General features: G+C 44.1%; 4 protein-coding genes across 4 annotated transcripts; 2 read left to right on the top strand and 2 right to left on the bottom strand.

The window, feature by feature from the left end:
• Positions 1-47,270: 47,270 nt before the first annotated feature.
• On the top strand, positions 47,271-52,711 carry LOC128710991 (uncharacterized). The gene is given in 8 exon segments (XM_053805857.1): positions 47,271-47,449; positions 48,967-49,096; positions 49,098-49,148; positions 49,150-49,363; positions 49,730-49,795; positions 51,748-51,945; positions 52,276-52,386; positions 52,482-52,711. Coding segments are annotated over 8 exon segments (1,179 nt in total).
• Positions 52,712-55,521: 2,810 nt separating this feature from the next.
• LOC128711816 (uncharacterized) lies at positions 55,522-69,629 on the top strand. The gene is made up of 7 exons (XM_053806703.1): positions 55,522-55,582; positions 65,261-65,562; positions 66,263-66,874; positions 66,941-67,418; positions 67,492-68,615; positions 68,681-68,823; positions 68,891-69,629. Exons 1-7 carry the CDS (start codon positions 55,522-55,524, stop codon positions 69,627-69,629), a joined length of 3,459 nt encoding a protein of 1,152 aa, XP_053662678.1.
• A 2,148-nt stretch (positions 69,630-71,777) lies between these two features.
• Positions 71,778-73,648, bottom strand: LOC128710989 (uncharacterized). The gene is made up of 3 exons (XM_053805855.1): positions 73,596-73,648; positions 73,466-73,535; positions 71,778-73,385 (listed from the first exon to the last, which is right to left on the bottom strand). Exons 1-3 carry the CDS (start codon positions 73,646-73,648, stop codon positions 71,778-71,780), a joined length of 1,731 nt encoding a protein of 576 aa, XP_053661830.1.
• Positions 73,649-85,827: 12,179 nt separating this feature from the next.
• On the bottom strand, positions 85,828-137,983 carry LOC128712086 (CUGBP Elav-like family member 1-A). Its single transcript, XM_053806981.1, has 7 exons — positions 137,869-137,983; positions 98,773-98,960; positions 92,714-93,010; positions 91,878-91,916; positions 90,672-90,828; positions 86,357-86,515; positions 85,828-86,099 (listed from the first exon to the last, which is right to left on the bottom strand). Exons 2-7 carry the CDS (start codon positions 98,938-98,940, stop codon positions 85,828-85,830), a joined length of 1,092 nt encoding a protein of 363 aa, XP_053662956.1. The 5' UTR covers positions 98,941-98,960; positions 137,869-137,983.
• Positions 137,984-144,179: the final 6,196 nt, after the last annotated feature.

The raw sequence follows: 144,179 nt of genomic DNA, 5'->3' as shown, positions 1-144,179 counted from the left end.
TTTAACGAACTAAACTTTTTAACACTATTGAATAGAATAAAGTTTGCTTGAAGCCAAAAATTATTGTCTCAAAATTATAGGATTTGATGCTCTGCATGAGCTTTTCCGTATGCAATTGTGTCCATCGCTTACGAGTGCCATTCGAAGAGTAGCTGATAGATAGTAGATCTTTGATTAAACGTTAGCATTGACCAATCGAGAAGTACATTTTAAAGTCACTCCTTCTGGGAGCTTTCCATCCTGGCCAGATGCTTCGGGCCTAGACAAACACTATCACACAACGAGGTCCATCTTGTCCAGGCACTTCATCACTGTTGGGTCGATTGCTTCTACTTCCACGGAGAACACAGAAATCACTTTGCCTTCGAACTTCATCTTTGATTCTGCTGCATTTTACGATGCTGCTTTACTGAGCACTTAGCACTGTGACCTGCTTTTAAGATAGGTGAAGTCATTAAAGAAGCCAAATGGACCACGTCATCAACCGATAACGATGTACATTTTGACCGTGCATAATATGATAGCTTCAAAACTAGAAACAGTGCTGGAGTTCTCTCTAATTGGTAAGACATTTGTATAATAAATCGCCGAAATATGAAACACGTTAAACAAGTAGTTTGCTTACACAGCATCTAAATATCGGAATAATCACCATCGATTCCTTCCATAGGAGAGAAATTCATCAATAATTCTTCTCCACGAACTACAACTTCACAACCTCATAGTTATATAATACACTTCAACTTCATCGTAGCATTGACACCAGCTTCGATCGGCTTCCGCATCCTGACCTGCCCAAGATCCCGTAAATAACTGAACTAATCCATTGTACAGCTCAGCGGATTCGATATCCACCTCCCGACCCACCATTTTCACGGTTCGTACGGGGGTGCAATAAAATTAAATCATCCACCCGCGTGAAAAACAACCCCCAAACCGCCCGCCCGATCACATCGCCCGTTCGACCGTTATCTCAGCGCACCTATCGCTGAGCACTAAACGGTTCAGCAAACGGACAGTAATTACCCTTTCGCGTCACGATTTGTTAACCATCGGGGACTCTGAACGGTCCAGGGTGACTTCGACGGGGTTGCGCGTACGGCCGTCCGGTACGTACACGCAAAAGACGACGCTTTGACAGATTCAAAGTGATGTGAAAACACTTCTCATATTGTCTTATCGTGCCCATTTCATCTGCACAACCGGTGGTTTCCAGTGGCACCGGGTGGACCCCACGGTCGGACACCCACCTGTCTAGTTACGATCATAAATTTCGCTCACCATACCCACGGTTGGCTGTCGAAGTGAGAGCACACCGGCGGAACAAGATCCATTTTGCCAGCGTCGAAACACAAAAGGGCTCCCGGGCGCCCGGGGGTTTTTTGCGGGCGGTTTGCTTGGAGCATCGACCACGGTACCGGCCCGATCGTAGATAGTTCTATTAAATTTATTATTTTTAATAATCGATACGCTCGTAAATGTTTTGTAATGTGTACACCGTCGCACAGGTCGCCATCCGCTGCGCGTACCGGCAGTGGTACCGATAGAGATCTTTCCCCAGCCAAACCAATCGTTTCATAGGTTAGCAGCAACAACAAAAAAAAACCAGTGATTCGCAGACTCACACTTCGACGACGTTCAATCGACGTCGACCACGGCCGGATCAGTTTACAGGGCCTGATTTGTGCCTGCCGGAGCTGTAGCGCCCACCTTACCATGCTGCACTTTGACTGCGCACACAGCGAGAGCGTGGAGTGTCTGTTTTTTCCCATGACACTTTGTTTGCTTTTTCTACCAAGAAAGTTTCATTCTTCGCCCAGCGCCCGAACACTAACCGAAAACACCCTGCTGCGGTGCATTTTCCGTTTTGCGGCCAAGATTTTCCCACCTGCGGTTATAAAAGCACGCACTTTGTCTATCAGCCTCAACGGGTTGGATTTGTTTCAACATGGTTTTTTATTCGCTCTCGCACTCTCTGCTTTCCGTTGAGGTTTGTACTCTGCGCATGACAGCTCGCATAAATTGACCTGAATTTGACAAATTCACCTCACCCTACTCGCACAGGCGTAGACGATCGCACTGCACGCGAATGTGTCGTACTGGAATGATAAATTACATCCGTTTTTTTTTAAACGATTCTTTCTATCGATCGATTTTGCATGCAGCTCAATGCTGTTCAATAATGTTCAATACGACATCCAGGGCGAAAGAGCTTCTCGCTGAGTGGTGAGTGTTTTGTTCTTGTATTTCTTTCAAATGTATAACAATGTTAGAAGCGAGTGCTCCAAATTTCGACAGTGCGTTGCAGATATTCACCATCAGACGTGTGTCTTTTTTTTATTTCTTTTGTAAAATGATAAATTATGTCTGATGTCTTAATCTCCATCAGCGTAACGGATTGAACACCTGTACTAGCCCGAATAGCCACTCAAACCACTGCAATCGTCACTCAAACCTGGTGTCGATCTGTGAAAAAATAGCCAACCTGGCCGATCGCTCACAGATCGGAGCTTTGTGTTTGGTTTGTGTCACAGCATTTGGGCATGTGTTTGCGATGATTAATGATCGCGCTGTTTTGCAGCAGCAGTATCAGCATCGGATCACTCGCTTATCTAGTGCATACGATCGACACCTGCGATAGTACTGGCGGGAGCGTTTTCTTGGCGGTTGGACTTCACGATCTCACTTTCTTCACGCTTGCCAGTTAGTTGCTCTCTAATGCAACCTCGACCTTTTGGTGCTAAACCGGGGCTGACAACAAGGGCGAACACTTTCTCACCTGGCACGATTTGCACGATCCCTTTTTTTTGGTTGCTGTACCCACGAGCGACTTGTCACACGATCTCCCGAGCGACAAACATTCCTTTGATGCACCGACATCATTGACGCGATCGTGAAGATATGGCGAAAAGTCCCGAGATCGGGAGACTTTTCATTGATCGCGACATTGGGAATTCTTCATTTTGCGATACCTACAGACAGGACAAACGAGGAGAAGGTCGTGAGCGGTAAGGGAAACCGGGCAAGACCTCATAGAACAACTTGTCCCGCGATGTTTGAGCAGTGACGTGTGTCCACGGGGTAAGAACTGGTCACATATTCTCATGCAAGCAAGAAGGTCTTTCCGCTTCCTTCGTATGGGGCGGGATGGGTCGGTCCCGATGGAACGTGTTCCCATGATTTACCGCCCCGAGACTCATTCACGCACTCGGTCGCGGGAACAGGAACTGGCGCCGAACCAGTTCTGTCATCCGCTGTGGCACTCTCGTAGGCAAATCGTGTCCCGAAAGCCGTGGACGACCGGGGTGCGCGTGTGCAGAAATCGATCCCCGATGGGTCCGGCGGGCCGGCGGTACGCTGTGACAGTGACTTCATTTGGTACGTCCGACGAACAGTGATGCTGTGAACTATAATTGGAAATAATGATCACCGACGTTATACCGGACCAAGCAGTGCTTTGTTGCGGCGATGCACCGCGCGTTCGCAAGGAGGGTTTCGCACGTGTAATATGGAATCAGCCCGTCGATCGATCCATCGGGCACGCAGCGATCGAAGGAATCGGCAAATTAGAGATTCTCCCAGGCCCGAGCGAGGCTCAACCGGCGACAGGAAATTGTCAATCAATTATTTCACCTAGAGGGCCACCACCGTTTCGCGCACACGAGACCGTACGCGCAGTCGGCAGCGATCTCCGGATGCCCCGTCGCGATAATTAGTCTTCAGCTTTTCCGCACCACATCCAACACGGTAGCTGCCCACCGGTGTCCACGAAACGCACGGAACATGGCTCGAGAGTGCGTTGATTGCTGTTTTGCGCTTGCCGTGTTCTAGTTCTTCCCCCAAAAACGGTTTCCGCGTTGAAGCATTTGAAATCACACACGGCTGCGTGTTGTCTGCGTACGTTTCCAAACGTTTCCATAGTGTCACAGCCAACTGCCAAAACTAATTGGCCACAAATAACTCGTATCGTCGTATTGGAAACATGGAGTTCCCCCTTCTCATCACAAATTCATGGGCTTCAAACTTTATGGTCATAATGATGACATTCTCCTGCACACACTAGGCTGGGTGTCCCCCCATTTTTGGGATGTTAAATTTTTGGCTGACATTAGGCTTGACATTGGACATGCGCGGGGTTCGTCGCTTGTTTGCGCGGGCAGCTTTTTCTCGTTTTCTAAGTCACGCGTCACGTCGGGCAGTAGGCGGTGGGGGGAATGTGACGGGAAATGGGGGGACCTGGACGGTACGTTTACATTGCATCTAAACGGAGCAACGGAGCAAACCGGGCGACAGATGCGCGCCCGCCCGCAGTACACTCGCCTCGGCTCGCCGGCCGAGCACATAAGGCGAAGATCCAGAAGAGCAAATAATTACATGGTGTCACATTTTTGCACCCGAGACTTGGTGCCCCCGTTGGTTCCTGTGGTTCGGTAGTTGCAGCAGCTAGCTAGCGCTTTTCGTCTTTTATTCGCGCTCGGTTTCCTTGTCCCGGCTTGTTCGCCTCGTGTTCTTCCACATGCACATTGGGTGTATTTTTGTTGCTGCTGCTGTGCCGGTGGTACCACCGTACCTCTCGCTTCACACCACTGATACCACGCGAAGATTTTGTTGTGTTTGTTGAGTTTGAAGCCCCAAAAGCATCCCCGTCCACACACACACTCACCCCGTTTGTTTGGTTAGGAAGTAACCGCTGACTGAGCGGGTTCGCTCTCGGGATTCGTGCGCACCAAATGGAATGTTTGAAACACACGTGAGCGGCCGGTGGAATGTACTGATGTAAACAAGTTTTTAATTAGCCATCGAAACGCTCGGCGGTGTAAAATACATTGGCGGATTAGTTTTAAACGCGCCAGCAAACACAGCGAGAATTATTATTGCTTGCGGTGGCTCGTACAATTTCACGATAAGCAACAAAATCGCCATCTGTACGGAAGGTCTTCAACCATGCTTTTTCTCTTTTAATTCCGTCACATATAAGCCTCGATTAAAGATGATTCGATCAACGAGCGAACCTCTTCTCTCCATATGAGGGCATTCCCAGGTGGGTGGAATTGTACCACCACCAACCATCATCATTCCCAAAATAATAGAAAATTGTCCCGTAATGGTCTTCGTGCGCTGCTCATCCATTACAATTAATGCCCAACTGTGAGGAACTGTCCTGTGAGTGACCACAGTGCGCACAGAGGGAGAGAAAAACACATCTCTTCGCCCGCGATGTCTATCGCGCGATATCTTCATCTGCGGCTGTGGGAAATAGTGCCCAGCGGTGGAACGTTGGACACGCTTGACGCACCATCGTCGCGAGGCAAAGCACCCGCGGACGACGATTCTCTGATAATGAATGACATTTTGAACTGCTCGTTGAAATTACCTTTTAGGTACGGTACGTTCTGTTACGCTTCTTTCCAGGTTCCGATCGGTTTGTCCACATCGTCGCGGGGTGCGCGCAGGAATTCGGTGGTCCCAATTGTGCACCGTGGAGTACCTTCCGGAACATACGACGCTTCCAACCAGCGTCCAAATTATGGTTATTACTATTAGATTGAGATAATTCACGTAATAAGATTTAACCGGATCGAATCAAGCGAATTCCGGACGGTGACTGTGAACTACGTGCACTCTTCAGCTTCACGAGTGACGTTATGAATGGAACACGACCAGCCGGACAGGGCCCGATGTGGGGACCTTCATGCGGAAATCAAAGATTAACCAATTATCACACGCAGCAAAATGGGGAATTGGGAAGGAATTTGTGTGGCTGTTGCCTGTGTGTCTGGTACGGAAGCTCCATTTCTATTGCCGTTTATTGCGCGTCCCCCCCCCCCCCCTTCCCCCTGGCTTCGCTCGGCATGGGGTCGGGCGAGTGTGTTGGAACTGTTGCGCCGGAAGACGACATTCATCAGTGGGCAAAAACTAGCCACTGCGCTTTTTCTCTTCGCTGCTCCATTAGTCCATATTTGGAAGCGCTCCATTTGAATGTTTTTGCTGGGTTCTTTCCCGATGGTGCAAAAGATGCCTCGGATGGCAAAGAATCATGGAGCGGGCAAGAGAAATGGGGTGAAATGACAGATGATACGAATATCTTTTTCCCCGAGCGTGTTAACCGCTGTACTCGTCATGTTTAGAGATTGTTATGGTTTGAACTATTTTTCATTATTTCACACTATTAAACCACATTTTAAAGAGATATGCTTGAAAGTTTCGCAAAGTTTTCATCAGGATCAGGATCAGAAATATGTTAAGAATTACAGGAACTTTTAGAATACTGTAAGACTTACCTCTAACTTCGACAACAGCTTGAGAGGAATGATTTTATTTCTAGGATCTTTAAAGTAGTTAAATAAAAGTTTTTAGGAAATTAAAGAAAATTTTATCCTTGCAGAACCATAACCATTACAGAGCATGGACTTAAGCATGATTGGCAGCACTTCAGGCGACGTTAGTAGAGTTAGTTAGTTAGACGACGACAGCACTTTTGACGTTATAATTTGTTTATATTTGTAGAATTCTATAATGATTTTATATTAATAATAATAATAATGATATTTCGCGTGCGTTTTTCTAATCATTGATGACTAATTGTTTTCAATCTGTACATCACACTGTAATTCGGGACAAAATGCACTGATTTACCTAAATAGAACCCTTTAACTTGACATCTTGCCTCTGTGTTTTGGTGCGCTTTACCCCTTTGCTGGGGTGTTTTACCCATTTGCTATGGTGCATTTTACCCCATCAGAGGTGCATTTTGCCCCAATCAGATACGAATTTATCTAAAAATTTAACTTTTAAAATGATAAATTCACGATTTTTTTTAAACAATAATAGCAAAAGCTCCTTGACAGACATACGGTATTGAACCAAACCAATCAATATAATATAATATAATTCAATATAATTTCAAATAATTTTTTAATATATTAATCGGTTCTCTTAGGGTACTTACTAAACTTAGGAACCCCTGCTTATATTATTGTACGTTTCCATCATTTGTAGCGCTGTGTTTTGTAAATCGAAACTCAGGTCGCAATAATTTTATATTTTAATCCGGTATTGAGGACAGGAGATATTACTGAACCAAGGAAATCGATTGAATATTTGCTAAGAAACCAATACCACTTTTATCCTAAATTTGTTTACAACTAGATCCTAATTATTAGTACGTCTTCTTTAGAGACACTACAACCTAAACCCTGCAATATATGTTTTTCTTTGATTTTGATTATTTTTTATTTATATATCTCAGAATGCGATTTTGTACCGTTCCGGTCGTGTGGAAAACGCACCACTATCAAATACACCTCCGGAACGCTTCAATCGACAGTCTAATTTATTTTAATTTAGTTTTTAAAACTAGATTTAAAACAAAAGTTAACCTCCTTCAGCTCTAATTTCCTCTACTTATTAATCCAACCCATTGTTGACTTCGAGTACTGTAGCATGCAATATTGTGTGCTTGCTAGCGAACAAACGATTCGAGCTGTTTTCGTGTAGTTGTACACAACATAACATTGCATGGAACATTTTGTGCAGCAATAGCCGGAAAATACTGCTCGAAATGAAAATGTATTTTACCAGTTGGAATTTCGTCCACATTTCCTTTACATAAAGTGCTCCGAATTATCAGAAAAAGAATTTATTTTTATATCAACAATTGCATTGAAGAACAAATACAATAAATACAATAGATAAAATAATGCTCATACTATAATTGACACGCTATTTATTGAGCAATTCTTCAGCTCTCCTGAGCTTTAATGTCCTTTTCTTTGCGTTGATTTTTCTGATCCCATCAACGGAAAGGAAACGTCATCCATCTAAAACTGTTAATTCCACTGGCAGTGTGACACCCAAGCGCACGATAATCTTAATTAGAGTCGCCAGAACGATACTTATCAATAGAACTTACTCACTGCAGTCAGTAGTAATCGTTCTCGGTCCACCCTACACCCGGATTGGACCGTTTTTTCCAGGTTCCCGGTACGGCTGCTACATCTAACCACCGACACCTATCGCTGAGGCGACATTCGGCGAACAAAGCGAAGATAAAAACTTTGGTACGGATTATTTCGTCTTCACTTTATAACGGCAAATCGCTTTCCGAATTCGGTCCGTCTTCGAGACGGTGGACGTGCCCGCCGGGAAAGCCAATCTGTATCCGAGCGCGTCCGCACAACGGCAACAACAACAAAAAATACTCCAGCCTCCGTGGAAGATAAGATGGAACCCGGCGAGGTGCGACCGTCACTGCCCGGACCCGCAACAACCCGCAGGGCGAGCGCGATTGCTTTCGGACAGATTCAGACAGGAGGAAAGTTTTAAGGCAAATCCCTTCTCACGATAGGAAATAATCACTATGTGTTGCCGCACCGGGAGGTGGTCCTGCTCGTCTGAAGTGTGTTGTACGAGGCACCGAACCGTACACTCTACTACGCGGGATCTAGTGGAGACGAGTGTCGCCTAGGATGTTGTGCTGTGGCGGGAAAGGTTCGGGGCACCCGGGAAGTGCAAGCAAACGAAACCAACAATAAAACAAAGCCCCCCAAAACAATACGAACTCGCATCCGGCTCGGAAGGAATCGGTAGCGCCTTGAGGTGGCTTATTGAAATTCGAAATTACATCTCCTCTTTTTCGGTGTATTCCTTACGAGAGAAAGGAGTCCCTCTGGATTCGGGTAGCCGTGTAGGCGAGTCTGCCCAGACGGGAACGATAAACTTGTTCTACTTCAATATATTGCTTATTTGGGTAGTTCGAAATTGTGACAGAAGGTTTCAAACTGCCGTGGAAAAAGTATTGCAATTTGCTATCAGTTATTAAGCAATTTCTGAAGCAAAAAAAAAACTTTAAATAATTCCTTGAGATTTTAGTAATTAATGGCTTCATATGATCTTAAAAAGAGCTATTTTTACTTAAAAAAAAATGCTCCAAAATTTTTATTAAAATGAAGAAAAAATTCAAGAACATCATAAGACAATCAACCATAAGCCACACAGTAAAATATTCACTACGGGAACTCGCCCACCGGCAGCTCCGAGTGGCACTTGCGCGCGAAAGACACTGTACATAATTCAATCTTCATTACTGCCACATTTAATTTCGCCTTTGCGCTCGGAAACCGATTGCGGCACACGCTTCTGCACCATTGGCATGATTATGACAGGTTATTACAATTAAGCGCAAATGTGCACCGCGTTCGCGCGCCTTTCAGGGGTCGCCCACGCCATGCCAACCCGGTCGCCAAGCACCGTGTTCCCGTTTTGATTAATGCAGCAGAACCAATGCGCGAGACGAGTTGGTGAGTAGTAACGGGACGAAGGAACAAAAAAAAAAGGAGTAACAGATGCCTCAGAGTATCCTCGCACACTTTCGCTGTACACAGCCAAAGCATGCGCCACAGGTGTACCGGTTCGCGTCCGGTTGAGAAAGTTTTCTATTTATTTATAAGCCCGTAAATGAATGCAGACACTTTCGCGGCACCATTTCCGCCATTTCCCGGCGCCATGGTGTCCGGAAAAAAGCCCCGGTTTGCCCGGTGCGGCAGGTGTGAGTGAAAAATTGAAAATAAATCCTTTTTGCTTGCGCCCGTTTGCAGGTTAAGAAAACCTGTACAACCCATCCATATTTCCTTGATGAGTGGAAGGTGAGAGAATCCTCCGTGAAATTCGTGAGGGCATCAAAGAAGGCGTGGTGGTTACAGCAACCCCTCGAAAGACACAAACGAATCGAACAATTTCCTTTCTTCGATTTTCCTTTTTCCGATAAAGACGCTGGTGTGTGCTTGCGAAGAGAAAGTTGATTGGTTTGTGTAGGTTTGTTTACATTTGCGTAACGTTGCAAATTGCTTTACCGCGCTGCAATCCGACGAGGGAAATTTTGTCACGAACGCGGATCCTCGTTGAAAATGGCGGCACAACCGTCTTAAGCCGGCGTGCACAACGTTTTGCGGAGAATAAAATAATACAAGCGACCAGTACGGCAGGCACGTCAACAGGATACGGCGACGTGTCTGGAAAATGTGCTCGCTGTATTAACCTTCCCTGTATTTTATACAGTTTTTTTTTTTACAACTGATAAATGAAAAATCAGCATGGTGAAAACGGCACAAATTGATATTCCTCACACGGAAAACTGCTCCGAAGTGGTACCGAACAGCGAGTGGTCAGATCAGAAATCAGTATGCAAATGTTCTTGCTGCCACATAATCGTTCGCGCTGGTGCCCGTGTCTTATGGGAGGCACGTTGGGTTGGGGGAGGGGTGGTGACACCGAACGGAGGAAGCGAAACGTGAGCATTCATTAGAGCCGGCATGAATAAGTGACATCATCAACTTTTCACCCCGGGATGAGATTTTACTTGTAGTTGTTTTTTTCGTTTTTCGTTGCTCCCAACCGAAGAGGAAAATATGTGTTTGAACTGCTTTTGAGTTTTGGCACGCGTGGGAACGGGAAGCGAGGAGGTGGAATAATTTGGCCACATTTTCCACTCGCTTGACTGTTTCCCAAACGGTGCGGTGAACGTGCGTCAAAGGGATTTTGACGTGTAACAACGGTTAAATTATCTTCCACTTACAACCGGGATCGTAACATTTGTGCTGCCAATATTTATCTAACAGCCAAGCACCATTTGCTGTGGTGGGAGGGCAAAGGAAACAGGGAACGCTAAAGTTTTATCCACCGTTTTTTGCCATCCAATTGTCAGTTGATCGGTTGTGTTCCATTTGCAAACCACTCCCACCTAGACCCACCTTGACGGTCGCCACACCGGAAAGAAGAAAGATTTTCCACCAGCAACCGACCGACGGACACGGAGAAATTCGTAGCAACTTGGGCAAATCTTGTTATCAATCCAAAAATCTTCCGTAAAGACGGTCTAGCTTACCGGACCCATCGCTTTACCCTCGACACAGTGACATTCAATCCGGTGACACCCATTTACAGCCGCATCCTTCAGTGCTTCTTGCTTCCGCTGCCAAGCGTTCGGGACGGGACCCGTCCCGAATCGCGGCACGCAGCGGCAGCGTGTACTAATTTAACTAATTTTCTTTTCAACTTTGATTACATTTGCTGCCAGCGGGTACTTTCTTTTGTTTCTGTTGCGTTTTTGTGTTTTTACTGTGAGTATTACTGCTGCCCGTGCATGGCCGGTGGGATTTTTAAAGGGCCAGTTTTAAAGTGAAACTTTCGATTCGTTGGTTTGAAACGGTCAAAATCGCAAGAATATTTGTTTTTTTGTACGGTCAAGATGGATGCTACGATAATATGATATTGTGTTAATCGAATTCAAGAGTTTGAAGACTTGATAATTTTGACAAAAAAAAAAGAAAAACAAAGTGATTTGATAATTTTTATTACTATTACTTATAGCTATTTTGATCTTCGGATATTTATTGGATCAAATTAATAAATAAGTAAAATACAAAATTATGAATTTCAAACATAAATTTGTGTTAAAATAACAATAAACATCCATGAAAAGCAAAACAAATTCATGTGAAATTAGAATTTTAATATCAGGATATTCGACCTTCTGATAATGGTTTTAATAAAATATTGTGTTTCTCCCTTTTTTAAAATATTCCTAAACGGACTACAATGATACAAGCCATTGGAATTAAGATTTCGTTCCCCAGGGAAGAAGTGGGTTAAATGCACACTTCAAACATTCAGCTGACCAGTTGTCTAATGTTATTTTCTAATGTTTTTCTACTTATTCTCTTGAGAAATACTTCTCCAAATTAAGCTTAATTCGTATTGTTCTGAACACGGATCATATAGAAGTGCTCTGTCAACCTACCATTGAACATGCCAGACATACACGACACAAAACACGATAGGGTAGTTTTGTATAGCACGTCTGATGCGGAGTTGGAATTTTGAATACATGCTCATAAATCACTGCTTTACAACTTGTTTTACACAAGAGCACTTAAATGTTAAAAAAATCTATTATTTTCTGTATGTAAAGGATAGTAATATGTAGAATTTGTATGAAAACATGTTGTTGAAAACATTTATATGTTATGTCTTATCTCACTCACAATTTCAACAATTTTCAACAACAATACAAGATCTGTTTTTTTAAATTTCATTTACTTTAAAGTGTCAAACTTTGAAAAAGCAGCCGAGCTTCAGGAACCATTTCAAATTTCAAGGTCTTGGAAACTTTTTCACTTTAATGATTTATTTATTCCGAAAATACGAGTAAAGATTTCATTTCATTTTATCGCTTTATTAATTTATGATTATCTTATTTAATACAAAAAATCTTTTTTATTCCGGTTTCCTTCCATTATAAACTACTCGGTAAAGTGACAGTTCGGCACGACTGTTTCAACGCCATTCGGAGAATCTCGTGTTTGTCTCGCTCTCGACAAAGCGCTGCCTGAGCCGGTGTGATAAAGTAAAATAAAATTTACATAACTTTAGGCGCACACTGTCAGCATACAGTCTCTGCGCATGGTGATTGCATAAATTCAAACCTGAAAGGAAATAAACGTCACAATGGTAGTAATTAATTGCTACTTCTGTAAAGCTCGCACCACATTCAAACGATTTGATAATGGGATACCGAAACGTCACAACAATTTACGAACCTCAATACGCGCACCATATTATTCAAAAGATTGAATGGCGGTGAATGAAAAAAAAAACATCACGGCTTAATGACTCGAAATCTCCCCAAAAAACTCACTTTTTTATCCTGCAACCAAAACCACATCTCCAAATCGATGGGTTCCCCGTCCAGGACGTGGAACAATTGTAGCTTTAGCTAGCCAACAGGAAAAAAAGCAAGCACACACATACACATTTCGAAGCAATTTGGTTGAAAACCGTGTCACCGCACCGGGCTTCTCACAATTAGACCGGTACGATATGTTTAATTAAATTCCTAAAATAATTTATGACTTTAATAATGAAATATCTTCCGCGGCAAAGGCCACCGGACTGGCGAGCGGCACACGTGACACTGCCAGTGGATGGCGCGTGGAACATGGATGGGTGGGTGTGTGGAATGGAAGCTCCCAGCGAAATTGTAATCCAAATCGCATCCAAACCGAGCCTTGTGCTCGGTTGGTGATGCAATCATTCGGTGCCGGATCCGGTGAGGGAGATGCCGGGAAGCGGAGCGATTAGATTCCACCAGCCGAACTGTACAGTCCAGCGTAAATGGATCGAGAGGTTTTTCACGGTAACCTAGATTTTCTCCGGTCGGACGGCGGAATCGTACACGGTGATGGAGCAGGAATTATTTCATTCAATCAACCGTGTATAAATCACGGAAAGGTCAAATGTGCGCCAAGATTCCGCAACTTGGCGTCCGCATTTCCCTGCTGTTATTCCTTCCCGAATTCCGTTCCTGTTTGGCATTTTCCGAACTGGATGAAAATGATAAAATTCCTACAACGCGTGTCGATCGGTAAGGATGAGGTTCCGGTGTGTACGGTGTGTAAATTAATGTTTTAAAGCGTGCAAAGTTCCTTGGGCCAAGTTACGGCTAATGCAGAAATGCTTTAATTGAAGAGCGAGCTTAGTTTCAAGGGAATTCAGAAAAAAAAATCTCATACCATTCCATAGAAGAAAGGTGGAAAATTGCATTTCCTAGTTTCATGCTGATTACAAAACACAATAAAATTCACCAACCTGTCTGCCCATGCGGCTTTTGGAGCTTTTGTCAATAACTAATCATCGTGTTTTCTACCGGTTCTACCAAACTTGCAAAACATGATTGTATTCCGGTCTATTCATTGCGACCCTACTACGCACGCATTGTTAACAGTCATTTACGTAAAAAAACCATTCAAAAGTCCACTGAAACCATACTTTTCTACATGCACAAGATGTAACCTCGATTTGGTAAAACCATTCCATTCCCATACTGCGTGGAAATGTTTCGCGTTTTTCCACCACCGAAAGCTTCCCCTTTTGTGTGGATTTCAAATTGGAAATGGGCGCAAAAGGGCAAAATAAATCATAATGCATTTTTATGCGAACAAATGATGATGCATTGACAATTTGTTTGTTGACAACGGCAATGAAAATGGAAAAGAAATGCAATTTTTGTTTTTGCTGTTCCAGTCCATCCATCAGTCCATTTCCGTGCCTGATAGTGGCGAACGGTGGTGATGGTGGTAGTGGATCGCACGTATTCAATCAACGGTTCGCCAACTGCCACCGACAACACCTGAGGTTAATGCAGTCCTGTCGAATGCACGTGCACGCAAAATGCCATCACCGTCGTCGCTACAACGTTGCTGCCATCCGCAGCCCAGTGCACAGCGTGAACAGCGAGAAAAAAATATACAACCCGACATAAAAAGTCAACGCGTAATCTGCAACTCGCACCGCTAGGAGAGGGGAAAAAATCTCATCAAGGCGGAATGGGGATCGAAGGTGGAAGCTACCAGCTGCATTCATTTCGATTCCAAATTCCTCCCCGAAGGTCACCCCCACGGTTGGCGAGCGCATTGGCGCGGGGGCCATTCTGTGCGAAATGTTTATTTGTTCACTTCCACACCGTTTTCCAGGACCGAATCGAACCAAACGGTCTGAGGAGAATGTCATCAATCATTGACTGTTTATTTGTCTTGAGCTTTCCGACGGGGGATATGTGAAGTTGTGGCCTTCCCGTTTCGTGCAGCATTCGCCAAAGCCGATGTGGCACAGAGGTGTCCGTTTCGTGTTACTCGCGGTAGCGGATTCATTAATTACACCTTTCTCTAGACGGTGAAGTGGTGCGCGCAAAACAGAACGCGGAACGCAAATAAAAAACGACTCCTAACGGATCCCCAAAAGGTCATCATGCCGAGGTCGCATCCACACCGAGTGGTGTAGGAATTCATTAAAATCAATTAAAAAAGGACGCACTATTGAATCCAATCTCAATCTGTCAACGAGCAAACACTGCATTCCCCATACTTCCCGGAAGAAGATGGTGCTCGAGGTCGGTTTTTAGAAAAACCTCCACCAAACATAGCACGCAGAGTGGAGGCGATTGAGCGTGTGGCGGTAGTTGAGAAACTTTTCACTGCATCGGTGACTTGTATCCGTGGCAGTGAGTGCACTAACAGCGGTGTCAAATGGGTAAGGTAGATTAAAATTGATTAAAATAGAACCTTTTTTCGTACTAAAGCTGAGCTAACATGGGTATGAATGTTCGAATATACTTAACAGTTGGCCGGGGATAGCTACAAGTTTGTTACTACCACCAATGATGTCTTTCTGTAAAGTATGCGCCTAAATGTATGCCTTAGTAACATAACTTTAGTATAGGTTAATTTAGTTTATTTTAATTTGCGAAATTTAAATGGAATAAGGTTAAAATGATGAAAGGTATTAATATATATCTAACCATCCGTCTCCCAGCATATCAGGTTACATATTTCATTACTACATACTTTTAGGCGTTGTAAAGCAGCATAACAATCGAGAAAAATGTTCAGTCATGTTTTTTTGTTTTTATTTTCTTTGAAGCTGAAAGTTGCTGGAAAGTTTCAAAACAATAAACCACCTAATAATACCAAAGTTACGTGCGTTCATGTTCAATGCTCAATGTTTAAACGTGTTTGGTGCTCGGAAATTCGGTGCTCAGAATTGCTCGAAGACCTATGAACGGATTGATATGATAAGTTATCCATATATTCTTTACATAATTTCCAAGCATTCGTCAAATAATTATATATTTAAATATTAATGTCACTTTGATGTAAGACAAGTATGTGTCAAATTTATGAGAATTTATTTACCAGTTCCAATTTACCAAACTTATGAGTTCCCTTGTCTGATCAACAGATGACTCCGAGTGATAAATATCAGATCTCTCAAATTACACTACGATAACCAAGGTATTACTTGTCTAAAAATTAATTACTTAAGCTTTGTTTCGCTAGATACGGCTACATGAAATAATGTTATTTGTTTGCCTACATTTGGGCGTTTATATTTACGTTAATATAGAACACCAATTCAAAAAACTGTGTCGAGAGCTAAAACCCGCAGGACAAAATTAAAATTAGGCCTGTTTTAGTACCCCTTTATCCAGAAGCTCTGTTGTAGACAATCAATGTGTGTACCTTTGTTAAATTAAAACCACCACTAACTTACTTTACTTCGACAACCCTGATCTAGTAGCCCCTGCCTAACCCTTTTCGCACAGCCATACAGGATTTCAAGCTGACAGCTCGTTATAATGAAGCAGTAAGCAAAACAAAGAAGAAATTGATTTTGACAACCGTTTTTCCACACATTTCAACCTTTTTCCAGAACTCGACATCAATCAAATCGGAAGTTCACAGTGGAAGGATAAGTGTGCACTCACGAATGAAGGCGGAGGCGAAACGGGGCCTCCAGTTTTTACGGTAGGTACAGGTATGGACGTGTACCGCATTTCCCGAACTTCCACCCCTCCCGGCTATTACGGTAAGCACGCAAGCAAGCGTGTCGTGCAGCAGGCAAGCGAAACCTGTCAGCGTAGTTCGGACTCGTCGGAAGCCTGTTCGACGATTTGTCTGCCATTTCTTTTTCAAACGACTAGCAGCGGATGGATGAGTGAGTTTGATGCAGCATAGCAAAAAAAAAAATGAAGGAAGGAAAGTGCACTACTGTTGTAGTGCTACAACTCGGGCCAGGAGGGTGAAGAACGTCCCTTTATTGGTCTTCCGGAAATTGCGTTCCACCAGCCACCGTTGAACTCTTTCCACGGGCCCATTTCGAACCTAAGCCTCTTCTCAATATGAGTGTAAGCAGGAAAAGGGAACTCTGCCACTTCCACCTTTCTTCAACAGCTGGGGAAATTAAATTTCTACCGTAAATAAGCATGAAATAACCTCTATCTTTCTATCCGTGATTTCGTAATTGAATATTCGTTGCATAACTGCAGTGTCTTGGAAACAGCGACTTAGAGGCGCTTCTGCTGCAGTTGCCCTTTTTTGTTGATGGATAGAATCCGGCCGTTGCAATTCCTGCAGACGCTTTCCTTTATCTAAAGGTACATTTCTTCGTCATTCGATTGCCTATTCGGGACGTATTCTGCCGAGGATCTGTCAGTTCCCTGCAACAGACGAGCACTCATTGCAAAACCGTTACTCCGGCCGTCCTTCTTGCGCCTTCTCAACGCGTCTCCCACCGGAGCTGTGTCTTTATGGGGAAGCGTTTGTTGTTCTGCTGAGTCGCATCCAAACGCAAAATTCAATTTGTGCCAACTATGCTCGCACAACTGCAAGACACCTTGTAGCGGAGTGGAGCAGTATGCCTTCCTGCTGAGGAAATGGCAACACTCCGAAGGTGCAAAGTGTGGTTTTGCACACTGCTGCAAACGTCATTCGATTTCGAGTCCAGAAAAGAACACCGATAATATGCGTTGTGAGGTAGGAGAATAATCTAAGCAATGCTAGTAAGTGTTATTTGTGTACAATGTACAAGCTTTGTGGGGCTTTGTGAAGCACAAAAGCGTTAGCTACTTCTTGGAATCAATTCTCTTATTTAACACAGTATTTAGAACAAAGTTTTGTGAACTATAAATAAAAATTTAACATTGTAGATAAAGAAATTTCTAAGTGGACTTTTAAGATGGTTTAAGATTTAAGAGGCTTTGAGTCTTAAGAGGGTTCCAATTTTAAGAAGACTTTAGACCCAGAGTTTTCTAGCTTGCTATTCGACTTGAGTGCTTGAGTTTTCAATTTGAGAGTCCTATGCATTACTCCTCATCTACTGCAAAAGTTTAACAATGAACTCTTCATTTAACAATGCCGCTACTAGCGAAAAGATTCTTTCAATTTACAGTCCATGAATGACAAGCTCGAAACGAAACAGTGCCTACCCTGTTCTTGACACACTGCAGCATAAAGCTGCACCTGCTGCAGCTGATGGAAAAGCCTTCCATTTTCCTACAACCTACCGGTAGGAAAAAAAACAACCCGATAATGAACTTTATCGACCCGTCCATCTGTGAAGCAATCAAAATCTAATCCATCCAGACGTGCATTCCGATACGAAACAACCAGCCAGTTGCCTGCCAAGCAGCGAACTGTTCGCGCCATGTGGAATTTAAGGCTTCTCACCCCCAAAAACATACATACGAATTCCACAACCACAAACTGCTGGGTGCAAGGCATTCAGCGGTAACGGTAGTTGAGTTTTGAGCGCAGAATGATTCTGGTGCCATGGATGTTGGATTACACCCCGGCCGAGTAAGTACGGCACGTGGCAGGGAACGGGGTTTTTCGTCGGAGCCGAGAAGTTCACTTTACAACTTGACCCTTAAGCACCATTTTCCGGAACAACAAAACTCTCATCATCTTCACACATTTTCTTTCTTGTTCTTAGCGCGCTTTCCGCACCTTTCCCACATGTAGAGACGCCTTCGAGCAGCTTTCCACCGGGGGGGGCTTTTCCTCCGGCGTCAAACGAACAAGGTGCCAACAAACTGCAATAATGCATTAATTTGATTCTTCATCTGCCCCGCAACCGCCCCCAACCTCCCGGTGGCTCAATTACATGCATCCCTCTCGTTCGGCAGTGCGGAAGGTTGTCCTCCTCCACCCACATTCCCATCCTTCTCCCCAGTCTCCCGTCCCAGAGCGGAGGGTTTGCGGGCTAAGTGGGAAACACAAGATTGTGCAATAAACTTTACTTTACACCGGCAAAAGTTTCACTTGCGCGCGGGCTTTTGACGACGAGGCAGCAATTGTGCATCTTGCACTTATGCTCGGCCATCCTTTTGTCCTTTCGCCGCTGCTTGTGCGCCTTTCGATCGTCTCTGCCCGTGGTGGATGCCGAGCGACAACATAATGCCGACGCGTTAGAAGGATTATCTTGGGCGAAAGATACGGTGGCAGCGTGGTGTAAGTGAATTCTTCGCCCAGTGTTAAGTGCTGCGCTCACGCGCGTGTGCTCGTGGTACGAGTGTTCGCCTTCGCAACACAATTATTTGTAACCTGTTTTTAACGGAAACCCCATCGCTGCCGTAAAGAAGCATGAACACATGATGGAATTGCATTTAAAAATTCACCCATCCAACTTTAAATGTTGCTGGGTTAGTATAAAAACCTGTCCTAACCACAAAACTGAACCCAACCCATTTTTGCTCACCCAACGATACGATTAGCTCACTAGCAGTTGGAAAGCGAAAAAAGCTTGCAGATAGGAAACATAAAGCCACCGAATAGTAACAACGGTGATAAAAACTTAAACCCCGAGTACCCCTCCCGGGCACTGCTTCTTTCCGGTACTTCGGTGCCGGTGGTTTCTGCCGGATGTGGTAAAGTTTTCTTTTTTTTTTGCAGGGTGATGTGATGCTTATTAAAAATTCACAGATTAGTGCTAATTATTTTGCGGCAGTTTCGGCAGCGAACACGCGGGTTGCGGGTTGGAAAAGGAGCATCATATTTGCGACCTACGAGCGGTGCGAAATGTGCTCGCAAATGACCATAATTAGACACCTCCCCGTGGTGTGCTCGACGGGATGGTTGGTTTTAATAGCAAAAGTAGTCCTAATAATGTCGATGTTTTTTTTTCCTTCCTTATTTTCGGTTGCTGTTGGAGTTTCGCCCGGTAGTCTGCCAATTAAAGCATGTCAGAACGTTGATGTTCTAACATGGTTTCTACCGTGGTTGGTGGTTGGTTATGCACTTTTTCCACTTCCTGCCCTGGACCAAGAAAAAAAAGGATATAAAAGCCAAACTCGATCACAGAAATGTGCCCAAAGGCTTCCTTCCTTCCGTGTAATAGGTTGCCCTGGTTTGGTGTAACGGCCTTGCGGGACATTCGCACACATACCGTAACGCTCGAAGGTACTCCAACTGATTTTGCCCACCCCGTACGGCACATATGGGGGAAAAAAAGCATGCTAAAGTGTGAGACCAACTCAACGCGGCAGAAGTAACAGTGTATGATAATAATCCGCTTTTTTGAAGGGGGGAGAAAATTTTAAAAACATTAATCCGCTTTACCCACGACCGGTGTGTGCGGTATGTGCGTAGCTGGTGCTGAATTTTACCACCAGCTCGTGCCCAAAAATGCTTCTCTTCGCTTACGAAGGAATAACGTATGCAACCGTGTGGGGTGGAAGCTTGTATTCGAAAACAGCAAGGATAATTCCTCTCATCGTTTTTTTTTTTTTTGGGGAGGCTTGTTGATGGGCCACCCGCAAAGACAGACAGACCATAGTGTCCAGCGAGGGCAGCATAATATTTGCCTTCGTATGGAAATATTCCGTCATCTGAAGTGGACGTGTATTGACGGATGAAAGTCCTCGGGGCGGGAAAACTCGGTCCGTGGAATTCGCTCCCTCACATGCGAAAATACTCGGGGGGAAAAGTGTTGATCACAGAGTTACAACAAAAAATACCCTTCCAGTGGAAAAGCGTTTAAAACACCCATCACTAGGGCTGATGGAGAAAGAACGATAAGAGGAGAGACAAAATAAGGGAAACAAAAAAACTGAAGGATAAAATGCTGCCAGAAGGATTTAGTTTGGATTGCACTGGAATGGTCATTTTTGTTTTGTTTTGTTCGTTCCACCTTCCCCTATTTGATGGATGGCCATCATTGACGACTTCTACTTCGAGAGCGGGAGTGGGAAAACATGGAAAATTATGCCTTTTTAAATTTTACATCATCGCTTTATGGCCGTGGCTGGAATGCTTATTGCCCGGATGGGTGGATAAAACCATCCCTTACCGAAACGGATCGAGAGGAATGCATCTTTCGTACATTTTAGCGTGTTCCATTATTTGCTCTCGTGTGGATTATTCGCTTTTTCCACCCTGCTCAGGATTGAGTCGGATTACGTTTTAAGTAATTACCTGACGGGGAAATTATGCTCGATGGTTTTATTGCAACGCATGACAACATGTGGTTACGGAATCAGTTCGTACCCATTTTGCGTGATGTGATGTTGCACTTAGAGTTGCGTTTCGTTCCACGGGGAACTAAAACGAAGCAATTCTAGCGATGCGTTTCGTACATCTTCATACGAGCGATTAGAGGTTGGAACATTTTTTGTCACCATTTGACATTTGGACATTTATTTAGACGTTCCTTACAGTGTCATTCAAACCGGTTGCCGACAGAAATTGTTTAATTAATAGAAAGCTTTGGTCCGTTAATAAAAAGGGGCTTTGTTGAGATTTGTGAACAAATAGATTAAAGGGTGTCCCACATCAAAATACCATTCCAGCCCTAGTACCTTATATTCTCTGAAATCATTGAAAAAAACGCCAGATAAATACCCATCAGGGATTTTCCCATGAAATTTTGAGTAAAAGTAGTTAAGAGTGTATTGTTTACTATAAGTTTTGTTACAATAAGTCACCTTAAAAACAGCGTCACGAAAAGATTTTCTCCAAACACGTGGAAAATCGCTTTGGCATGGAATGGTGATTATTCCATCATGGATTCGGGGCTATTGTTCTTCACCGCCAAGCACAAATTTTTTAAAAATTTAAAAAAAAAAAAATTTAAAAATTTAATTTAAAAATTTGCGAAGAAATCCATGATGTAGCCAGCGTTCTGTTCATGTGCTCAAATAAAGTAATGTGCGTTGGTTAGCTCTTTTGTTACCACTGTAAATGAGGAGATCTACCTTAAGGAATGTCTACGATAGAGCCCTACGAGCTACTGATCTCTCGTGGTTTTTTTCTTGGAGTGATATGAAGCAGAAGAGATCATGTGCGAGCTAACGGCTATCAAACTGAAGTTGAATGAAATTAATATGCCAAAAGTTTACTTAAGGGTTGTTTTTTATTGCCTAAAAGTTTGAAAACGATCGGACAACAGGTTAAGTTTACCCCCCTTTAAAAAATGAACTAAAATGCAACTAAAAACATAAAAATTTGTGGTTTTCAAATTTAGTAATTACAGAAATTTTTGTAACATGATTGGTCTTTATTTATGGTATGTCTTAAACGAGACTTAAAGCTCATACTCTGCAGCCCTTTGAGCCAAACTACGAAATATAAATGTACAAAAACAAGAATATATTCCTTCTACTTAGCGGCCAAATTCCAAAAAACCGATTGAGAGATGACATCAACACCACTGTGCTCTATGTCCCACAAAAGGGTCCTCAAAACATTCAAACTTAAACCCAGTGGCTTCCGACACCAATCCGTACTCAAACTGCCCTGGATAGGATGTGTAAATTTATGGTGCATACTAATCAACTTCAACCGCCATCCTGCATCGACAGCAACAATGGGTGGCCAAGCCCAAAAATACCACCGAACAACGTCCGTACGTTCGATCGACTTTCGACTTGGATTGGAGTGCTTTCTCGTTTCGCGCTAGGACTTTAGGTCTGGCAATTGGTGCCCGATAAAGTGGATAGCGCCGGCATGCAATCCACAGCGAAGCCCATGGTATGGCACAATCCAAGTTCGCATCTTCTACGGTGGCTTACGCCAGGGCGTTGGTGCATCATCATCATCATCATCATTAGACCGTTGGAAATGCCAGATGCAATTAACTTCATCGACCATCGCTTGCGTGGCACCCGGTTGGAACAGAGCAACAGCACATGCGTGCGCCAATGCGTGCCCAAAGCCGCCCGAAACGAGCCGTGGAATTAATTTATAATGTAATAATCATGACACTGTCCAGATTCGTTCGGACACTGCACGATTCCAGTCGCCGGAACCAGTTTGTTTGACGGTTTACGGATGCCGTTGTGTGGGTTTAGCACTACATTTGCAGGTTCAGCTACTGCCTAGTGCTTGTTGCATCTGTTGGCCGAGTCTAGTGGTGCTTAGCAATGGTGCAGGATTTCCATTTCAAACTCGTAAAGTGTCAGATGGCAAAGTGTTGAAGTTGCATCTGTCCAACGCCTCTGCGTTGGGTGTGTGACATTGTAGATGGCTCGTGTTGGATGTGGTATAAGCTAGTATAACGTAGTATCTAAGGAGCTTATCTAAAGCAATAGATTTGCTCTGACTCCATTCTGTGTTAGCGTTAAAATCTGATTCGAACGAAGTACAAAATCGCTTAAAAAACGATTAAAACTACCCATTGCATATCTTTAGGCGCCAATCAGAACATTTTCTCCCCTCAAAGTATGCAATCTGCTGTACAACAGTCTCATTTATTACCAAAATCGCTAGCTATATTTTCCTCGATATCAACTTGTCAAAAAGCTCTAGAAGCCTGCTTTATCACTACAATGCAACGGGAATTTAATGCCTGGACCCACCCACATTAAATTACTCTCCATTTTCTTTTGATAGCCAAAACGCCAAAAATAGTAACACAGTTCGGCTAAACGCGCAAAACTCACTCCATTTCTCGCACTGATTGCCTTCCGTTCTTCGGTGCCAAGCGTTTCGCTGCTGGGTGAGGTTGAGGCCATAGGGTCATCCGTTGTTTCCAACTCCACCATCACCACCGATGGAGGCGCATGATGTTTCAATCAATCGGTAAATAAATCATCAAAGCAAAACAACACAAATCCGTCCCATCTAACACCGCACCATCGGTGGCAGCCCATTAATCTCAATTTGGATCCGATTTTTCTCCGTCACCGTGCAACGGGATGGCATACGCATGTTCCTCACCGCGCCATACTTGCTTGCTTAGCTTCCGTGTTTTTGTCTGTGTGACACTGTGTTTGTGGGAGTTTGATTCAGAGGAGAAGGAGAATGGGTTCTCAATCTCACGAATGTCCACGGTTTAATCGATCCAGATGCGAAGCGGACCTGTGCCCGGAGTCCTGGACATCGGCGCTGCAATCATGCATCCGGCGTTCCATCCCAAGAACAAGATTCCGGCAAATCAGCTTGAACATCGGAATAGCTGTGTGAGTCGTTTTTGGTTGATCTTTTTTTTTTATTGACCCGAAATACCCAGAAAGAGACGAGTCTTCGATTCGAATCAATCAATCAAACGGTAATGATCACCACCACCGCCAGAGCTTCGACACTCGTTTAGCCATGGCGTTACGTTCGAGGCCAGACCGTGCCTATCACGATATTGGTCGCATTACACTCCGTTTCCCTTGGATGGGTTCGGATTTTTCGTGCCGCGTGCGAGCCGTTCATCTCTTAAAGGCCGCCCTTGTCAGAGACAGGGCAGCTCACAGACACATCCGGTGGCAGAAGCGTTTTTTTTTTTTTTGCTCGAACTTCTCTTTTCCTGATCACGTTGTTCAAACATCGTTTTCCGGTTTGATGTGTGTGTGTTGTTTTTTTCTTGCCGGCTGCCTTTTTCCCAAAAGTCTTTCTGGCCGCTCTGGCAGAACAAGATTAATGCACTTGCTACAGCAACTACAGCTCCTTCGTTTTCGAGCTGTACACACTTGTACGCTAAACGGCTGCACACGGCTGTCCAGTGCGCATTGCGTAACGGTGAGACATGAACACTGTAACGCACTGGCCCGACTATAAACTTTAATCGAGAACTCAATCAAACGCCATAAAAAGGGAATTGGTTTTTTTTTCGCTTTTGCCTTTCTCCATCCTGCTTTGAAGCTTACTGTACCGGAACTAGGTCGCCTAATGCGTGGCACAACCGTTCAGCTGTTTGCTGTACGGTGCCTCGCACCACCGTTGATGATCCTTCCGTAAATGTTTTCGTCACCATTAAGCGGAAATCTTGTATCGAGGTCACACAAACGCGTACGCATACGTGCGATGCGTGTCTTAAATCCGGCCCGGCAAAGGTTCGCCCGAGTTTATGTGGCTGTTTGTTCAGGCAAATTTGATTCCTTATCGGCTAAACCGCCCAAACACTTTTCGATGCTGAGGGCTTTGTTTTTTTTCTCTCTCTCTCTTTTCCTCTGGCTAGCGAAATCCATTCACTTTAGCTTAGCTTTCCGGTTTGAGCGAGAAATCTCCTTGTCTTTGGCCATGTAATAGCGTGCGGCCTTTGTGTAAGCATGAGGCCCCGTCTTTATGATTTTCATCCATTTTTACGACTTCGGTTCGGAACAGCTTGTTAATCTTGCCTCTTTCGACAGCAATCAATAACCGCAAAAGCTTCATCAAATTTATCATCTTGAGAAAACAATGCACATGCATCGTAAAGTCTTTAAGACGGGGCGAATAATGCAATGAGATTAAATTCGCACACAACGGTAGCTGGCTGGCACACGAGATTAAACCGGTGATCCAACAGTCAACAAGTCAACAAGCTCCGGTCAGCCTCGGGCTGCAAATTAGCAAAATCATCTACCGGCAGAAGAACCTAGCCCGTCATCATGTGAGTAGAACACGTGCCGCATTATGATGCGGCTGATAAACCTGCACCAGCATAACGAGCTGTGCCGAGGATGCCTCCGGATGCATATTGGGTTGGAGAAGCGTATGAGAAAAAAAACACACACACACACATCGACACACGTAGGGCTGCCGCTTGTTCCGTGTAACCATGCCACGTATATCTGTAAGTCAATGAAGTTGAGGATGCATTGTACCAGCGCAACTCCAAACACTACAGCTCATCGCCTCGAGTGTCTTCAATCTATCTCCGTACGGAACAAACACGCCCGTCCGTGCCAGACATCGGCTACAATCATAATATCCGCTTCCGTTTTGCTTCGGGTTGCCTGCCAATCTTGAAGTATCTCCCACTCGGATACGCGGCGGCCAGGAGAAAAACCCCCCATCGAAGGGACGGAGATACACTGCCCGGAGGCAAGTGCATCCCGTAAGTGAAATGCATCAACGACGACTTTATTGCCGTCAACATTGAGGTATTATAATTTTCCAATTTCCAAACCGATGCATATTTTGATCGGTTTTCGTTGTCGGAATACGGGGGTTGGGGCCCGGAAATAGGTTGACAGAAAATAAGCTCGCTTCCAATGCGGAGAGAAAATATATACATTTTATCGTCTGAAGTCGCTCTTTTCCTCTCTTCTGCTTTCCTTTCTTGATAGGAGTTACAAGAAAAAGGAAATTATCCGAATTGCATACGTTTTAGGCGCTTTGTGAGGCTCCGTAGCTACTGCTCTGCAAAACGCCCAAAACTATGCAATTGGTGGTACAAATTGTTCGTATTACACTGTAGACTTCCTTAGATACATGCTAAACTTCCATATTACCAATTATATCGGCTACACTGTCGTAATAGAGTACCGACGGAAGACTTAAACCGAAACAGCATTATCCTGTCTCCTATCGTATGCATAACAAGCAGCAACATAACAAAGCAAAGTGGGGAAAGTTTCGTAAACATGTTTGTTTATATAGGTATAAACTCGTCCCACTCGTTCTCGATTCCATTTCCCGGGAAATGTTTCTGAGTGGCATGCTTACAATGCATCCCTGGCTGGAATAGAGTGGCGGTGCAGTTGTGCATCGTATCCACGGCAAACAAAGCCACAACCATCGGTTATATCGGTGACTGTTTCTTCCACTATTCGATAGTCGATTATTTTTCGTTGGGTTTTGTATCTGTTTTTGTATATGTTTGCTACCCAACCACGGTTACCCCGTTTCTTAATGCATCGAGACGCTTTCTTTGTGTAGTAGAGGAAAAGACTAGATGGAAGGGAGCTTTTATTGTTTTTTTTCCTTTTTTTTCCCTCTCTCTCGGTCTACTGTCACACCTGTCCGGTGAGACAATGGCGTATACGAAACCCGCCTCCCAAAACAACCCACAATGCTACACCGAAAATGGCAGCCAATAGCTGTGGGCAATATGGCAAAACACTATGCAAACCAACAGGCGACTACATCCTTTCTTGTACGACATTTATGGGAAAAGTTACCGCACAGTTCCAGCATCGATTGGATCTTCTGCTTAGGTGATTGTCGGGCTTCTGCATGATGTTTCATCGCTCACTATGGCCTTGCGTGCTCAAGTTCGACTCTAAGCACCTCATCCGTATCATCATCATCAAGAACAGGGACGGCTCAACCGATAAGACCTTGTACATGTGGGCGTGTGTGTGTCTCTGTGGAAGACCAGGAAGACATCGACCCGAACAAGATGCTAGGGGGTGGAAATGATATTTTGCTCATTTGCGAAACTTTTTCAAACCCCACCTTGCTTCGGTCGTTCCTCGCTGGTAATTGTGCGGCTAAAAGTACTCGACAACAAATTTCCAACCCCCCAAACCCCCGGTTTGTGGGTCGGCGAATGCAATCGATCGGATTGGGGCAGTTTCGGTTTGGGGGAGATGAAATAACAAAAACAAAAAAAGCTGAAGCAACAAGATGAGCGGAATCCGAACCGAACAAACCGGATTATACCGGATTTGATTCCAGTCATGCTCGGCGAATTAGATTGTCGATCGGGAGGCGAGGCTGCGATGGTTGAAGTTGTGTGGCAGGGTTTTCTGTTTCGCCTTATCGATGGCGGACACCTTTCGCGTGTTCGATTGCCCCACTACCGACGGGAGGGAGGGGATTTCTCTTTTTTTTCCTACCGTCCATTTTGCTCCACAAACGATAGCGTCCACCAGGCCGCACTTGGAGTAATCGAAACTCATCAACTAATTACTTCCTGTTTATGTTGTTTGTTTGCGCTTATCGCGCACTGTGTACCGTGGCTCGTGTGTTTATGTGCTGTACTGCCAAATCCAAAACTAGCGGTTCAGTGAGCGGTGCGAAGTTTTGTTTGCCGACCTTGCTTGCTGATGCACTTGTTTTTTTTTTCTTCTCCTCCCCAATCGCGCTGTTCCGATTCGGTGCTGAATCTTAAACGAACTGACCAAACGATCGAATCATCAGCTCGGTTGTGAATTTTGTTTTTATTTCGTGTTTCCTGACCTGCATGTTGTTTCTTTTTCTCTTGTTGTTGTTAAACGCTTTTTTCTCCATTTAGCTTCCATTTTACTCTGCAAAAACCCGCCAGGGGGAGTTTTTCTTGTTTGGTTAATTTTCTCCTCATGCATGGAAGGAAAGCTTTCCCGACAAAAAAGTACATCAATACCACGGTTCGATCGGATCTTCCCCTTCTACCCAAAACCGGTTCCATCAGAACTGACTCAGGAAGTTGCTCATTTGATTTTGTTTTGATGTTTATCTAAGCGAGAGCAGTGAGTTGCTGCTTTTTGCTCGGTTTCGGTGGTATTTTTGGTCTTGGTGGTGATGCAACGCTTCGAATCTTTTGTGGATTCGAGGTACCGGTGTGGTAAGCAGCGGCAGCATCCAACTCCATCTGGACGATGAATTCGGTTGACGGATTTTGGGACGTGGGAGTGTGCGCAATGAGCGTGAAGTAGTGAAACTTTACCATGCTTAACCATCAAATAGTGGCTGCACTCGAAAGGAGTAACAGCATCGATAGGCTAATGAAGTACATGATTGGTAGTTGGAGTGAGGTTGAAATTTCGAACTAGCCCTGCTGGAGCTGGGTACAACTTAAAGAGGAAAGCTTCATGGAAGCCAAGCTCTGAAACGAGCTGATGAACGACACATTTTAAAGGGACACAATATTACCGTCTTAAATTGAAAAGAAATTAATTAGGATAAGAAATTTGCTTCAAAACGAAAAACCCAATCAGATCTAGTGCAATAAATCGTTCCACACTCAGCCAGGCTTAGCTCAAATTGATAAGAAATGCAATAAATAGTTTCTGCACAAAGAAATCTTCCACACAAACTTGGCGCACAACCACTGGACTGGTATGTAGTATGACAAATAGGGTGAACAATTTTAGTATTTCTATTTTATTACGTTTGCTTGCATTTTTGCTGCATGACATGTCCTGGCTCCTAGGAGAATCCAGGTCCGTTCCATCGTACAGTCGGGTCGCACCTAGTATGACATCCGCCCTCACGCTGTCACGAGTTACAGGTGCGACATGCAAATGTAGTAACCATCCCAACTCACTGGATCACCTTCTTATCAGCTTCCCCTCCCGTGGGGACAAATGCTTCCAACGACGACGCCATCCGGCAACGGGCGAAGCTTATGAAACGCGTCTATCATCGGGCACATCGGGGTGCAATTTGATTTTCATACTTGTGCACCATGCTGCGTTTGCTGTTGCCAGTTTATAAGACATTCTTTTCCCTTATTTTTGTGCTGTGCCATTCGAGTGCCATTGCGCTAGTGTGTTCGTGCCCTGTGGACGAACGACGGCTGGTTTGGGACTTCAAAGCGGCTTAGCGATGGTAATGGTGCGGTGCACACAAGGGCAATCAGCATTTAATTTAGATGAGCTGTATTACACGGATGGTAGCCTCGGAAGAACTGGGACCGAGGCAGGCCACCCATGGTCGGGGGCTGACTCGGGTCGGGTGTATTTCATATGACTGCGTAATTGATTGAATCATACTCGTCCTGGGTTTCGTCCTAGGCGGCAGTCACTAATCTCCTGTGAAGGCATACCGGAGATGGAACAATTCCTGCAGCAAGTTTCTTAAGCAGCTATATGCAATTAAATTCCTCAGCTGTTTCCAGAGAACAGCAAATGCTTTGCAAAGTATCAAACTCAGTCAAAATGCATCTAGTTCGTACGGCAATAAGGCACAATATAGCGCTAATCTTGAGGTATAACAAATATATATCTCATGGTAAATAATATAAATAAATATTTAAATTAACATTTAATAATTATTATTATCAGATTTATTTCTTATTCCTATAGTTCTTCATCCCTATAGTTTACTGCAACAAGTGATTTATTGTAATTGTAATTAAAATTACTACACGATCAATTCAACGACCAGCACTGGCTCCACTAGCAGACGATATCAACTATTCAAGAAAGTCAACTAATGATCAGATCATGCGACAGATCTTGGATAATATGGGGAAATTGCTGCTCCACTTCTTCCATCTTTAATCATCATCTTCCCTTTTTATAGACTTCAAGAACGCATACGATAGCATAGCCAGGGAAAAAGTTTACGACGCAATGAGCTTAGAATCCTAGCCAAGTAGATGCTTGTCTTGATAGCTTGTCTACTATTTAACCTTGCGCTAGAGAGGGTTGTCCGCGACTCGAAGTAGGAAACCTCGGGGACCATCTTCTATAAGTCTATCAAGATCTTGACATAAGTTGATGACATAGACATCATTGGTTTAATAATTGGTACTCACATACGCCTCTGAGACATGGAGTTTGTCCAAAACTGACGAATCCCTCTTAACCGCGTTCGAGAGGAAGATGTTCAGAAGAATTTTTGGCCCCGTTTGTGTGAAAGGACAATGGAGGAGCGGCTACAATGACGAGCTCTATGAGCTGTACAGCGAACTTACTGTCGTACAGAGGATTAGGCTCAGAAGTGGGCTGGACACGTAATGAGAATGACATCGGACGACGCTGGACCCTGGACATGAGTGGTTCAGAGAACTCCTGCATCCAGCCAACACCGCGAAAGTTGTTTAATTATTACATAGTTGGTAACATTAATGACAAGAAACAAATTATCTTATTTTGACAGTTCTTCTATCAATCAGTAAAACATGAGTATTGCATTGCATGATTAGTCACTCTGTATAGAGAAAGATCGCGGATTATTTCACAAAATTCGACGTTTCGGCTGGAGCCAAACACCACTAAACACAAGCTCAAAATCAGGTGTTCCGAGCGAAAAACGCACTGTTTACGCAAGTAAACCCCTGAATCCTCTTATCGTTCTGCCCTGCCTGCGATTTGTTTTGAGGAGAACCTTTTTGCGGTGCCGTACACAATCCACACAACAGAACCGTTGAGCAGTAGCACACACCGTTGGCGTATTTTCCCACACACAACCCTTTCCTTCATAGGACGCGGCGTTGGGGGCAGGTTATTACAACGCACGCCGAGAATGGTACGGAAAACTTCCCACCCAGAAGCGCATACGTATCGGTGCGGAAATTTCGGTTTCGGTTCCGTGCAGTGTTCGTGTTTAATTTTATATCGTTATAATTATCGAGAGCCCTCCCCCCGCACAAAAGCCCCCCCCCCCCCCCCCCCCCCTCTCAATCGGTACGGTATGTTGTTGCTGCTCCGGTGTGCACATCCGAAGAACACCGTGTGACCACCTGAGTCGCTGTGCGTATACGCGTGGAGAGTATTTTCTACACCGCTCGAACGGTGTGTGCGGTTCAATGCATTTCGCCTGCCTAATGAGTTAAATCAAAAGCATCAAGCGGGAGCTGCTGCCTTGCTGCGATACGGGGTTGCATACCGAACGAATTCCTGCGAGGGTGGCTAGGCGATCGGCGAAGAAGCCGAGGTTGGTTAGGAATGTATCCCCGTTCGCAGGCCTCTCGCCCTTGAAACGGACATCATCAACACTCTGCGAGGGCCGACTTCATCAGTAGCAGTCGGGCAGTATCGGTCTGTTCTGCCCAGCAGGGCTAGACACCTTCAACGGAGGCAGAACGTCACGGGCACATGCAGTGTGATCGGTATTCCAAGGGATCCATCTGTTAATGAGGTCAAATAGATAAAGCTCAACGGGGGAGGAATTGGATTATTTATATCCCATACAATATCCCACTTGCCTAACGAGAGGGGGACAAGAGTTGCTTTTCCCATTAAACGCTTATTTTGTCGTTTATTGCCACACATGATTGAGGTTTTTGTCGTAGTCATTGTCATTGTCAATTGTCACCCACAGTAGAAATTTATTTTTTTATAATGTTAAATTTTTAATTTCGCGCATCATTCAATCATTATCCATGGCTTCGGTGCAGTTCGGAAACGCTTTCTCCCACAAGCATGAACACTTTATCATGCTTACCAAACGAACCCCGGTCAGTGTTTCCCGGCAAATAGGGTACCGCACATCGTCTCATTATAGTTATTAGCAGCCGTTTTCGGGCCACGGAGCATATCAAGCGTACCGTTTTCTGTCCGTGCACCACGATTGAACCACGCGTGGTTCGCATTCACGTCGCATAAACACCGTCGAGGTTGGGTTGCAGTTTATTATACGCACACGCAGCTTCCCGTGGTGGACGCCTTCACACGTTGTGCAGCGCCCATTACGGCCATTCTACCCGCTCCCGGGTTCGGTAGGGTCGGTTATTTTGGTTCTGGTCCAGTGCAATTTTCCACAATGTGCGTTCGAGTGGAAAAATCCCCTTCTCGTTTGGAAACGGCTAAAGGCTGGATTCTCAGATGCGTGTACCGGTCCTGCCGGTCCACGGTTGTTGTATGGCTTGTGGAGGGGGATTCCGGTACGCACGATACGACGCGTAATCTTGTGTGTTGTTAATTGATCTGCTCGTGTTATCCTTGGGCACCGCATAGCGAAGTGGCGCGTCAGGTGCTTGTCAAGAAGAATTTCACGGGAAGAGTTTATGATGGAATTAATATTGTAAAAATAAAGTCATCCTTTTGTCTTTCGTGGAACATAGCGTCGTAAAAATGAGAAAAATCACAGAAAAATAGGTGCAACAAAAATCTATTCTGCATTTGGTCATACTTCATACATACATACTTGATTGATTCATATTGAAATTATTATATAACATAAATTAAGATATAAAGCTACCTTTTAGTCACGTCACTAAATTGACACCATTATATCTGGATATTCTTAAAGTTAAGTGTAACGGGTCCAAAACCCCCATGCAAAAGAATCGTAAAAGTTTTGAGCAACATTTTGAGCCAACATATAAACTTTATGCGGTACACTAAAGCACTTTTTTTTTGTTATTCTTTACATTAAACCCCATCTCGGTCGCACCTAAGCTCCCTCTGTAGTTCCGTGAGAAGAGGATAAAAGAAAAGGTTCCATAACTTCATCGCCCCAACATTACCGCCAACTTACTGATCGATCATTAAGTTTAATTAATGTCTTCCTTTCGTAAAGCCGTGTTTCGTGTCGAATTTTGGAGCAGCAACTTTCCACCCCTAAACGTACGCAGCCTTCCCTTTTGGCTGGTTTCAGATTAATTAGCTTCCGATTAGTGCTGTGAAAAGAGCTAAAAATCGATAAAATACCATCCGGCCGGGGTGCTACATACAGCCGCAGCCATTGGCACAGGTAAGGGCTTGTGGGAAGATAAATGTTACTTTACCGTTTTTAGAAGATCCTAAAGAAAGGACTTTGGCGTAGAAATTCACCAATACCCCGGTTAGCTGTTAGCTGCCAGGTGCGACAACGATTGAGTTGATTTGACATTAATTTATGGATCGATGATTAGTCGTACCGTCACGCCTTATTATAAAGTTAGTTAAGAGTAACGAGAGAAAGAGCACAAAAAAGGGTCTCCTTGTGTTGTGTGTTCATCGAAAATGTAATTTAAACAATTTGAATTTGAAAAGCGGCGGAAAAATTCTTCTTTTGCAACAAATTTCAATAAGATCCCTTCGTTACATAATTCGACCACACGTCGATTGCTATCGGACAAAAACATAACCTAGCACAATAAAACATGACACGATAAGCATGGAAACTTTTCCACCCAACTTCGCATAAGCTTCCAACAACAAAAAAACCGAAATCATTCTCTGACCGCAAGTAAAAACACAAAGACTCAACCACCAGTCACAGAACGGTGTATGCAAAAAAAAAAATCTACAACACCCAGCTCAAACACGAGTTTTCCCAATCTCATGCAAAAGTTTAATTTCATCAGAAGTCAGAAGCAATTTTTAGTTCACTTCACACCCCCAGGGCGGGTTCGCGTTTTCCAATCGATTGCGTTCACTTCGTTGATGGAGGGGGGAGGGGGGGAGGGGGGAATGAGTTTTTTTTCTTACTCCTGCACCACTCTTCTTGCCCTTCTTCCCAGCCCCAACCGGGGCAGGATAAGACGTTTGGCCAGTTCAAGCTTTTGGCACGACAGTTTTTCATTTAACTTTTTCCCGCTTGAATTAACTTTTTCCCACTTCGGATCAATCGGATTGGGAATTGTGTGGCTGGGTGGCGGTGCTGAAGGTGGTACACTGGAACTGACTTTTTGGATAACCGCTCCTGGGGTGGCACAAAAGCGCTCGTCTATTCGGAAACTTACATGCACGTATGCACGCAACACACACAAGCTCATTCCGTTCGGCAACTAATTCTCTCGTGATGGTAGTAACGTGTCCCGGGGAAGAGTCCGACTCCATTCAACGCCCGAAAAGTTGTGCAGCACTTACTTTTCGACTTCGACTCCAATTTTTTTTTGCTTTCGACTACCACCGAAAGACAGAAAGATTGCAGCGTGCTGAGATGCTATCGTTCAAAAATCGCATGTGAATATGGCATCTAGCATTAACACGGTACCGTCGCCAGTGCACCACTTTATCACTCAGCCGGCGACTTCTGCACGATTATGGGAGCGTCACGATTCGTCCAGCGCTTCCCCACATGCAGCAACGGAACGTACACGGAACAGGAAGCGGTAGGTAAACGGCTTCTTAGCTCAACTCGCCGACTCCACTTCATCAGCGGAGAAAACTGGCGTGCTTCGGACGCTTTTCCAGCATCCAATTCATTACCAACGTCTTGCGTATGCCACCAAGACTGCGCTCGGGGCCATAACCGGGAAACTTTCTCACACGAAGACATAAAGTTGATTTTAATCAAGTAAAATGGTGATATCTTACCTCACACGATGAGCAAAAGCGAGAACGAAGCAAACAAAGAAAAAAAAAACACACGCTGCTCGAGAATACCTACCTTGCCATTCAGTTTGTTGGTGAACTTTTGAACGGCACGAAAAATATCGTACAAAAATTTATAATCACAACCAGCCCGTCGGATTCAACAGGTACGCGACGGACGGGTGCTTTAGATTTGTCGGGCGCTTTTAGACACACTTCAACCGTACGTACGACTCGCAATCAGGCAGGTTTGGGGCAGGAACTTTATGACGGTCTCGGAAAGCAGCAGCAGAGCAGAGCGCAATAGCTTCGGTGTAACAAATCATCAAAAGGCTTCTGCTCCCTGATCGCCGAGCAGGAGACTCATGATGAGTAACTAACGCGGACCAACTTCACTCCGTCTGTTCTCGCACGAGGATGCAACTTTGATGCCCATTTGAAAACTTCTATTACAGCGCAAGACGGAGAGAAAAAAACATAAATATACACAAATCTTGCTTTTTTTCACGCACACAAAAAAAAAGACTTAAAGCACTTGCACTTTGTCCCTTGACAACGTTAATAAAGTTTGATTTGATTTTCCATTTCTTGGCCATTCTATTTCCCTTCGGGTGGTATTTGATATTTTAAGAAACAGTAAAAGTCCTAAAGTGTCAAAGGAAGCGAAGCTGTCACCGACGGGAAGTGACAGCTGGGGAAAAGCAAAACAATCTTACAAGTAGTGCGATAATGGTGGGTGTGGTGCAATAGCGTAAGAATGGATGTAAACGTATGTTTTATTTTTTTTAAAGAGAATATGCTGCTTTTTGCTCAGCAACACTTTCTCCGATAATGACATACCGGATTTTGTTATTTGAAGACAATAAACTATTAATTATCGAACTCGAATCAAGTTACCGTTCAAATCATTTTCTGGTAAATTATAAATCACATGCAACGTCTTTGCGTTTTGCACGTATAAGTAAATACGCCTTAAGGTATGCAATACACTGCACAAAACGTTTTTAACACCAGTACTACCGGACCAGTCATTTTGACTGGAGCGTTTCGTTTTCATCACATCAATTTTTGTGGTAAAACAATATTAACATAGTTAATGCATGACTTTTACATATATTTTCTATAATCTCAACTCTAAAAGGTATTTAAACATAATCTTCGAAATTGTTTGTAAAGTGACAATCAAAGAAACACACTTAAAACGTGTGGTAATTCTAGTGTTGACCGATTCTTTTAGATACTAACTACACTTTACAAGTAGTAAACATATTTTTTCGAGTCTTTCAAACACAACGATGCGACACTTTCTTAGTAAACGTCTCAACTATGATGTGTACCACGGTTATGATCAGCAATGGTAATAGAGCCAAATTAAATTGTAGTTTAATTTACCATAACAATAAAAAAAAACACAACAATAAACTTATTTTCACAAACTGACGACCATAACCCTAACCTTCCCAGACAGCTTTCACACGGGCATCAGCATTCTGTCAGCGGAACATCTTGACATCGAGATGTCAATCCCCTTGTTCACGGGTTGGCGCAAAGTTGTGCGTTCCACATTTTCCACGCTGCAAAACTTGCACACCCGCGTGGTTTTTGATAAGCGAAATTAAATATTGTCTCAGTTCTTCCGTTGCCTCACGGCGTTCCGTTTGCTGGGAACCGCGCTTCAAGAAAAAAAACGTGCTGCATGGCGCATGGAGTGCAAACTTTCAATAGTTCTTAATTTGTTTAATCAAGAAGTAAACCTTGTTTGGCAAACAAAACCGGAAGGGTGGTGTGGGAGAGTAATAGAAAGGATGCATCCGCAAGTAGATCTTACGCGAGTCAAAGTGAGTGAGAATGTTTTTTTTTGGTTCTTGACGTCGATGTCGTTATGCAGAAACAAACCAATGAAATCAACCAGTGCTAAAGCTAAAGAAACAAAGCAAATTAATACTTCACTACCGATTGCGCTATGTCGCGAATGCAACGGCAACGGTTCGATGCACGGCGACTGGGGTTTTATGCGCTTCAAGCATAATTGATCAATATTTGCCATGCTAACGATGCACTTAATTATCGCTGATTGATAGTGCTATAATCGTTCATTGTCCAAATAAGCAACCCGTTTCGGAGTTTGACCCGTTGGACAAAATTTATGATTTGTGTGTCTGGAGCAGTGGATGCTGGACACGTGTGCGTGGGACAGCAATGAAAGTAGTTGAGATCACATGATGGAATTATCCGGTGTAATTGAATTATTGTGCGAAGAATGAATGCGATAGGTAATTCAACTTTTTGGTAATGTTTCGTAAAACTTTTTTTGACCTAAAGACTAGCACAACCTAGTTTCTATCGAACTTTTACGAAAAGAAAAACATTAAAATATACTCTTACAAACTAGAAAAAAACGTAGAAAATTGGAAACGAATCAAATCATTGCATTGCAGCTCATCTTCGTGCATCGATCTTCTAGGAAAAAAAACTTTTCTATCTCAAACAGCTCATCGCAGCTGCTTTGGAGCGTTAAACTACCAAAAGCAAGTTTGTTTATTTAAGAAAAAAAAATGCTCCGACTAGCATCGAACCCAGCTGCAATGCAATATCGACTGCAAGCACCAGACTGCCCAATATGCAACAGCAAACGAGCATCAATAATAGATCGAACTTGACTTCTGTCGGCTTTAGCGCTCGCTCGCATACACACACTGGCCAACCATCCAGGCCAACTATTGGTCGCTCATCGCCAAGCAGCGTACCGGAGATGGTCAAATTCCATTAGCGAATTACTATCTCGTCGTGAAAAAAGTGCCAATTTCCGCTTGTGCTTCCTTCCGTAGGCCAACCAACCCTTGGCCCTGGCACCTTCCCTCCCTCCCAGGCGGACATGATTGTTGTCTCCCGGTGTGCCGCCTGACTGCTCGGGAAATGCAACGGGAAGCGATAGATATAGCCTCAACCTGACGTGCAACATCACAATGCACTCATTGCACTTTTGTACTGCGCTGGTGCTGGTTTTGCGTACGGAAAGGAAGCAGCGCATACGTGTGTGTGTGTGGCACACGTACATCGATGCCATCGGTCGATTCGAGCTTCGTTTTATCTTCGTTTTGTATTGTGTGCAATGGGTTATTTTGATGTTTCTCACTGCTTCTGAACGGATCGGAAGCTGGAGCGAGTGAGTTTGCTTAATTTGATCAATCCAATCTGTGTTCATTTTGCCACACGGTCTGTCTCGGTACGATCTGGCAGTGGGGAATGTGTTGAAAAGGTGAAGTTATCGTTACGCTGGAGCAGACTAATAGGAGTATTTTTTTTCAGTAGATCAACCGATCCGCTCCGTTATTTAATAAGATCAAGCGTAAAGCATGCATTTTGGGGCGGGTCTTTATTTGATTACTGGTGTGGCGTTACCAGACGGGGACAGCCCGTCCGTTGAACTTTGGAATGGATTGATTTGGATGAAAGGCAATTCTTTTATGTCTTTACATAATTTACTACCATTAGCGGATACCGTGATGGGGCGTTTGTTAAAGCTTTTCTGATAATTTCTAAACTATATTGAAAAAATGTTTGGTATTTTTAATGTGGCTGCGTAAAGCCATGCTGCAATGCAAGTTATGCATTTTTATGAAACATAAGCATTTTCAATGCAGGGTATTTAGGATAAATTTGCTATCTTTCGATTATTTACCTGTATGGGGTATTTAAAAGTTTACAGTGTAAATACATGGAAATCAAGATATCTGAGAGGACGGATACGCTAGAAATATGAAAACGGATCACTGGCAGCATAATTTAATCAAACCGTCAGTATCACGATCGCCAAATCAACATCAAAATGCAGAGATAATTAGCTCGCTGGTTATGATGAAAAACATAAGAAATAGTCTGGACACTTGTTATGGTGACTAAGAGAATGTAACAACAATAATAATACCTACCGACTAGTACTACTACTTCCTACTTTTTAATTGAAAATTTGCTTTAAACAATTTGAAGTGTTGGTACCATTGATGACCATACACTTTCTGATTTAAATTAGTCACTCTGATTGCGATCAACAGATAACACATGAATTAGCGATCAATTATTCCTTCCTAATGTCAATTCTTTCTCAACTCTTAAACCCGCCCGTACGTAAACAGGCGAACGGATTTGACATTCACTAAATTGTGCTCGCGATTTTCTATCCGGTTTTTTGTTATTCAGTAAAGTGTTTTCTAAACTGACGGAATTGACTATCCGGCTTCTGGTAAAGTAAAGTCTCTTGAGGTTGTTGTGCCGGTCAAGAAGAACATCTTCAACACCAAGAAAGCACCTGAACAAAGAATTACAACTTAACCCATACGCATTTTAGGGTCTAATTTGGTCAAAGCACAATGTAAGATCAAGATAAGAATTAGGATATTTCGTGGTAGATAACTGACCTAATTTAGGTAAAATATTGAATCTTATCGAAAAAGATGTCAGATTTTTTTCCCCTTGCCGAGGAATACAAAAATTCTACTTTATACATAAGGCATTCAAAAATTTATAACCAAAATGCTTAACTGAAAATCCCGACGTTTAAAACATCATGTATTAATTAAATGTAAAACCGAACCCAATGTGCAACGAAAACAACAGCAACATGGGGTAGTCTTTCGCGAAACGCTCCAACCCCAGTTGTAACCATTTTGCACATGCATTCAGAGCTAATGTGCCATGAGCAGGCCGCATCTAATTCACTCGTTGCCCTAACCTTGCTTGCAAAATGTGCAACAGGATGTGCAGAACTGGCAACTGCACCGGGGAAAACTTGCCCGTAAATGGGAATTTTGCGAGTAGAAGTAATTTCCACCAGAATGGTTTAAATTTAGGGGTTTTCGTTTGGTGTAATACAGAAATCTATTAAACAAATGACTTTACCGCGCGTTTCGTTCGTGTCCCTCGGGAACATCAACCTCCAACTTTACCGCAAAAACGGTCCGAAAGGAGGGGCATTGCCGGCATTGGAAACTTTGCTCTCAACTGCAAAGTCAACAGTAAATCACTCCCTCACGAATTGAATTGAAGGTACTTTAGTTAATTACACTGTGCTGTGAAACTGCACCCGGCAGAACGTTGCAACGTTGATGTGCAATCGTACCAACTGTTTGGGGTGGATAAATATATCCCGAGACCGGGAGATGATGCCGACTTCCAAGAAAGCAATTCCGAACGAATGAACGTGCTAATTCGAAGCGGTGCGTTGTTGTCCCGTAAAGCGAATGCTATCTGCAACGTTATCTTCCCCAACGAAATTCGACTAAGACACCGATAAATCTTTATTTACTCAGTCAATATTCATCCGACGCCGTGTGGGGCTAAAGAAGAGCGAAATCTTTCGATAAATAAATCGAATCGCAACGACTCGCACCACCCTCGCTATCAAAGACAGAACCGCGCCATACGAAAAACCAAACTTAAAATCCTCTTCACCGCTGGCTGCAATTGCGAACTTTAAGGCGCTTTTGTTCAACTTTCTCCCTCGAGTGCGCTAACGTTCGATTTCATGCGTGACCTACCTCCGCTGTTGGCCGTGAGCGCATTTTTCTCAACTTTGGGTGGAGCTTCTGCTAATTGCTACCAGCAGACGCGGGACTCCCGGCCAGCAAATGATGTTGAACGCTTCAACACCGAACCGACGCCCCACGACCATCGAAAAGTTCTTCCACCCAAACCAATCCCCCCCCCTCCCATCTTTGACGACGCCAATGCTGACCAGATGGTGACTCGTTCTTATCACGGCTGGCTGGCCGTTTGCTTCTAATTCGCGCTGTGACGCAACGTCGACGGCCCGACCGAGATAAATGTGACCGAAAAGTTCTTCAATCGGAAAATGATGCGAATAATTTGAATAATTTGATCACGATCATTCCACTCCATTCAAGCATCACTTCCAGCCCGTCCGCATCGTGTGGGGCAAACGTTTCAATGTTTAAAGGGGGGAGGGTTTGAAGTGTTCGAAGGAAAAGCAATGGTGGAAAAAATGTCGTCACATTTTCAACCACGAAATGACACTTAAAAGTCGAAAGAAAATAAATGAGAATAGAAAATGTTTGCTGAGGGCCGTACATTAAGCCCACTGTTCTGTTTGATACGGTGTGGGCAAAAGTTTCCACATCGTTCCGTATCATTTTGGAGGCGATTGGAGAGGCACCATCAAATTGTATTGATGAATTCAACTCTTCGTTGTTCGTGAGCTTATTATTGAGCTAATTCTTTGCGTTTTTTTTGTGGTGGCTCTTGGTGGCTGAGTACACCCAGGATAGGGTGCCTTTTCATGGTTCCGAGAACGAAAACTGTCTACCAACTAATGAATTGAACATTAAGTTATTAGTTATTTTTAATTGGTAAAAGTGTCTAAAATAGTGTAAGATGGATCTGATTCAGATTAATGCATCTGAATGAATCATTCTACTTTATTCATATTATTAACCATTAATCCTCACATATTTATGAATCTCTGGCAGGGAGATCCTAAGATTTATAATTTTTCATGAATTTTTAAAAATTTATGATTCTTTGAGGATTTATGAATCTTTAACGATTCATTATTCTTTGAAGATTCAGGATTCTTTGAGGAATTATTATTCTTCAAGGATGTGTTTAGGATTTATGAATCATTGAGGAATCTTTAATCTTTTGAGACTCGATTTTTGAATGATTCTTCTCAAAAGATTCATTAAGCTCAGCATTAGTATAGAATATTCCTCCTTTCGTCTTTTAGGATTCGACTCCATTTTCGAGTGATTCTTTACTTAAGATTCATACAAATGATTCTTCTCAAAAGATTCTGTAAGCTCAATACTAGTGTGAAATATTCCTATTTCTTTAATTTTCCTTCCATTTCATGTCTTTTTTACAAACTTGGTTGTTGTGGAAAAACAGCACAGCATTGTTGAACCTAACTCATTTAAAATTTCTTCACCTAAATTGCCTACATTTGCTTCCCTATAAATCTATCCCTGTAAGCGTATTACATATGGTGCAAATGGCGCTAAAATAAAGTAAAATGTGTCCCACTTTACAACTCATCCATAAATTAAAGAAGAAAAAAAAACTCTCAAACGCCAAATCCAAACAGCACACTCAACACAATAAAAAAGAAACCCACGGTTAGCCGTAATGGGACACCACAAATCGTTTCGATTCCAATATCATTCTCAATTAAGCTAAATTATTATTTTCCCACCCTCCTCGCCAACTCCCCAAAACTGGGACCGTCAACAATCTATTTCATTTTTTTTTTGTGTTCTTATCTTCCTACAGTTCATTTCCATTGCTACAAGTTTGGCTCAAGAGGGAACGCACCATGGACCCACTTTATTTCGACTTCTGGAAAATAGATACCGTCCCTATCCGTTGGCGAAACGGTACAGTCACCTTCCGCCCGGTTCGTAACCCAACCCAAACCCTCCTGGAGTGGGAGCGGAAAAAGCTTGTCCAAGAGGAAAATTCCCATTTCCCTCCGCGCAAAACCATAAGTAGATTTATGGTTAGAATTTAATTGAAAAATTTGGAAATTTATTCCACAACCCAAAAACAACAAACCCCAGCATTGGAAGCTGTGTCCCACATTCTATCGCATCCTTGCCCATTTCATTCCCCCTCACATTTTCTCTCTCTCTCGTTCTGGAAGACCGTTCCCTCCACTCAGCACACAAATGGACAAGACGAGATTCAATAAACACTCCGCACAGCACCGAAGGCACACTTCATTCGTGGAGCACGGTAGCACGACCCCGTCACCGAAAATGTAGTCCAGTGATTTGTGCAGCAAACCTGAAGCCTGAAAATTGGTTTCTTGCTGCTGCTCAAACCAAACAACTTTTACCACCAGGCAGCGGGCGGGAAAACTGTGCGGGGACCACTGTCGAAACCACTTCAACCGCGCCGGATGGAACTGTCACGTTGCTCGGTGCGGTGTGTGGGTGTTTCGCAGTCCGTTAGACCTTTGCCAGAAGGCAGCGTGTATAATTGATAGTTTGACTTTTCGTCTGTTGAACCCCACAATAAATCTGGCGGTGGTGTGGTGTTGGGAATTATTTTTCGCCACCCTTTGCGGACATTGGGAAATGGAGAAGCGGGGGGGTGGAAGAATGCAATGCTTGAGCTAATCAGTTGTTTATTTTTCTACTTGAACAATAATGGATGATAGGATTTCTCATCTAAAGCTTAGGATTTAATTTATTTCGGCTAGTCTATCCTAGAAGAGAATGTAATTCTTGTAACTCATTCGCCACTCAATTAATTTCCATCGAAGCAAATGAGTTATGTGCTCCAAGTCCAAGACTTGACCTAGAATAGCCTCGCTAAAACTGAAGAGATCGGTTCGATACTCTCCCAGTGAGCAGCTCTTGAGCATATTCAGTTTATTTAAAGTTCGACAATTTAATATGTTCTTATACGAATCATAATTACGCGAAACCCATTAATTTAAGCCATTCATCAAGACGAATTGAAGCACTGAACTTCAAAGAGCTGATTATATGGGAACATAAGACACTTTAAAAATCATAACGCCATCTCCAAAACCAAATTAACCGCACTAACCCGGGTGCTTCTGTTGAAGAAACCACGCATCACCTTTCAATTGAACCTTCCCTTGAACTAAACAAACACACCAAAACCACCGACTGTCGCCGATTCTATCCACAGATGCCACAACTAGAGCATCCCCCCGTCGGCTGCAATCATTTTAAAGTACATCCGTGCACGCATCCGTGCGGGATTCGGTTTCCAGGCGAATGTCTTCTTCGTGTCTGGCTTGTGACGCACGAGACCTTGGCGTACACGCACCGCAGCTTGGCCTCAGAGACCCCAAAAGATGCCGTTGTGGATGTGACCGTTCACGAGCCGCACACAGCCACGCGCTCTCGCTGCGGTCTAATTATTTTGAGCCGATCGCGCACGGCGGACAGGTTCGTGGCGTGTTCCATCCGCGGCAGTACTTTGCATACACTCACGGTGCTATCCGAAGCATCCCCCCAATGATTGACGGTTCGGTTCGGAGTGAACGTACACGCACGGCAAGGTTGCGCCGTTAACTGGAGCCCTCCGAACGAGGGGGATTGTTTTATGTGTCACATAAGGTTAAGTTCTGGAGGCTCGCTGCATTTATGCTGGGCTGTTGTTTTGTTGTTTCTTTTAGAGAGGTGACAAGTGAAAGATAATCCCAGCGGTGCTCATTCTGAGACGTTGTTGGATGTGAGGTGGATTGTGCAATCCAGCTGGAAGTTTGTCCACAGTTAACACCTTACCACGTACGCTTTCCCAATAAACAGATCCCAGTAAATCGGAAATGACATTAGGAACCATGATTGAGTTTGCCGAACTGATTCCCATTTAATACGAAACATCGATTGTCTCGCAGAAGACGTTTCGAATCTCCTGACGTTTCCCGTTCGGCTGAGATGTGTGTTCTAATTAAAACTTTCCCCGAACCGGTGGGTCCTGCTGGCATTCGTTTCGTTCGTTACACCGGAATCGACACTGTTCGACACGGTGCGTAATCAGCAGCAGATAACACTTTCGCTCCTTAACACGTTCCTTCTGGCGTTGCTCTACATTTGATATTGTCAGGACGTTGCAGAATTTCGATTGTTGAAACACGTGTGCAAGCTGACGCATCAATTGGAACACTTGCTGCCAAAACGAGCCAGGATTCCCTTGTGACATTCCCCTCTGATGGAAAAATTCCAATTCGGAACAGTTTGTCGTGAGAATTGCATACCTTTAGGCGCTTTACTCGAAAAATCGTAATACACAATTAACAAAGAATATTTTTCGGAATTTTAATTACTGCGTCTTTTCCTTTGTATTGACATCTGTTCAACGCCTTGTTTGCATCGTTTAACAAGCCCACCAACAGGGCTATCCGAAATGTGATACGATCTTGGAATATTCGTTTCCCGACGTGCTGCACGTGTGCTTGTTAGCTTACCGGGCGAACGAAGCGAAATGCATCACGAAATAGATTTGTTCCCTTTTGCGACCAAAAAATGCCTGCCAGAACCTGGCAAGCACCAGGCGAAAAGACTCATCTCCACCACACGCACAATTCGCATTCACAGAAACGAATTTCTCTTTCTCGATCCCATTTTTCCCATTGCCATTGAAGCATTAAAATGCTGCACCACCGATAACAAAAACCTTCCATCCGACCGCTTCGCTTCACTTCTACGAAAAAAAAACAATAGATTTCCATCCTTTATTGAAGGATTGTAACATTCCCACCCTCCCACACCATCCTAATCACATAAAGCGCACCATCGCCGTGCGGATGTGTGTTGTCCTTCGGTTGCTTCGATGCAAGAAAGTGGCACGTTTTTACGGCAGTCACGCCGTTGCGCCGGCCCGTAACCGAGAGACAGATGTCCAAATCATTTAGTGTCTGTCAATGGAACGGACAGCCCGATAGAGCGCGCGCACACATTCCCGCTCTTGAAACTGGCCGAGCCGTTTAGAGGCGAAGGTGTTTCGGGTTCCACGTATGCCGGAATCGAACGTTCCGGGAGCAATCGATCGACCGTCTGGTCGGTTTTCGATCTTGGGACAAATGTTCTTGAAACATGTCGCACTCGATTGTTTGCATGGTTTGATTTGATGGTTTACCGAATGGCACTGAGCGTGCACCATTCGGGAGCGAATGGGAGGGAAAAGCTTTTCAGACGTTCCGTTTTTGTGTGATTTTACAATTGATAAATGTCGATGTGGTTTGGTTTGTATTTATGGCAATTGAATTGTATGTTTCACTCGATATTCACACATTTAATCGATTGATTTCTAGCGCAATCACACAGTTGAGTATAGTAACAAGAAAATAACAATTAAGGATTTGTGATACAAAGATAAGAAAGTGAATGATTTTTGGAAGAACTTTACACTTCAAAAATAAAATAGAAACATAGAAACATAAAGGGTGTCCCACATGGAAAATAAGGCTGTAGGAAAATAATTATTGAGTGTTTTTTTTCTTAAAAATTGAAAGTAGAGGTAGCTTGGTCTATTGTCAACATTGTGCTTTTAACGCTGTTCATTTTATGAAAGATATAGCAAAAGGTGTCACGAATTGATTATGTTCAAGCACCTCAAAAATCGACTACTCTTACTCTTCGGGACATCTAAAAACAACATAAAATCACAGTAAACAGTAAATGGTAAGTTGTGTGATTAAACTTTACAAAGAAACGCTGAGCAGCAAATTGGAAGGAAAAATGGGGACAGAATTGATGTTGTATTGGTGGTCAGGATCACAAGCGTGTAGAGATAGTGTTTAAGTAGCATCCTTCAGAATATTTCAGTCAGTGATGTGGTCAAAAGTTGGATCTGTCAAAGTCTTTCGCTTAGAGAGCAAAGGGTCGAAAAAGCCTGCATATGTACAAAGTGCAGATGGAAACCCTTTGTTAACAACGATCGACAAAATACTGTGGGAATACAACTGGCCCGACAATTTTCAACAGGATGTTGCCTTATTTTCTCATCATGAATTATGAGATCTCGTCCAAGTGGACTTCCAGCAGATTCTGAGGCAGTTGTTCTTCATCGTTAAGCATAAATTTGATGTTCCTGAGGAAGTAAAAACGCAGAAACATAAGACAGAACTGCGTTTCACAAATCAAATTTTATCCTGAACTTATACGAAGCCGAGGGGTTCACTTTTGTACCCAAAGACAAAACACTGAAAGTAAGGCCTATCGAAAAATATTGAGCTGTTATGAAGTAGACCTTGGAGAAGCAGCTCAATGAGATCAAATCTTAGACAGGACTGAAAAAATACGAATTTCTGTAAAGAAGAAGCTGCCACCAGTTGTTGAACAGAACGTAATGCGGGAAGTTAAGCATAAAGTGCTATGGTTATTGTTTTGAAGTTGTTTGAAATAATAATGACAAAAGCTTACTAAAATGTTACATTTTACAGTCTGAAAGTTTAAAAAAGATTGGTCCATTAGGTAAACTAGATATCAGTTCAACTATCTATAAATTACTGTGGCAGTTCCTCGTAGAGCTAAATCTAATCTCGGAGTGACAAAGGGAACTAATCAATCTAATTTCAGTTGGCAACTTAAGCCAAAATTGCCAACTTAAGCCATATTCAAAAATTAAAAAAAAATGTTGATAAAACAATAAATAATTGTCAAAGATAAAAGAAAAAAGCCGTTGTCAGCAAAAGCTCAAGCACGTTGTAACTGTCAGTTCAAATGCGTTGCTTTGAAACGCGCCTAAAAGCCCATTAGATCAGTTTCATGCGCTGCGTGCAGTGTTGCCAGCCGTTCAGTACTTCAAATGCAACAACAGTTTGCCTCAAACTGATTGCGTCGAATGTGAAACAATCGAATTGATTGCAGTTTGTTAAAAAAAATCACAACCAATTAAATTGATCTTTTGACTGAGCTCATTAATGCATGCCATGCTGTTGGCCCCAATGCGTATGACCTAATCCGAAGTAAAATCACATGTTTGTTTCCGCAAAAAAAAAAAAACAGATCACCAGCGGCTCCATTCTTCCTCCCGAAGCCTGCATCGTATTGTACACGATGGCCTTTCAATTAATCTCAAACCTTTCATTCGCCCGTGTCCTTGCATTCGTTCACCGGATCGTCCAGATCGTCCGGTACCAATCATAAAAAGTCACCCTCCAAAAACTCGTCCAATTCTAACTGTTTTGCTTCATTTTTTTTTCGTTACCACCAGAACACGATCATACCGATCGTCGGTGTGTGTGGCCGATGGTGGTGTTTGCTTTCAACCCATCCGACATATGACGGGTTAGGCGGACATATAACGGCGGTGACGGTATATATGATCTCATCGCAAAACCCGAACCGTTCCCAGGCCGCCGATGGAAGGCCAACAGACACCGGGACCCGTACGGAAACATCGAGCCGCCTCCAGCAATCTGAACGCGGGGCCAGAATTCGAGAAAGGAAGATTCGGATACAGTCCGTTCGATTGTATTCTGGCCCGCGCCGGATTGCTTCAGAATGAAAATCCATACCGTACCGTTGCGGTCTGCCGAAGGTCAGGGGCTGCGCGTGCAGGGTAGGGTGGGCGCGCTTGGCCCAGCTGAGCCTCCCCGTACGCACCCGCGGCTGGTGCAGCATCGAAAAAACGGGTGGAATGGCACGGATGGAGGCCCGGCATCCCCAAGGCGCACCACGAGGGTCAGAGCATCCCGCGCTCTCGCTCTCTCGCGCCGATCCGACGCACGCCCTTACCACGGCGGAGCATTTGGAAGCGCGCGAGATGTCGGTCGCAAGATCGCGACTTGAACAACACACGGGGAGGGAATAAACAGCGTTGAAGCAACGGCTCGAGCCTTGCCAGATTAGAAGGGAAGAGAAGCGAACGTCGCCGTAGATATTGTTGTCTGCGCAGTTACTTGAGGGGCGAGGAGAGGAGGGGGAGGAGGTGGGGGTAGGGTGCTAAGAAACCTCGCGCGCATAAGCGGGACGGCGTACGTCTGGTCTCCTTCTGCGGGTTCGAGCATAACAGCCCCACACAGCGAGAGAGAGCGTTCGGATGCGGTTCCCACCGTTATGAATCAGTATGTGTTGACGGCTGCACGAGATCAGCAGAAGCCGTGTGTTGTGCCGTGTCCGTCCATCGCATGGGGCTATGAGTATAGAACCGATCCGATCGCGTAGTGTCGTCCCACAGTGTCCCCTTTTCTCGCCCTGTCGCCGGGGTTCTCTGTCCTTTCCTTCTATCCTTCCACTGTGCGGTGCGGTTGTGCAGTGATTAGCCGCTAGTGATTAGTGAGCCCAGTTTGAAGAAGGTGCGATTAGCCACTGGTCCGTCTCTAATGTTCTAATGTGCCATCAGGGGCCTTGAAGATCGTGCGAATTATAAAACACCCCCGTGGCGGTGCGGTGACTTCTAGTGTTAATTATTTCTTAATCAAGAACGTTGCCCCCCCACCCTGCCATGGACAAAACACCTCCCCTCCCACCCCCCCATTGATGCTGTGAAGGTGATGCATGTTTCGACTCCTGGTCGCACCTCCACCAACCCTCCCCCGCCCCCGCCCCCCCCCGCCAATCACCATCCGTGCGTGCTGTGGTCCGTTTGCTTAAACACATCGAACAATGCTCGAAAGGCCAACACAACGCCGCTTCAGCGTCAACAACAATCGGTGGCCACAAACGTTCTCTCACGTTTCGGTGCTTGACATTTACCCAGTTCGGTTTTTGTGCTATGTTTGTGTGTGATTTTTTTTTTTGTTCCTTCTTATTATTTCTATCGTTCCGCCCCTGCCTTCCCTTTTCCCACCACACACACACACACATACACTCCCCCGGCTAGGAGCAGTACGGCGTTTTGCAACGCAACGCGCACACTGCTCCAGTATTGGGTCGTGGCGCGGTGGCCACAAATTAGAGCGCCGATCGAACATTTTGTCGGTCGACGTAATTCTGCGGACGGTTTTTTTTTTTTCTTTGAGGGCCCAACCCAACCCCAGCAAGACAGGGCCCTGCCCAAAAAGGCCCCTCCGGTGTGTCGCTGTCCATCGCTGTGTGTGGTGTATGTGTATGCAGACCTCCCTTCGTTTTAATGTGGGTGTGTCGTCGTGGCGCATTAATCATACCGCACCGCAGCGAGGATGCTTGGCGGGGTAATACAAGTCTACAAGGGGTCAAGCATCAGCAGCGCAAATCGTCATCGAACTCGCGCGGTTCGTCGCTGCCGCGCGTCATTGAAGTCTTTCGTGTACAGGAGACAAAAACGAGCAAAGATCGCGTGCCGGTGAGAGTGAGCGAGAGCGAGAGAGAGAGAAGGCGTCCATCGGCGGATGGTGATGCTGGGTCCGCCAGAGAGTCAGAGGTCTCCGCGGTACCGATTCGTTCTTCGACGGGTACAGACGCGCGCTGGCGACGGTAAAGCGTGGTGTAAAAGTAAAAGTTGTTTGCGTGCACATGCAGAAGTTAGATAATAGCAATCATCTTCGTTACATCTTCCTGTAACATCTCCAGACTCCTCACGTGTGTGTGTGTCGCGTGTGGCGTAGCCTGACGACAGGCAGCAGGGAAAGACATCACGTTATGCGATAAGTGCGTTCCCCGTTTTGTCCCGCGTGTTTCCGCAGCTTTTGCAATCGCATGGAAGATGCGTGGCAACATTATGCAAATAAACAACCCGTGAACCATAAACTCCTTCGCGCGAATAGTTGCGTTCCTCCTCCGTTTTTTTTTTGTTTGTGGTCCCTTTTTTCTAAATGTGTCACCCTCGGTTATGAGTATTATAACTTTATCGTCTCCCTTTTATTTTGTCTCCATCCCAACCAACGAACAACGCCAACAGCTACGATGTTTCTCCGGCGGGCCAATTCGGTAGTGTTACTGATATTTGGATGTCTACTAATTATAGGTAAGCTTTTGAGCGTTGCATAACCCTGTCCGGGGCTGTCCCGGATTCCCGCCCGTGCTTCTGTTTGTGTGTGTGTGTGTAAGCGCGCGCGAGCGCCGATCGAATACGGCTAAGGAAGCATGCAAATGTCGCACGGCGGTGCGAACTGTGTCTCATCTGCCCAGCGCATCGCGAGACGGTTACTTCATCGGCAGGGGAGGGAGCATCTGGCACCCCCGCAGCGCAGAAGGACGTACAAAATTCGGACGTTCGCGGCGCCTCTAATCACAACAGGCGTGATTTATGTTTTATGGGACGGCCCCTTTACGCGGCCCCGCGAGATGAAACAAAAGCGCACCCGGGGCCCGGTCTTGGCCTTGTCCGATCGGTTCGGCCAATTTCCTTGACTTCGGTTGCTTGATATTTTAACGACAAATGATGGGCGGTGAATGCAGGGGTGGGCAACTAGATGCGGGATGAACCCATGGCAAGAATATACATGCCACTCTCGACCATTTTGGGATCATTGAATGTTTGATATTCATGAATCCAAAAGATTGTTTTTTTTTTTTTTTTGAAGAGCCATTCATGAGAATCTTTAGCGAAAAGTCATTCAAAGCAAAAGTCTACTCCTTGGAGCCCCTTACAAAAGCACAAGCTCCTTGGACGTCATTAATCTGGGATCTTAGATGTTTTAAGAATCTTTTGAATTCAGATTTGTTCAATCAGCTCAAAGATTCATTCAGATTCATTAATCGGAATCAGTTTTACCCAACACTACTTAAGATTTACATGAATGTCTCTTCTTAAAAAATAACCAAGTAATCAACTAATTATTGGGTTAATTTTGTTTTGTAAAATAAGGACAATATAAGTTATTACACAACATAAGTAAATTTAAAAAAAATCATATTTAAATAAACATTGTCCAGAATGATAGGCACAAATGAAATGGCGAAGCACGAATTTGCGAATTTGCTTTACGACATCATTTAGATTTCGTTTTGACGGAATAAAGACTTATTTTCACGTTTCAAAGCTCTTCACAAAAAATATATATTTCTACGTTTATTTCAATAATTAGAGTTAAATTGTACCAATAATAGTATTTATAATATGTTACGTGTGTTTTCAAAGATTCGAAATTTGACGATAAAAAAATTTAATCATTTAATTCAAAATTTCTCCAAATGTCAAATATCTCGAATTCGTGTAACGCGAGTGTCGTGTAACCCGGAAAAAGGCTATAAAATTAATCCAACTGGATTTGTAGTTCTTTTTTGGGTACTCAAGATGTTGCACAGATTATTGTTCTGTGTTAAAACATATAAAAATGCGATTAAAAACATTCAAAAACGAATTCACCTACTAGAAATTTGCTGGATTTCTAACCGCTCCATAGTTGCTCACCCCTGACCTGAACTGTTTTGGGGAGGTTAGTTTTTTTGTGATTCTCTTTCTTATGATCTTCCCATTCGCCACCCTTTTATTTTGAACTAACGCTAATAGAGGAGGAGCTGATAGCTCGTTTGTGCGGCTCAACAATTTCGGGGTCTTTTGCATATTTAATCGCCACCATCGTAATGCTATGCAATTAAAAAAATTAATACACAAATGGTTTGCTTCCAAAAACAAAAAATAATAAACGCCGAAGCAGAACTACTTTCAACCACCGTCCGTAAAACCGTTTTGTTTGATGTGGATGAAGACGTTTTTGGAAACCGGATCCGCACAGCCCCGATTAATTAGAGGGAGCCACTCTGTTAAATTAATTTATAATTATTGATCTTCGAAGGGGGGGAAAAAGGAACATCCACATGCCACAAATGCACGGGAAAACGTTTAGCACCATTAGCATGGGATTTATGGACGGGTTTTGTTGTGCACCGTTCCTTCCTCGATAGCCCAAAAAGAGTCCAAGGCACGAAGATCAAACAAGCATAGAAATAACGCTTTTAATTTGTTGTCTGCAGATGGTCATGAGGAAAAGAATCGCACCAAGCGTGGACGCAACGTGCGGACGTCGAACGCACCGCAAACGATTGCCGGCAACGAGCCCAGCCAAGATCTCGACTCCAGCGGTAACCGGGAGCAGGATGTGCCCGTCATACCGCCCGGGTTTTTGAGCCCATCCGTGCAGGAGTATCTGGAGCTGGGTAAATCCATCCCGGGTGAGTTATTTTTCACAGATATGCTAATTTAGCCGCCCAACCGTTGACTAGTTTTTGGAGCCTTGGAATGATTGATGTTTCGTTTAGCGCTGTTAGAGGAACGCAAAACCTTCCAAGCGCACATTAAATTTTACTGCGTTCGGCACGTCCTGCTGAGGGCGATTGTGTTTCAAAGCACAAGCGGGTTTACATCGGACAATTTTTCATTATTTACCCATGCGACGAACAAGTTCTATGCGCAGCAAAAAAAAAACACATCGCCCCAAAACTATTTCTACGAAGGTCGAGCTGTTTTAAGTACCTTTTGTTCTTTTGCTTCACGTGCAACAGGCCGACCAGGAACTGACTACCCGATACTGGCCACCATACCGTATACCAACTTCTACTGCGACGAGCAAGAATATCCGGGCTTTTTCGCCGACATGGACACGAGATGTCAAGGTAAGAATGGGTGTCGCGGGTATGCTGTACCGGGCTCCACATACTAATCTATCGAACGGCTTCACTTCAATAACGCTTCTCCTTCGCTTCACCAGGATGGCATTATTGCGACATCGATGGACGGCAGGCGACGTTCCTCTGTCCGAATGGCACGCAGTTTTCGCAAGCGGTGTTCGTGTGCGACTGGTGGTTTAACGTGCGCTGTGATCTTTCGCCCCGGCTGTACTCGATCAATGCCCGGCTGTACCAGCGGCCCAAGTTCAATCCGACGCAACCGCACCGAGTCATCACCCGCCAGCTGGTGGACGAGATTTTTAACGTGTAACAGACGGGGGAAGAAAAAAAAACAACATAATACAGCTCTGCGCTTTGGCGCCCTCGTGTTAAATATCATCACTATTTATTTTATAGTTGTGGCTAGTGTGTAAGATGACCGTGCGACTGTCGTCGTCAATGTCGCATCAAAAGCTAGCGAGTTTCCTCCTCTATCAGCTAGTGGATTTTGCACGGTTGTGCTGTCGAAAGTTTTTGTCCGACAAGAAACATGCTCCCTACCAAGCGCTTCCCATCCGGTACCGATAATCTGTTGTAAATGTTGCTTATTTGAATCCTACCAAGAAGATGCTACCTTTGCTAAACCTAGGCACTACTCGTTATCGGTTGTATTTTTTTGTAAAAACGTAACAACATAAAGTGTAATAAAGTATGTACATATGAGTTTACCACCAAACGTGTGCTTCGTTTTCTCTTAATCGTAGCAAATTGCATAAATACACGAAAGTAAGGTACAGACGGCAAGTTCATCAAGAACTACAGGGTTTGTTGAGACATTTCTGCAATAAAGGTATGGAACTATTGGCAAAAATGATGTTCGAATTGCTCAGACTTCTGACTGCTTCCATTCATTTGCTTCTCTCAAGAGTTCATCCACAGTTTATTCGCTATGATTTAAATGATAAATGATTAAATTAAGTAAAAATCGTTAAAACTGATGGGAAATAGTAAAATAAATTTAAAGGGAATTTCTTTATCGGTACAACAACCTCAAAAGGTCTAAGGTCAGTCATTTTTTGGCTTTCTTCGTGTTGCCATTTTTTATATTCGATCACGCCCTAGCTGATACCGCTAATATTTTCACTGGGACATCATTAGTTCTAATTCCGTTTATCATATGGAAATTTCCACCATTGTACGACAAAAAAAACCACGGAATAGCGCACCACATACGCCGAACGACCAATCCTGGTCACGGCACCAAATGTTCGCGATCAATCAATCGCGAACATTGTGTTTTCAGCGTTGCTTTCGAATCGGTGAAATTAATTAAGCGAGTGATTCGGGTTGACCACCTCGGGTCACCTCGGGTTTCAAACACATTTTTTTTATATCAATTACGAAGGGTCAGGCCCATATTTCTAATTCCCACATTCTATTTTTTCATAATGAAAACTCCAGAGAGAAAAAAAAAACGCACATAAATAAAGGGCAAAATAATTATAATTGCAGGGAACTACAAAGTGATGTATAAAAATATGATAAACCATGAAAGTTTAACACATTTCCACAGGGCACCCTTTTTCCCAAAGCGCTACGAATACAACATTTCAATAATGATGATAGTCGAATTCAAATTATAACGGTTTCAATCGCACATTTCCCGCCCTGGCCGCTATTTCAATTCAAATGACAGTTACAATCTGTCAAAACAGCGTGCCCCATTACTTATCATCTCAATTTCCTCTCCGAAGCAAACTTTCTACCCCAATTTCTTCGGACGAACCACTTGCCGCATCTTTCCCATAACCCCAATTCACAGAACGCGGAGCCGGCAAGCTGTTGTCCGGGCTGTGGCCACGAGCAAAGAAAGAGGTTAATTTCCTTCTTGAAGTTCTCTTGAGCCACATCCACTGGTTCTTCCACCATTAGGTCCACCGTTTGCTATTGTTATTTGCAAACCCCTGCGCGGAAAGCTTCCGTACCGGCGGGGGCGCTTTTTTTGTGGCGTTGGACCAGGCAGCAAAAAAAAGCTCTAACGATTCCCGTGCCCGCCGTGTGTGGTGAGTGGCTGGCGAAAAGATGCCCGAAGTTAGCGCATGGTTCGGTGCAGTGCCGCTCACCGCGGCTGCAAGCTGGTGTGTGCTTTCGGCGCTGTCTTTGTTTGCCGCGCTCGGGAGCTTTCGGAGCGGGAGCTTTCGCGGTGAAAAATGCCCGACCGCACCCGGCGAAAGGGGGTGGCCGGGGGAAAAGCGTTTCGGACTCTCATGGGGCTTGTGTGTTGGCGCGCGCTCTCGGACACGGTGCGCCAAGCGCGAGCGCCCGGCACTGGTTCAGTAAGTCAGTGGCGGTGGTTTCGAGTGGTTTGTGGTCAGGATCAGTTGGCTTTTTTTTTTATTCACCGAGCCGGACACCGTGTGCTGCGCATGTGGACGCCGCGCATCACCGATCGGACGGTCGATCCAGTTTGTTGGTTCTTCGCGCACGCGCACTGCCAAGCGTTGTAATTGCACTTAGCGGAGGAAGAAGCAAAGCGAGGTACACACATCGATCAGAAAGACAGACAGTGGATCCATTAAAGAGCATCAGTGTCGTAATCGTCACACCGGTGGCTCGCCGTTCGTCCTGTTCTGTGTGTAACAGCCGCCTACTGGCCCCGTGTTATGCCATCGGGTCGTACAGTGTGTGGTGTCGTCCGCCGTCCGCACATCCTTCCGCGGTGCATCGCGGTCTCGAAGCGCCACGCTTACGGTAATGTGCAACGTTCGCGCCTCCGTTGCTGATCTGCATCAGCTGTGTCGAATGTGTGTGCCCTCGACGGTGTGATTCGACGTTCGATGCGCGTTTTTTTTGAAAGTTGCATTGCAAGTGATCCAACCGCCACGATAACGACACTTTCACTCGTCCTACACGCATCATAACATGTGCCAGTGGAAACTCATATCTAACTAGGAACGGTGCGCTTAAAAGCGAAAACTCGTCGAGAGCTCAAGAAAACCCGCGCTTTGCTACGGGCGTGTCGGGCAGCAGCCAGCAATCACCGCGACCGGGCCCGTGTGTGGACGTAACCGACTCGGAACCGTGCTCCAGTTCCGGTTCTAGTGCGTGCGTGCGCAAGAGATACGCACCGTTCTAGGCAACATGAACGCAAGACATCAACGATGGCTGAGGCAACGAACGCTGCCACTATTCATGGTCACAGGTAGGCGCCAACACACCCGGGGTTGTGGGGGTTCGGGTGTTGCGGTTTTTTTTTTTGCTTTGGCGGACAAAATTACAAACGACCGGCAGAGCATGTGTGTGTGTGCCCTGGCGAGTGTCATGTTGCCCGAGCCAGTGTCGTAATAAAATGCATCGGAGTTCCTGCTTTGAGCTTGTGAGCTGCATTTAAATTTTTCGAAGGGAAACTGCTACCACAGACCGCCTCCGACCGTACAGTGAATGGGCATTGGCATGGGGTTGGAGTTTGCTTCTTGCTTCTATTTCTTTTCGTTTTTTTTTTGTTGTTACAAGTGATCGTTCATGCTTGGTGGTGGCCGTACTGAATTGAAAATAGTTTGTCATTACCATTAGGTCCAAGCAAACCGTGGGGTGGGTTTTTCTCGCTTCCCTTCGCGAGGTCTTTAAACACACTTCCTCCCATTATATTCGCACCGTGCTGGGAGTTTTACTGAAGGAAGGGCTCGTTTAGCACTGTAACTACATCCTTATTTGCGGTTTATTTTTGCCCCTGTGCGGTCATAATTGTGCGTATTTTTCCGCTCAAGTGTGGAAAAGAACCTTCAGTGAAGAAAATTATTCAACGAAAGTACATAATAATCGACTTTTCCTACCATGATCACTACCTGACATTCCCTACCAGATTCATGTGTTTGTATTTGTACGTGATCGTTAATCAATACATGTGGTACTCGTGCTGTCAGCTATTGGGAGTTCTCAGGTTGTGACAGATATTGCAACTGGGTTCCAGATGCAAAGCAGCGTTCTGAGAAGTAGCCTACTACAATCCGACCCAGAATCAATTATTAATAATTGGAGCACTGGTTACAGCAAAAGGGTAAACACCGGCGCTCGAGAATCTTAAGATACTTAGCAAGAACTCGTTATACAATGGGTTAGTGTGATACTTAGGATGTCAGAATTGTTAACTTCTGTCAATAAGTTACTTATATAAATTAATTAAAAGATTACTTAAAGATGACTTTTTAAAAATACCTCACTGAGAATTACGTTCTCCTCAAACAAATATTGCCGTAGGAGGTGAGACTTAGCATGATCTACTATGGTTGCTAAGTTGATCAATTCTTGAGGTCTTGAAGGTGTATTCAATTATTCCTTAACCTCAAATACCACGAAGATAAGTCCGTTGTTCTTAAACTGACGTTGAGGTACGCTTTATTATTGAGATCTTGAAGGTGTATCAAAGCACTTATTCCATTACCTTAAATACCCCAAAGAGAATTCCGTTCTTCTCAAACATATATTGACGTACGAAGTCTAATTTATCATAACCTACTATGATCTGCAATTCAGCTCTTGAGTAGATTTATTAAAGCACTTCTTCCACAACCTCAAATCCCTCAAAGAGAATTCCGTTCTTCTCCAACTGATATTGACTTACGAGGTGAGACTTATGACGATCTACTATGGACGATCAACGTAACTCAACTCTTGAGGTCTTGCAAGGTGTTTCAAACCAATTGCTCCACAACAACAACACATTCTGATGAACACATCGGCATCTTGTGGATCCGCGTAAAGTAAAAAAAAAAAACATTGCTTTAGACGCTCTGATTAACGTCCCAGCACAGGAACTAGAACAAAGTAATCATGCACGCTGACCCATTGCTTCGAAACATAATGCAACAGCACACATTCAGCACGACGCGACCACAGTGAAAAGAAAGCCATAAATCAGGAGAATGTGCAGCGGCGTGAGCACCGTCGGTTCGTTCACGATCGCCTCGAAATTCCTCTAAATGTCAGCCATCAGGTGATTTCGGTGCGGGTGCTTATGCTTCTGTTGCTGGTGAATGTAACGCAACGTGTAATGCTAACGCAAACACCATTTTCGCTCTCTCTCTCTCTGTCTCTCGCCTCCCCTAAAGTTCCCTTTCGAGGCTCTGCCTACGCCACTGAATACCCCGATCACACAGAGATCGGAAAACCCGGACGCGCGCGCGTCACGGAACACAACCGAGCATCATAGCACCGAGATGCACACAACACGGCAGCATATAGCTTCGGTACCGCGGGCATAACGGGCTGAAGAAATAACAAACAGTGAAACAAACACAGCACACATAAAAGCCGATGAGGAAAACAAAAAAAACACAAAACTATCTCATACACTCTGTTTTGCATCGTGCTCCGGTCGCTGCGCCACCCAACCCACCCGACTGGTCCGCCCGTCCGCCACGGTTAGGTTACCTGCGCGAAACATAAGCCTGCGGCTCCGTATGGTACGCTGAATTCGAAACGAAACCGAAAAAAAAATTGGAGTGTGAAATAACGAGCCTTGCAATATTGGTCTCTGGCGCGGGTTCCCTCCGAGGCACATTGCCACCACCCCCTCCCCGGGACAGATCGGGGGTGCTACAATGAGGAAAAAGACAAACATCTCACGTCTCTCCCTATTGCTTGCACAGCCGTGAGATTAGGGGTAGCAGAGTGAAGCAGTGTGCGACATGCACCACCAAACGGTCTTGGAATCGCGGAAAAGTTCGAAGTGCGTGCCACGGAACGGGAGAGTGGAGGGCACCTACGGCTCTTCAACATCACAACCGATATACACACAACCAGCATGTGTGTATGGGCCCCGGTACGGGTGAGATTGTTGCATGTGCATGCAAACACAGCGGCACGAAGAAAATGTGGCTGGTGGAGAGATGGTAGCCTCGGTAAACTGTACGTAAACATCCTCCCATCTCGTGTCACGTAAGAGAGTGTGTGCCTGGGGGGGGGGAAGCACAAAACGCAAACCGCATATTTTGGGATGTGCGATAATGAGGAAATGCCGGGATAACCTGCCGGGGCGTGTGCGCTGCATCGAGATAATGGGCGCTGATAGTGTGGATCGGTTCGAACGTTCAACATCGCGAGACACAATGCAATTGCGCGTTGGCGAGAAGGCCTTTTTTTTTGGGGGGCTATTTCCGTTAGTGAGGCGTGATCTGACGTTTTTTTTTTTTTGGGGGGGATGGAAAGCAATTGTTTGGGGGTGGAAATGTCAATTAAGTTGGTGCATCTCCCTCGTCTGAGCCGTTTGCTTTCGTTGGGATGTGTGTGATAACAGCAACAGTAGGACGCTTTTAACAGACGGTTGTGAAAGTGAGCTTTTTATTGGGCGCATTTAAATGCACTGCACTATTATTCACTTTGCTTCTTTGATTGGTTTAAAGCGTATGGCTATTGATTGCGCAATTTTGGAGGATTTCAAGTAGAGTTCAGTTTAGATAGTCATGAAGAATATTCTCCTTATGCCACTTTAAAATGTTTCAATGTGAACCAACAGCTTCAGGTCCCTCGTCTTTCGTGTGAAAAATGTCTTTCTATGACCGCTGTAGTACCAGTCAACCAAACGTCACCTAAATGAATCGCTACTGCACCAACGAAACATTATGCCATACGTTGGAAATTAGGAAAAAGAAAATGCGAAACTACATACCAAAGAAAAAAAAAACCCATCGATTTCATCCACATTTTGCATTCACAAACCCTTGTTTTGTTTCCCTTGTGTTGGATGTCCATCATAGTGAAATCTTAGATGAACGTTGATTATTTTAATTATTCATGAGATGTTTATGGTCGAAGCTAACGGTCTGAGGTCCAACGATCCCGCCTTGTACAGCTTGTTGCCAAAGTTGTGGAAATTGTTTTAGCAAACTTCGACGAAAATTTCAGAGTAGCTTGGTAACTCGCTATCGCACACTTTTAATAGGGGAAATGTTAGATCGTGTAATTTTGTTCTCGAAATTAATTTTGAAGTCATTTAACTAAGCATGATCAAGAGTTCTAACAGTTTCTTTAAAATTCTACTTGTGAACAAATGTAACACCGAAGTTGATAGTCTGTCATGGAATTTTTGGATATTTGGAATTTCAGCAATAGAGCAAAGCTTTGATTACAATCTAAAAGATAAAACTTCCGTTAGCTGTTAGGTTCGCATGGAACGACAAGATTATTTCGATTATATTGAATCAAAGTTTCGTCGCTTCTTGGCGTTTAAGTCTTTTGTACATGATACATATCGGAGCCATGAATTCGAAGCTCCGACGAACTCATCCAGCTGGTGCGGGATTGGAAATAAGTCTAATAAATAATTATGTCAATTATGTCGTTTTATGACAGGCATGATCTAGTACAGGGGTCTTCAAACTTTTCAACAAGCAGGCCGTATTGGTTCGTAGCTGGAATTTGGTCTCCAGCTCAGTAGCTTGCGACCCATTTACACAGATATTGCGCTCGAGATATTATAATTTGTATTTTTTAATTTAATTAAAACAATAATTACAATTGGACAATACAATAATTTTGTTTGAATAAACCATTTTCGTATTTTCTAAGTTTTAGCAAAAGAATTGCAAGACGGTCTAGAGGCTCTAATAGGGTCGCATGCACCCCGTGGGTCGTTCTTTGGAGACCCCTGAAACAGTAGATCATAAACTATAGAAGAAGAACCTTTATAACATATATTTGTTACTTTGATGAACCTTGTATAGCACCATTGGTCCTACCTTTCTAAAGCAATACGATATACCGACGATCAAGATCAGTAACCACACGACTAGTTCGCATACCAAGGCACGCAAACTTGCAAAAATATAAATACAAACAGAAGTCATCCTACATACAACGGTGACACACACAAAAAAACTGCAAACGGAAACGAAGAAAGGTCCGGATCTGGTTCACGAAACACGGGAAAGGCTTTATGAAACAAAAAAAGCCAAAAAAAACGAGAAGAACCGGGAAAATAAACCACCCAAAAACCAGAAAATCGCCAATAAAGATAAGATCGCAAAAAAAAAACCCGCGGTTCATAGAGAGATAAATTAAATTAAGAAAAAAAAAATGCAGCAAAACAATATCTCGCTGCCCTACTGCTGGCTACCCTTAAATGATCGACAGAGGTGTTAACGCCAACAGGAAGGATCATCCCCCGTGGGGTTTTATGTCGGATTTCCTCGGACATAAATATGGCACCCCGCCGCCGCGCTTCGATATTATTTATGCGGGAAATAAGATATTCTCCGTTCTCGGCCCGTTAAATTTGGCTGTTTTGGGTTTCGTTTGGCGATTTGTAAAGCGGTAATTACTCTTCCCTGCTACCACAGCATACACTCGTCCCCGGTGGTTGTTCTCTAATCGCTCAATCTGTGGCATTTTTGCATGCATGGGATGACTGTTTTCCCTTCCCCCGGGCCGACCCGGTAGCGCGCGTGCCGTGGCATTCATTCTTTAGGTCAATATAAACTGTGTCTTAGTAATTATAAGATTTTACCGGCCACAATAGTTGTGGACTTTCTCCGGAAAGCCATTCTCCCTCCGGGTGCAAACTGCGAAAAAGGCCTTCGCCCGATAAAGTCCGACACATTAAAGAAATGGGGAGGTTTACGGGAGAGAGAAGAGAAAAAAATGGTTAGTTCCGCATTCGACGAAAAACTGGTTTGATCGTTTTTTTTTTTTTTCTGTCGTCGATCCCCTCGCACCGCGAAGGTTTTCCACCGATCACCCTCTCCGAGTGAGGGGGGGGGGGGGGGGGGTGGTAAGCAAGAAACGATCCACGGGACTGGGGATCACTAAATGTGTGGCCACAACGGGGCACACAAAACAGTCGTGTGTGCAAGACCGGAGGGAAAGTAGAGCGACAATGTGTCCCGCACAATGCTGATGACGTTCGAACGAAACGTTGTATTGGCGTCGTTTTCCTTCTGCTTCGCGTCTCTCGATTGCAAACCGCTTCGGTGGAACTTCGCTGCCGGGCCAATTTGTATTCTTGACGCTTTTGTTTGTCCATGCGTTTTCTCTAAGTCAATCATCCGATCAGGTTTGGGTGTCAAATGTAAATGTCCATCAACAACAAAAAAAGGGAAAGTTTGATTTTCTTAATCTTTCCTTTCATCAAACCCGGCTTTACAGCGCACACAGCGGCCGGTTTAATCCCGGTTTTTTTTTTTTGTTCAATACTTTTCACCTCGCTATAAACTGTCCCGAACTATTGACATTGGGACATTGGATTGACTGTGATGTGCCGCCAGGAAGCTGGGAGGAGAACCGCCAGAAACCGCCCATTCTTCCACCTGTCCGCTTGATGACGATCGGGGTTGCGTTTTTCTCGTTAAATTGTTTGCGTTTTGTCCACCGAGTTGATTGCTGCTGTGAACCGGGAGCGGCGTGTGTACTGCTTGTGACCCAGTTTTTCCTCTTCCCCAACCGTCCGGGGCCGTGTGCCACGGCGTGTGATTGCACCAAGTGCCCTTGCCTGTTGATAGTGCCGTTTATTTTTCCACCAGCACACCGCGCTGACCGATCGCAAGGTCAGTCGCGAACCGTTTGCGAGACGAAAGAGAGGCGAACAAGCGAATCGGCGAACGTGCGTGGCGTGGGCTCGGATGGAAGCTTTCCGATCAGCTGTGCGTGAGATGCGTGCGAGAAAGAAGTGAGTGCGAAGGGCTGTAATAGTGAGCAGGATCGAAATGCTCGTTTGCAAGTGCTTCAAGCATTGAATCATACGGTGACGAAGGGCTCAATTATCGATGTGTAATAGGGTGCTAGCTAATGCCACATTGGTGTGCTTGTGAGGTGGCAAAAAAAATATTAATGCTTCATTGCGTCATAATTCGTTGACACCTATTGTTGGTATTATGTTGCGCGGCTCGGGTAATTTGCCAAGTATTAACGATACACTTTTGTCTTATTTCAATCCTCTTGCTTATGGAATAACTTCATCATAAAATAAAACTAAATATACCATATCATAAAATACATGAAAATTAATGCAAAATTAATGGAAAACTTACACCAAATTAATCAATTGTTAAAATCAAACTAAACCAGTGGTCGGCAAACAGCTCGATTATTTACCCGTAGACGGATAGTCAGTCTGTTCGGAGGATTGGTCCGGGTTGGATTTTGGACTGGTCCCGTCGTGTGAAAACCGGTGCCGCACCGAAAAATATTTATTAAATACCCAAAAAATGCTGTAAAAATAATTGATAACCCTACGAGATACTTCAGGATATCATTGTGGGACGCAGTGTAGTACGAATCAAGTCTCAAATAATACTTTTATCCGAACGCAATCGGTATAGAAAGATCTCAAGTTCTCACTGTTCTAATGGAAAATTCCAGCAATGTCAGGCATCAGCAATGAGGTTCAAATGCAGCTACAATTAGTCATAAATTTTTGGGTAAGTTTGACATGGAATGAATTATTCTCAGTGAAGAGCCATAATAAAAGTGTTAATGGATCCCATGCGGCCCGTGAGAAGTAGTTTGCCGACCACTGAACATAACTTATACGAAGTTTGCCATAGCTTATTTTAAGTTTTAATTACTTATATTTAATTTTTATCTATTAAAAATATTACTTATAACCTTCTGTTTCATAAATTTAATGTGAGGGTATCTGTGCATTTCATGGAGCAATATCAGCACTAGAAAAAAAAAGCCAGCTCAATTGTTCAACTAAAAATCTTCATAACCTTTCCATCTCGCTTCACGCTCCGCTTCCCTGCGTCATCGGAAGAAAAGCGTATCCGGCTTTTCTCAATTGAATATGCATTCAAACAAGTTAATTGGTTGATCGATTAAAGGTGCACACCGCCGGGCGCACTTCAAATAATGATTTTATTATGTGGTGCCGTTCGTGATCTTGAAGATCTACGATCATGGATCTACGGCGCGTTCCACAGGCGAGTAGAAAAGCGTGCCGCCGTGGGAATGCCGCAACAAAACTGGCAAAACGGGATCAAAAACCAAACAGAATCCGCCACGGTGGTAAACGCTCCAGAACGCAAGGTCACCGGAGGCACGAAGTTTCCCTTTGTTTGTGACTAGTACACACGACCCACGGCTAGTAAGGGACCCGGCGAGATCGTACCAAGCAAAGAACTCGGAACAAAACAACAACGGGTGAGAAAATCCTTCACCATCACCCCCTGTGTGTTGGGCTACCATTGTTGGGTGGGGTTGTGTGGCACCCACGCCAACTACCCCACCCGGAGGACAATTTCAACCCCCGGAAGGGAGTGCTCAACTGGTTGCATTCTGTATTATTTTTTTTTTACTACAGCTTTGGCCCTGCACCGTGTGCCGGGGTAGCTGATTGACCCGTCACCGATGGGGCTGTCGTCGTCGCACACAATGTACACCGTGAACGGGTCAGCGCTAATAATCCGTTCAGAGCGAGCAGATTAAATTTTCTAGAGCACTAAACCACTTAAATTGCAATTGCCAGCTGACCATTTATGGATCCGCCGTACGCGGGTGGTTGTGTTGGTGAACAGCACCCCCACGAAACCAACCACCTTCTCACCGTCCCAACAAAACAAAAAAATCAAATGGTCGCCAAAAATGGCAGAAACGCGAAGAATTTACAGAAGAAGCTGCAAAAAAAAGGGGCTACGCGTTATAAATTCCTTTCCACCACCCGAAGAGAAAAAAAATTACCACCTAACGCGAGCGACTTTGATGCATTCTGCCAAAACCGAAAATTGCCCCCCAATTTTCGGTCGCTTCTCCTTCGCACTTTTACACCTTTGCACCTGGTTGTGGCGAATTGTCTGCGTAAACGTTTGCCAATTGGCAGAACCGAGTCATTGGCAGTTCTTTTTTTTTTGTATTGCAAAAGGTGGCACCACTTTCCGGCAGATTAGCTGGCGGAGCAGCCAACCTCATCGGCCCCATCGGGTAAAAGGAAATCGATGATCTTCAATCGATCCTCGAACCGCCGAACGAATGAATGACACAAATTTGCGATTTCATAATGAGAAACATCCACTCAAACCCCTCGACCGGCTTGCCGCAACACGTCCAACGCTTGTAATTGATTTAGTTTGCTTCAAACACCTTACGGAATTAATAATTTACAGCCTGAATAAGACCAGAGGTCACAAGAAAATTTTCTAAAAAAAGAAAGAAAAAAAAACACATCAACAACGGCACGTAGTGTGTGTGTGTGTGTGTGTGAGGAAAACGCGAAAGCACCACCGTAATCCATTATCCAAGAAGTCGCGCAAACAGCGACACCAAACACACGCCTTGTGTACGCGGCGGGAACGCGAGAATGCGTGCGAGATTGTTGATTGAGTAACGGTGTCGCCGGTTTCATCCACGCCACTGGCCGAAAAAGCCTTGGTGCGACATCTCACGGCCATCGGCCGAATATCGGTCCACCAATCGATGAGATGGCGATGCGGGTGATGATCGTACCATCCTTCCCATTCCATCCCTCCTCACGCTTTATGTGTGTGTGTGTGTGTGTGTCGGTGCGCAAAAATTAATGTGTTGAAAACGAGCGTGACCAAATCGACCGGTCATGGTTGGCCAGATGGATCTTACCGTGAAGTCCGCGTTGTGGGGACACACAAAACGCACAACGCACACGCTGTATCGAAACGGAACCACACAACATAATTTCAAACTTTTCCACATGTTTTCCACATTAGCGGGCTCGAATCAGCTTCGCACAACCGATCACATACGGTTGGGCGGTTTGTGGTTGGTGACCCGCATGAAAGCGATTTCTATTTGTCTGTTTTAATTTATGTGCAGCTTTGTGACCTGGAATTACAAAAATCAACACCAATCATAATGATCTCTTTCCCTTTCGGGGTTTTTTTTTCGTTTTCCTTTCGCCCCTAATTGCTTACCGTAGCGATGTGCATCATCGGATTAGAAGGAACGATGATAAGACCTGGGACGGGTCCAACTCGCCACACAAAGGATGCCGCGACCCAGCGGGACGCTCATCAGGCCGGCGGGGTTGATCCTTTGTTAGCGGCGGGCTCCACACCGCACAACAGCTCATCCGGCGTGTCTGCCACCGAACGCCACCGGAGACTGATTCCTTACATGCAGTACTACGTAACGTCGACGGCTGCGCCATCACCATCCGGGGGAACCGATAATGCGGACTATCAGCCGTCGTTCAACCAGGTCTATAATTATAGGCCGATCGTGAGTATTGCCTTATGCATGCAGATTGCTAGGATTAAGGTACACAGCTGCGCCTGCCCTCCAAAACGTCGTTCTGTCTGCCACCGATCTGCTGGATCCCTTCACCAATTCGCGGCCTAGGCATAGGCGCAGGCTATTAGGAAAGGGAAACGGCGCGAACGGACATTATTTGGATAGAATAAATGTAGCATAAGGTTTCTTTTGCTTACCGTTTATGTAACGAGTTTTGCCGGACAATGACATGCCCGGTCACCGTATCGATCCACGCGATCGGCACAAGAATCTAGTTCAGATCATGGCTTCACGCTTTCGATGTTGTGCTGGACGCTGTTTTTTCATTTTTTTTTTGTTACCTTTCCCACCTACGCTGTCCACTGTGTGTCGAGAGAGAAGCAAAAAAAACACACAGATCCACGCTCAATATATGGCACTTAACACTAGAACTACCAAGCGTTTTTAATGATGGTCACTTCATGAATAATTCCAATGACCTGTATTATGTTTTTATATTTTTTTAGTTCGTATTACAGAATAGATGAAAGAAGGTTCACCTCAAAGATTAATGTGATTACAATGAAACGTTCCGGCCAAAATGACTGCTTCGGTAGATCTAGTGTTCAGTTTGCGGTTACTATAGAAACACTTCCCCTCCTACTATTTAGTGTTTTCTTTTTTTTTTGCACATTCACACTTTGTTTAGAATGTTCCTGTCAGACAAGAGCCCGCGGCAGACATTCGGCAAAATTATTACGCTCCGAAGCAAGCGAAACAGCAGCAACAGCAATCGTACCGGCAGCAAGAAGAAACGCTTACGTACGATCTGCAGCGACCGCTAGTGCAGCACCGTAAGCCGTACTACAATACAAAGTTGATTTCATCCACCGGCCTTAAGTCACTACCGTCGGTCAGCATTAATCCGTTCACCTACGAGTACAATCACCGGCACCAGCAGCAGCAACAGCAAACACCCGTGAAAGTGGTGTCCGTCGGTGGAACGTCCCCTGGTACACCGACTTCCTACTCGGTGCTTAATACAGCCTCATCAGGCGATCACAGTGACAACCACAACGGCCCCGGCGGTAGTGACATTTACGAACGGCCAAAGTACGCCGTCATACCCCGGGAACGGGATCCGTACGAACAGGTTCCCCAGCGTTTTGCTGCCGTTTTACCACAAAAGCTGTACGGCATTGAGGTGCACACGAAGCATGTGGTGGAGGATGAAGCTGGAAGTGATTTACCGTCCGGTGGTGGTAAATACTTTCTTCCAACGGTGGCCAGTGAGCTTGGACCATCGCGTAAACCAGCACTGGTGAGCGAGCGGGAACAGGAATTATGGTCGGTGAGAACCGAGACTAACACAAGATTTCTATTCCAGTACCAAGCAGTTCCGGTCACGTACAAGAAGAAGATCATTAATCCGTTTCTGCCATCGAACACTATACCGGGACCTTTCACACCCATGACCGGTGGAAGTAGTAGTAGCGGTAGTAGTAGTAGTAGCAGCGGTGGTAGTAGTAGTAGCAGTGGATCTAACTCACACACAGTGAGTTCACAGTATCAACAGGAAGGAGGACGTGCTACATCTGCTGTTTCCCCTATATCGTACCTAAAGAACACAGTTACCGAACAACCGGCAGTGGCCATTTATTCATCGTACGATCATGGTGCTCCAGTTCAGGATAATCGAGCCCACGGTGAAGTTGTGTCTTCGCCGTACGTAGTGGTGAAAACGGTTCCTAAATATTACTACGAAAAACCAAGGATTTCAGTGTCTACACCCACCCCGGTACCTTACCAGGTGTACTATAAAGAAAAGCCCAGTGAAGGCCGCAAGCAGCACTCCAATCACAGTGGTAAGTTGGGTTATTACTTGGCTCGTGAGATATTACTTTGCAGATGACAAACTATTATTGATTCCGGTTTCAGGTTACTCAAGACCACGGATACCAGGAGTGGTACCGGTACGTATTTCTATCGATGCACACCATCACGCCAACGAGGCACAGCCTGAGCAGCCATCTGGTGCCTATTACACAATCGGCCAGCAGCTGTACAAAGTACAGGAACAACATGTGCCGACACCCATCAAGCATCAAACGTTGTCACCTCCACGGCAGCATTTGACAGAAACGATCCTACCACAGCACACACCGCAGAAGGTAGTAGTGCCGGATGCGGGTGGAAAGAGTCCCGTCCTTACCGGACAGTACTTTATCGGGCCAAACTACAAGGTGTACAAAGTACCGGTGAAACATCATCAGGTAATGCCAGAACCGTCATACCCGTATGTGCACGCCCCACAGTCAGTGGCACCGTATTCGACCACTACTTCGAGACCGGTAACGTATTCTACTGGATCTCCTATCACGACGGTATCACCTCCGGTACATGAAACACCTTTGTACCCTGTTTATCACCACCAAGCGCCAAAGGCTCCTCGGAACAATCGCACAGAGTACGCCAACCGACAACGATTCTATGCGCAGTCAATGCGTCACCCAAGTCAACACAAGCCGAGACCCATCCCGCTAGCTCCAGTTACGGAGCAGGCATTAGGCTTACCGCACGGGGCAGCTACCGGGTCGTTGTCCGATTTGCTGAAGAATCTGCAAGATAGTAATCTGCTCCCGAAAACACTCACACCGGACAACATTGACAACTCCATCCGGACGTTGGTGAAGATTCTGAACAATCTGAAAGCGAACGGTCACCACCGTCCGGAGGTAGAACGGCCGGAGTTAGTAGAACCGGTTTACGAGCACACGAACTACACGACCGTTGAGCCGGAAACGTACGTCGACACGGACAAGTACCGTGCGGGACCACCGATGCTGATCAATAAGATTGTATCGCCCGGGCCAAACACCGGCAAACCCGGCATTGACTATCCCGCCCTCGCAGAAATCCCCGAAACGAGCTTCAAGTGTAAAGATCAGCGGTACAAGGGATTCTTCGGTGATCCGGAAACGAACTGTCAGGTGTGGCACTATTGTGATCTTAACGGCGGTAAAGCATCCTTCCTGTGCCCGAATGGGACCATCTTCAGTCAGGTTGGTGATACTCGATTTGCTGGTGAAGAACTTGACCTAATTCTATTGCGGTTTGTATGTTTTAGGTTGCTCTGACATGCGATTGGTGGTTCAATGTGAAATGCTCCACTACTGCGCAACTGTACGTTCTGAATGAACGACTGTACAAGTACATTCTTCCCTTCACACCCAAGTTCCCCGAAGATTACAGTGGACCACTGGTTGATAAGTATGATTATCCAGCATTACACCAGTGTTATAGCAACTTCCTATAAAAATACGATTGAATATTCCAGATATCTAGCCCTCAAATTCCAAGAGATGGAGGAGAAGATGAAGCAGCAACGTGCCAAGGGTGCCAAACAGGGTTCGATCGAGATCCCGAATGCCGTACCGGAGAACGACGAAGTCAACGGCAACACGCTGGAAGACAACGATGAACGATACAATCAAAACCAACCGTATCCGATCAAGTACGTTACTACGGAAGCGGTACCCGAGCGGGCCTCGGTGACACCAGCCCATCCAAAGCCCGCCGTATCGATGCCATCCGCACCGTCCTCATCGGTTCCAATTACGCTCGAAGACATCGATGCGGAACTGCAGCGTGGCAATAATAACGCCGGTGTAATGATTGAGTCCTCTGGTGCAGGCAGCAGCAGTACTGTGGGTCCACCCCCAATGACAAGCATGTCCGGTGAAGACGAGGACGATAGACGGCCACCCGCTTCCTCTATGTTCCGTACCTCTTCCGTCCCAACCACCACCACCCTTATCATTGCCACCGAGGAACCTCAGATCGATCCGTTCCGCGCCGGGGAAATGATGATCGAGCCGGAAGGACGGGAAGAGGAGGACGAGTACGCGAATGTGCTGAACACGGAGCACCCGGCAAGTGTTTCGCCGCTGCCGCACAATATACTTCCAACGGCGGCCCCGATATTGAGCAAGATTCGGCGAATTGAGGTGAAAAACGATGGCACCAGTGGGCATCTCATAAGGAACCCAAATTACGATCGAAGAAGGAAAAGGTGAATGGTGTAGGGGAGGGATCGATCGATGTTGATTTATGATCAATACTCATACAAAACTAAATAAACATTTGTACAATATGTAGTTAATATAAATTAAACTAAACTGTGTATGCATTTGCTCTCTTGCATAAAACTTACGCGCACGTTGCACGTCCTTGAGGCCGATTGGTCATTTCTTCAACATTGTGTGTGTGTGTGTTTTTTTTTTAAAGGGGTCCTTTTTCTCCTTTCTCGCAAGGTCGTCCCTTCATTGACCTAGTTTTTCTCCTTCATTTACTATTTCCACCGCTGCTGTTACCAGCAGGATCGATATGTTGGTATTACACACCACCGTATACACCCTACATTGGGTGCTTTGGCATTAGCTTCATTTATCATTTTGTCGTGATAAATTAATGCCCTGCGCTATGGACACCGATTGCGTGCGGAAGAATGAGATCATTGTCCCCAATCTCCTGGCAATGGAATCGGTGCAGTACGTCAATGAGCAGTACCGTGCGGCAGTGTGTGCTAACGGGGTCGTCGTAAGTACACAATCGAAGACAACGAAATCGATTCGTTCCGGGGGGAGGGCGATCCGACGGTTCCAATCGGAATGGTAAAGTCGTACGTAATAATCCTTGCAGCAGCAATCGATTACGCATGATTTATAACGTCCTTTTGCGAAAATCCTTGCAGGAATGCAGGGGGGTAAAGGACCGATTGTGAGTTACAAGAATAAATGCTTTTGAACAGGGCATTCCGTTGAATTATCCAATAAAATATCCATTTAATTGTTATGTTTTTCAAATGTTTAGCTGTATTAAAAAAACTTTAGAAATATAGTTTCTAAGTTAACCCATTCTTGCAAACTTCCTGTGAACTTTTCTACGGGAAAGCTCTAAATATATTTATATGAACCAGTAATGCTAAATTAAATGTACCATGCCTACCAATAGGGCGTACACGTTTGATATTTTCCATCAAAAATTGATTGGTTTTCCTTGCCACCGCCTGATACGCCCTCCGTGCATTCACTGGACACTACACAATCACTCCAAAACGGACGGCAGCCGGAATGAACATGTAAATCGGTCGATAACCGTCACCCGGACGAAACGAACAACGCGGCGTGGAAGGTTTGGTACGCGGTGGAGCAATACAAGCATTCCCAACCAATCGAACAACACAGATTGCAAATATTACATGTTGTACATGCTCTAAATCAAATTCCACACGGCCTGCAGCTTACACGTCCGATTGCGGATACGATACCAAATCCGTTAAACCCCCAAAACCTCTATAGCCCGTTCTCTTTACCTGAAACGATAGGCTCGCGCTAGTGCCAGTTCGAGTTCGAGTGCATAACCGTAACAAACATCGCACATTGGAACGCATCCGAGGCGCACGTTGCGGTTAAGGGATGGTTTGGCGCGTATGAAATCTTGCTAAAACTTTGATTTGAAAACAATTTCCTAAAGCTACCCACACGAAATGAAACAAAAAAAAAAAATCTTTCTTTGTGTAGCACACAATGTTTGGGCCCGGGGAAAAAGGAAAAACAGATCTACATGTTTTGTTCTGCGCGTGCTGGGCCGAAACATTTCCATTTATCTCGCGCATATTTCTACCATCCCGTTACTCCCCACAGGTGCTGGTAATGGTGCGGTAAGGTGCTGCAGTGCCGACAACCGTGCGGAAATTCGTCATAAATCACGAAAGATTAACTTCCACCGAGCTGTTACTTATAATACACGACGGGCGTAATTTTCCAACCGGGAAAACTTTCGGTAACGTTAAGAACCGGTGATCTGTCTCGCGCGATGCAATTAAATGTTGTTTCCACCTTTTTTTTCTCTCTCGCTCCACGCCCAAGCGTTAGTCATCCCGCTAGGTTTGGTAACGGCTTTTCTTTCCTACGGCCGGAGGAAGATAATTATAGGGACAGGGACTGCTTTTTGATAAAGTTCTATTTAGTTTCGGTAGAAGATACATCCAATCTTCGTTGTATCTAAAATTCTAAAGAAGTATTACGAGTTGTCCTATGCTATACACTAACGTTTAACGCACATAAATTGCAACTGAAACATGAAGCATACACATATTTACCTTAAATTCATCCACGAACGTCTCTTCGGGGACATTTTAACTGATTGCGGTTACGTGCAAACTACGGATCTTCGTTGAAATAGGTCAGTATGCATGGTTTTGTCTTATAGTTGCTTATGGGATCGTCATCATCCGATGAATCCTCGTTCGCATTCCGCACCGGCAGTTCGTCGTACGGTTCATGGTCCGAATCGCTCATGTAGTATACGAGCACCGAGTTTGGGTGCGATTGGCACGAAAAGTTGTCAAACTTTTTGCGGCGTAATTTTGATTCAATACCGCTTAGATCCAGATCTTCGTTTTTGATTAGGATTCGGTCTGCATTTCTTGGCAATCCCGCGTGTATCGGTTTGGGACGATAAATAACTATACCATCGGATTTATAGGGACAGCGCCCATTTACGCTCAACATTTGGCGATAGTTGGCCGGCATCTGATATTTCCGTTCGTTTTCTTTATGCATGAGCTGTTGTTGTTGTTGATCTTTTGGTGGTTTCTTGTTACCATTACCGAGATGATTGAAACCATTGGTTAACGGTGCTCCAGTTTCATGCAACCTTTTGATGGTGGTGTCTGCAGGTAACGATGGAACTGACGGTTGCGGTTTGACCGCATTCGTTTCGCACTGTGAATCATCACTAGAGTCGGAACATAAGGACATGACGGGTATCTTGTTTATCATACGAGCAGGCACAGTGCGCATTGGTTTTGAAACACGCGCAGGACACTCGTCGGTGTCGTCGTCGTCGTCTGATGTAAAATCTTCATCCAAATTTGAACTTTCAGACGAATCACTTATAATTTGACGCACTTTTCTAGCCGGTTTAAAATGTACCCTTCGCTTGGGATTAGCTTTAACGGGTTTCTTTTTTAAATCACTTTCAATGCGCGCTTTTGGCACTATTTGAAGAGAATTTTCTATCAAACTAATCAACGATCCACTGTTAAGCGAACTGGAATTGAACGTACGGCCTCTATGCAGCTGACTCCCAACCCTCTCTTTCTCACATGACAACGGTCCCAGTGTTTCATTGAGACTCTTAATTTTAAATGGCATAAAAGTGGACAGGTTTGCAAAACAGCTGTCCAGGGGCAACTTCGATATAGGTCCACCCGTTCCATTGCTGTCACGCGGATCTACCACGCAGAACGAAGAAATGGTTGTCTTTTCTACCTGCTGCACGATTACTCTCCTTTGATCGGTGCCACAAAGTTCGTAGTTGGAACTGTGTTCCGATGCCAGCTGTTTCCTGTCCGTGTGGTTCAGTATAGAGATGTTCTCCCGTTGAGTGACATTCACCTGCGTCTCTCCATCGCAATCCGTGAAATGTGTTGCTCGTTCCTGCGTCACCTGCTTGCCGGTACCATCCGCGCAATTTTCTAACCACCTTTGCACGTAATCAACGCTGAGAGAAAAGTTGCTGTTGAATATCTTTGCCATGCCGTTGTTTTTCCACTCGGTGCTACGTCGCTGCAAGGCAGTAGTCAATTGATTCTTCAAAGCAGCATAATCGCTTTCACTGTTCTCTTTATCCTCATCGTCCTCGCTACATTCCAGTGCTTCTGGCACTGTTTGCGTTCGCTTTTCATCATTATCGTTCTTACCATATAGGTCAAGCGCATCATCGATTGACATACTGTCATCGTCGTCTTCTGGTTGGTTGTATTTCTATGGATGAAATTGCAAAATAAACCGCATTACACTTCCCGTTCATGAATTTCTACCGAGGCCGAACCGTGCATACGTACATCCATCAAGTTTTTCCATTCAATATAACGCTTGGCGCATTCCTGATCGTCTGCCAAAATGCTACCAGCTCTGGGAGAAAAATCATCGTTAAACACCGTTCCATAACAATCCATCTAGTTTTCCACTTACTTTAAATTTTTTGGCTCGCCTTGCCGCTTAGGTTTAACTTTCTCACGACTCATTATTGGCACGTAAAATGGTTATTAACTTTACAAAACAGTAAGCGCTACTGCGGCAAAGAACGCTTCGTTCAATGGAACGTTTGTTTGGGTAGACAAACGTTTGAAACGGCAAACCGCTTTTTCCCACAAATGTCACATTGCTTCAGAATTTGCCACTAGAGGGCGCTGCCAGTATTAATCTGCGCGGGCTGAAATTGATCACTCGTACAGTCGCGTTTAATTAAATGTCATCCAATGATCTTTTTTGCACTGAAAATAAAATGCAAACAGTTTGCAATTTGCACAGCATGCAATGAAAGAATTCCTTTTGAACCAATATCGCCGCAAACTCGAACGACAACATCCACAGCAACATTGATCAACTGCAAATTACGCCAATGGCAAACGGAATGGAAAAATAAATATCTGTTGGAAAATTAATATCGATGCTCATTCCGACCAAACATCTATCGACGTTATTACATTGGGCGAACCGTTTGCTCACACTCCCTTTTAATAACCATACAATTTGTGTGATTGACCAATGCACAATTTCAAGCATATTCCAACCCTCAATGTTCACAATATGGCTGTTGGACATGTTTAAATTCAGTTTTCATTTGCATTTCCAAAACATTTGCTGCACACGGCGTAGCTTGAAAGGCGTACACCCCGGTTCGCTTGTGCGGTCAACCTTTGTAAACCACGCACACCGGCAACTGATGCACGGCGGGAACAATAAAACTATGGATTGTAAATGAATAAGTGAAAAAATGGTATTTTAAAAATATTTCACAAAGTACTTCACCATTCGTTCTACCCGTCAATGTTACACACGATTGGACAAACACATTTTCCTCCACCAAGTAATAGTTGGATAGAACAAAAAGTTTAAACGAACAAATAAAAGCCTCTCTGAACGGTCGATTTCCCCGTACTGGTGGGCCAATTACTCCACCGGGTCCCCCCGTGCGGAGAAAATGGGACTTGTAATGAAACATTTATTGATTACTCACTTTATTTAACGTGCGCCCATTTAGCTGCACAACGAACTTACCCGTCTCGGAAGTACCGCAGTTGATAAATCGATGCAGCCCAATTCCGGGCACCGATGCACGGGTGGTCTCATCAGTCGAGCAACATTCCAGCAACGCATTGCTACTGGCCGCCGTCCAGCAAAAGTATCTAGTGCGGGAGCGTAAAGTATCGACGGCTTTCCTTCTGCTCTGTTCCGGGTGCTTCATCGTTCGAGGACGACGATGAATGTCCTCGCTAATAGTCGTTGGCGATCCATTCGATGGCAAAGTACTGGACGCAGGAGGTAACATTAATTGCGTTCGGTTGCATCTTTGCGCTTCGTGTGTGTCCATCGGAAACCCCTAATGACGTTCCGTCACGACATTCGATCATCAGTCCTTCTCCCGGCGCCGGATGGTTTGCTCCCGGTCGGCCACAAGTTATTGCTCGGGAAGCGTTTCCCAGCGCGTGTACTACTTTTATGTTTTGTTTTAATTCCACTCCCCTGGAGCCCTGGTTTGGGACCGCTTGCTGCACCAGAATCTGTACGTGGCCGTTGCTTAAGCTTGAAATATTCATCAGCCAGAAAAAGGGCAGCTCGCGGCTCGGGGCATTCGATCGCCATTGCCGTAAGTTGCTGGCCATAAGTACCGAACGGAAACAATGGTCCGAAAAATAGTTTGCCATCAGTGTATTGATGGAAAAGGCCGATTATGTGGTTCAATAATTCATCAGCTACAGTCATTCTTCGATGCATCTCTTTTTAATGGAGTCCATTGCATCGGGACCGACTTTACCGAGACGGCAGTGGGCCACAAGTTATGTAAGGGCTCATTAAATTATTGCGTAACGCGAAAATTGACAAATTTGCCCCCTCCTTCGCCCTATTAGAACAAAACATAACACTGGAAACAACTCTCCTTTGTATAACTAGGTTACATCGATGCTAATAATTTGAAACATTTTTGGAACCTTATTCAATCTTCAAAAGCTTCAATAGCTTCAATAGCCACGATACTACCCTTCATAAAAATCGTTTGTTTTTAGCCAGTCCAGGACCATGGAATAGATTAACTAGACCCAGGCCAGGTTCTTGAAAATTTGTATTGTTAATGTAACATTGTTTTTTGTTTAGATAAATACGGTTAAAGTTGCTTGATAAGCATTTTGGAAATCACAACTACATTGTGGGTAAATGCCAGTAGATTTTAAAACCCAGTGCAGCATTTATGCGGCTTTTCAAAGGCAACACTTCTTTTAGAACACACCAGTAAGCACCTGAATCCAAAAATTTACATCTGAGTAAACATTGGAAGGTAACAAAAACGAGAACGGTTAACCTATAAGTATAAACCAGTAGATAGATAACAAGAAATTTGTATAAAAAATGTTGAAATAAAATAAATACACTATGAAGCTAAAATTATCTCATTGTATGTTACGTAACAAAAAGTTAAACCGACGCCATCCCCCTCCCTTTGGTAACACATCGTAACGCTGGTACTAAGCCCCATCCACCGCCTATCAGCGTTACGTAATGAATGGATGTTCCCTAAGGATGCCGAAGCGATCGTGCCGCTTTAAAATTGGCCACTTTTTCGGCACAACTACTAAAAGAAGCTCGCCCCACCAACGGGAAGCAATTACTCTTGAACGATACGCTTGCACTGTGTGGTACTCCCGGTTGAAGTGTGTCCCGCCGTACCACACCTCGGAGTCATTAATCGTGGTGTCCACCGTGATGGAGACACTGCACACCATCCGAAGAAGCAGAGTGTCCCTTAATCGTGCAACGAATAGACCGGAGAGAAAAAAAGATCATTAAAATGTCGCAAAATGGTTGAAATTATCTCACATGACAGGCGATAAAACAAAGCATCAAGTGGCTACCGGGTATTACGACGTATTCCGGCAGGCGGAGGGGGATATTTGGTGGTGCGAGATTTGAAAGCGGGAGCGGTGGACGTTTGGTCCGAAAATGGACGGTATATTACTTCCCTCCAGGAAGGCCATTTACTAGCCACGTTTCGTTGCAAGTATTTTGCAGCAACTCGCTCTTTCGGTTTTTGTGTTGGGGAATTCATGTGGAACTGAAGAAAGGGTAGCGTGTTTTAAACATCGCTACAAGCTGTTTGCAAAATGCTGGCAATATTCATTAACTCTTCCTCTTCCTTCTCGACTGTAAAATAAAGAAGTGTCCCCTCTCCCCAAAAAAAAACAATCCTCTCAATGAATGATTAAACAGCGCGAAAGCGACAAACGACCGAAACTAATTTCATCCTGAAACGCGCTTCATTTCATTGCCACCTTGGCCACTGACGGTGGATACGCTTCGTCGCTGTTTTTCGATTCGGTTTTAATCCAATCAAAATAAACATTACCCAACCGTCAATCGGTCGGGCTGGCGAAGTAGCAGCGACACGTGGGGTCGAGAATGTCCTCCGCCTTTCCCGCATTTCTTATGCAAAACTGGAAGACAAAGCAATTAGGCATTCGTTTGGTGTTTGTAAACAAATTCCGCAGAAACCATTGCCACACACAACAGCGTTTGGAGGCTGTGAGGCTTGCTCTTGCCGATGTCCGCTTTTATTTAAATGTCGCCGCAGATAGGGATGTGCCACGGCCATCCGGTGAGGGGGTAGGGTAACGAACGACCGAGAGTAATTAAAAGTTCACCACCTTCGGGAAAGACAGCGCTCGCTCGGCAGGACCATGTCAGGCGTTAGATCCTATAAAGCACTCATAATAATGGCGTGGCCAGAGAGCAATTACGGGTGCGAAAGGCGGACACTCTGTCCTGAAGGCTCCACGCATCAAGGAACCTATCAACTAGGTTGGCAGTATGGGGGGAAATGGAACGGATCGTCACCGTCGTCATCATCATCATCATCGTCGTCGTCGCTCACTATCGAAGACCAGAAGACGTCGGGCCGGCCAGCTTCTCAACCAGCAGTTGGAAAGCATCCTGCGGAAAATACGAAGAAGCAATAACAGTCCATTGGTGAACTAATTTAGTGATTATGCAAATGAATACTTCTCTCTGTCTCTCTCGACCCAGGTCGTCGCGCTTCCTGTCTCACGGTAGAATGATGTCCGCCCGGTTCGGTATGCCGTCCGCAACGTCCGCAATGTCTTCGTGGCGACCGGTGTGACAGTTTGGGCCAACGCTAGTGTCAGGGCTAATTGAAGAATAATAGATAGTTTCAATATCCGATCCGGGACAGCACGCGCCACGGCAAACTCTGCGGGCATCATTTATCACCACCCAGCGAACGGAGATGGAGCGGTGTCCGGGTAAGGCACCGCCGGGGGGATACGACACGGGTTTTCGGTGGCAATGAAGAAATTTTACCCAAGCACGATGAGCACGTCACATCTTCTGATGCTCAAACAAAGGGGACCGAAGCCGTCGGTTCCGATCCCGCCGGACGTTCGATACATTAGCACGAGACGAGAGGTTGCCGAAACCGAATAGGAGGGGAACCTTTTTTTTCCCTTTCCAGCAGGCCCCATTCTACAAACTTTCGGATGTTTCCTTCCTTGGAACTCAAGGACACACATACACAAGTCCGGTTCGTTTTGTTTTCAGTTTGTGATTTCACGAGTTTCTGCCGAAGAAAAAGTTTATTCTTATCAAATTGCAAAGTAAACAAATAATCGAACGATACAGAAGTAGTCGAAGAAGAAGGAGCAAAGAATCATCGGATAAGAAATTAGAACTGTGGACTCGATATTCCCTTGGCCCTTTTTCCGCTGGCCAAATGGACAATTCAATGAGGGATGGGGGGGTTGGTTTAGAGGGAAGAATTTCTTAGAAAGTGTACCGAAAATGAACACCGGAACCGGAAGGAGCACTAGGATAGAGGGGAAAGGAAAAAAAAAAAAAACAAAAGCAAACGGAGCAAACGCATTAAACTAAACGGGTCTATATTTTTCTTTCTCCGTTGCCAGGGGTTAAGGGTTTTGGCATTGTTGTTTTGTGGGTTGGTAAAGTTTTCAGGACTATTGAACGCTTCCGTTTCCGTACAAACCAACATAACTTCAACCAAATGGCGTTTTTTTTCTTCTTCTAGCTGACAAGGTTAAACAAGGGAGGTAAAAAGATCAAGAAAAAGGATGCATTCGGCACAGCAAATGATTTGTGATTAAAAAGAGGATGAAAACAAAACTTTGGATACAGAGAATAGAAGCTTATTTTGGTAAAAATGGTGAACATATCCTTCTGCATGCGGGAAAGCAAAACAAAAAAGCAAACATTTCAAGTGGGAAGAATGGATGGATTGGACGGTGGAAAGGAAAATATGGATGCCCCATTGTGCAGAACAAAACGAACAAGGGATGCTTTACTCCTTATTCTTCTCGTGTACATTTTCTTCTCTTTTCATTACTTCCTTCTGTTGTATATAATATATATATATATATATATATATTCATATATAAGTACCTAGTGTATATAATATATAGTTAAGTTTTTCCTCTTTTATCTCTCGTTTTTCTGTTTCATTTTAAACCAAATTTCGCTTCACTTTTCTTTTTTGCTAATAGACTTTTTCACATCTTTTGTTATGTTTGCTTCTCCTCATTTACACCGAGTGCGCATTGATTTACACTCGCCTGCACATCCTTCCACAAAATTCGCACGTTTCGTTAACAGTTTCTCGTTTTTTCTTATCTCTTCCACTTTTGTTTTGCGCTTTGTTTCGAATGTTTCTACTTAGTGTTTTGTTGTGTTTTTTTTGTTCTCTCCCATTTTTCATTTTACATTTTTCTATAAACTGGCACATTTAATATTTCTCCTATCCCATTTCTTTTGTTTATGGTTTTGTGAAGATGTGGGGTGTTTTCTTTTCTCTCTCTCTCTGTGTTTTCTCTCTAACAGAACGAACACTTTGGTTGTTCTATTCATAAACTTTACCGCACCGAACGGGACGTGTTTGAATATTTATTAACTTTCCTATACATCATCCAATCACGGCCAAACACCCGACAGGACACTGTCGGCAAGGGGCGGAACGAACGATTTCTTGTGTTTAATGTTTCCACCATTTAGTCCAAAAAGCACATTTTTAAATCTTTTTTTAACATAAAGTTTTTTTTTTCTGTTTCCTTCCGGGTTTCGCGATGTGTGCCCTTAAACGAGACATTTTAGTTGTGTTTGCTGCCACGGTAATGTACCTTCGTTACAATCTAGCATTCCCCTTTTTCCGGTGTGCTCTCATTCACTAGAGGTTTTGCATTTACATTATCTATCCGTTAAATTCCCGTCGATACACCACACACTACACATTACAGGTCCGTACATACATTACAAAGCACCAAATACCGGTGCCGAACGACACGATTGTGGACTTGCTGCCAGATGAGCACTACTAACTACCTAACTATCCCTATTACACCGGCTGACACGCAATAGGCGAATGAGAAATGTATGGAAAACAAATGAAGCTAACGCTACTGAACATCTTTGCAGATAAAGATTGTACGCAAATGAAAACAAAACAATAAAGTACGTGAAACGTGAGTGTAAATTATTACTAAATAATTATTGTTTTGGCTATTAAATAAGTGCTTTCTCGAATAATAAGCCGTTTTCCACACTGCTGCCACAGCGCGCGCTTTCGCACGGTGTCGACGAGAAATGAAACAAAATCCTTACCCACAAGTTTAATAATTATACAAAACAGATGATACAAAATGATTTTGTTTTGTTCGTTAGAACAGCCGTACCGAATCGATTTATTGTTGTGTTCAAGAATGTTATTATCGAATGTGTTCAAAGCTAGTATAGTCCACCAAAGCTATAACGCAAAAGCAATCAAAGTACGAATGCCTCATGAAACAAATATATCAGGAAAATTTAACAAAGAAAAAGAAGTAATTAGAAGATGTAAAAAATAGATCTGATAGATCCAAAGCAGCCAAAACAGCAGAGGCAAATGTTCATTGGTATTCAAGCTCTATTACAAAACCTGAAAATCTCAGAGCTATATATAACTATATATAAAAATATTCAGAATTATATATACATCTCAGATATATATGCCTTTTCAAGGAGAACTGAGCTATTCGTTGATGAAGCACCTCTTCAAAATTCAGCATTAATACGAAAAGCAAAGCATACAACGAGGACGCTGCTGAGATACAAGATAGGGGGGTTCGAACTCATCGCCGTCAGATGAAGAGCTTTCTATATGAGTCAGAAGCACAACCAGAAGTTTATCAACTCATCATATGATAAGCTGTTTATCATCCATTTCGGCCGGGCTGTTCTTCACTTGTAAAAAAAAATCTTTTGTATCATTTACACTATCCGTACTTACATTTGGTTTCTGCCGTTTTTCTTTGTTTTCCCACGCGGGCCTACACTGCACCTATGCTTCACGGGAGCACGGCACATATATTTCTATGTTGTTGCACCGGGACTTTGCAAATTTACACTGTACATTACAAATGATGGGTTTTTTTTCTTCATTTTTCGATGGCAATGGGTGAACGATGATGAAATTCATTAACACGCTCTCTCTACACACACACACACACAAGAAGAAAAAAAAACTAGCACCCATTCGTCGTCTGTGCCTTATACTGTTGCCGTGCGGTTGTGTACTGGCCTTGTTCGGTGACGCCACTTGCTTTTCGGTGTGTCGAAATTGGTTTATCCTACATTTAACATTTACACACAGTGCTTAATTTACCACCGCCGATCACATCCAAACACACAAACACACGCCTTTCTCTCGCAATTCTATTGAAAAAAATGGGTTTCCTTCCTGCTTCCTTGCTATCATCATCAACCACTTTAATATTATTCAGTCATTAGTGCGGATTGATTTGTTCGCTTGTTCTTTTGTATTTGTTGTCGTATGAACTGAATTAATTGAAACGAAACTAGTGTCGGTGATCTTTTGCGCAGTGAAGCAACTTTTCTTGTACAATGATAGTCCAACCATTTTCCTTACAAGCAGACGGACGATATTGAACCGTTTCTAACCCCCATCCGAGACATTACCGAGCCGTTGAAAAAAAATAAATCCAATAAGAAGCTGAAATTTACTTTAACCGACGTAGTCCATACCGTATTGGATAGGGAAATGATTGGGTTTCGTCCATATCGATTTGCCACCCAACAACCCTAGCTACTATTTTTGTCCGCTTTTCAATGTTCTAAACTGTACGCTTCCCTACAAATGGCACCCCATAGAATGGCTACGCAAAACCAATCATAAAGGATCCTATTTCAAGTCGCTTCACCAAACGCCGGGCTAATTGAATGTGATGCCCAAAACTTAACACCTAATCAACTGCCGGGCAGAAGGCCCATCGCACCAACGTTAGGATTCATGTGGCGCGGGGTTGTCGAAATGGTGACATCATGTGTGGCATACGCATCCACACGCATCTCCTTATCACGCTGCGCAGAGGGACTCACACAAACACACACACACACACACACACACACACACACGGTGTAAGGGTTTTGCAGTGCGTCAGGCTTGTCGGATTTACATAATTAAATAATTAATCATAATCAATGGGTTTAAATTAGAGGTAACTATCACTGCCCTATCGCTCACATTCACACCTCGTACGAATTATTACTGCCATTGAACGCGGCCAGGTGACAATATTGGGTTGGAGTTGTTCAAATTAGGTGGCTACTCTCAACGGAACCCTTCCCAGCTAGTTTGTCCTTTGTTGAAATGATTTGACCTCAATTTTCTACGCTTGATGAGCTATTGTTTACACACGTTGCGTTCCGTGTGGTGTGATTGGCTGTTGGAACACCGTCTTAGACGACCCATTCACTTGCAGGAACCGTGCCATGGTGATGAACGTAACGCGCGAAGGAAAACTGTACTGCATGCGGACCGCGCTCCAAACACCATTGACGCATACAAAGCATAGCGTTCAACAAACAAAACCACACTATTGGGGTTGTTCCATTACTCATATTGCGCTAATTCCGCGTTAATGAAAATTGATCCCAAACCGGATGCGTGCGTATGTGTACACGCGTGTACCACCTTTTTCCTATCCCTGGGTAGCTAACAGTCAACTAATTACAGTGAGAATTTCTCGCGGTGTCTCTTCCCTCGCCCTTAGGCACCTTCGCTCACACCGCACCATGATGTGTTCGGTGGATGAATATGAATATCCTTTCATGGCAAACGTGCAGATCAGAGATCAGATGACGTGCACCGTAAACTACCACGAGAGGCCATACAAACTTATTACCACACACATGGGGGGTAGGTAGCAGTATGTTGCTCGGAACATTCCACTAGCTTCCCCTCCATTTTAACCGCTAGGATTTGGCCAACGGTGGTCAACGGGTTTTGAAATATGAGCTAGAATGCGAATGCAGCTGATTATACCGAATGTGGCAGGCGAAGTGGTCACCGGTCGGGATGTCATTTGTGGTTATCGGACACCCCGACCCCGCGCGGTGCAGGCCTGCAATTTCCTGGCGTTCGCCAACGCAAACGCCAACCTCTATCAATTTATCTAATTACGCCTGTAATTTGAAATTATAATAATTATCAAGCATATTCAACGACGCGTGCAGTGTGTGTGTGTGTGTTTGTGGGTGGGTGGATGCAAACATCGGGTGCAACTCAGGATCGATCTCACCGAGCGTCCAATACAATATGATTCATACATTGTTGGAGGTGTACACGATCGAACGCAATCAATAATGGTGTCGAAGCCGAGGGGCGCACTGTAAAGGATGTGACTGTGACGGATCGAGCTGCATGATGAAGAAATGACATTTAATTCGATTGTACATAAATAGTTATACAGGTAATATACGCAACACAACATATCCGAGTGGCCCTTTTTTCACCTACATTAAACGGGTTGCTTCGATCAGTGTCTTTCCTAAAGAAATATTGATTGTTTCACGTAATAAACGCGTACCGCTCCTGCGCTGGCAGGGTGGCAGCAGCTTGTTCGGTACAGCTCTGTTCGTTTTCGTCTCGGTACAATGGGTTTACGGTTACGCCATACACACAAAAAAAAATCAAAACCACCTTCTTCCTCACGTGTATACATACGCACAACGGTAAGTACGGAAACACATCGAGCAAACGCTGATACCTCGATTCGACATCAAACACAGCTTGAGTGAACGGAAACGTGGTCCACGGTGGTCCACAATCTCACGACTAATCCTCACATCTAGGTCACTACCAATCGAAGATCGGCTGACGATAGGAATACACTGATACGGAAGGATAAACTCGACGAAAGGTGCAAACACATATACTAGCTGCCGGTTTCAAGTTCGTTTCCGTTGACTACATTGCAAAGGGGAGGGCATTTTTAATGACATCCTAACGTGCGTAAGTTTTGAACTATTTTTCACTCTTCAAGTGTGCGTAGTTTGGAAAAAGAAACTGTAATAACACAATCGTTGCATAACATAATGTAAAGATGAAATGAGAAATAGTAAAAAAAAAATAAACGATAGCTAATGAAAAATCAAACTCTCATCACTCGGGAAAAGAAACACATGTTAGTAATTTTATCGATAAAATAAGGTTGCTTAAGATCGTGTTCCAAACAAGGAAACGAATTGGGTGGTGATTTAGTTTTAGCAAGTAAAATCAACTTAGTACCAAAAATCAAACGTTTATGACTGAAATGTAGTAGTTGCGCGGTGTATAAAGTGCTGTTGTCACCTTTCTTTGAAGGTGATTGTCGACAGTCGGTTACACTATTGATGCAACAGTTTTTTTTTTATCAGTGTCTAGGAACATGAAAACAAAGAAACGCGTATTTAAATATGTAAAATAATGTAACAATAAGCATCTGTTCAAAGCAAACACGATTGAACAGCAAAACCGTTTGATAATTGATGCAATATGCTTCTTATCATGTATATGCTCCCCACACACTTATCAAGTGTTCTAACATGCAATATTACAAAAAAATACATGTCTTTTTATACAAAATTCTTTAACCCTTACAAGCATTTGCTGTAACATGAAACAAATAAACACGAAATTCTATTGCTGCCGTTCTTAATGTCTACCAAACAAATAAATTGGAAGCATTGTTCCAAATTGAAAAAAAAAGCATAAAACTTGCAAGAACGACAGCGTTTTTGTTAGCTGCGGCATCGCAACGCGGCTGCAACAGACCTTATACACCCCAACCACCATTAATGAAATGAATCATTAAAGGAACAAGTAAAAAACTACGATGAGCAAACGATAATCAATACCAATCAAAACCTTTCTATCGGTAACAAAACATCCATTCCGGATGGTAATCAAGATTAAACAAAGCTAGTAATATGAATAAAAAAAATCAATTATAAGCAAAAAAACGCAAATCAAAACAAAGAATGATGTAAAATAAAACGTAAAATAGTGTAAAATGAGTAACGTAACGAGAGTAGAAAGAAACAGAAAGAAAATAAATGGCCGTATGACTTGAAAATCAGTTCAAAACCCTCCCTAACCGCCTAACAAAATCGCAAGCTCGCAACGAATTTCGCCCGTTTAGCGTGAAGATACTACCGTTACGCATCGCAACCACAAACTACTCTAGCACACCTTTTGCGACATCAAAACCTAACACAACCCTGTCGTGTCGGACATTTAGAATTTCCGCCTCCTAGCTTTTCATAGATCAAAAATGGGGCACCTAATTGCATCACTTCAAACAAATAACCGAAACCTAATATTATACATTCGCCTCACGGCTGTAGAACTCTTATCGATTTGCGGAACCAGTGCGGTTGTATGCTATAGGGCACTATAGTGGCGTCTCTGCATAGGATGATCTTCGCTGCGGTGTATCAGCACCGAATTATTCGTCGATCCTCGAGTCTGGATCTGTTGCAGTAACGAACTGGCGGTCACAGCGTGGTGATGAAGCAACCGCCTGGGTCACTCTTTTCCCATGTGCTTGGTGTCACACTTTCACGACTTACTTGTGACACCCGACGTATGATCCCGGTTGGTGGTGCTGGTGGTGGTGGTAAATTTGAGGTTGTTTGCGGTGGCAAAGTTGCTACTGCTGCTGCTGCTGGTGTGCTTGTTGCCGCTGGACGCATTGATGGTCCCGCGGTTGATTGTTGCGCTTGCGATGATGGTGGCGGTGGCGGTGGCGACGGCAGCCGCGCAGTACTTGAGCAACTGCGCATTCACTGTCGTCGCCAGCTGCCCCAAATCCTAGTATGGTTTCGAGGCGTCCTTTGAGCGTTTGAGCTGTACCTTCAGCCGCTTGGTGCCGATCTGGAACCCGTGCATCGCCTGTATGGCTGCCTGGGCCGAGGACACGTTGTCGAACGACACGAAACCGAAGCACTTCGACAGGTTCGTCTGCTTGTCGATGAATACCTTCGCCGATACGACGCTTCCGAACGGCATGAACGTTGAGGCCAGATCGGTGTCGGTGAATTCCTGCGGCAGGTGGTAGATGAACAGATTGCAACCCTCCGGTCCTGTGTGGGGAAGCGAGTATATGCAACGAATTAATAAGCTTTCCAAACGAATCCCGTTCTGCACTGATCCCAGAGGGAGTTGGAGAGAAAACTACTTTAAACTAAAAATATCCCAACAAACAACAGTAGCTACTATGAGACGGCATCAGCACACCAAAGCTAAACTCAATCATCTGTGCGGAGACAGTCTCTACAGTCCCTTAGGGTTAGAGGGAGGCGGTGTTAGGGAGAGGGCGCGCAAGCAAGCATATACATACCTTCAATCTGCTTTCCTGCGGCGGCAGCCACCGCTTGCGCTAGCGTCGGCGTGGTTAAAGGCGTCGGGGTGAATGCTGCTGCAGTGGCTGCGGCTGCACCATACTGCGGTAAGGCGGCGTACGAAGTCAGGCTGGTGGCTGTATCAGCTCCGGTAGTCCCTGTTGCAGCGGGAGTGAAAGGAGTAGCGCGAAAACGCAAGAGTAAAAAAAATGGAACGCAATTTCTATTAGTAAACGAAAGCTCATTATCCGGCGGGGGATAGTGCAGCCACAGCATAAGTTAAAGGTAATAAATGAAGTTGAATTTTAATTTGCGTACAAGCCATAACCGAGCCAAAAGAAAATCACCCCCCCCGATACACTATACATGGGTAAGTATGTTGAATATTGAACAGTTTTAAGTCGAAGTGGTAAAACTACAACAAAACGTGGGTGAATCGATTAAAGGACGATATAAAAAATACTTAATTGATAATAATGTAAATGCTGATATAGGAGAAAAATTCAATTGGGAACGGTTTTCTGTCAGGCAAGAGGACGAATGAATTAAAGCCATGCAAAACTCGGCAGAAGTAATGGGAATTAATTACACTTTAAAATATCCAAAATGTTTCCAGCAGTAGCTAACAAATCGGGTTGATTATTTTGTAACAGTTCGTAACATAACTATAAGCCCAGTTTATCCTTACAATCAAACCGATGACGGTATTATGTTGCAAGTAAAATTGAGATACCATTCTATTGATAGCGTAGAACGAATCTCACCCTTTTTTCTTGTATATTTTCTGCCTTCTAGCCAAGAGTCGGTAATTGTTTGAAGGATAACAAACCAACTTATAAGTACAGCACTAGAAGGAAGGATAGAAACTGTTGTTTTTGGTTGAAATAAAAAAAAATTGTTGAAGAGATAGACGCGAACAGATGTTTTATAAAGTTACACATAATACAAAATATGATCGTTGATCATTTTTACATACTTTTATAAAAGAATTATTTTAGATTTAAATAATGTAACTATAATAAGATAATTGATAATTAGCTGAACAAAAACCTCAGTATAAATCCGTTAAACATCATTTTAATCCATTTCTTAAGCTTAATGTCTTTTATTCTCAAAAACAACTGGGCTTTTAGTTATGTTACCTACTGTATATTGTAAAAGAAAACATGTTGAAACATTAAAAAAATAGAGTGCTTTTGCAAGGACTTGAAATCCTATGAATGACGATCCATTCAATAGAGCAGAACCCTTCCCAACAAAAAAAAAAAAAAACGTAAACATATTCTGATCGTGATTATTACATCCAGACAACCAGTCGGGGTCTGTCTGGTCGTTCTGTGTGCGGTAACGAGGTAGTCTAATTAAATTTTTATGAATTTTATGTGAGTTTTTCCACTCATTTACTAAGTACGGTCATGTCCGTTCGCGACCGACACCAGACGTGGCACGGTCCGATAAAAGGACGAACCGACCGGATGGACGAAGCCGCGTAACACGTGCGATAACGACCATAGCGCGATAGAAAAAGCGTCGAGCGTTCTCTCTCTCGGCGATGTCCTTCCCGCTCGTGGCACGCATGACCAATCGGAACCGTTCCGCGCGTACCATAGGGTTAGTTTCAGCAAAAGTTATGACGGATACATTACGCCGATGCTGCAATGCAATGATGTTGTGTCGACGCGCGGAACGGCGATAATGAACGATGCGAAACCGTACAGGCTATATCGAGTTATAACTACGACGAGTCGTCTACCATATCCGTCTGCGTACAGGATGACCACCACCACCACTCGCTGCAACAGGACTGAGGAGGGCCAGTAACGTGCGATTTTTTTTGGTTATTACATTCCAGTACGATACGAGTGTGTTGTGGGCAAAGTGGGTAATTATCGTTATTTTAAATTTTTAACGATTTTTAAAAGGGTTTCAGCGGAAAGGTACGAATTAAATTTTCACACATGTGTCCTTGCGTCCTGTGTGTTAATGATTGCAACCGCTGATCACATTTACGCGGAAAAAATGTGTACACGTGTGTGGGGCCATGGTGAGGGAATGGTTTTAGTTTGCTTTACACCAGACAAGCAGCACATACCATACGCGCATCGGTATATATGAAAAGCATTTAAAACTAGGCTAAAAAAAAACATGTATGAAAATTAAAGCGATATAATCAAAAAGTTATTGACGATTTATTAACTTAAAATATGGAAAAAAGAACATGCATTTACAACAAAAAGGAAAAAAAATCCATACACACATCACACAAAACCAAAAGGATAACTTAAAAAGATATGAACTATTTTATGGATTATTAACACGTCAAAGAGAATAACAAAATAAAAAATACACACAGTACCACAAATGGGTAGCAAATTACATACAACAATGTTTGTATAAAAAAGGAAACACGCAATACTATGTGAAAGAGTGTAAGTAGAACTAGACCGGGCAAAACGATAGGGTAAATCTCAAACACCTCATATTCCAACCAAACAAAAAACTAGCGCATTCCGAAAAAAAAAAACCAAACGGGGATATTTAACACGGGAGTTCGCTTATAGAAGAGAAACACCATATGACGGGGCTCACCTGACGTTGCTGTTTTCCCTAACAGACCGGCTACGGAGGGCGCAAGGGCGCGAGACAAGAGTTGTGCGATGGGAAGTCGCATTCGACAGTGTCGGTGTTTTTTTGTTTTGTTTCGTTTTTGTTTATCAAAGTTCGATCGAGTTGTGGAAAGTAGTTTGAAAATATTGCATATAACGCAATTACAGCAAAACGTGCCGATGCCGATACGTGTTGACGGTGGCGGTTTTTTTTTATTTTGGTTGGACGGAAGTCGGATGGAAAAGAGAGACAAGAGAAGGAATTTATATTTTGGTGAGTGTTCAAAGAATACATTTTTCGGTGGTATAGAAAGATATGCTTAAACACTAATCGATGTCACTGAGAGCTTTCAGGGGATTTTTTTCCCTGCCAATGAAAGGAAAATATTTTTCCACCGACTGTTGCACTGTGCATAGCACACACCTTGCTGTGCGATATCGCGATCGTTCGTCAAGGAATTTGAAATCGACACTAATTTAATTTAATATAAGCCATACAGCCGACGGCGGAAGGAGCAATAGGATTTTACCACCTGGTGGGTATGGAGAGCACACTTAGTGCCCCTCAGGCCCTTAGCTTCAGGACCACACGGTTGGCGAATCCATTCCGGTGTGATCATAAAACCGTTTATTGCCTCGACAAGGAGCACACTTTTATGGAGGGAATGGATGATTGCTATCCTCCATTATGGTCCAAACAAGCAACAAGCTATCCACGGAACCATGATACATCCATGAACGGAAGGAACGGAGGCAGGGTGCACCGTGTTCCCTAGATACGGCCCAACAACAACAAACCGAAAGGTATATACACAGCCCACCAACAACGGCCAGCGTCGATGCGCGTAGAATCTATGGGTGCACAGGTGAAGAAGCCATAAAACAGATAAAAGTAAAATCGTTCATCTTTATAACTTTTACGACTGTTTTAATGGGACATTGTTGTTGTTGCTGTTATGATTTCGTTCGACCGTTCCCGCGTTCGGTTTCGTGCGTTGTTTTTGGGGGGCGTTCGATATTAATTTTACTTTTTTACGTGCTCTTTCCGTGGCCGGGAACGATATCCGGGACGACTCAATGAGTAATCCGCCAGCCTGCGGGAGGGCTGAAGTGGAAGGAGGACGCGCCAAACGACCGGCGAATGGCGAGTGGCTGAGAGCGCAGGTAACACAAACAAGTGGAAACAAAAATGGCCTCCCTCCGCAAGCGTACAGTGATGTGCACTTGAAGGAAAGTTTACATTATAGCCACAATGGCCGGTTTTGTATACTCAGGACAAGGATTACTCGTTGTGGACTGCTGCATTTTTTCACATTATAAGTGGGGCAGGCACTCGAGAGTGTTTTGCTACGGGATCTTAGAGGTCCTGTGGAAGTTTTACCATAACCGTACGGTATAACCCCGGGTGGAGTAAACGTTGAAGTTTAGGAGAACACTCAGCATCTTCTCTTTGCCCTCTGATGTGTGTTGGTAAGTGTTCTTACCAGAGTTCTCCATTTGCAATAGAGAAATATGTTGGCGAAAATTTCGTACTTTATCCGCCAACGAAAATCACGTTGTGTTTCAATCATATCTACGTTGAGTCAATCCTTCCTATGAGAATGTTTTCTTCACCACCCTCCAAACTACAACACGCTTCTCAAAACGCTTGTCCTGCAAAGCAAAATGTCAAGGAACGCTTGACAAATTAACGTCGGCAAATACTTACACAAAGATGTCGCTGCATTGCTGATGGCCGTTGCCGGTGTCTGTGCAGCTGCTGCGGCGGCAGTTTGCAGCGACGGTTGCGTTATACCGGCTAGCGTTACCAGATTCTGCAACGAGATGGGAGCGAGAAGGCTTGCGGCGGCGGAGGTCGTATCAGTCTGGGCGCTAAGTCCTGTTGTGTCCACGCAGCCGGTGAGTCACATCAACGGTGTTGGTCGTGTGCCGAGAATGAGAACGAGAAAATACCATATCAAAAGCTAATCCTTGCCGGGCACGCATAAAAACAGACACAGACGCACGCTTGTATATCGGCAAATCCCCCCCCAAAAAACCCATTCATCTTCGTCACGAGCTGGACGGTGTGAGCCAAAGTACAGTAGCCGGCGTTTGCCTCATTTCAAGGCAACAAGCCCTGACCACGGATTGGTGACGCAAGTCCGACAGCGATTCGGTGACTAAATCCATTGCGGTGAGGATTTCCCGCATGGCGAAGACGACCCCAAGAGTAGTCTGCGGGCCCTTTAGCTACAATCTTTGCGGCTTGAAAGCCAGCTCGGGAAGGATTTTTACCAAAACCACACACAAACACACAAAAGGAAAACGGCAAGGGCCAGCCGACTGTTAGTGACCGGTGTGCTCGGAACTGCTCTTCTTCGTGCGTGACGTGCGTTAAATTCGTTTATTTATGATCCATTGAACAATGCCCACAACATGCAACCTCGCGAGAGCTCTTGAGCCGACGGGCAACCGCAAAAGTGGCCGTAACAAAACTATAAAGCACCCATCATCATCGAACGGGGCGTCGGTGACGGTGAGTTAGTGTGGGTCACCGTTTTGTCATGATTTTCCTTTTGAAAGAGCTACTTCTTAGTTGGCATGAATAGAATAACCACAAAAAAAAGTCCTGGGGTGTGACCTCTCCCACCACCCACCATGGTTTCGGTTCTGCCGACTGCGACAACTTCGCACCGGAGGTTTTGTACAGCACGTGGATATTAAATCATTTCTAATTCCCATTTAGTGCCAACGGGTTTTTGCTGTCCACGACCCCGTTATTTTTTTGGGACGACTGCTGGTAGTTCGTGCAGATGCTGCTCAGGGCAGCGGTGTTGTCGGTGATCCTTTCAGCAATTGCCACGTTTTAATGAAGGTGACCAACGAGTGACATACCGGGAAAGCTCATTCTCTCCGCACCGTTTGCCCATACCCCACTGGATGTGGGTATGGAACCGACGCCATTTTGCGCCTTTTCGACACTATCGCTCCCCCCCGCTAGCCTGGATTGAGCAGTGAGAAAAGTTATTGTGTGCCGGCACACAAACGGCACCGACCGGGCACACATTGCGTCGTACCGATGTAGAGATCCGTCGCATGACTCGGGCCGGACAATTTTAGGTGACCATGGTACAGTACGGTGGGCTCACTCCATTGCTTACCATGCCCGATGATTTCACGTTCGAAAGCGATAAAATCTACCCCATAATGTACGTAAAAACCTTACGACGAAAATCAGCGTCCACCATCGGGAACGGGGGGTTGCAGAACTGTACTGCCACCACGAAACGTTTGACATGTGCACGAAGGGTTCGTCGTTCGTTTCTGGGCGTTTGCGAGTGCCGGACTAGAGTTGCCACGAATGGAAGGCATTTAGAGGCAGGTAATTATGTAACAGAGCATCCTGTGCGCGCTCGATTAGCCGAGCAGTTTGATGGTGGCTTAAATCGATTAGGCAATCTGATTTGTTTGATTAACCGGTGTGGACCAAAAAGGGTAGTAATCTCTATCGTTGCAGTAGAACCGTCTGGCTCTTACGAGTTACTTTTAAACCATTATCGCCCCTGTTCAGTAAGCCAGCGTGGTGGGGACGGGAACATGATTGATTATTGAAATGTTTTTCCAACGTTTTTCGTCTCCTACAGACCGCGACTTCTTCGCGATAAATCCTGCCCCTTTAGTTCTCATTGCCAGCTCCGGACTGTTGCGCACTAGTGAAACGGTACGCTCGCTGCGTGACTTGCAGTTTGAGTTCAGCACGAACAAAACCGTACCTTGCAGAAGATGCTGCTGCTGGGCGACGGCCTGCAGCTGCTGTAGCAGCGTTAGCGGTGGGGAGATCGCATCGGCAGCCAGGAACGGTGTCTGCTGTTGCGGTGGGTTCGGATGGGCGGATGCGGTCAGGGGCGTTACCGATTGTGTGATCGGCTGATTGATACCGGTCATACTCCACAGGTTCGAATGCATCTGTTGCATCCGTTTGGCATCCTTTTCCTTCTGCGTGTCGGCAAACTTCACCACCAGCGGTGCCGAGCAGCCTTCCATCGTCTTGCTCTGATGTAGGTGCTGTGGGAAAAATGAGATAAGCAGAAAAAAAAACATATATTAGAATGGTAAGAAAAGACTCTGAAACGTACGTACTGAAACGTATTCCAAAATAAAAAGGGGAAAAAAATGCTGTAGAGCGTAGGTCACAGAATTGAATGATTAATTGTATATATTTGTAAAGTGGTGAATAAGGAATTGATTTCGAGTGGTGTGCTTTTTGAAAATTCAATTCAGATTACTTGGATGAATTTGGTGCAAAAGTCATTCGAGAAATGAATCGACTTTTCTTGTTAAAAATCTTGAATCACAAACGAATGTCATAAAATTTACGAATATCTGCAGATTCCTCAATTCGTGAGAATGTTTTAACTTCTGAAATAGTACTTTGTATGCACATCGAATATCTCAAGTACTGCAAGCCTTTGGTTGCAAAGACTCCTCTCTTGTACCTTGTTAGATCTGCAATCAAAGATCTTTTTCAAATCTTCAAGAATTCGTGATTCTTCGTGAGAGTTCATTTAGAGTCATTAATTTGGTTTAAAAACGCATTCAGGTTCATGAATTTGAATCAGATTTATCCAACTTATTAGAACATATAAAGTGAAATAGTAAACGAATACTATTACTTAAATTATTTCAAAGTCTCGTTAGCTTTAAGTAACAGCTCCGTTCAAAACGTTTTAAGCACGTAACATAATGAAGCAATTTAAACAATCGCATCCAATCATGCCTGCACCGCCCCAAATGTCTGCTGTCGTACAAAAACTTTCTCCTCAAGATGGCATCGGGCAGCACACGTTCGAGACATATCGTCAACTTTAAACCAAACCCTAAAACAACGTCAATACGGTTACGGTACTCCCGTACCACAGAGTCGTTGCGTTAAATGTGAGTGTTAATTTCTAGCCGAATTATACTTAATGGCCGTGTCACGCTTCCGACGTTGTGCGGTAAGCCGATCCCAGGTGCACCATTTCGGGACAAACGTTTTTACCCGCGTTTTAGCCATCCCCAGCCCCCGGAAACGTGTCCGGATTGTCGTCCGTAACATTGCCAGTGTTCGTCTCCATGTCATCGACAACATGTTCGTCTGCAACAGGATAATAACCGCTTTCCTTTTTAAAACCAAGTGGCGTGGAAAGGTGAGAAAACGCGAAGTTCTTCTTTGTCGACGGTGGTACACATCACCCGCGGAGAAGTGTATGTTAAGCGAGTGCCCCTGGTGGTGCTTAAAAATCATAAAATTTACATAGAACGTTCCGCGTTTTTTGGCTGATCCCAAGTGTGTCGTCTTTGGTGGTGTCATGTCGACGAGGTTTTTTTTTTTGTTATTCCTTCTTCTAGTTGCTGCTCCAACGCACAAAGAGCCATACAGCATTGAAACGCGATTCCCGATACCACCAATTTTTGGCACCAATATCTTCCGGCTTTCGTACAGAAGCGTGCGCACGGTAGAACAAGCGCACATAAAAGTACCGCAAGAGACTGCTAAACAAGAGCTCATTAGCTACGTCTTGACAAGACGTCCCGGTGGCAAGAGCAAAATGGTTCCAATACACGCCTGTGGTACGTTGCAGCAAGGAGCATATACATTGTTGCCCGTGTGCTAATGACGCACCATTGACGAAAGCACCCCATAATGGGACGGGCTGCCACGAGTACCGCTGTCGTTACAATCGTGAAGCAACCATTTATGTGGCACATAATTATAAGCTTATGAAAAATAAAAATTACATTTACTTCAGCAATACAGGGCATTTTTTTTCATTTGGGGGGGAAAGAGAAAGAATAATGGTAAAGAATCCACCCCACAAATTCAAATCCTAACCGAGACACACCGTACCGTTGTCGATTCGAAAGCAATAAGAAATAATCGTTACAAGTTGCAGCCGCAAACAGAAACGATACCAACGCACGACATCTCTCTTCTTCATTTCACGTCGCGTGAATATTGTAAAGCTACAAAACCACAGGGCGACATGAAAAAAAAAAACATCATAACGATCGCTTCCTTGCTCTTATATCTTTAATACGAAAAAAAACGAAACAAGAATGAAGGAAATGGATGCTATTGCTCAAGGAAAGGAAAGTTGGCTAGTATTATGTCGCTTCTTTATGCCGTACAGACAAACTATTATAGCAGTGTCAGAAAAAAAACGTGGAAAACCCCTCAACTTAGTTTCATCATGCCAGAAAGAAGCGCACAAAAATAAGATTTTCCACCTCCGGAAAAGCAAAAAAAAAAAAAAAGGACATTCTCCTTTGACGCATTCACTCTTGCCTGATGGCAGGGGGGGTTTGGCAAATGTGAAAAGATGACGAGTTTTTTTTTTGTTGTGTTCGTGTTTGTTTGTACAGTGGTTTGTTGGTTTGATGGTGATAATGGTGGTGGGTTGCCATTTCTCCCCTTTGCTTGCCACACATAACCCACACCCCCCGTACACATGTACACGGGGTCAGAAAGCTTGGAAAACAGGCGAGGAAGACAACGGCCAAAAAAAAAAAGGAACACCCATTCAAACAAAACAACCATCACAATCACATAAACGATGATTATTGTTATTGATGTTTTGCATGTCGTTATGCTGCGGTGCCAATGTTGCTGCACTAATGGGGGGGGGGGGGGGGGGGGGGGGGGAAGGGACCACAACAGCTCGCACAAAGAAAATGGATGGAAATGGCCGTTTTTTGTTGTAGTTGTTGTTTGACTTGCTTTCGTGGTTTTGTGCTGGCGTCGTTTAACCGCGTCTCGCCAACTCGCCGGATCAACATTTCAAGTGGCCTGGATCAAGACGAACTTTTCGGTCGACCACGACCCCGCGTTTTTGATGTTGCGCGGCGTGAACACATGAACTTTGCCTCCGCTCCGCTCTATCGACGCGGTTTGACCATCATTAAATTTAACTGCACAGCAACGATGATGAGCATCGCAGACAATGTGGCGATGTGGCCCAGGGAGCGGCCAAATGTAAAACACTTATTCACATCCTGCCCGCTTTGTGTCGCTGTATTCTTTTGCTGTAATAATGTGATAAAAAAAATCGTACTATTGAATTCAATTGCTTTCACATCTTGAACGTGCATAATAACATTTAAAATATGCATCATTATCACTGAAAATCGAAGTGTTTTGTTGCCAGAGGTGCATAAAGGAGGGAATAATACATGGGCGATTTTAATGAGAAGCATTCTGTTTTTAGCAAAAAAAAAAACAAAAGCTCTCAAAGGGGAGAAGCAAAACGAAAGTGAAACAGTTGTTTTGATGTTTGTCAAGTATTAAAATCTAAATATTCGCATCAGCTTTGTTGCGAATGACAATGAGCCGCTGACCAAATAAGGCAAAAAAGGTTGATAAAATTCCAATAAATTGATGGAATCCCAATATCGACTAATGGACCAACAAATTTGAAGCCATTCGAAGTTGTTTAAAACGTTTTGCACTTTATTTGCTACTCGAAAATATTCGAAAAATTGAAACATTATTATTATTTCCCTCAAGAGAAGCAACAGTTTCTGAATTGAAATAGTGAAATAGAAATCCTTTCAGCACCGTATTTTTGCACACCCAGTGGCGTTCATCATAACGAGCGTCCCGCACCGTAGCGCATGCATGATAAAATAATTGAAATCCTTCTGTAATAACTCATTCAACCGCTGACTAACAGATTAATATAATAAAAATCGTTAATTCCACATCATCAATCATAAAATCGTTTGTTCGGTTTCGCGATCATCATCAGCATAATGCCCACACCCGTTCCGAAGCCGGTTGACCTGGATCCCGGGTAACGCTAACGAATCATTAAAAACATTGCAATCCTTTCCCGATGTCTCGGATAACCTGCCGCTCATCACTCGATCGGGGCGGGAAGGGCATCAAAAAAGATGCACCTTTTGTTTTCGGTCCAGGGGGAGGATGGGGGGGGGGGAGAGGGGGCTTCTGTTTTTCCAAACCCCAACACCCCATTTACCATTAACGGGGGAAAGCAAATGAATTGAAAACGATATATTGGCGTTTGTGTGGCCGCCGGTGGCTGTTGTTTGTAGTCGAGCCGGAGGTTTTTTTTGTTTGGTCTTTTGGTACTGATGATTGCACGCAACGCAAATCCAAATCTCAATCAAACGATTCATTGGGCAGGAAACACCGTCAAAAAAAATTGTGTTCCAGGAAGATATATATAAATTTTCAATTTAATTAAACGTAGCAATTAATTCGATTTCACTTAGGCAACTCACGTACCATACCCCGGCACATTACCCGGGGCAGGGACAATGTGTACCGAAAATGTGCGTACTGCTGGATCATTTAATGATAATGATTTTTCTATTACACACACACACACACATATATATGCTGTTTCATCGCTCGTTTCTATCGGTGGTCGCTACTGGGCCAATATAATCAGCACACTAATTGCAAGTGCACATGAAAAATGTATCATATTACACATTTAAAGTGCATCCAGAGCACACAGAGATAGACAGAGACAAAAAAACATACACACGCGTCATCAAATGTGATACTATTATGTTACTAATTGCAACATGTGCACTGTCTACTGGTGTTTCGGTCGTTAATGTCCTTTATGCGTGTGTTTTTATTTCACTCTACCCGTAGGATGTAAATTTAATATCAGCTATATATGCATGAAAATGTAAAAGGCAATATTTTTTTATATAAAAAAAAGCCATCCACTCCTGTCATGAACCTTAACTGACCACGTAACCTGATAAATCTGATCGCAAACCATATCGGGGCAACACGTTTCCCCGTTCAGTTCGTTCATCGCTAGCATCACCACATCAGTAGCATTCATTATACTGATATAGAAATAAATAATGGAAAAGAAGGATGCGTGTGCTTTCGCGCACACGGATACATTTACCACCGCCTAATGGCGGTGGAATAATGGGAAAGAGTTCGCTGAAGATGGGGACGCTGCTCCGGCTGGACCTGTGTCCGACATTACTATAGATATGCCATTTTTGATTCCACAACTCTCGAACCAGGCGGTACAATCATGCATGGTGCTGAAAGCGATAAATAAATAACCCATTTTTTATCTTTGCCGCGCGCAACTACCGAACCCAACCACTTCCAGCGCTTATCACCCCCTTTCTTCGGGGTCATAAATCAAATCGGAGGTTTGTGGTTCAGTGGTGTTGCTCCCTATTCTGACCCGGATTGTTCACCATTCGCCACCCAAAGGATGGTCTTCTGGTCGCCTCATCATCAACGATGCACACACACACACGCAGGTTGTGTACGTGAAGATACACTCTTCGGCCACGTTGTTTTCGCGTTCTTCTAAAGCCTTGCGCTCGATATAAACACTCCCGCTCAAAAACCCAACCGATCCACAATCGACCGATCTCCGAGTGTATAGAGTGTTTTATGGTTGCAAATACAAAAATGATTTATACATCGATCGAACCGCCACCGGGTGGGCGGGGACACGTTCACACCGTGCGCACAGTTTCGACCACAAATTGCTGCAGAGCTTATGGTTTCACTTATTGCGTGTTACACCACAACCCCCTCCCCCTGCCCCGTCGGCTAAATAGAAAAAGGATATTTTCGGGATTAATTCACGGCATTCGTAACCGTAAGGGGTGCGTGCCACCCACGACACTCGGCCGTGTACCTTTCCGAGAAGGGGGTTTGGCTTTTAATTGTTCACACCGTTCATTAATCATTTGTTCGGCGAATCTCGCTACTCGCCGCTCGCCAACAGGGGAGAGGATTTTTTTTGAATGTCACCACAAGATCTAAGCGTAACGCCACTCACCTTAATAGCACCGATCGCGGCCTGTTTGGTTGCGAATGTTACGAAAGCACAGCCTTTACTCTGCCCGGACGGGTCACGCAGTACCGTACACTCCTCGATGGTGCCGTGGCCCGAGAACAGCTGTCGAACATCGTTCTCGTTATATTTTTTGCTAAGCATACCGACGAACAGCTTGCGTTCTGTTAGAAAAGAGAGAGAAAAAGAGATAGAGAAAAAAAACGTAGATTAGTTCGATGATACTCAATGGAGGCGCATGGTACCTGGTGGAAAATATATTTCTTTTCTTATAAAATGTTACAAAAATGGAAGCATTCTTCCTATTATAGATTATTTATTTTTACCAGTTTTGTTCTGTTTGCACTGCAGCTGTTTTAAGGCTATGCAGGGCCGATTGCTTGCTTTAAAATGTTGTTCGATTCGTGTACCCACCACACACCATCTCCCATTCAGTTCTTCCGTTCATGCTCTTATACACAATTTCATAATGGCTAAATTATACCACACAATCTGTTGATTGTTTAAAGTGCAGAAACTCCCCAACTACACCTCTGCAGAACAGTAGCCGCACCGTTCAGACACCATCTTAAGTACAGCTGGCCACACTTTCCGTCCCGCGTACGGTGATGTGCATCCTCTGCTTCCCCGAGATGAATTGTTTTTCCATTAGCATACCTAACACGTACTACCGACACGGGGTTGAGAGAGACGCAGATAAAATGCAGCTTAAAATTGCTAGTTTAAGCATTTAAAATCGCCTCCTCGCAGTAGGGAAAAAAAACAACGAGCACGGGAACTTTTATTTTTATTCAAACCTAATAAAGGACGCTTGCAGGAATAGGGGGTAAGAAATATGTGCCCGTTATGCAAATGGTCGCGTCGCTACAACATACCTATGCTGTTAACAAAAAAAAAAAAACTTAAAGCGACACCGAGGCACTGCACACGACTGGGGCATGCAGATCACTCGCTGCTTTAAAACACTGGACACCGCTACCGCGGAAACAGGGAACACGGCAAGACAAAGGCATTCTCTCCTTTAGCATAATGGACAGAAAATATGAGGCCAATTTCCATGCGGCGAGCACCTTACACGCCGGGGAAGATTATGTCACCGCGAGTGCACGAAAAGTACTCGCTTCAATTTCATCTCAACGTACCAGACAGAGGTCGATTCGATTGCGGAGCAGAAGTAAGGGAAAGTCGCTAACGCTACGATGTGCACATAGTTTGAGTCTATTCTGGTTGCAGGACAGTGGGGTGTGTGTGTGGTTATGATACGCTTTGTTATGTGGCGAAGAAGTGCAAAGCCAAAGTAGCTTAATCGTATGCCCGACAGGCTAGAGCTGTAAGTGTGCTGTCGTTTAAAAAAAAGGACTAAAAAACGGAGGAATTCTTGCTTTTATTGCAATTTTAAACGACGGTTCGATTTACGCGAACTTCAAGATGGGAACACTTGGGACAACTGTAATCCGGTTATGGTGATAATCCTTCCGCTACGAAGAAGTACAGCGAAAAATGAGTTAATTGAAAGCCAATCGTGTATCGTTGTCAATAGATAAGATTATGGATATGTATCAATGATACAGGATTAAGGCTTGATTCATTTAGAAATGGGCCACTTGGTTTCAATTATATTATTGCTACCAGTGGCCAAAAAATAGAAACTTGTGACAGTGTTTTGTTGACAGAAGTAAACACTGCATTAAACCCTGCGCTACGTATTGTTTCGAGCATTTTAAAGAAGATTACTACAATCTGTAACAGTAAATTAACAACAAAACAAAGTATATATCACAGAAATACGCGGTTGAAATCCATTGAAATCCTTTAAGAAAATAATGTTTTGATGTTTTCGAGAATAAAAATCTGCAATCACTCAAAACACTGCGGTTTCGATGAGTTGGACATGTCATTAGAATGCCACCCGACTACCCTGTCTGGTAAAGCGTTTTAGGAGTCGTTTTAATTCATATAATAGATGTGATAGACCAAAGATTAAGTTGATAATTTATGTTGAATGCATTTTACACAAAGCCTAAGATTAGTAAACAATAGACGCCGGGTGTTGTCTGTGAGATTTTTCAAAGAACTCCAACAACAAACAAAGAAGCTGGAGCTGTTTGAGCGTCTGATTGCGACTCTGTGTAAAAACACCGTACATATATGCATTTTTCATAGACTATTTTCAGGTTGAAAAACGGATTAATTCTTGAATTTCTCCCTGTACTGCCACCACAATCCACCAAACACCAATGCCACACATCATGTGTTTGGGGGTGTTGTGTTTTGTAGTTGGTTTACTTGGCGTGGAACTTTGCTCTTGTACGCCAAAGATGAACAAAACTTCACTACATTGGATTGCATTTCACGGATCTTGTAACGAACCGAACGTAGACCTGTTCTTAGAAAAACGAAGTTAACCGTAGAATTCGTGTGGTTTTTCCACCAATGTTTGCCAATTGGGTCGATGAACCGCTCCCACCAGTTCCCACCAGCAAATGCATGTTTCTACATAAAAAAAGGTGAAAATGCATCGCAAAGCTTGCACAACGATACCGCCACTACGCTCGACGGGTCGAACAACAGCAGCGGTTGTGCTGAGGAGTGTTATTAATCCGACAAAACATTTTACGACCAGACCGAACGATATGAACACGTTACGGAAGACAGATGCAGGTTATGCTTTTTTTTTTATTTCTCTCCCCTTCAATTCTCGCTAACAAACACTACCACGTCCAACCGTAGCACAAACTAATTTCCGACCGACCGAAAAGTGCTCTTAGATTTCCATTTTGCGGTTCATGAGGCTTAAATTCACCACGCTAAAGGTAGTAGCGCTGGTACTTTGGAGGGGGGGAAAAATACAATCATTTGTTCCAGGAATGGAAGTCGTTCCATTAGTCTTCGAAACATCGAGACTTTGGGGCATGATAGTTGGAGGGGTTTTTACCTTCTATTCATCGCCTCTAGGGAAGGATTTTAGCAACTTCGTACCAATTCCCAGCTCCTTCCCTTCACATCGAGCGCAAAAAAAAAAAAACACGTAATGAGTCCTTTCGGGCAACACAAATCGGCTCGAGCTCGTTTGGTAAAGCCCTTCGGATGAATGATGAGAACTAATACGGGTTTGTCTTTCGGAAGCAACGCATATAAATGGGTTGTGTGGGTTTTTGTGCCAGTCGAAACAGGGGAAAAATTCTCATTACATTACAGGATAATCTGTGTGAGAGGCACACCGATAAGAAAAACAAAACCCCTCCGTAAGCTTCCAGAACGAAATTGGTTGCGGTGCAGATAAAGTCATTGCCACAGGTATTGATGGGAAGAGACGAAGTCAAGCTTCACACATCCGGGAAATTTGTGTACTTAGCAAAAGGCGGCTTGCCAGGGAAAATCTCGACCAACAGTCAGTATTGTAACAGGGATTCCTATCTCAACTATCGCTGGATGCAGTTCGTGCGAGCTGATTGTTTCTTCCGCCAAGGCGAGCAAGTGCTGGCAGGAGTACATCCGACTTAGATGATGGAAAATTATGCTTCAACCCAACCGAACCACTGCGCCACTGTGCGTGCAGTGAATCGGCTTTCCTCCCGAGGCGCCTTCTGGTTTTTGGGTGGTGGGCGGCGTGCCCAATATGAAAGCACACCATCCATTCGCCTATACCGGAAATTGAAAGCAAAACGATGCCATGTCCTACACCTATCATAATTTTCACCCGTAACTTCCCCGCCAGCAAGGGGAAGGGCTTAGAGTTTATGCCACCCTGGGTACGGTTAACTCTTAATACGCCACTAATTGGCAATTAGCGAGGAAAAACGTTTTCAAAATTCACGATACAAGGGCTTTGAATGTGTTGGTTTCGGTGTTTCACCATCCCGGCGTGTGTTCGGGTTGTGTATGGATGGTCGATCATCACGGTGTGTTCACTTTTGCGACGATTGGAAGTTTCGGTAGTTTGATGGGAAAACGTACAACGCCACCCAAATGAGTCAGTGCTTTGCAATGTGATCGTTTCCGCCCTCTAGAAAGAAGCAAGATGAAGAATATTGTGTAGAGATTCATTTTCTTGACTCCTTTTCACGTCACACCAATCAGCCACAGCACACCAAAGCGAACATTTATCGCAGTGCGAACAGATGCGTACATCAACTGCTGTGGTAGCAGGGCAAAATATAAAGCATGCGACTGCGTTTCGTTGTGCCATGAAAATCCACGCCACAATTATGTCTCAACCGAGGGTGATGAACGTCGGGTGGGCACCACCAAACCAATCGGCTGGGTAGGGAATCCTATTCAAACTTATCGCATTTCGCCCATCATGACCGGCGGCTGAATGGGAATGCTATCTATTCACGATAAATATACCAAACAGCGAGCAGGTATTATATGCATACCAATAATTGCCAGTAGACATACAGCACTGAGCAGGCTACAATGTTCATGCTTTGTTAGAAATTGAGGAGTTGCGCCTCTTTTGTGCTTATTGAAATTATAAATCCGCTTAACATTAATTGATGAACAGATGGAATGCTTTCTGTTTGACAATTTTATAATTCTCAACGCAGCTGGTTTAAATGTGGTGACAAAACAAGGCGCCATTTTGTGGGTAATATAGAAACAAAAAACTGCGAATAAAAAAAATAGACAAACAAACTTTTCCGTATGGAAAATTGGAACATGGGCCGTGGAACATGAGAGTTGTTTTCCCTCATCATATGTTTTCCACCTTAAAAATGTTGAACAACACCCAAAGGAAAAGAAAAATCGGGAATACAATACAAAACCCTCATAATTCGTCGCAACATAACTTGGACGGGGGAAAAAGGGTTTCTAATTATCAGCGCCTGCTGCATGCCTGTCTGACGATCGAGAGGACTCCACCACTAGCCGTTTCGAGGCAAAGCAAATTGTGGCAAAAGTTTAGCAAACATACGCCTTTCACCACAACGAAACGAGCGAAATTGCATGCTGATAATCCGTAGATAACAACAACCACTACCATGTCGTTATCCGATACATTATTCGATGCTCCACCCGGGCACACCGCCGTTGTCGGGGGTTTGATGATGCCCATTTACCACAACGGCTCATCTCGCCACACCTGGGGATTGTACACCCTTAAGGGTTGTTCAACAAAAAAACAAATGTGTAGCCATCGTAACAACAACACTCACCACTGGTTTTATGAGCGTTTTTTTTTTTACTGTGAAACCTCCTATCATCTAACGCTTCAATGAAGCAAGCAATTAGAATTTTGATTTCACATTGGATGCGGTACAGTGGCTGTTCCCTTTCCCCACAGCTCCTAAACTTATCTTCACGGCAAATGCATTTCGAAACACCATACGCACGGTAGCGTTTGAGAGCAGATCAACTTTATGAGCATTGCCCCATCCATTTCAATAACGATGGACGATGAACTTCATTCACTCGTATGCAATGGAGGCGCCTGGTTGTTCATGTTAATATTTTTGGGGGTGTTTTTTTTTTTGCTCCCCACTATAGCCACCGTACGATGAACCGAACATAACGCACGCAAACAATGCATCGAAATGAGTAGAGCATCTATTCCCAGCCCAGGTTGATTGGTTATCATCAGTGTCGGCGCCAGCCATACACCTAATGTTTTCGTTGCACTTTTAGGTGCGTTAGGGGAAAATGCGTGTGCCGGTGTGTGTAGGAAAAATTATCACTACCAATTCCATGACCCGGTCAAATTGCTTATGCGATAATGATTCTCAAATAAATGCTTCGCGGCGTCATCCATGGCGCGTTGCGTTGGAAAAAGCTCGGCCCGGTGGAGGTGGTCGGCAAGGGAGTCAACCCTCATCTATGACGGTATCAATTACGTTTGCGAAATATACCCGTCATCGCAAAATGCTGCAGCAGCTGGTTCGCGGTTCGGCCGGTTCTGCTGATGCCAACTGTGTACTGTGTCTTCCGGGGCGTTATCTCCATCCTATCCCAAAAGCCCTCGCACACACGAACAGGGGAACATATTGCACCTCAACTAAACCGCAACACCAACAATTCCCTTCCGACCTTCCACCCCTATTTACGTGTTCTCTGTGGAGGCAGGGAAAATCAAATACGATTTTCCCACAAACACCGGTGCAGGGGGGAAAATAGCATTCAAACATACATTGTACAACTGCACTGCCTGGTGCCTGGGTGGCATCAGGTTTCGGGCGCACAAAACAATCACACCCCTTTCCGAACCGGGAGGGAAACAATCCCCCTCCCCACTCATTCCTCTCCTCCTTGTCTCTCCTTCATGGAATACTTCAAAGTTCCCGCTTTGTCATCGTCCTACCCCCATCGTCCCCCAACCGGGTCCGCTATTCGCGGCTGCTATGGCGGCGGTCCACACAAATATAAAGCTCATCCATAATTATAACGATAGTGATTTGTCAAAATCCTACAATCTCATATCACGCGCATTTCCTTTCGGTTGCTTCCCTTCCTGTGGCATTTTCTCTTCCCCCTTTTTACGCCCCTTTTCCGTGCCGTGGTACGATGACGCGTAACGATACCATCTTCGCGGTGTTTGGCGTACTATTTGCTATCCTATTTAGGTACCCTAGGCACACTGGGGGTCTAGGGGCGCATTATACCCCCCCTCTCATTGGTTTGAGAACCAATTTCGCTGCTCGGAATGGTTGGGAGAAGCGATCGAGTTTCCAACGCGAGAGAGAACAATAGCATAATAAATGTGCAAACAACTACCGAACCTGGAAGCGAACAACGAACGGTGCTTGCTGGAAGCAGTGTGAAGAAGGGAAAGGCTTGTCAAACACCACAACCACCACCTAGAACAGCCCTCCATATCCACCGCTTACACACAGAACCAGATATGAATTCGGATGATCAGTGAAGTAAACATATTTTTCCTTCTCTAACCCCTGCCAACGCGACAAGCAATATCCAGACACTACCGTTCCCGGTACCGACCACACGGAACTGTGACTGACGTACTACCCCTCCCTTAACAGCCACACATACGCGAAGCGAGAAAAGCACACCAAGTGTCGGAAAAACCAGACACAAAAGCCTGAGTGTGTGTTTGTTTACCAGACGCGCACATGAGATGCGCTTTTCCCAGTGCTTTATCTTACTTGCGACGTGAATCGACGCGAATCGAGCGGTTGAGTAGTGATGCTCGATTGGAATCCACACACACACACACACACAGGACGACACAGGACGCCACAAACAACACTCCACGACCGAAAAGGCAACCCAACAGTGCTTGGTGGGGAGCGATCGCGTGGGATATTCCGTTTGATAGTTGATTTTTCCCCTCACTCTTGAATCAACAATAACGAGAACAAACACAAACACAATCGCGGAAATGATACGTGGCCATTTATCGCGGTGTGTCCTGTCCGTTGGGTCTCCAGGCCACGAGCCTAGATGGTGTGTTGCGTTCCTTACTCTACCCTGCTAGAACTGGAGCAGGGGAGTTTTTTTTTGGCCATTCAAAAGGACCACATCATCATCACACATTCGTCGCTTTCACCGGGAGGAAAATCGGGGGAAAAATATTTACATTCCACCAGCGAGCGATGCGAGAAGAATTGGTTGTAATTACATGAATTAGGCTGCTGTGTGGTCCTCTGGCCAGTTGTCTAGAGCCCGTACATGTGTAAGGAGAGAGAGAGAGAGCGTGACAGCCGGGCAAACACAAGGACAGGAACACATGCAACAGTGTCATATTTCCTGTTGTTGTTTTTTTGGACACCACACACGACAAGACGGATGTGGGAACATCCCATCGCCACACATTTCCATTCTCCCCTTCCCATCCATTATAAACAGATTTGTACAGATGGATGTACATGGTTCTGTGTGTGCGTGACGACGACATTACCGCACTATCAATCAATTTGATAGCGGAAAAGGATATGTTGCTCCGGGCTGTAGAAGAAGCCGTGGGTTCTGATTCGCTTTACGCTGCGATGACGCGACGACACGTCCGCTAATGAGATGTGAAAATGATGCGAAGTTCCCGGCCACACAGACACATTACGGCACTGCTGATAACAGTGGCGTAATGATAGGGATGATGACTTTTTTTCCCTGGAAGCACCGACACGGACCGACAGCGTCATTGCCATTCATGACGTTTTGGCTTCGGGGAAACATGGCTAATTAAGAGCAACTAGTTTTTGCCCACCCTCCGGACTAGATGTAACTGAAGGGTAGATAATTTGTTCCGAGGAATTTCACTAGAATTGCCTGGAGGGACACAATTCAATTAACGACGATTTTAACGATAAATGATGGAAAATGTTGCATGATTTAAATTACGTTTTCCGATCGAATGTTTTCAACATTTATTCATTGGCTTCTATACAGTTTAACATCATAAATATTAGCTAAAATATCTTTTAAATTGAGCTTGACTGGTTGGGAATTTTGGAATGCACTGTCCAATAAAGATTCTCGTGTTTTTTTTTGTTTTTTACACTGAAAACTGTCAAAAATAGTTTCTCTCAACCTCGCTGCCTTCAACGAAACGAGCGAACTTTTCGATGAACTACTTGCAAATTCAATGCAAACCTCATAATTCCGGACCGGTAGGAAGCGAAACGAACGAAATTTATCGTGTTGAAAGTATGGAAATCTTCTGCACGAATAAATTCTAGTCCAAAAAATGCGATGCAATACTTAACTCCCGTTCATTTCCGTCCCGCGTACGTTTTACTGCACAGTTTTACTTTGCTCAAAAGCAGCTCTGTCTCTCCTGTGCTAGCATAGGCGGGAGCAAAACGGGAAATAAAAGTGTATTATTCGTTCTTTTTTTCTGCTTCTATTCGAAGGCAACGCTGTCTTCAGCGACAATTCCTTTCCTGGCGAGGCAGGAGCGGGCGCGATATGAGCTAATGCGTGAATTATATTCATATGGCATCGTCTTGGTTCGAAAGCTATCTACGCCACCAATGCCACAGAATGCCGGGGAGAGTTCCGCTTATGAAGAGGGATCCTTCTTTTCCCTTGCGTCTACCGCAGCCGGAACGCACTCCACATGCACACATGACGGTACATCGACAGTTTTTCCGCCATTTTTGCACCGGAAAACTTGACATCGGTTGTCGGCGGCTTCATTTAATGCGTTGAAGGGAGATCATTTTCGCTACGAAAGGGAAGTGTCGTAGGAAGGATGCTGTGAGGAGGTAGTTTTTGTACCTTGACTTTTCCCGCCAAGGAAGAGCAACCAAAGTGAACGGTTGAGTTAATCCATTCTCGTGCCTCCATTCTGGTGAAACGATGGTGTAAGATTTATATGACGATCCCGGAACTCTTGTGACCCACGCACCATTGGATGGTGGACCCTTAAAAACCGGGCAAAAAATATGCAAATAGTCTATTGAAGCAAATAAAAACGAGCAGTTTTCAGCAGCAGACGAAAGAAAAAAAAAAACGCACCCGGTCCCCGACCCGGATGAACATACGCAGCTGATGATGATCGTATCCATTGTACGTTGACAGGCATACTCACATTGCAGCATAAATTAGCCATAAATTCCAATATCTAGTCGCTTACAGACGCTTTCACTGTTTTATGCAACTATGATTTATGTGTCGATACAGACTTGTTTTGATTTATTTTACTTTTACAGCAAAAACAAAACGCTAAAATTTAGAAAACATTGTGTATTAAAACAAATAATTACTATGGTTTTTTTTATAGCAAAATTATAGTACAGTCGAACGTCGTTTATTCGTGCCAATCCGTGCGATTCAACACGTCGCCGGATAGGAGAACAACACGGTTAATAACTGACTTCGAGCTAATGTTGATGTATATTAGTGAAGGGATAGAACAATATGTTGCGTATGTCGAATCCAGATGAAAGATCGTTTAAATTTGAATGTTCTAGAGCCGACTTCTCTTGTTTGCTCGCAATTCCTTTATCATTTTGGGTGGTATTTGAAAAAGTTTATTAGATGCACTTAAAGGCATTATCTTTTATCTTATTTACTGGAGTTTTGTATAACAAATTGCCTAAGCTATCAAGTTTTAAAATCCGACAATGTGCATCTCGGGGACTTAAGTTCCAGTGTACGATTATCATAAATTTTTATCCTAATCTTCTTCAAATTATTGTGATGTAAATATTCTAGCGCTGGTCTGGTCACACAGAACGGAACATTTTAATGCTCATATTTCGACTATCCCCGGGCACAAGAAAATCCGGAAGCGAGAGATTTTCCTTTCCTAATGGTGGCCGCAGTTAAAATGTAATTAAAACCATATGCGACTTGAATCTTAATTTTTCCCCTCGTGTTTTTTGTTTCTTTGAACCCCTCGCCGTTCGTTGGCCCCCAAAATATGCTCAGCCGTACTCCCGTTGCACTACCACCACCCACCACCCACCACCACCCACCACCACCACCACCACAAGAAGGCAGCAGGCAAATATGCGCGGGACAGTTGTAAATGCTGATCATTGTCGTCAAATTTTACGACTCGGGCAAGTTGTGCTGTGGACGACCGCACGATCCGCGAAATCCGTTCCGCAACTCTGCTAGCCGAGCATAACACATCCGCATCCGGACGAAACGTGTCCGAGCGTAGAAGGCGAACGGCACCCCAAACGACTCTCTGCCACTCGCTTTTCCATCGGAAGTAGGGCTAGTCAAATACAACAGTTGGTCAGCAACAACTCCGGGCGAACGGAGAATCGGTTCCACTGGTGCACTGCAAATTGCACAACTGCACTCATTGCTTCCCGCGGCTAATCGTTTGTCAACGTCGTTCCGGAGTGCCACCTAATGCACTCGCCGACTGCCCGTGGAGTGATCACCCAAGGCAACCAAGGGGTTGGAAACACGAGCAAAAGATTCAAGCAATTTAAGTTCCATTTGTTGGCTTTATTCCGTTCGCACACAACATAGGTAGCAGCTTATGTCAGCATGAATATTCCAAATGTTCGCAAATGAAAACACATTTTTGCGTAATTTTATAGCAGCAGGGTGCTTTTAATTAATGAAATTTTGATGCCCTTCACGAGGGACTTCCCTAGCCGCGGTATGAAATTACGGTAGATTGATCGAACATTTATGTTTTAGGCACACCACCATCACCAGCCGGATTCGAACGCAATTTGTCGCGTTTGTGCCAATAGTATGGGGCATGCACCATTCCCCTACTTGCGCGGCGCTGATTAGTGGCCCCCCAAAAACAAAATGGTTCATCGGGTTTAGACCGGGTAACCGGGCGCTCATTAAACCTGCAAAACCTGCTGCTCGATGTCAATTCACATGTGTCGTCGTTCCGTGCGCCGAAATAATTCAATATCCGTCACATCGGGGAAAAGTGTGGAGTTTCGCTTACCGTTTTGTGTGCCCACCTGCGTTCAAGCGTGATTCAAGCGCTCGGGCAGTAATGGTTACGGTGCTTTGCATCAATTATTATTGAAAACAAATGCAGAAGGAAGTGTGTCCCGAATGGTGGAACGCTTTAATTAATAATTTTTTGAACATCGATGCACGGGCAGAGCTTAATTTTCCCAAACAACAAACATTCAATTAAAACCACATTTCCCAACTGTTGCGATAAAAAAAAAAGTTAATAGAGATAAGGAAGGAAATGCACAGCAACATGTCACCGGGGTTCGTGCACCCACATAATGGGAGGCATTTTGTAATTAAAAATAAATAACAAACATATTCACCAGCACATTCGGTTGACCTCCTCTGCTTAGCGGAAACCACCACACGTTTAACTTCCACAGGGATGCACTTTTATTCATTTCTGTGTGTGTGTGTGTTTTTTTTTATTTCCACAGCCCCATTTTAGCTGGGGTTTTACATTATCATTATCCTTGCACTGGGCAGCTCAGGGATGGATTTGCATAAGCACCACTGCTACACAGCCACACAACGTACCACTTCATTCATTCATTACCGCAACTCCCCACTCAGTGAGAGTCTTGAGAGCGCTGCTGTGCTGTGGCCTGATGTGGAGGAGGGGGTCCCACCACCAACGCCACAAAAGGGTAAAATCATAATAGTACCAGAAAAAAAAGAGCGGGATAGGGCGGTTCGCACACAGCGTGAAGGATGCACCACCCAAAACGGAAGCATATTGCACAGCCCCAGCAGCCTCCGCGTGCGTCTCTGTCGACCTCCCGGCAAAAAGATATCCAAGCCCAGAGAGACTTGGGGTGGGGGGAAGACGATCGGGAGGAAACATCCGTGGTGACAACGGCGAAGACGATGGCAATGGCGGGCAAAGCATTATTCTGCGTCCCGGGATGGAATTAATATTCTTTATGCATTCCGGTGGCGTGGTTCGAAGCGCGCACACATCCCCCCCATACCAACACATATCTCCATACACAAAAGGCGGCAGAAATCACGTAGTCGTACTTAAAGTTTTCCGGCTTCTGTGTCGGTTGTTTCACGGATTTCATGGATTGGTTGAATGCGTCTCCGTTACTTGCGCACCTTCCATCCCGTACGATCCCGCCGCATCACCATCGCACAAACAACCATCCCCGTGTGCGAGCGCCAAGGCAAAACCGAGCAACCGCCCGCCATGTTGGCTGAGGTTGGTGGGTTTATGAAATATTATTTTTAATGTCAGTGCACATTTTAATTTTCCACAAAACATTGCCTGTCCTTAACATGCGCCAACACACAGTTTTTGTCATTTTTATCCCACCAGCGATGTTGTTGCTCTGATTTTCTCTGTTTCTTTTTCCCTTCTGTTGCAACAATGTCGACCCAGTGTCTGTGTGTGTGTGAAGGGTTTGGGTTTGTCGTCTAATTTCTCGTTCTGGGAACCATTTGTGTCGTAAATAGTCATAGGCAGAATTGCAGTAACAATGTTCGTGCTATGTGAAGAGAAAGGGGGCGTTTGTTTTACAGCTTGAATATCAGAGATACACGATAATCAAGCAGAAAAAACGATGGGTTATTTGCAAAATTATACCGTAGAAGGGAAGTTGGTGAACTAACGTTTAATCTTTTTCTTGTACTGTGTGAAGCGAGACATTGCATATTTTATGTACACAGCTTGTACACAGGTGTATCGTAATGTAAATTTGTAGTCATTCCATTGAAACAGAACTTCAATTAAATCTCTTAATGTGAGCCTCAAAGTATTAGCAATCTACGGAAAAAAATAAAAAAGAGTCGAGTTTGAATTGCTTAGCTGTAAAACACGTCGATATTACCATGCATGCCTGTAACACTGCAACATTAATCAGCAAAATTTGTCAGGATCGGATGAGATTCTGTATCTATAGAGACCTCGAGAAGAGATAGATGAGACTCAAGACCTTCGGTTTATTAGACCAAATGCCAAAGCAAACAGCGAAGGTATCTTAGGATATTGATGGAATATCACATTTATTCCATTTTCTCAACTATTTATTGATATCTTTAGATTAGAGAGTGCAATTATTTGAAAGGTTATGTATGGAATTTCACAAATTTGAATAAATTATAATAAATTATGCTCAAATGAAATGATACGAAAAGATAACTCACTAACGAAGTTAAGATTCTGAGAAAAAATAAAAAATTAAAGTCCGAATCATTGAAGAAATTGATATCATTCACGAGCAAAAGGTTCGGTCAGTTCAACCAGACCCGAGTCAGCAACGTTGTTACAATTCCATACCGACCATAATGCACCGAGACTCGGAATCATTCGGGCATAAAACTAGTTCCAATACTTTTTCGACAATGAAAAGCCGATTTTGTGGAGCTTCACAAATCACAAAACCACACTGTGGAAAGAAGCACTGGAGCACATAGAAGGGAACAAAAAAGGGGGGAGGGGGGGAGCAATAGAACAATAAAAAAGTGCAGCTTCACTTTTCCCAACCTTCTCATGACCCGACGCCATTGCCCAATAACCATCCCCAATAACAATTGGATGGAGAAGAAAACTATTTTCCTGTAAAATTTGCTGCCTCAATAAACACACACACACACAGAGACTGGGGGGGGCATTATTGTTAGACTTTTAGTGCGGGAAGGGACGAAAGGTGAAGGAATTCGGTAACATACTCCACAATTTAGTCGTATCGTAGAAACGGCAAAAAAAACCGACTAGAACTTGGACGTCAGCCTTCCATCCCCAACACATTGCAAACGGGGGTTTACGATGGTCTTTTCTGGATAGCAACTTCGGACATTCTTATTCCTGGCTGAGAACCGTAGCTACACAGCGGAGGGACACAATTTGTGAGGAATCCCCCTAATACTCTTGATGGATCAGCAGTTCTATTGTCAACTAACAATTTCCTGTGTTCTATTGTGAGGATGAAATTTTGACCTTCTTATCCTACTGTTGGTCTCGGCAATGGTGCAATTAATTCTGTATTCATGTACCACTGCTTTAAACTGTAACATTGATGGCACTTTTAGTCGATATTAAATTAGATTGTAGAATGTACAGCGTTCTTGTTAGTAAAAGCAATTATACAAAAATGAAAATATCTAAATATGAAACGCAACACAGCACAGAATAGCTAAATGTAATACATTTAGTCCAGGAAAACGATATTACCATCTACAAACCATTGCCTAGAGAAAAAAACGAACCTTATTCGTTTCACAGCATGTAACACATTTCCCCGAAATGGTTCAATTACATCCGGGATTTTTCCGTGCAGATAATTCCACTGAATAATTTATGTGATACGGTGCACTTCTAGGTAGAAAGTAATTAAATTCTCTGTCACCGTGTAGAATGAAGTGTTGTTTTTTCCAACAGTGTAGAACACATGTTTATTAAAATTTCTCAAAACAGAAAAAATACGTTTCTCGTTATACTATCATTATTCTGCAGTGGTTCGTTGAATTGGAAAAATAGAGAGCAACATTTATTTAATGAAACTTCCTATTACACCCGGCTGAGTCAGTGCGCTCGAATAAATGGCATCGTTACAGCGGATGTCTGCGAGAGTTTCGATAGGCAATCAACAACATATCGGAGAACGGCAACGGCAACGATAATTATCATTTCCTCATGCAGCGCGCATATTGAAGGGCACCGATCGTTACAGTTAGAAACAACGTTGTACGGTTGAGAGCGCTAAAGAGAGGTGCAACTAGATCTATACAGCTATACTTTAGTTTGTTCTACGGCCATCACTACCACTAACTACTAGCAGGTTTCCTTCCATTCCTTCACCTATGACTGATTTCTCATCTCATTATGTCATATTTCACATTGAAGTGGTACAGGTGCATAGATAATGTTTTCTGCCTTCGAACATAACGCTTCCCTCTAATGGAAGTGGCAGTGAAATAATGAAAGGTGAACACACCCCAATCGACGGTGTAAATAGTAATGAAGATTCTTAGGCAAACAACATGAAACATCCATTCTGCGTTCGTGCACTAACCAAAACGGATGACTAAGGACACCCGTGCTTGCTTCCGTTGCATATCTGCTACTGCAATGGTCGCGATGACTCCCTTGTTCCCTGTGCTAACCTCACGATAAAACAACTTCTATACATTATCATCCACACCATCGCAACGTTTCGTCAAGATGAAACGACACGAGCAGTAGCAAATCTTCTGTGTCAGCAGAATGAAACATACCGGTCTCAGATATACTCCCTTTATACTCCGCCATCCGTTTGGTTTTAGCTTTATTTCTGTGCATACATTAAAACAAGGGAAAAGGTGAATACGGAGAATTTCTATTATTTGTGAAGGAGAATATCAAGTAGATGGCGAAGATTCTTTTCAACAGTGGCGGAGGGAAGCTTTTAGCACAATGATGAGTGACAGATGTCAATGATCTTTTCAACTCATGTTCACGGAGATTTGGATTTTCCCTTTTTGAGAGGGAAAAACAAGTAACATAAGCAGCATCAAATGAAAAATCTCTCTAATTTGCGTTACTTCACAAATCACGTTTTTGTGAAAAGGTTAAGGAATTATTTTTCGTTCCGATAAAAGGTGTTATAAACTTTACATTCTCAAACATTCATGGTTTAAATGTGCATACAAAACACACACACACACACACGACGACGACGACGGAAGGAAATACCAACCGAACCATCATATTCGTTTCGGACACACACACTCCACACCTTTTGGACCGAAAAAAGGGGGAATCGGACACGAAACGAATCGACGAATGCGGCAAGTTTTGACATTCCCTACCGTAAAATTTACTGCATACGTGATAAGAATGTGGAAAATTTCAACACCATTTCAAATTGGTCGTCTTCGAATGGGATGCCCTTTTTCGGGTATTTGATTGCTTTTTGCATACTGAGCACCAAATGCGCTGTGTCTTGCCGTTTTCAGAGCCCGGCGTGGATGGATTTTATTTCCCTTGGGTATCTCCCACAAAATTGTGCTAAAATTTGGCTCGGGACGAACGCGGGGAATGCACTCGCCCTCGGTACGTTCTGTATAAGCTCAGTTCGACAGACAATGAGAGATTTGCTGAAAGGTGTGTCGAAATATATTTTCATGATTTATTTCGATTTAAAGTTAAATAGCCATGCTAATCAAGAGATGCCAAAGGAAACTGTCTCCACAGGCTGCACCCCGAAAAGATGTCGCCAGTGTAGGAATTGTTTCAATTGCAATGCGAAAATTTGATCACGTACACTTCACACAGTCGTCATGTCGTGATTTACACCTTTGCCGGACGTGTTCAAAGACTGCGGCAGGCAAGTTACGGATCGTAAAGAATGGTCCGGGTAACGCTATTCGACATTAATAGCCGTCGACAGTCACCGCCATCATGCATTAAGTGATAAAAATTTGACGAATGGGTTTTGATTATTTGGTTACATTTGTGACTCTGCAACTGCAATAAAAGGACAGCAGAGTCAAGTTTTGTGGTTGCGCATTAAAAATCCTTCCATGCAATATGGTCATAAGGTGGAGAATTAAATTTGTAAATTTGGTCCAGTGGTGTATGGCACGTATTATATTGCACCAAGCACTGCTACCAACCGAAAAGAGCAACCACTGAATGCAAACTACAACATTCCAGGGTCAAACAGTAACGCACCGACGCAACAAACTTCCTTCTCCCGCTCTCCCTCCGCATACGAGCTTTGCATATTTCATATTTTTTAATTTCGGTTCTGACACATTTTAATGCCTTTTTCAGCACTCACCAGCCACTACAGCTGCACTCGTTCTTCTCCTCGTACCCAACCGATTTAGCTTTCGGCGTGCCATGCACGCTGGTGAATTTTGCAATGCGTTACATTGCGGGCAGTATATCGCGTATGCCCGTTAAACACAGGCGACAAGAAACAAAAATTTCAAGCCCATACAGCCCTCGAGAACGGTGAATTTTATGATCCATGCAGTTGCGTTGTATCTTTGGCATAAGCACAACAACACACACACACACCGGGGCCCGGCCGGGGTCTGCACTTCGCGAAACAAAACAAAAAAAAATGTCCACGCAAATTGTCAACGATGCGATGTAAAGTACAACGGCAATATAACGCGGAGGTGGAATTGTTCTTTTTCTAATGTTCCGCTTTTATCGCCTGGCCCAAGGCTGGTTTGCCCATCGAAGGGAGCTTTATGGCCATTTTATTGCAGTGTTTATGAGGGCCTCGCTTGATTCGACCGTGCTGATGAGAGACGGGAAGCATCATACAATATCACCGCTGCTTGAACACAAATCTCCTCACTAACAGCAGCACGCCAGCCGGCCGTCGCTTTCGCGCGGGTGAAATGTACCCGCTTGTTTAAAATGTACAGCGAATCCCGCCGTCGCTCGGAAATGAGTGTTAAAAGGATCAAAAACTTTCAGCACTGTCATAAAAGCCGGGAACAGCACACGGTGGGCAGCAGCGTGGAGCGCGAGCACGGAGGACAGCTGCGCTTCGGGAGTTGGTAGCAATTAAAAATTTAAAACTAATGCAATTCAAAACATTCGTTTTACGGCCGCGGTATTCATCCTATTCAGTAGAGACCTACAAGAGAAAAATAAAGCCACAGTTGATAAAATGATCGTTCACGGAGCAGCAGCAGCGGCAGGGCAATGCAATATTAGGGCTGATCTTACCACTTTAATCCCTTGAACTGTGTGTGCACGTGAGCGCGCGTGTTGCGGGACGCATTTGAACGAAGTTGTTGAATTTTATTTGCATCATTTCGCTTACCTGGAACGATAAATAAAATATTTGGATTAGAATTTGAATTATCAAGCCCCACGTGCGCTATTAATGAATCAAATTTTAGCATACGACCGGCAGAACTACTGACTGTAACTACTTCCCGCTCGGTTACGGTTTGCTCGGTTTGCCCATACGCTCGTTTCTCACGTGCTCATCGTTGATATAACATAACAATCACCATTCCGATTCGCCGCTACATATAGTTCGTTGGCAATCATAATAAAGTCATAAGCCATAACCGGAACGACAATATACAGCCAGCCGTTGATGGCTAGGAGAAGGTGGCCCCGACAGAACGCAGTCTTTAGATTTAGTCATTATTCAAAGCTGCCTACCGGCGTGCGCGCGGTTCGTTCGTTTGCGTTCGTCTTTTGATAGCGGTGACGAGTGGTTCCATTCGATGGTAAGGATTGCCACGACACAAGTTCATGTCTCGTGCTGCCTCCTTTGCTTCCTACTGGTTTACATACATTCTCCGCAACACACAACACAAACAATTGTATCCTTCGCCCCCGTCCTGGTGGCAGGATTGTTTTCGATTCAAACAGGAGAGCGATCACACAAAAGCGCGCGCGTCTCGTCCATCGTTTACATGTGTGTACACTTGGGACGCACTTTCTATGCTGAGTAGTGAAAATTCATACATTACACAACCCGATGCCTATGCATGAAAGTGTATGTTAATGACTTTGATGTCGGCCGTAACAATGATATATGCGCATAATGGCAGCCACAGCAATGTGGAGTTTCGTCTCCAAATCACTGTCGGTTCGGCTCTCCGAAAAGGGTACCCACAATTGTACGGGCGGAAATCGACAGTAGATCGTGTGCCTCACGATGCTCGGTGACCCCACCGAAGAAACTCAGCATGATTGAAAGTGAGAATGCTGAATGGAACTATTTCACAGGCGTGTGCCCACCAAGCTAGTGCTAAAGGATAACGAAGAACCATATATTAGACATCGTAAAGTGATACAGTACAGAGAGAGGACCGAACATTCGCCTTACACTGCTTACCAGACCGTAAAACCGACATTCAAAAGAACAATCACACACCCACACATACACAACCCCATCAATTGGTGGTTGGTTCGTAACATAAACATAAACTTCTAAAGAATAATAATGCCATTGTGAATGGAAACCTTTCCCTGAACGGTGTTCTTCGTGTGAGGGACACAGTTGACAGTTGCCGGAAATGAATCCGGTAATTTTAAGGACACACTATATGCAGTGGAAAAGGTGCCAGGAAAATTGAGTTGCTGCGCTGTTTAAGAGTATGAATTAAGAACCATAAACAAGTAAGGAATATCAAGAAATCAGAAATTCCAGCAATTCTTAGATGCCGTACGAAAAGGGCTGAGTAATTATTATCAATAACACAAAATAAGATGCGATGGAAAAGAATACCCTGTCCACTCCAGGATATCTAAAATAGTCGGTTAGTAATTCTAATAGCATCTTGGAATTACAAAACTGTCAAATGGCAGTCCCCTGATGTAGTGTCTCGACCTCTCTTTTATGAAGGGCTGTGTTCCAACTACGTGAAAAATAATGTTTCTAATGACATAAACGCCCCAAGACTAGCAGATTGTTACGTCACCCTTGAACAAAATTATATTTGTCCACTAATGATGTATTTATTGCAATGTAAACCAATGTTAATCGAGTAAGTTTCTGTTTATTACTTCGAAAAGACGCATAACCATCAATATGACGTAAACTCGTCGCAAATCACCGAACCCGTAATGATGATGGTGTAGCAGCGGCAATGATCATTGATGATTTCCAACTACACCAACTACCTCCCTACACCGGCGAAAACTTACTGTGTCAACCTTGACAGTGTTACCCACCTCATGGTGGAGGAGTTGCTATGGCCCGGTTGGGGTTTTTGCTTACTTTATGGCTAGTAAATGTGTGTACGTCTAGAATAAGTCGCATTTTGCTGACTCTTTGCTCTCGCCCATGCCTACGCCGGTGCACCATAATTCCCATGAATTATTCCCCGCCTGTCAACCCGGGCGGTACGACGCTCGTTGCGTGCGATGTTAGCTAAAGTTTCGATGCACTGAGAACCGCGGTACCGTGGGGCGTTTGTGGCCGACTTTTGTTAGTTCATGATTCTCCGCCTAGGCCCTTTGCAATTATTTCCACGAAGGCACACAGAACAGTTCGTTTGCGTTTGGCCGCGTTGTGCTTCGCCAGAGTAAATAGGACAGCACACATCACCGAAATGGCAGCTGGAACTGGCTGTGCATGTGTGGCAGGGTGGATTGCAATTTGCTGAGTGTGCATCATTGCGGTGCGCTATACGCGACTGCAACATAAGCGGATCATCCCTGCAGACGTAATCGCAGTCGACCTTCGGTTGCAGGCTTTGTGGGGAGTTGAACATTTTGTTACATCTTGCAAAGCTGTCATGGTTTTATATTTTAAAATATGCAAAAAAACATGGTATACCAATTCTTTTGTATTCGTACAATTCTATTGAAAAAAGCCTAGTATAAGGTAGTACATCATGTATGTTGCCATCAGAGTTTTCTAAATTAAACTCCAATCTCTTAATATATCGGAAGCATCTGTGTTCCGGGTAAATGATTACGCAAATACAGAGCGTTAATTGAATTCTCCGAATCGAATAGTTTCGTGCTAGACGAATGGTGTTAGGTGCATTCTACTGCTGCTATCACTAGAGCCCGATCTTCAGCGATCTTTATCGGTAAAGATAGATCGTCTTATAAATATGCAATCCTACAACGTCTGTATATTTAATGCACAGTACAATGAGTCCGGTCTTATCTAACTACTTTATTATAATTAATCAGCTTACAGCGGTACATCTTTAGGTAGCCCTCCCTTTTGTCTGACACCCACAAAGAACATTGGGGATTTCGCACTGTGTCTGCCGTGGGCTGATCCCAGTCCCTTACGCACCTTCACATTCACATCATCGCCGAGCAGCTCGGTTTGTTTCGCCATAAATTAATTGCCACCTGACTTTTATCTGCATCTTGGGACCATTTCGCGCCCGACCGCACGTCCGAAAATCCAAGAAGTGTTTGTCGTAAATGTTTTCACTGACCTTCAACTACATCACTCGCATGCGTTTTGACGACGGGAAGGGACGAAAACCCCGAAACGCTTGGTCATTACTTTTCGAGCCAGCAAATACATTATCATCACCTTGTATTTTTTTTTTTCGCTCCTCTGTTTTTTGTTTCATAGTCGGGGAGGAACATGGCAAAGGAAAAAATGTTGGGTAATCTTCGGTCGAGATGGATGCAACGTGCGTGACTTCCGTTTCTTGCGTGTGTGTGTGTGGTTTCCAAACGAGAAAGAGAGAGAAAGGCAAAAACGCAAACCATCCCATGAATCATTCCCAGTCCGAAACACGAAAACCACTGTGCTAGACAAAAAGGTTAAGAAATCAACCACCAACAAATGACCAACCCATGCACACATCTTGCTATTGCTGGAGTGGGGCAAATGGAGGATGCGAAAGAAATGCGAACCGGGGCTTTTTTCTCCCATCGCTGCTTTAGGGTTAACCTCAAGATCAGGAAAATAAATTCATCCCCTTCACTATTGGATAGTTTGCGGTCTGGTGGTAATGCCGGTGGGAGCTGATTTCTCCGAGCGGGAAAGCAGAAAGCATTCCATTCAGTTGGGCACGTACACCAACAGGCTCATCCTTCGCCCGAAGAACCCGACGTAACACGTTCTCCGCAACACCTGATACCACTGTCAAGGAAATATAAAAATACAAAAACACCCAGACAGAGTTGGTATGTATCATTCCGACTTCTCGGGGCCCAGTGACGTCTCTAACTGGATGGCTGGAAGCAACGCCGGAAGAACCGATCTGCTGTTTTGACAGACAGAAATTTATTATTTCACACATACCGTGCCCGGTATGTACACAGGAAGGTTGAAGCTGCAGCATAAAGCAAGACTTGTAACAAGCTAAAGCCATTTACAAAATGCACCACAAAGCGATCATTCACATTCGATTATCAGGATCTGTTTGCATGGGGTTTAAATGAAGCAGAATTTTAGGCAGCAAGAAACCACTTTTTAACATTTAAAAACCCGACTGGAAAGACTTTTTCTTCTGTATCGAATAAAGCGAACCCCACCAGACAGTAGTAGTACGGTACCAGACGAGAATTCCAAGCATACGCTTGGTTCTTCGTTTCGCTTTCGAGCAGCACGCTCCAGAACCGAGACACGGCTCAAGTTTGGTATTGATTTCTCCACAACAACCGCAACCATAGCAACATCAACATAACAGCATCACTATCAGATGAGCATCGGAGGCTCATGAGGTACTCGGGTAAAGCACAACAAACCCAACATGCAATGGAGTCAACCGCAAGCCCGACCACCACTCGACTCGCTGGGTTTTGTTGTTCGCAAAGCGGGGAAAAAAGAGGAACCAAGTGCACCTCGGACCACAGCAAACCGAGGCCGCTCATATGCGCCTGCCACATGATACCAGCAGCAGCGCGCCCCATCTTATCCTTCGGCACTTGTAGGTAGAACTTTCTGTCCGATCTTTCCCCGGGAAGTTTTTGCTAAACGTTGGGAGCTCATTCACGCTTTATTTGTTTTGCAAAACCCTGTTTGGTCGTATTCATGTCCAAAGTTCAGAGGTGCTTGGAGGTTGGACACACGGAACACCGGTATGTTTGGGTAAAAGAGTAACGAGGTTTTGTTCCATTCTTGGTTTTCACATCACTTACAAATGCAGCTTTCCAACACCCTCAACTCCAGAAAGCAATACATGACTTTAACGTATGATGTGTTCGAGTTTCTTAAGTCTTACACCACAGGCAAACGAAATCCACTTTAGCGAGAGGAATTAGAACTATTTATATAAAAAAACTACTTAAAAAACTTTATAATTTACCACAATATTTTTGTGATCGTCAATCGAAACCGAAAATTGGTTTAAAGACATGTTAAAGGCTACTGCTAGCTTATGGGATTCGGCGAAAGGAATAGCTTAGGTTATAAGCTGCTTTACAGCTTTCCCAGTTGGAATTTGTAGTAGTTTTGTAGGATTTTCCTGGACATGAGATGCGTGATTATTAATGCACAAAAGAGACTGTAAGCCATCCCTTGTTGTATTAGGGTCAGATCTCTTTATTAGTTCAAGAAATTCCAAGACAGGGGGCGCATCAACATCTCTAAATCTTATTCCTGCACCCACACATCTCAACCAGGATAATGAATTTATAATCCTTTATACCGATCGTTTAAAGCAGACATTTCCTTGCGAATCATTAAAATCGGCAAGCGGTGCAAACGGTACGGTGGCATTATCAAACGGTCACTTGGGGCCGTTGCCTGTCGGTTGAAGGAAACCTTCAGACGTATGTTTAGGGCCTGGGTATTTTCTTTCAATTATCTTTACACCAACCATACCGAAGCTGGTGCAAGATGACTGGTATCCATTGCCGTCGTCAGGAGTTTGCAAATCCGGTGGGAAAATAAAGACGATCGACGATGACCATGGCAATGGTAATGATACAACAAGAAGCCGCAAAGCACCAACTGGTGCTGAATGAGAAGGTCAGTTTTCTGATTCCGAAGCGGTTAAAGATCGACGAAAGACAGAAAGGACACGACCCGGTGACGGAAATTGTAACCATTGCTTCCTCGTTTCTTCTAACGATTGTACATGTGTGCAAGTCTAGGCCCATTTTCTCCACACGCTACATCCCGTTCTGGTAGGAAAGCTGCAACGATGGCGTATCCGTCCGTGTACATCCATCCCTGATGGCCCCGGAGCCAGTACTTGCACTATTCATAGCTCTATCAACTATCTCCCAAAAACCCATTCGCCTCCTGTACGCCGCCGTGTTGGCTTGACGCACTTCCTTGGCACTGGACCGCCTCAAACGGCACGAAGTACGATGTACATCCAATTTCTACGACGTCTTCGCTTCCGTATCGGGGGTTCGACATGCTTCAACATGGCGCCGGAGGCAACGGGAAACCCAACGTCTCTACGGTCATGTACATTTGCATCTAATCAGACAGATTGAAATCATAACCCGGAGGGGCCTGACAGAGCACGGCCGAGACAAGCGCCCGTACAGCGTCGTTGTGCTTCGGTCGTTTGGCAAGCAAATGCACACACACAAAAGCACTCCAAACAGCGATGAAACGATTACCACATCCGGCAGCGGGGAATGTTGCATATGCAGCATAGATCAGCCAAGCAAAGACAGATAGCAAAAGTTCCGGGCCACACCAGTGTGCCACTGGAAGACTATTGACAAGAACGAAAACAACAACAACAAAAAAATGCGGTTTGGTTCATGTTTATTTAGAACTGCATAATGGGAAAATTTTCCGAGGTCAAAAACTTGCATCCCTTCGCATTTTTGTTATGCCTTTCAGAGTACTCTAGCAGATTTCGCTTGGGCAGAAGGGATTGGTCTTTCAGGAGGCTAGGAGTTCATCTTTAGTATGATTTGTATAGCGATTTATCTGCTAATATCACTAATAAAGAATGATTCCTACTAAGGTACAGAGTTTGCAAGAAGTTACTATATTTTGTACCGCACATTGCATAATGTCAGGCGTTTACTTCAAATATGAGCGAAGGACCATTTAGAAATTCGCAAGGCATGAAAACGATTAGTTGGTTTAAAAAATGATTGTTTAAACTAACATTTGTAGTATTTTAATAGGTTTCATAAGTACAAATGGCATATCAAATATTCTAAATACAAAATTTCTGTTTCACAGTACGCACGAAGTCACAGGCCTCGGACCGTCATTAAAAATTAAAGAATGATTCTGCTTTCGTTTGACATATTGTGGTACGTCTTTAGGTATGGCATAGAAATGTTAACCCCTAATAAAATGTAAATGAGTGGTCGGAACATCTGGAATGGAACAGTTAATCCTTTCTATTTTTCCTATGAAGGATCTAAATTTAGATCCGCTGTAGCGAATGAAGACTGTACATAACACATTAAAATCTGTTAAAACCATGCAGGATTTTCGCCATTCCTTTGCCACCTTCATACCTGCCAGAGCGCATATTGAAACGGATCGTTTGTGAAGGGTTCTTAAGTGGTTTTACGAGTTGTGCTCTATTGTAAAATCCAATTTCAACAGCACATCTACTATTCATTCAGTGAAAACTCGTCTGTTTCATGTTGAGGAATGAGTAGGAGTCGAATGAAATATGCCTTTCCTTCATTTACACACAGCAATAGCCGCTGACGTAGAAAGAACTCCCGGTTTCAAGACAAAAGTCATCACAAAATCTGATCCGGTAACTAGGTCCTTCATTCATACATACAAACAAACATAGGAGAGCCCATGCTACCGTACCCCGGACGGTAGCCTGTGCGGTACCTATCGCAACAACAACACACTCCACATTCCATCCAGGCAAACATTACTTTCCACACTCAAAAAATCATTAGGTTGTGCAAATTGAATTTATGTTCTAGTTTTATGAATTAATTTTCGCACGACTACTTTCCACTCCGTATGTCACGGAATAAAAGTTGGACCTACACAATTTAGCCACAACCCCCGAATGGGCAAGCATTCGTTTTGTGGTCGCGTTATTCAATTTGCTACTAGCTACTAGAATTTAACTCATTCATTCACCCGGCAAAGTGACCTCCCCATATGCTTGCTTCCAAGGCAGGCCACAGCGACACATTTCAACTAGTATACTTGACTGTGTGTGTGTGTGTACGCGCACGGAAAAGTGGTGCAAAATTTTCCAAAACCCCCGCCAAAAACGGAAACGTGTTCCATCAAAATTGTTCTCGTTTGGCGAAGTTTATCACAGCACTCGTTGCGACAACGATGAATTCTCGGTGTACATCCGGCGTACGCAGACGGGAATATGGATAAATTTTCGTACAGGCATACTAAGACCCTGCCACCGTACCGGCAGACGCATCATCGCGAGGTGTGCATGCGGGTACGGTCAAGGATGGAAGCGGTAGCAAATGTGGGACAAGGATCAGCCCTCGGTGACCAGCACTAATCCATTTTCCCAACGGCGTGCGAGAGATTAATTCTGAAAACGTTTATCACTGCACGCGACGAAAACGGGTCCGGCACTCAACCGGACCCTGGTGGTGATGTTTGGTGGAGTTGGAGGTTGATGGAAATCCCATCGTTTTCCCTCCCAAGCCCAAAAAAGGAATTTGTTTCATCGCCCATCTCTCTCACCACCTCTCGCGGGAGCAAATTATGTGATTCTGGAAGGCAGGGGGAGGGGCTTTCGATGATGCGGTTAGGAAAAACCCACGACTAATGGCGGAATATGACCGGAGTCCGGGATCGTGTGCTCGCTTTTCTCTTCCCTTCCACCGCCGTTGCGTACCGCATCCGGTGAAAGGATTTCCGCCGGCGTCATTATTATTCATCCCTCATAAAGAACGCCGGCCATTTACCTACAGACACAGTTTCGAAGCGCGTTACGCAAACAAGCGAAGCCGATAACATGGAGGACACGGCCGATTTGGGAGTGCAGGGTAGAAAATATTAGTTTAGCTAGGCACCTTCCTGTGTCCAGTGTGTGTTAGTGGTCCGTTCCTTCCCCACAACCTGTTTCATTGGTCAATCGTTGAATAGATGGAAATATCAGCATCACAAAAAGCCATTCTATAGAGTTCGAAAATAACAACAACAAAAAAACAGGAAAACTTTCGGACGTTGGGAAAATACATATTTCAAGAGAGGATTATGCATTCCCATTCGGATTCGGCCCCAAAGGCTCGGGGTACCAACGGAAAGCGATGATCCAGTGACACACTTTTCCGAACCACCACCAAGTACGAAACCACATATACAGGCGCACCTACCGTCGCTGTGTGGAAAGTTCAACACTAATAGATGGCTTCGACAGGGATAAAAGAACACCCAAAAGGACAACCAGTGCAGTACCCCAGTGCAACCCAGCAACTCACCCAATCATGTTTACAGTCCGCGGCAACAAAAACCTTCCAATTTCCACGAATATCGTAAGTAATTCCATCACCGAAACTAATCGATTAGAAAGCATCCAACTTTTGTAATACCTAGGGTAACCCGTGCAACAACTCCTGCTTTTCGTTTTGTGCAATATGGCAAATGGTCCTTTTTCGGATCGGCCACCCAATGAACCCAAGTGCACCTAAATTTTGAGAAGCGAAATGAGTACATAAACGGGTGGCGTACGGACGGTAGGTAGGTACTACGTGTTTGTGCACCGTTTTACAACGAGTGTGACCACTTGGTTTCATTTTACAACGCACACGCTAAATGACGGTAAATACAATACCCAAATAATTAGCCATTTTGCTCCATTTTACTTCGCTCAAACCCTAATACGCACCCCCGCTATTGGAAGGATGGTCGGCCTCGATTTTCACTTTACAACTGCGTGTAAAATATTGTAAGCCACTGCTAACCAGTCGGTGCAACGTTGGTTTTTGAATAATGCAACCTTCCTGGCCCTGGCCTCGGATGGTGCAGGCGGGAGGCGATGGTGTGTACCGAAAGGGGCTAATCTGTTTGCTCTGTAAACTACGGCTACAAATTCCCAAAGGGAGTGTGGACGCGTCTGCCGATAATGCAGGTACAGCCAGGTTTGAGTGGTTTATGAACATGTTTTGCATTCGATTTAAATTTATAAGCCTCGTGCTTTAAAGACAGCGGTGCCACCAGAGGGGCGCCTAGAATAATGGGCTACACCGGTTTAAAAGAATAACTCATCTCATTTGGGTATTGGTAAGAAACCGCAAACGAGTGGAATATTAATGCTCCCGCTCGGCATGAAATAGGCACACGTTACCCATACTCTATTGTTACTGCACATACACTCACTCCCCAAGGGAGTAGTGCAAACACTCGAAGGCTCGTAGCATGTGCAACATTCGTTTGTCACATGTCACACCTTGCGCAAGTACCTTCATTCATCGGCCCATCGTCAAACGTGCGGTGGCGGCGGTTGCGAGAAAACCAATTGACACACTATATAGTGTGCGTTCAACATAACATGTTAAGTGGACTGTTGTCCGCCTTCCGTTCACATCCTCGGTACATCCGGGCAACAGCGCACCAAGCCCGCTGCCCGCCACTTCATAATCAATAGCACTCGACGGGGCTTTTGTCGCACTACGTCAAATGCATAAACTATACGTGATGATGATGATGCTGCCACCAGGCAGAAGATGATGGAAAAAAGCCGCTCCGATACGCAATCGATAGCAATAAGTTTCCCTGTGGGGTGTGTGTGTGTTTTTTTTTTCCTGTCTCATTGCTCTACTGCGCCACTTGAGATCAGCATGCTGCTTCCGGGTTTCAGCTCTTTTCGCAATTTATGCGTCATAATGCAATCAAAATCACATTTACATAATGCTCTACCCTCTGTATTCCGCTTGTTCAGCTTGGACGAGATTTTTGGTTTCGGGGTGCTGATAGTAGTTAGCAAACAAAGCGAGTTAAACCACACACCAAATTCTAGCGTTGCAGTTCTTACTCGGCTGTCCACCACCATCGCTCGCCCATTGTTGAATTCGATTCTTTCCCCATTGCAAGTGCAATAGTTGTTCCATTTTGCCCACTGCAATTCGCTTCCATTCTTCGATCGATGTGAGCGCGGGCTATAGAATGAAATCGTTGCAATTTTATTACCGCATCACCCGCCATTTGCCGGCTGCTTCGTTTGCTGGCAGCAATTGGAGTCGATTTAAAGTGCGCTAATCGCCTCCCTAACGGTGGGGGAGGAGTGAGCTGCCGCCGAAGGTTGGACCGGACCGAACGGGATGATGCTTTCAATCTCGTGCTAAAACGACTTCGGCATAGATTAGTGTACTCCGCGGCATTGGGCCTGCAAACGACCCACGCATACTCACACACCACGGCCATGGACACACGCCATCTCTTTCTCTCTGGCCAAGGGCCAACATGTACACCGAACGAACGGGAATAAAAACCAATGTTCATCACAGCAGGGCTGTTGGCAGCGCCGTAGCCATAGAGACAAAGGGCGATACGTACAGCTGGTAATTTGCTGGTTTGGACTCCACTCGGCTTCACTCGCACTCTCGTGGTCCGTGGACGAGTCGCCCAAACATGTCCCTCGACTGCACTCGGACAGTACATTCCATTCGTTTACTTATTTGCTTTGTTGTTGTTTGTTCCCTCATTCTTTCTGCATCGTATTTCAGTCAACCCTCGAGACTGCGGGCAACATAAATCCAGTGGATGCATCGCGTTCAGTTTTTTTGTTGTTGTCATCGCTAGCTAATAGCAGGTTTCAAGAATTTTACTATTGCCATTGTAAAGTCGCAGAGTTGTTGAGCCAATGCAGATACGCTTTTTTTTGCTCGCTTTTGTGTACAGGAATGCAATAACTACGAAACCCATGCCGTAATATCGTGATGCAACAAATCACATTAGATAGTCCCTTGTTGGAATTGCTGTGTTGGTCAAATATATCCGGCGTGATCTCGTAACAAATTTCTACTCTTGTAACGTTTGTTTCGTCGCCATATCGTGTTAAAGTTCACCAGTTTCGTCCAGCCAGGTTAATATGTTTCAAGGCCGGAACCAAAACAAACCATGTCTCTACACATTTCAGCCCTTTTTCTTGGAAGACATCGGAGACCCTTCGACGTGTAGGGGTTGATCTTTGCGCTCACTTACCTACAAAGAGAGAAGAAAAGGGAAGAAAACAAACATTTATTAATCGGGTGTGAAAACGATATATGCCATGGGTCATTTTGTACAGGAGACAATAACAGTGCGATCTACAATGCCAGTGATGACGGTCGGGATGTGTTTGCTTTTCCAAAGAATAGAACTCTCGTGTTCTACGGCCGGTACAGATTGACACAATGTCGGTCTACGAGTGTGGGACAAAATGTTGGAAAATATCTCATACGTTCGAAGTCAATATATCGATTGTTTCTTCTAGCCGTTCAATATGCTCACAACTTTATGAGTCTATTTGAGATGTCGGAACTGAAGAGTTGGGAATATTCCTCTTCCTCTTCCTATTATATAGAATAGATAACATGTATCACTCAGGTATTACTTATTTCAAAATGGGGAAACAAATCGCTTGAAATATTATGCAATTTTACACCGAATACCAACCATTAAAACATATTACATCCCTGTAGTCTGTCAAACTCTCGAAATTGTGTTCACTTTACTTCTCCATTAGCATGAACGTGCGAAGAATACGCGTTATGTGTTGGTGCCTTTCTTGTACGCACATTCCTAAACGTTTTGCTATTTACATTTTCCAAGATAATCCCAACCGTATGAGCAAGCTGTATAGATGGCACCAGTTGGATGTGATCCGTAAGCAAATTTAAAGTAGTTATAGTTAACAAAAAATCGCAATAATTGTGCAAATACCTTCACACAACTTTGTGAACAAGCTAACTACGCAACTAATGGAAGTAAAATGATGATATATCTGTTCGTTCAATAAGTCCCAGTGACAGCTTAAAGTTTGTATTATTGATTTCACTCTAACAGAAGCACCATCTGCCGAAGCGGGGACAACAAATTAAAAACTTGCAATGATTGTTTATTTATCATTCATCCGTTTGTGGGGGTTTTTCTTTTTTTTCAACGGAAACTTCAATCGAAAAACTTTCATCCACCGTCATTTTACTGCAAACCGAGCGATGGTGAATGAGAAAAGTTTCCCATTGCTGCTACATTGATATATCGATGCTGTAACTACTCTAGAAAGTACACACACACAGTTCCATGCGGAGATTTAACTCCCTTTTGCTAGCCGTGCCATATTCATGACGAATGTGGGTATGTGCTTTAGTGCAAAATAATCAACGCAATTATTATTCTACCGTTGTGCCGCTGCTGTTGGCGTTTCGCTAGTGTAGCAAACGAGAAGATTCCCCGCTAACTAACAGCTAATAAACATGTCACGCAAATCTCGTTAGGATTACGACATCAAAAGTTTCACCCACCCGGTCGCACCCAGTGCTGGAAACGGAGTCGGAGAAAAAATAATACTGTCACGTGGATTGCGTACTAGCCCTCGGGCTAAATATTGTTGCACACGGCTGCACCCTTCCAGCAGCCGTGGGCCACGCTCGTTGTTTCTCGTTTGCATTCCGGTAATCGGTGGTAGAGCAAACTAGATTTGCGATAGGTTCTAATGAAGACAACAAAAACCCGGTGGTGGTTGTCACATTATGCGGTCACTGCATGATGGGGCGCGAGTTTTGAATGTCCGCGACCTCAGAAACGCAATAGAGAGTTCCGTTTTTTTTTTGTCACGTGCCTCAAATCTCTGACACGCACGAACAGCTTCATTCTGTAAAAGGTGTTCACAGCATCAGCACACATGGGCTCCCACCGCGGGGTTTTAGCGCAGATGTGTTTTTCGTACGTCAAGAATGAAGACGACAATATTTTCCCCGCCCCTTGTGAGTGTCGGTACGACTCTGCCATCATTAGCACCACATCGCACAGACATCGCACTACTGTTGGCAAGTGTCTTCGTTCTACTAGACCGATTTAAGACGCTGTATACGCACGCACCACACCACGGGAAAGAGTAGAAGTAGATCGACGTTGAACGATTTAATTTAATTAAATACACCGCGCCCTGCAAACTTGACGGCGGGGCTGGCTGTCGGTTTTGCTGAACCGTGTGATGGGAAGAAAATAATGTTGCTAAATACCTAGTGACAGCGCACACTTGTTCGTGTCTTTAGGGCTTTTCATCGCACTAATGCATTACTCTCCCGAGCTTACCTCGCTGGGAAGACAATTTGTTCCATCTGCTCGCGGAGTTTAGTTTGCTTTGAAGTGAGTCAAATTGGTAATGGCAGTAAATGCATGATGTTTCATGATTTTTAAAGTATGAAATGAAGACATTCGAAAGTAATTTATAGTATCTTTATAAAAATGCAAAAATGCTCTACCTTATGCTCTTCAAACTTAATATAAACGAAAGCAAACGAATTCCCGTAGCACGTAGTCGTTCGTTTCATTTTTGGGAAGTAAGAAACACCATCCAACAATACGTACGGAAACCATTTTCACACAACAACTCCCGATGTTCCTCATTGCCCCTTGCTACTTTCCTTTTCTCTTCCAACCAAAAAAAAAACAAGCTGATGTTATTATACAAAATTGAAACGAAAAACTCATCGAAAATCCCGAAACAGCAACGACAGCTGAAAAGCTGAAAGGACACAGGAACAGGATGCAGATAAATCGCACCCCATTGATTCTCGGAGCATTCCAGAGTGCTCGAAACGAACAGTGCACGGTGGAAACACGGACACATACACACCCCTTGAAGCGTGTGCTGCAGCGTTGTAGAATTGGAAAGTGCACTAGCCTTACCGGTGGACCGGAGCGAAAAAAAACGGAGGCGTCGGTACAGTGTTTCGAACTTCAGCCACAACCAGCCCAAAACTTTCAACATAACTTGACCATATTCAAAGCGTCAAGGTACGAATGAATTTATGCTTTGCTGCTGCTACTACAACTAACGCCGGTTGCTGCAGCGCTTCGTGTTTCCGTGATTTCGTTCGAAACGTTTTCGGAAGATTCCACGCTAACTCCCTGTGCTGAGAACCTTCCCGTAGATACATTTCCTCCCCATACGGTACCGTAAAGGGGGGGCCCACAAAGCGGAAGACTTCACTCTTCCGGCACTGAAAATCGCCCGAGAAAAGTCATCCACATTTTGCACTATGAACCGAGAGCGTTTTTCGGACTGCCACTTTTATTGGCGCATAAATTCATTCTGGCTACGCTCTAAAGGTTCTTTTTTTTTGCTTTCTCCTTAACCGATAGCTTCCATTCTGCTGCGCTCGGTTGGTGTGCCGGGGGTTGATCTTAAACACAGAAAGCAGAAGTTCTTTCGCCACGATCACCGCCACGGTGCAGATAACGTTGAGAAGCAGGGGCCTGCTAGAAGGACCTTTTCTTTGGCCGGACGCTACCGATACGAGCAGTTCGAAAACCACGCTGATATTCGGTAGAACAGAGCAATAGAGCGGGGGGTTTCTTTCTCTTACACTCGATTCTCAATATTGCCCTTAAAGGAAGTCACACATAAAACTCACCCCCAACCCCAACAGCTCTCCCTAGCGAACGTATCAAGAGCACACCTCTGGCAAAACTGCACATTCTCGGTATCTCCGGTCCCGAAGTGTACACAGTTTTGGGATGGGGTGGTGGTGGTGGTACGATTCGAAATATGTTGAACCACAGTATTCGGGTACGATTTTCCTCTGCATGTCGTAAAATAAATTTCTTTTCCCTCCAATCAACACAAACACCGGAGAGCAAAAGGCTAGAATAACTAATCGCAATATACGACACACGTTGGTCGGCTCCACCGAATCGGTCGAACAACACGCTCGGCTTTTGTTCCGGTTTGGAAATCTTTAGCCCTTACCGAACGGTGAAAAATGAACCGGGAGGAAAAATTGCAACCGATATCCGCCGCCCTTGCAGACGAAGGGGCACGGGCGTACCGACGGCATTGGGCATAAAGATGGATGGGAGGAGTTTTGAGTTCGATTTGGCTTATAAACATGTTTCTTCCATATCTTTCTCGCCCTACTTTCACACTTCAATGCGGATAAGCATTAATGAATGGGTGAGTAAGGATGTTTTCGGGAACGTATAACTCTTTTGTTTTTCGAAGGACCAGCTCAGTTAAGGGAGGTTTATTTATTTCAAGCTCTTTGTTGTTTTTTTATAGTTAAGTATGTTGCAATTGCTGTTGAGATAAGCAATATTATTGTTTGACAGATGTAAATACAAGTTTTTTGGAAGAAGCTACTTTGGAAGAGTCTTTGTAATGAATACATTTCTAAATTTCCACTTGGAATTTGGATATAATAGTAACACATTAATCGAAGTTATCAGTTCAAATTTATCCAACTCTCGTAAATATAATTAAATTGACTGTCCAATAGTATAATTTAAATACATACAACATGGACATGGATAATCCCAGGGTTCCAAGCCTTGGAACCAGGAGGCATCCTCCAGATCAGAAATGACTTTCCCGCTATGTGCTATAAAAGTCTTGTAAGCCATTGCAGATTTATTGTAAACTCCACGATACCATAAAGATTTAGAGAATGTACCGTAAAAATAAAATAATCAAACTAGTGACAACTTTTAAAAGGATGAAAACTTTCATAAAATTTCCCCCTCTTGAATGTCTTGGATCTATAAAGCTTTCTTTTTGGCTGAGCTCTGCATTGAATTGCCAGCCGTACGAAGTTTGCGATACTTTGCGCTACCAAAAGCAGCATTTTCGTGTTGCCTCTTCCAGAGTACATAAACGACAATACGTACGCCACGAATAACTTTTCTTTAGCTTCGTCGCGACAATGACTTATCTTGCGTGCAGCAAACCCCGCGACAGATCCTGTAAACTTTGGTCTGCCAACGGATCTCCGCGACACTTGGTGCACTTTGGAAGCAAAATTGCATAAAACATAAACTGATCCACTTTAGATCGAACGGATTTTATATCTTTTCCACCACCTTTGGGCACGAGGCAGGCCGCCAAAAAAAAAGGAAAACATTTGCGTGCGTATTGAAAAGACATTATTCTGCCTCGGAAAATCGGTCAACTGCTCTGCTTCTCGCCTTCCGTGCGCTCGGTACTCGGTAGGACTAAACTTTTCTCATTTGTTTAGGCACCCACACACTAGTAGCTTGCGGCTGCCAAGTGGTACACTTGGCTCGGAAACAGTTGCATTCAGGGAGGGGATGAGTAGCATTCTGTCAGCTCAAAAATACTCAAGAAGAAAAAAAGCCCCCGAAAGGGTAAAGTTTCGATTTTATTGGTTTACCGCCCGACGAGATAAGGAAGGACCAATTCAAGACACGTTCAAGACTTCGTTTCGTTCGCCCAGAGTGTATAGATGTGTGGATGGTTTTAAGTTTGCAATTTCGATACGAGAAATAAACTTAAAAATCCGGGCGGGCACTGGATCTAGACTGAGACATATCCGGGCACCGAACCGTAAGATCTTCCAATGAACTCTCTCCTAATGTTAGATGATGAAGCACGAAGCTTCTTTTCTTGTGACGGTGTCTTCTCGAAGAACAGGCAATGACCAGAGAGCTAAGCAAACATACAAACAACGACCCTGCACAACCTGTAGCGAGCGCTAGAGCCGGTTTGTTATCGAAATCGAGCTAGAACAAATCTTTGGCAGTTTGTTGTTCAGTGCATCAACCACAAAAGTAGAAAAGGGAGTTTGTGCAAGAAGAAAGCAAATAAACGAACAGAGCAAATCTTCTGCAACATCAAATGAGAGACACAGTTTGTCTTCCTCAAAACTGTACCCGGTTGAGCTGTAGTCCGAATCAATGTTGTGTTATATCGATACAAGGCGTTACGATGGATGAGCAAATAAATCTAAAACACACCCCAAAAAAAGGGAAGAACAAACGGAAACGACTCCTCGAGATCAAACCGTTTTTTTTTTTTGCGGGTGGAGGACCCAGCGCGGCGTTGATGGTAGCAGTTCTTACTGAAACCGAAATGACCTACTCTTATAGCTACCAATCTGCCGACCGGAATCGTCTCAATGAATGGACCAAATTGTGCGCGCACCGTAAGCGTAACCACATCCAAGCGTAAACACATGACGAAAGGCAAACGTTGAGGAACGTCCGAACGGATGCTCGGAGTCGGCATCACCGAAAGTACAGCACAAAAAAAAGGAAACGCCAAGGGTCACACGGCGCCGAAGATGAAGAGATTTCATTTTCTTCAGAATTTCTTCACCAGAAAGGCAAAGGCGCTTCCGTGAGTCACTCGTGCAGGACAGGGCAAAGGAACGAGCGAGAGAAAATAATCGAGATGAAAGCATATAAAAACCATATGAGAAGCGGAGGGTAGATTTAAGATACTCTCATGTGCATGCAACATTCTTCAACAAGATGATGCGATCGGGACATGCGGTGGAACCGGTGTTCTGGTTTATTGAGGTTATGTTTACGCGCGCTCTTGTAAAAGATTGGACCAGTTTGCGGGAGATGTTTGCGAAGATGCGCGGATGCCCTCCCTTCTGCCCCACCCGGCCCCCTCTTTAACCGGTGTATAACATAATAAAGTTATTATAGTGCCGGGTTGGCTCGGTGTCTTATGCTGCTTCCCGATTTGTTGCAACAACTCACCCGAAGGACCGAACGGTTCACATAAAGGAGAAGTGAAACATTGAAAAGATGCCCAGATGGAGAGCGAACAGTAGAACGAAATTGTGAAAGATTGTATCAGGAAAAAAATTGAAATCTTTGGAAGTCGTACCTTTAAACTACAGGAAAAAAAACTTGCCTCGTTACGACTTAAAAGGTAAACTGTTTCAAACAAGCTTCATATTGAGTTTGCAACAACCAAAAAAAAACGCACGGAAAACTTCCACGACTGCTAAAATAAAGTTGCAAATAGTTTAAAGATTTATCATCGTGTTAGCAATTGAGTTGCCCTGCTGTGGCAGTACCCCCTCTCTAAATGAAGCCCTTTTGGCAATTCCATTACACCACAAAAAACAACTGTCAGCTAGCGAAATGGAAGCACAGGAAAAAAGAAATTAGCCAACAATGACCGTCAATTGAGCAGTGGTACATAAAACGTGGCGTTGTTGTTTTAAGCTTTTCACCCATTTTTGTGCTCCCGGCTGCCCCTTCCCAAAAAAAAGGATGGTCAGAGCTAATCCATCCAACACCGGAAACCGTTGCTTTATCCGTAGTCATCGAGAAACTGTTTTCTTATGCACATAAACACTTCCATTACGGCGGCATCGACGGTTACGTGGACAGCTAACAACAACTTTCTTTCCTACGGTTCCAATCCCGTGGGAGGATGGCAAGAACTATGCAACAACCGACCAGGGCAAGAATAAAAGTCACGTCCCACGTGGCACGTGGTGGTGGTGGGTGAGACGTATCGTACAAGAAAATGACGTCCAAAGTTGGGCCCAGGGTGGGGGGCGAAACAAACCGAAGGAAAAGCTATAAGCCAAACACACACTGCAGCAGCTTCTTTCGGTTCAATTCCGCATGGGAAATGGTGCTCCCGCTTAAGATGAGAGATGCTGTGCGAAAACTAATGCATACAAACACACATACATACACGCCAGAATCAAACATAATGGCAGTGGGGAACTTCCGGCACACCACGTCCGGTTTACGCCACTGCCACGGGACCGAATCCGTAGCAGAAGATGGTAAATTAATTGATATTCATATTACATCAACTACTGCTTCCACCGCACCAAAATGCCCATCGTTGGCACGTCTTTACCCCCGATACTCCCGCGGGATGGTACGTTGGTTGGTTGGCCGGAATCATGGATCTGGTCAGTTTCTGCCTAGTCTTCCAACTTCTCCACCGATTAATTCCACAAATTGAGGACAAACTCGTCAGCCCCGGCACGGCGTACTTTGCGTCGTACGGGACGGGAAAAACTGCCATGTAGATTTCGCACGAAGCAAACAGTCGCGTTCTGAGTGTCGCAAAGTTTATCTTCGTCCTGCAACAAGAGGCTCACCCTTCTTCGTCGAGTCTCTTTCCAAAAACAAAAAAAAAGGCAGGAAGTCATTTTCATTAAACTCCACTCAACGAAGCAGACGAACGAAGTACCAACGAGCAGTGCGCTAGTGTCTTTAGAAAGACATTTTTCTTCTCCTTGCTTCACTGTTTCTTGAGAGGGTCGAGTGGGCTAAACTCTGCAGTACCAGAGCCCCCTCCACTCCCCCCCGGTTTGGGCAAGTCCTCATTACAGACCATGCACATGGCACAGTGTTGCTCGGAATTGCTTCCCTCTGCACCGACCTGCAGCAATAGTCGTAATGAAGCTCCGCAACAATACCAAACACCCGTGCAGTAGTAGTTCGTTTGGAAGACAACTCCTTGGAGAGGACGACCGATGCTTTGCCCTGCCGACGAACGACCCTTTACGATTCGAATCTTCTTAAGCGATTCCCCGAACGCCCGGCACTTTCTCCGAGTAGACACTGGTGTACTTTCCTTCCCCATGCCACCATTCCCCCACCACCACCACCTGCTTGTAAGTACTCTTCGCCAGGCCGTGAAGTGCATAATAATTAGTGCCCAGTGAAGCGGAAGCAGCAATGCAATCAATAATCGCCTCACCGATAAGCGGAACAAATCGAGCAGGACTTTCTGTCGCCCTTTTCATCCATTTGGCACACTCACACATACAAAAAAAAAGGAACGAAAAACGGAAAAAACTAGGGAACAACTGCAGGCACACTGCACTAAAGTTAGAAGGACAAACTCGTTTCGAACCGTGGGGCGCTATGGCGCTAGAGGGAGGGGTGGAGCTCCCACTAGCAGCACCCGCGTACGCCGAAGAGTTCGATGAGTACGTCATTAAATTAATGAGCGCTAATGAAATAAATGTCAGATCAAATTGAAATTTTTACGACCTTTCTTCCGATCCTTTTACGGCGGACGGGCGGTGTGTTTCGGCGTTAGCGAAGGAACATGTCCTTTTGGATTCGTAACGGGATGGAGAGTGCAAGGAGCCGCTCCCAGTGCTCGGTGCGATGGATAAATAATGCACTTTGTTATGCAAGATCAGATAAATAACGCTCCGGAATGATAAACTTCGTCTTAAGGTTGATTATTTTCTTCTTTGTGAAAGCTACTGTTGAAGGTCCTGTAGCAGTCTGATTGGACCATTTTTGCGTATTTTGTCGATATTACTTAGAGTTACACAATTGTAATAAATTTAAAATTGAGTTCAATTAAAATCGAGATAGTCCCATACATTTTGGAAAGGACCTCATCAGCGAATACATTTGTATATTAATTTTGAAATAAATCTGTAGGATTTTTTTTAGTAGATTTAAAGTATAAAACTCCTTTTTGTTATTTTTTTTCCCTCGTTTAAGTACACCATTCCATACTAACCTGGCACTTGGTACGGTGTCGGTGTCGGTGCTGGCAACCAGTAGGCTGCACTGATCGATGGGTACGATTTGGACGATTCCTCATTTCGCAGCGGACATATAGGGCCAACTCCGCCCCCTCCACCGCCCACACCTCCACCACATGGACTGCTCGGTGATTTTGTACGACTTTTCATTTTTTTTTCAATTCACACACACACGCGCGCGTTTATTAGGTTAAAAAAAACACACATACACACACCACGCACCACAAATCAGCACCAGCAAAATGAAACAATATTTGGTATTGGATTTACGCATGGCACAACACAAATGGCGTTGCATATGATTTCATCACGTTTTGTGCGTGGCAAACACACACACACCCGCCAAACACAATAGTAGATATGTTTTACATTTATCAATCCAATGGTTGGAATTTACAGTACAGAACACAATATTTTCCACAGGCACACCACACGCAGGAAGCACCGAAGAATTTGTGTATTGAGAGTGAGGGGATTTCGGGAGATTTTTGTTGTATATCCTTTCATTAACAGCCATTAAGAGCATTACAGTACAGGCGAGTGCCCCGCACAGATGGACACAATTACAGGAGAGGTTTCACCCTTCGGGTGATACGGCAATACACACATATGATTATTTAGCGCATTTGGGATTGATTTATTTTTGCAGGTTTTGAATTCCATTTCGCCGTTTTGTAAATATCAATAGAAAACGACGGCAAAGTACGTTGTAATGCCGAAACGAACCGAGGGATTGTGTGGTGATTATGTTGGTTTTCGTATAGAACAAGGGATGAACAGCTGGTTCGCTGAGCACGTTTTTTTTTGTAGCTCAGCAAAACGTGAAAAACATAATTATGTTGCAGCACAGTAGATAACAAAGCACACTGCAGCTGCTACTCCCTGTCTAACCCTGCGGCGGGATGATGCTCGCTAATGCTGTTCCTTTCAGATAGTAATTATCGGCGCAAACACAGGCACCGACCGTGAGCTGGTTGCGAAAAAAAGCTGCTATTTCAGGAGTGAAATAGATGAGTAACAAAATAAATGCAAAATCCCCTGGATACAAATTACCTTTGTCACTTTGTGCTTTTATCGATTCGACCATATGGAATCACTACACAATCATCCAATACTGGGAAAAATCATAATTTAAGCAAGTGTTTTGTGTATGCATGTTGACGTTTGAAGGCTTATCTGCAATATTTCAGCATTAAAAAAAACCCTTCTTTGCAATGACAATCGTTCCTTTAAGTATGCATTATTTTTACTTTTATCACAGTCTTTTTGTGCTAACCTCGAGCTGCTTTGAGTGTTTTCTAATCCCAGATGTCTTGTTTAAAGCACAGGGTTGAATTATTTCCCATCCTTTGTAAAATATTTAGTTGTGAATATTTACAGCGATGAAGTATTTTAACACTGAATCTTTTAATCCCTTTTTAATGTTAAAAAACAACAACTTGCTTTGAATAATTCTTTCGAAATTTCCTTGCACATCCGCAATTTCTTCCATAGAATCAATATGCTCATGATGTTTTCATGAAATATTTAGATGGATCTTCATTAAGAAAGGATCGTTTTAATGATTCCGCAGGATGATTTTAATCATCAAATTTGGTACCTTGTTTTAAATAAATTTAATTTAAAATAATGTTTTCAAACTAACATTGATTTCCCTCTTATTCTTCTTCTAATGTTGACAGGTTTTGTGCTCCTATGGTATGTTATGCCATAATCAGAGACTTTACAACTACCAAATACACCAACCGGGCCGGTCGCCCCAAACAAAACAGTCCAGATGATCAAACAGAAATTTCCTATACGATCAACATACACAGAAAACAGGTGCATGGTGGTGTGAAGCGATTTCCAAGCTACAGACACATTTACACGCACAGATGACACGCAGAGGGTAATTATTTGCAAATTATGCTACGCCACATGGAAACACACATCCCGGTTTCATCGATGATGAGAATGATTTATAGTACTTTTTTATTTCTTAATTGCTTAAAGCAACAACACATCTTCTGCTCGTTTGCTACAACAACCACGTGGGAATGAATTTTCATCCATCTTTTTGCACTCTTTTGCTTTCGATGGCTTTTCCCCCCCAAAAACGGACAGGAGTGTAAAAGACGTTTGCTCATCATCACCCGCAGCAACGCCACATGGTGATGAAACAGTTTAATGTAAAAAAATAACACACACACAAACACACACACACACAATGGCGAGATACCATACACGATAAACGGGAACAATGTTCACCACAGCAACAGGAAGATCAAAGTTTCCGCAAATTTTCACCAGCCAAACCACAACGGAACCCGAACCCCGGAGGCACCAGCGATGCGCGGCTGGCAAGGATGCGCCTTTAAAACCACCCACCAGCAACGGCAACAGCACAAACAGTACAAACACAAAAATACGCCAACATTGATTTATGTGTCATTATAATCATATGCACGGTTGATAATTTTTGTTAATTAACAACATACTGCCTGCTGTGTTACATCCCCACCCCCTTCTGGTGCTTTTTTTTTTTGTTTTGCTGGGTGGAATTTTCCCCTGCTCATTTTATGCCACTGCAGAAACATATGAAGCACACGATGATTGTCCAACTGGCGAATTATTGATATTTTTCCGGCATTTTCCATTGGCATTGCGGGCATGGGTGTGTGTGTGTGTTTGTGTGTGTAGAAGGATGGGTCGTTGCACACATTCCAACAAACGGGAGGTCCTTTTAAGTGCAACATTTTACACAACCCATCATTCGATGCTGCGCGCCATTGCTGGTGGTATAATTATTATCGGGCACTTTTTTATAATTATCCTGTGATGTGCGGTTATCGTACGGCTTTCATACACACACACGCATACGTTTCCAACCACGAGGGAACGTTTAAATAGTGACTCTATTTTCCATCAGCCAACGCGATCAAACACGATCCCCACGATTTTGTTTTTTTTTTTTTTGTTGGATGTCCGCAGGCTTTTCCCTGCGTTTGACGATTTATGTTGTAGGTGGCACACAGGACACGCGAGCGTGATATATTTATAATTTTATCATTATACTTAATCATTCTTCAAACCTCATATCACAAAACATTCACAAACACGATCACACATTCAGATTTATGCTCGAGGATCGAGACCACGATAAATAGATAGAGGTGTGACAGAGAGCGAGATAGAGAGAAAGAGAGAGAAAGAGCACAAGAGATGATGGAGTGGTGGCGGTGCACAAATAGGCCGGGCACGTGGCGCTGCAGGATGAAAATTACACTCAATTAACACAACGACAAAGAGATAATTTATATAGATTTATAAATTTGCACACACATATTACGCACGCATATTATGGATGGATAGTAAACAGAAGTAGAGTAAAAAAAACTAATTAAAATCGTTTTAGAACACACGGCACACATATGAAACGGGTCTTTTGTTTAGTTATCCATCACAACTTTTAATATCCTCGCACTGGTGCGCCATTTTCCGACGGGCATTAACTTGTATGTTGCACACTTCTCAGGTAATGTATTCGCCCAAAACGTTAATTACTCACAGAAGCACATTGAATTTGACACAGTTTACAAGTTGGTTTGATACATTCGTTAGGCATGTCTGCTTGATACGTGTTTTGTTTCCCTCTTCAAAAGCACACTGATTTATTGTTTCATTTTCTCGTTTAGATGGTCTTTTGATATAGTATTGTTTGTCAACTGTTTTTAAAATTATTATTTGCTTGTTTAAATCTTTTAAGTTTTACGTTATAAAAACATGGAAAATTAGAAAAAAAAAACACATGACAATCGAGAAAATGAAACAAAAGAGAAAAAAACACAACATAAACTTTCTAAACACATAAATACACATAAATACACACAAACACCACATATATAAAAAAACACACACACACTAATTAATATTTGCAAATGTCTTCCGAGTAAGAATTTTGAGCTAGAGTTTTATTTTGTTCCAGATGCAAATCAGCCTTTACGAAGGTGTTCGCGACTAGTGCGAAATAACCCGAACCGTTATGAAACAGCAGCAGTGTAGCAAAGGAACGGTAGCGGTGCGCAAAATACGCCCCGATGCAAACTTCGAACCGGCAAATCTTCGAATGATCGGAAGGCACTTCTTCACACTCGACCAAAGCCACCCGTCCACTGCGACAACAGCAACAACAACAACAACAACAGCAGCAGCAGTACCAACGAGAGAGGAGATGGCACAGCACATCACGTACAGTGTGTGCCGGTAGTTTTAGGTCCCTTTCTAGTTGCCAGCCTCCGATGGGATCGATCGCGATCTTTGCTAATCGTCATCGTTGTCATCTTCGTTGTAGACGTTTTCGTCTTCGCCAGGGATCACAAGGATCATCCACACCGCTTTAAGAGCCTTCGGTCCGCTTCTTCGTTCGTGTTCGTCGCGCAAAATGTCACCTCGTTGATGCAGGCACAGTTTGTTGGTAAGTCACAAAAATAGAGCCACTTTGGTTTAAAATCAATCGACAAACTGCCGAATGATAATAGTGCAATTAATTATAGTCCGCGACGGTGCAAACGGTGTTAACCAACATGACGTTTTAGGGAAAGCAGGTTCGGCGAGGGTAAAACATTCTTCAACCGATCGGGCAAATGGAGGTGGGATGAGCAACGCAACGGAGCAGCACGAACGGATTGACACCGATGTACCGAATGAATTCGATGACATTAGAGGGCAGTTAGCATAATATATATACACACAGACACACACATACACACACACAAACGCAAGCACACTTACAATTCGTTGTGTTAGATACATCGTGAACGACATGGTGATACAAATCGAACCCACAACTAGAGTGAGAGAAGAGGTTCCATGTTACGATCAGTACGCTAATTATAAACCCCAACATAACAACAAATCGAAGAAAAAATACAACCCACAAAACCAGTGCATAACACACCAGAGCAGAGCCAGACCCGAGCATCTGAAACCTCACACACCAACCAACCTCAAAATTTTCAATCTCACTCGATCTTTTTTTTTTTTGCTTCCGACACCAATAAACCAAGAATCCTGAAACGATCGAGATGTGCTTCGAAAAAAAAAACGAAGGAAACTCACGAAGGGGTGCTAATTTTAGGAAGTTCCTCCCATCGGCGATAACCAGAGCACGGAGACGCGTTTGCAGAAAATCAATACAACGTGACGGATTCGAGTAGATAAATATCGGTGTTTGCGGAGTAGCGGTGTTGATTAGCACGACTGCCCGTTGCTAACACCGCTGCGGGAAGGGTGACAAACACTTAAAGGTTTGGTTTGGTGACGTCGGCAGAAGGGTCTCTACCACACGGTAAATCTTCTACTATCACCCCACCCCACTCATTTGGTTGATAGATGGATGATGCTAATTGGAAAAAATAACGTCGTAAAAGGTAAAAATAGTTTTGACATTAAATCAGCGCTGTTTAAACGTTTACGAGAAAGAAACAAAAAAATAGTACTAATACGTAGGAACTAAGAACGCCATAGAATTCTTTCTAAGATTCCCAGTGGCGAAAGAACAGGAAACGTAAAAAAAATGGTGACAAAAGCTCACAAATTCGTTTGACATTTTTGTGTTATTTTTTATGGCAAACAAAAAAAAACGTTTAAAGAAGTATTTATAATTTATTTAAATAGTTACTTAAATTTATTTCAAACCAGTGCCAAAGAAATTACAAATTTAAACACTGGCATCGATCGCGCACATTTGGTGCCGTGACCAGGATGTTCCAATGATTTGGCCACATGCAGAGCGTGTTGCGGAAAGGAGACGCGAAACTGACTGCAATAATTCCGCCAATCTGTTGTTTTGTGGAATAAACGTGTAGGAATTCGGCTGATGGAGAGGAATGGACCATTATGGACCATTGGCTTGTGTCTGAATCCATAAGATCTTGAATCAAAGTCAGAGTTAATATTCTCGATCGCAGATAACCTGCAACTCTGTGAAAGATCTTTGTCCAAATTCTAAATCCCACAATCTAATTCACATGATCTCTTTTGTAGGAACAGAATTAAGCTTTTTAATAGTTCAATCCAATCCATCATCTTCTTTTCGGCCTTCCAGACTTTCCGGAACTCATTTAATAAAGAGCAAAACAGCAGTATAAAACTGTAAAATGTATATACAAACAAACTTTCGTTAATTTTCCACACCAAAGCTTTTAAATTATGCTAATATGATCCCTGACTATATGAAAGATCACCAACAAACCTTGTCCTCGTTGGTCGTGCCGTGTCAGTAATAATAAAATCACGGTGCTGA

Source organism: Anopheles marshallii, chromosome 3, assembly GCF_943734725.1.
Source record: "Anopheles marshallii chromosome 3, idAnoMarsDA_429_01, whole genome shotgun sequence".
Lineage (NCBI taxonomy): Eukaryota > Metazoa > Arthropoda > Insecta > Diptera > Culicidae > Anopheles > Anopheles marshallii.
The sequence above is the reverse complement of the archived record's forward strand: the minus strand, read 5'-3'. Positions and strand labels throughout refer to the sequence as shown.

Coding starts and splice junctions, on each gene's coding strand:
- LOC128710989 (XM_053805855.1), bottom strand. CDS start 73,648: ATGAGTCGTGAGAAAGTTAAACCTAAGCGGCAAGGCGAGCCAAAAAAT. Junction 73,536..73,595: donor GGCGAGCCAAAAAATTTAAA/GTAAGTGGAAAA, acceptor TTTTTCTCCCAG/AGCTGGTAGCATTTTGGCAG. Junction 73,386..73,465: donor AATGGAAAAACTTGATGGAT/GTACGTATGCAC, acceptor TTTCATCCATAG/AAATACAACCAACCAGAAGA.
- LOC128711816 (XM_053806703.1), top strand. CDS start 55,522: ATGAACGCAAGACATCAACGATGGCTGAGGCAACGAACGCTGCCACTA. Junction 65,563..66,262: donor TCTATAATTATAGGCCGATC/GTGAGTATTGCC, acceptor CACTTTGTTTAG/AATGTTCCTGTCAGACAAGA. Junction 66,875..66,940: donor CATCGCGTAAACCAGCACTG/GTGAGCGAGCGG, acceptor TTTCTATTCCAG/TACCAAGCAGTTCCGGTCAC.
- LOC128712086 (XM_053806981.1), bottom strand. CDS start 98,940: ATGCTTAGCAAAAAATATAACGAGAACGATGTTCGACAGCTGTTCTCG. Junction 93,011..98,772: donor GTGCTATTAAGGTGAGTGGC/GTTACGCTTAGA, acceptor TTTTTCCCACAG/CACCTACATCAGAGCAAGAC. Junction 90,829..91,877: donor CCATACCCACATCCAGTGGG/GTATGGGCAAAC, acceptor CTTAGCGCCCAG/ACTGATACGACCTCCGCCGC.